The following is a 107,279-nucleotide window of genomic DNA, read 5'->3' on the forward strand; positions in this document are numbered from 1 at the left end:
ATTTTCTGCATTAGCAATGAATTAAATAAGTGTGTGGTGTGACAGCTTTTGCTCGCAGTAACCAATCCACAGTGAATTTTCTCAGCTCAGCTCTTTGCAGCCTTGTAGCCACTTTGTTGCTAATTGTTTTGATTTTACAGCCTACTACCTTATTTAGTTCAGCCTCACTGCTCCCATCCGCCTTGTTTCTCCGTGCAAAATTCAGCAAGAATCTTCTCTGTGTAAAAGCTCACGGCACAATACCAGCCAAGCATGAATGCTTATGTTGCTCTGTTTGTGTAAGTGTATGTGTAATTAGGCAATTCAATAGTTTGCCACATTTAGTCTTTATTAAGCTACTTGATTATGTGCCAGTGTTTATTTTATTGTTTGTTCTTTAATTGTCCAAGAAGGCACAATACATTTTAATTTAAACAGACTTGTTTCTCCGTTGAAACAACTCCACTGGTTCAAATTCTCCTTAACAGATGGTGGACAGCACAGCACCAACTAAGATAGCATTCAGGTGAGGGATTCTCCAGCCCAGGGCTTTTGTTATAGCTCACCCAAGCGTGCAGGACCTTTCCTTTGATGGATATTCAACTAATTTGGTGTTTTGCTCATTGTTGCACTGAGCACTTTCTAACATATCCCTCTTTATTTTTCTGCAATATGTGCAGTTGGGTTGAGATTAGGTCATAGTGTCACACTTTGGCTCCTTATTTCATGTAAAGAGGCATTTGACATTCCAAAAAAGTTTTCTCGTATAGTTCCGAACAATCTAGTATAACATTTGAGATTGCTGGAGCATGAGAATGCCCCCAAAAAATTCATATGGAATTATTGTCATGGCTTTCAGTGATAACTGACTCGATTATCGTCCAGCGCAAAACAGGAAGAGAAAGAATCCTGTTCATCCATGTCAGTGAAACCTGTAAAACCTCAGCGTTACTGGGGGCAACAGATGGTGGAAAGAGGCACAAAGAATTATGGAAAATTCACTTCCAACGTATATATTCTCTTCAAGGAGAGGGAGTGCAGCAGGAAGCAGCGAGGCTGATGGAAAGTGTGCTGCAAGGTAACGAGCTAATGCAGATTAATGAAGCTGAGGGATAACTGAGATCTGATAAATAATTGGAACGTATGCATTTTATGTCATTTCATTGAGTCATTTATTTAAACAATTTATTCAAAGTTCTTGAAATTAGACGTGGATAGAAACGGGCACCACATTTTTTTAATATGCGATGATATCCATATAGACTGACACTAATATAGAGGACCATCCAGGTAAGGTACTGTAAAACGAAACTCTCTGTAAAATTTACGGCTACATTGAAAGTGAATATTTTCACACCATTCAAACCATATCACAAATATGCATGTTTACACATGTATGCTGATATTGTAAACAGATGTCACATAAATATACATCTTCCCAGTGCAATGTCAGTTGTTATTGTTATGCTGCTGTTATCATTTACAGTATGGTGCAAAGTCTGAGACCCCTTTACCACAGTGGGAAGACAGGGAAGACAGACACTACAATTTTTGAGAAATTGGCAAGAAATCATAATAAAACTTAATATTAATGTTGTGTTAAACCTGCATATAACATAAATTAACTATCAGGTGTGCAATACATGCTATGTAAAATTTCATCATATCGATATATTCACATCCCAGAAAATTAAACAAGTTCTTTTTAAATGTATTACAGCTGTTCTTCATGGTCTTGGGGATTAGGGGGGAAAGAATCAAGGCTCTAACTGTGATGTAAAATATATTTATGGGAGATTTCATGATAGTGATCATAAATAGTCATAAATGGTAGTGGCCTACTGTGCCTTGCATGTTCAAAATAAAAACATGAATATGAACCTGTGTATTATACACAGGTACATTATACATGGCGCTATAGGACCGGTTTCTAGAAAATACTATTTTATACACAGTATATATAAGCAGGGGGTCCCCGCTCCATCTCTCCATCACTTTGGGGGTCCTTGGCTTGGAAAACGTTGAAGACTCTTGCATTAATGTATGTATACACATATGTTGTAAAGATACATCTTAATATATACAGAGACTTCTGATAATAACACAGGTGACATTTATGGAAACATCACTCTTCTTATTGGGACTTTTATGTCACAGTCTTTTAAAGAGTGCAACACCTTGAGAGAAAAGTGAGACAAACTGACTTTTAACAAGTCAAAGAGAAATAAAGAAAGCATTTCAATACAAGAGTATGAATAAATGTAAAATTACTTTTCTGATACTGGATGGTTTTTCATTTTTAAATGAAGTTCATTTTGTGACTACGGCCCTACATTTTACATTTTTTTTCTTTTTTTTTTTTTTGGTAATGTTATTTTCCTTCTTTTTAAAAAGTAATAATTTAATCCCCGTCCGTCGACTTTTCCGTAACAACCACTCCTATTAAAATAAATGAATGGGAGTAAAATGAGATTAGCTCCGTGTTTGCCTGAGCTGAATCGTGGGTGCGGATGGGAGAGCAGAGGTGGAGGCTCCGGGCTGGAGGTGGCACGACACGGTGACGCCCCCCAGCGGAGAGCGGCGTCCTCGCAGCCTCACGTCCGGCGGATCAGCCTTCACTTTCGGTTTCCGATTTGCCAGAAATGATACTTAGCGTCTCCTCCTCCTGTGCGCACGGCAGTCACCGATCGGCCGCTGTTTTTTCCGCGGAAGTGAAGGGACAAGGGGGAAAATGACGGAATCGGTCATCTTGCAGTCCATTTGCGCCAACCAAGGCTCCGTGAACACCGAAGACCTGCTCTTTAATTTCTGCTCCGGGGACTGCGCCAACCTGGCGAAGATCCTCGGTGACCGACAGAAGTTTGTGTCCTGTTGTCCGTACGGGCAGCCGAAGGTGGTGATCCGAACCCGGCTGAGGCTGTGCAGGCTCAGGCTGTGCGATGGGGCCTGCGGGGCGCTGCACTTGTGTAAAAGTTTCCTCTTCAGCGGGTCCTGCCGGTTCAGCCGGATGAGGTAAATGTGTGTTATGTTCAGGTGAGTCGTGTTTCGGTGCTGAGGAGCCCGTCTGATGGGCCCGGGGCCCCGCATATATATGTACCGTCTTTAAAAGAAACATCTAATGTTGGAACTCACGTTATCACCACTTCTTGGCTGTGTTTTAAAAAAATAAAGCCTGCAGGTTTATTTGTTTTCTTTAGTGTCGTGTTTTTGTCGTCAGTTAGATCGTTGTGTATGTGATCTCAAGGCCTCGACGCGGTGCGTTCAGGGGCTTTCGAGGAAGTCCGTCATTTATCCTGTTGACAGTAATTATTGTAGTCATTTTGTCTGTTGGGTGTATTTAAAAAAATAACTCTCGTGTTGTTGATAGATTTGGTGAGCCAGCCTTTATACAATGCCACTGTCAGGATGCTAGTTTTCCCAGGTCAGCTAAGTCCAGAGACTTGAAACAAAAGGAAAAAACTAACATGGTATCGAAATCTGCCTTTCCAGCACCTCTAAAGGTCAGTAACGCCATAATGTTTATGGTGTGCTAACTAAACACACTAAAATGTAAGTCATGTATGTCACTGGCTTTCACACTAAGTTAAGCTAAATGAAGCCAAGCAGCTACATAAAAACATTAATAGGTATCAGTGTGTACATACTGAGAAACGAACAAGAAAGTAAATTATTATAGTTCCCGAAACCAAACATTTCAACAGTTTCGTTTAGCTGGCCAGTTGTGAGTTCACTGTGTCTCCGTGTTGCCAAAGGTACAAAGTGTGAAATATTGAAATCCAAGATAACGTTGCTGTATTTGATTTAATATGATCTCCTTCAGTAGGTCACAGATCTCACAGTGATGAGGTGTTGGGTCAAAGGTCACTTCACAGGCATCGGATTGAACTAATTAACCTCCCACCCCCGGCCACCAATCATTATTTTCCTAAGGCAGTTAAATGCTGAGTTGCCATCTAAAGTGACAACTCATAACAGGTCATTTAACAAATGTAATTCATCATGAAAGAAAGCGGGAGAAAAAATAGGTGCAGTGAAGTAGCATTAATTGGAGTTTTCTGTTTACTGTCAAACGTGTTCAGTGAGAGTGTTGCTCAGTGCTAGCAGTGACCTTTAGCCTACTCAGCCTGCTGAGTTTTGCATGAGTCAGGAATGCATGTCAGTGCATCTTTCTGACTGGCCCTACAATTAGTTTAAATCTGATCCTATATCTATGTTCTTGACCAATATTTCCTTTTCAGGTTTGGTGTTTTAAAGCATTGCCATTCAGCCGCAGGTTTTGCAAAACTTTTAGAAATACAGATATCTTTTCTTTTCCGGAGCAAGCATATATGAACGAACTTTTTACTTTGTGTTTTGTGCTTTCATGGCAGGGGAGGATGCAACTTCTCCCATGAGCTGAGCATGAACCACAACCAAGTGCTACTGGAAGAACATGGACTGGAGAGTCTGTCCAGGGAAGATCTGTGCACACTGCTGCTGCAGAGCGACAACACACTCCTGCCTCCGGTAAGTCAACATGTGCAAGGTGAGTTTTTAGAATAACAGCACATGTTGAGTATTTTTTAAACCCTTGTTCATAGAACTTATGTTTTATAGTAAATCATTCATCAAGACTCGGGTTTAGCTTGAAGTCATCTTTATTTTTCATTGGAAAGGAGTTACTAATTGGAAATATGAAGTCACTGTTTTCTAACCTTTACTCCTTGTTGCTTTGTTTGATTGTAATCATCTTTTCCTTCCTTTGCCAGATATGTTATGATTACAACAATGGTCATGAAGAGTTTGGCCGGTGTAAGGAACAAGACGGTTGCAAAAGACTGCACATCTGTGAGAAGTTCTTGTACCATGACTGCAGCTGCTCCAAGTCTCATGACTTTAAAGCACCACAGCCACTAAGAGTCTTGCAGGAAAGAGAGCTACCTGAAAGCATCATCAACTCCTTGAAAACTGTATACGCAAATAAAGTGGCTTTAAGGTTCTCTGACAACAGGGAAAACATGGGCAACAGGGGAAACATGGGCAACAGGGGAAACATGGGCAACAGGGGGAACAGAGGCAACAGGGGCAGGGGCAACAGAGGAAACAGGGGCAGCAGGGGTAACCGGGGAAACAGAGGCAGTAGGGGAAACAGAGGCAACAGAGGGAACCAGGGTGACTCTGATCAATTGGAACGAACTTGTTCCATGAGTGACCTCTTAAGCGACTTTGATGACTTGGATCTCTATACTGCAGGAGACATAAGTGACACTAAGCAGTATGACATTGATGGGACTAGTGAAGATGGTCAGAAACAGAATGAAACCTCAGAAGCTGCCAGAGGTATAGGTGGTAACCGGGGCAACCGAGGCAACAGGGGAAACAGATTGCTAGGAAAAAGCCGTTCTGTTGTTGACCTAACTTCTGCTGGCGACTGCAACGATGATGGAGCAAACAACAAACAAAAGTACCGCAGAGGTAAACCACGCAACTAAATAAAGCCGTCACAAATCGAAACAAAACAAAAGCTTTATGCTGCACTTCATCCTTGTTTTTGTTTTTTGTTTTTAGATAAAACAGAGATCTGCATGTATTTCATAAAGGGACATTGTAAACATGATGGTAAGCTATCAGCAATCAACATACAAAAACGAATTAGACTCATTCTGTGCAATTGATAGTCAAAGTCTCATCAGTTTGATTGGTCACTGATAATATGTGAATGTGTCCTTAGACAAATGCTATAAAGTTCATGACAAGATGCCGTACAGGTGGGAGGTCAAGGAGGGTGATCAGTGGACAACCTTGGCTGATAATGAGACAATTGAGAAGGACTACTGTGACCCCGCAAACATGTACAGGTGCGCTTAACATTCATAGGAATCTGTAATTCAATGACGATACTACTGTTAAAGGTCTAATTTCATACTGTCTCCAGCTGATCATTTCATTTAGCTTTAGCTTCAATCTATTTTAATGCTTTAAATATTTCGAGGGAAAAACACCTGAGGTTTTTATTTTACTTCTATTATAACGCAAATGAACTGAGTGAATAAACTGCTAATTTTGCTGTCCGTAGTACTACGACCCCACCTGTGCACTTTGAAACGATGACCTATAGGGGGAGCAAAGTTCGACGACTCTCTACCATTAACTCACTGGTCGAGCCGACATTCATCCACACCACCGAGTGGCTCTGGTACTGGGAGGATGAGTGTGGAAATTGGACCATATATGCTTCAGCCGTAAGTATCTTTGTCAGTTTTAGTTGTGTTAATTTGTGAGAGAACACCAGCGTTCTTTGCCAAATCATTGATTCACAGGGTCAGGGAAAAGGCCAGTAAACAATTCCTCCAGACCAAAGTCGTAAAAAATCAGCTGTTACCAAAGATTAAAGTCCAGTCCTCATAACTCAATTCTTCTGCACTGCTCTAGATGAGTAGTCTGCGAAAGAACTTGCACTTTGCAGCAACTTCTTTAGAGCAGTGAAGAAGAATTCATTTCTGGCGAAGTGCATAATGTTATCTGGTGTCACCAATAGGTGGACCACAGTCTGGGTCCAGATCGCGGCGCTATAACCTATAAGTGATGCAGCAGTTTAGTTTTCACACCTCGGGCTTCTCTCTGGAGCTCTAGTGAAAACAGGTCAGTGATTGACAACGAAAATTCAATCTGCCATTGTCTGCCCTTTCTTTTGCATATACTAGTCTGGATCATCAGTCTGCTAGTTTTCAAAGGAGAGAAATCTCAAAGCTATTGGAGCACTATGAAGTGGGTCAGACACAACATCAGGGAAGATCTGACATTGCCAGGCAAATCTCATTGAGCTAAAAATGGCCTTTTACCTCCGCCTATGACACTGTGGCCCTCAATGCTACCGTGGTAACAATTCTGCTTTTTCATGCTAAGACAGAGGTAAGGCTGCAGCAAAAATGATCATGTATGAGTGGTCCTCTTATGTAATACTGATTTATCTGAGAACCACTGGCTGTGCTCTATGTGGACTCTGACACCGCTCCACAAAAACAGAGTGTAAAGGGCCGGGATTTTAAAACACGCATCGAAGAGGACTGAATTTCCCACTGATGGTCCACGGAACATGCACTGAACTGACAACGTGCATTCAAGCAAACCCACCAGTCCTTGAGAGACTGCAGCTTCTTCTACTGCATTCTGAGGATACTTGATTTTTTTTTTTTTTTGGGCTTCTCCCAATTTTGGGTCGCCACAGCAAGTCAGCATCTTGTGACTTGCATGATTTATTACGCTACAGTTTTATGCCAGATGCCCTTCCTGACACAACCCTTCATTTATCTGGGCTTAGGGCCGACACAACATGAGTGCCACTAGTGGGCGCCTTGTGGCTGGGCATCTCACAATACAACATGACTTTGAACTTGGCATATTCATGTTAGACTGTTGAATAAATAATAATAACAATTAATGAAAATAATCACGTTTTAATGCAATTAATGCACACACACACACACTAAAGCCGTTTCAGGGTTGGGGTTTGTCCTCCAGGTTTACTCCTCTCAAGAGAATAGTATTTGAAGTTAGAAAAAAATGTCAGCGTTGTTCCATGTCAGATTAAATGTATCGAGTTTCATATTCACATCATTCCCCAAATTTAAGCCAAATAAATGTGCAGAATAAAACCTCTGATTGGAGAGATAAGCGGCTTTTTAGTCGGGCCACAGCCAGTCAATCTTTGTTTTTGATAGAAACGAACATTTGATATGTTTATAGTTTATAGTTTTGGAGGCATTGATCTTTTCATACCAAACCCAGCAGCTGCTAATGGGTGGCAGTGTTCACAGGTGTATTTCTGTTGGTTTCCAGGGTGGGGGACACAAAGCAGCAGACACTGACAGCACTAAACTGGAGCAGAAGTTTCTGGACAATGACAAAGACGTGGTGGAGTTCACCGCCGGTTCACAGTCATATTCACTCAGTTTCCAAGGTGAGCGAAATGAATGCAAATGATCTGTTGACATGTAAAAAATAAATGAAGTTATAATGATGTCTTTTTTTGTTACCTCAGACATGATACAAACAAATAAGCATTATGGCACTAAGAGACTTGTGCGGAGACGGCCCAGGTTTGTGTCTGCAGCCGAAGTTAAGTCAAAGAAAGGGAGGTACGGCAAAACTAAATATGTTGGTCTTTCTTCCTCAGTTCGTCTGTGGAGTCGCAGTAAAACTAACCTTTTGTTTTTTGTCTCCAGGAGGCCTCCGTTTCAAGCTCTTTACCTTCTGCCTGACCACTGGGATAAGACACAGGCCCCAGACAAAGGATACCAGGTACAGTGAATACATTACACCTTCAAAGTGCATTAACTAACTTACTAGTGAAACTAACTGGGTGAGATGGTCTGTATCACCTCATAATTTTTGTCATCTCGGTTTGATTTGATGGCAAAAGAAGAAATCAAAAAATATACAGTACAGGCCAAAGGTTTGGACACACATTGAAATGAATAGGAAAGTGTGTCCAAACTTTTGGCCTGTACTGTACTTTACAACTGTCCATTTCTAATCAAAGCTGTCCAAACATTGTATTACAATGATAATGCTAATAATTATAATGTGGACAGCATAAATTAGCTGACTGTGGTGACTTGAGTCATTGATTCTTGAGGTGATATGTTGATGTATTGCCTTTTTTTTTTTTTTTTGTTCTTTCTCCTTTCTCCAGAAAAGTACATTTTATTAATTATGACATTGTTTTTGTACCAAATATATATATATATATATATATATGTATGACTTCATTCATCTTCTCCTACAAACAATTACCAATGTCAATATCAACCCTTCAAAACAGCCAAGGGCCTAGCAGAGTGCTTTACAGTAAAATAAATACAGTAAGACATTAAAGAGCATAAAAAACAATACAATAATACATACTAGAATGAAATATAATAAAGAGAAGAGACTTAAAAGAGGGCCAAGGGTAAGAAGTTCTACAGAGTGGGAGCCACAGCTGCAAAGGCTTGGTCTCCTCTAGTTCTGAATAAAGAAACGTGGAATGTTCGAGAAATGTCACAACAAATAAAATATCCCAGGGCCAGCCCATTTAGAGGCTTAAAAACAACTAAAAGAATCTTAAAATCAGTTCTATATTTGTCTGGGATCCAGTGAAGTGTATCTCTCTAAACCTAACCAGTTGTTATCCATTTCTCAGTCAAATACAGTTTCATTGGGGATCTTTCTTTCACTGTTTTCGTTCTCTATCATTCATTCCTACTGCTATCAGACTGTACAACCTCTTACGTAATAGAAGATGAGCTTCTATTATTTCCCCCCGGGGAATAATACAGGATTTCTGATTCTGATTCTGAAATGAATCAGTGCATTTGTCAGGAGATCTGACCAGGAAATAAATGCATTTCCAGCATTGACTGTTTCTTTCCTTTTGTTCCTCCATGTAGTGTGACTTACTGACAAGTCCTGGAGAGCTGTCCGAGCAATGATTCATCAAGTGATAGTTTTGATTTGTAATGGACACGTCCTCTGCATAATCAGTATGAACGTACAGTAAAATGTTTGGTACAGTTCTAAATCTAGCCATTGATTCGGCTATGAAAGATGTCAAAGAAGATCTCTGTGTTAACTCACAGAGAGTTAACAGTGAAAACACAACCAGAGCAACAATTTCTGTCTGGACCTCTAATCTTTAAACTGATGTATTCCGTCATATTAAATTCTAAAAAACATTTGATTTAATTAATTTATTCCACATCTCATAATGTAATATAGTTGATTACACATTGCCATCACTGATAATTAATATCGTACTCTTTTCCTGTTCTGCCTCTTTGTTGTAAACTGAAGCCCTTTATATGCTTGTAGGTGTCTCTTGTTAAATTAAATATATTAGATTTAATAATAAAGAATTGTTAGTGCAAAAGGAGATTCTCCCAGTTGTTATGCTGATGTTATATTTGAAAATACGTTTCTTGTCATTTCATTAAATACAGATAGAAGGATTTTATTTCTCCTTGATGCTGAATAAATGAAAATTAACCCACAAAATTTATCTATGCAAATGTTGTCATTGTTTCTAAAATGTTCTGTGATATATCTGAGGTGATTTTTTTTCCAATCATCTGGAAGTTGGTTCAAATGATGTCTTTATATATTTTTAGAAATTAATTTAAATAAGTTATTAAAAAATGCTTCTCCTATCTGTTACATTAATGCTCATGTTTTTCAATGTTATGCTTTTGGCTTGTAAACGTTCCCAAGTGGTCACTTAAGCTACTCTTCGTTGCTTATTGCCTTTTCAAGAAATTGATATGAATAAAATCTGTAACTGAATCTACTCTTTAAAAATTCATAATTATCTTTGAATTCAGACAATTCAGACCTTCCAACACCATTCACTCTCTCCTTTAACTCTAATTTGTTTGTTGTCTGTGCTGAGCAGGAAGTGTGAAATGCCTTAAAAGCTTCATTAGTCATGCAACAGTGCAATGGTTGGTTTACTTATTAAAAGGCTAATAAAATCTGTGTTGGCTACTTGTTCTATATTCTGTCCCTTTCCTGTTGACACAACAAGACAGAATAACGTCATTTACGTCATTCATGTTTTGTTTTGTTTTTTTACATAATTTACTTAATTTAACACAATTGTAATGTTCTCCAGAAATGTATATTCCTGCAACCTGCAATCCACAAGATGATAACAGTGTGGAAACTGTTGGCTTGGCCTTAGCAGTTTAAGAACCAAACATCCAATCAGGGATTGGTGGAGACCAAAAACAGAGGTTAAAAAATTGTGGGAATATTGGACTTGAATTCAATATTTAGATGGCTAAAAACATGACTGATCAATAACACCATAAAGGTGTGGTTAGATCGTTGGTATGATAAATATTATATTTTCTCTGTGTTGTCTTCCAGCTGTTGATCCTTCAGCGTACCTCAGATGAATTTAAGGAGATTGAAGGTCTTTTCTGTAAAACCATGAAAGGCTTTGACATTGTCAAGATCGAGAGGATCCAGAACAAATCTCTTTGGGAAGTCTTTCAGTGGTACGTTTGGGATTTTCGTGGTCTAAGAACTTGGCATTCACGCAATTTTTTGCAATTTCTGTAAATTCACCACTGTATCAATGCTAAAGTGGAGCACACATAACACATTCGTCCTCATGAGCAGTGAGATGAGCCTCATTGAACCAAGTAGCTCAAACTTGAGCAAACTTGATAGATATTACTGTGTGCCAAAAATAACTGCCAACTGTCAGTAAACTGACATCATGACTATGTTACTGAGTCTTGTGGCCTTGATTTAATGCTATCCTGATTTAAATTCTCTGACATCTTTGTTCCCTAAACAAAGGCAGAAGAATCGGATGAAGAACAACAATAATGGGTGTTATTCTCGTGAGAAAAAACTTTTTCACGGCACCGACTCTAAACACATCGACGCCATTTGCCTAAACAACTTTGACTGGAGACTGTGTGGCGTTCATGGAACAGCGTATGGCAGAGGTGAGATGAACCAATGGCTCACTGGACTGAGATGTGCAGTTGCTCTTAAATGAAAAGGAATTGACTTTGCTGAAAGAGTGAACAAGGCTTTGTGTAAAAACAATCCTAAAATCTTACATGTTGTAGTCAACATGCACACAATATTTAAAGGGACAGTTCACTTAAACATTGTGCCCTGCTTTCCCCACCACCTCCATAGTAAGAAAGAAAATCTAATGAATCACAAACCATACAAATCAGTTTATTAAACGAAAATATATTATACTTGTTTATAGTTGTATTTTTTTAATGAGATGTTGGCTCTCTGGTATCCTAATCTAGGCAGCTACTTCGCCCGAGATGCCAAATACTCCCACAGCTACACTGAAGACGCCAATGTGAAATGCATGTTCATCGCACGGGTGCTGGTGGGAGACTTCACCAAGGGGTCAAGCAGCTACAGCACACCTCCCTCCAAGGACGGCGGGGACGTCAACTTCTATGACAGCTGCGTAGATGACATCATAAACCCCTCTATCTTTGTTGTGTTTGAGAAGCACCAGATCTACCCTGAGTACCTGCTGAAGTACAAGGCCGAACATCCACTAGTTTCCTCGTATGGTATGACTGCACCGGCACCGAAACCTGCAGTGGCTCCCAAACCCACCATTGCGACTGGCCGACTTACTGTATCACGCCCCCCATCATACCAGCCCCATGCATCCTCATTCAGCTCCACTACATCCTCGTACCAGCCCAGTGCATCCTCATTCAGCTCCACTACATCCTCGTACAAATCCACCGCATCCTCGTACCAGCCCAGTACATCCTCGTACAAATCCACCGCATCCTCGTACCAGCCCAGTACATCCTCGTACAAATCCACCGCATCCTCGTACCAGCCCAGTGCATCCTCGTACAAATCCACCACATCTTCCTACCAACCCAGTGCATCATTCTATACACCACGACAATTTTCTCCACCTTCCCCGCCGACCCCTCCACCAAAGAAATCGGACAGCTGTGTCATTTCTTAAGTAAAGCCAGGTGCTGTTAAGTAGTCCTTTCCTCCTAATGTATGAAGTTCCTGAAAGTCAGCAAAAGAAAATGTATCTCCACTACAGTTGCACAAATATTCAAAGTTAACTGAGAGCTGGTGGTGCAAATTCTTGCTTGACAAATTTTCTCAGGAAATTTTATATATCATAATACCATTTTGAAAACTAGAGCAGTTGCTTTAATAACAAATATATAGTATTCAGTCATTATTTCATAACCTGTAGATGGTGGCAAAATCTCTATTCAGCCTTAAACAACAAGCCATGATACTGTTAAGAAAATGGTTTTATTCTGTTTAATCAGTTGTTATTGATCATTTAAATCACAGATTTTCTGATGTTTCTGACACTTTAATTCTACTCAAATGAAAATGTTGGCTTTGGCAGAGTTGTGATGTTAACCGTGTTAGTTTTGTGCAATAAATACGAATGTTTAAATGAACCGGTTTGACTCTCAGGTTTTACAGGAGACAGCAGTGTTGGTTACTGCTGTTGCCTCGTCTCTCTTCCAGTCTGTCTCATAAATGAGTTGAAAATACTGCCAGCAGTTCTGTTGGGCCTTTTAGTGAAATGAGGCAGGACGTGAAATATGGCTGTTACTGCTTTCTGTGGCATCAGACATTAGGCCTGCAGGTCCTGAACTAGCATCCCCCCTCCTGTAGTGTTTCCTGATGAGCTGCACTGGGAATTACAATGTCTATGCATGTTAAGACCACCAAAGTTATGAAGCCTGATTCTTCTGCTGGTGATGGATTTACTATAATTAGTGTTAGTACATGTGAAGATGTTCATTCAGAATTCAATGTTAAACTGCTGGTTGATTTTGTGTACAAGTTTTTTGTACAATCATTCCAACCCAAACGCTAGAAAACTGGTTTGGTTTAAGTCAGTCCAAAATTGAGAGTTAAAGCTGCACCTCTTAAGGATTTACAAATTAGAGGTTCAACATTTGACACTCTTCCTATTTTTTAATTTATCCATAATGAAATACATTTGGTTTTAACCCTTTAATATCCTCACTAAGAAAAAAGCAATGGAAAATGTATTTCTTCTCATTTTTATTTTATTTTATTTTATTTTTAAAATATAGGCCTCCACCAAATGATTGAGATGACATTTCATGGTAAAGGTATTAAAATACATTAAAATATCAAAATGTGCTCTGCCAAACGCTTGAGCAGGACATTAAAGTAAAAAAAACAAAAAAAACACAAACAAACAAACAAACAAACAAAAAAAAAAATGCCACAGTGTAGTTTTACAGGACGATTGAATGGTAAAAGAGGGCCTCTCTTCTGATTGGCTGACTGCTTTGAAAAGTACAGAACAGTGACAGCCAATCATTGACCAAGTTACATTGCAGACCTTTCATAATCATATACACAAGGGCTCCATAAAGGACCTCAGGCTATTATAGGTTGTAGTCAGACAACAACATATTGGGGATGCTGAATAATTAATTTGGGATTCAAGCCAGTTTATATTTTTACTTTATACATTTTTTTTTGTCTGAAATGTATCTCCCAATAAAATTCTGCTAATTCTTTTATTTTAGGTTTGAACATTTTGTATTGCTTTTGGATAGTTTCTCAGGGAGGGACCTCTGTTGTGTATGTTGTGTATTCAAGGTCCGATATGGAAGAGAGATTTGGAGACAAGAGAAACAGCCTTACAAAAAGATTGTTCCCATGGTGAAAATGGACTTAGCTGTCACTATCATTGCATCCGTTTTCCGTCTCCCATGCGTCATTATGCATTTGTGGCCCGTTAAGATGGAGCTGTCCTATGGTAAATGCAGCTGTGCTCTGCAGGATGCAACAGCCCACCCAGTGACAGTAAATATCCACTGACATTAACCAGCCTAAGCAGCCACTTCCTGTCTGATGCGTGCCCATGGTGACTGCTGTCTTGCCCTGGCATTTGTTTCCTGGTAGCCAGAGCTGATCCTCCAGAGCTGGGGGGAGGGGCTTCACAGCTTCATTATGTTGGAAAATCTGGTTTTCCTGGATTGCAAACACGTATGAATAAAAAAAAAAACAAAACTGCCCCCTCCCCTTTGTCTCACTGCAACCCTTCAGGTGGTTACGTTTCTGCTGAGTCATGGTGGCTCCACCTAAGGCAGCGAAACCACCGCGTGGCTTAAAGTGAGTCAGAGCTTTCTTTGACTGATTACAGGACAATCTTTTGTTGAGTTTCTGTTATGCTTGTGCTGAATTAAATACGAGCTGTGTCAGCAGACTTACCATAAGCACCTGTTTCATCATCTAATTGTCAAGGTTGTGTGCTAACTTCTGCATTTTTCAACCAATCAGTCTGTTTATTTCAGGCGGCATGGGAGAGCAGTCTCTCCTCCTATTTGACATCAAGCCAATGGAGGAAAATTAGCTGATGGCACACCTTTTTTTTCACACACACTGAAAATAAGTGTTTGATTCACTTCTAATATTGTAATGTCTTTGAATGCCTTGACTCCCCAGACACTGAAACCATTTGTGAAAATTAGCAAAGGTTAATATGCTGGTAATCATATTGAAAACGATGACCTTGGTAAAATATGCCATCTGAATTTTCATTGTCATTATCATTTACTTCAAATCCTGCAGTGCCTGAGAACAGCTTCACAGAGGAGCTAGCTTTATTCTTCTGTTGACTGGTCTTGTTTAAATTATTATTTTATTGTTACCTATGCAACAGCTGTTGCATGGACGCAAAAAAGGGAGTGGGGCAATAAATGCTTTCACAGCAGAGAGTTGTTTATGCCAAGATCCTTTTAAAGGACCAACAGGAGAAAAAAAGGTGAAGCCAAACAACTAAATGCAAAAGTTGGTTTGGCCTTGGTTTTTCTGACTTTGAAGGATTATACTGGAGTGTAACATTATGCGTGGAATTAATCAGTTACTAACACAGCATCTCTTGATGTGTCTGCTGCCAAACAGCCTGAAGCTGGACCACACTTTCTCATTAAAGTGTAGTCATTTGCAGTTACCCAGGAATTAATGGAAACATTTCTTAATCCAGTTTTGTGCTCATGATGCTGCTGTCTCAGTCAGTGAAAGGAGGGGGCAGTGAGGGTCATGGTTATGCTTGAATGTTCTTACTATAATAAAGACACTGGGACATAAGATAACTGTGGGTTAAAAGAGATTAGTGATGATATTACACTCAGTTTCATCAGTGACAGCTGCGGGTCAATATGTTCTCCCACGCCCGAGTGTCATCATCAAATATTTACCTCTACTGATAGCAGCCTTACAGATACCACAGATCTTTCCACTTTCCACTTGTGATTTCTACATTAATAACTTGGTCTTAAGAGTTCACGTTGGGAGTGCAGTTTTCCTGGAAAAACAGCCTCACCACGTGTTTTCTTTCAATGGCCACTAGGGTAAGGCAGAAACCTCAAAGGACAACACTGACCACCATTATGGCCCAAATGTTAAATATTGACAGATCCAGCGGACATGCAGAACCATTTGTGTCGTCATGTTGTCTCACTTCACGTACAGAGATACTGACATCTACTGTTTTGAGTGCATAAGCGCATTCCTATTGAGCGGTACAACAAACTGCAGGTCACTACATGGTTGACTCAACGCAGTTAAAAAAAAAAAAAGTGCAAAATATCGGACACCTTTGACCCTCAAGAGCTGCCATTTTGGTTACATGGAAGGAGGAAAGTGAAGAATGGCCGTTCCACTTTTGAGCCTGTCAAATGACAACTGAGGAAGGGGACCTGTCGTCAGCACCACGTCACATGACACTGGACTCATACAAGACAGTAAAAGGTCATATGCTGCCTCCACAGAGTTCACTACATGCAAGTATCATCATTTACTCTTTTAGCTCTGTTTTGGTCTTCACCAAGTCCTGGGAAAAATATCTCCAGCAGCTAAAAGCTTCACCAGCTAGCTACTAACTTGGTTTTTCTGTAGTTTGGTGTCTAGCAGTTGGCACATTGTTGGTTTCATTACAGCTTGAATTAAACGAGAGTCAGAAAAGTCCAAAGAGATAGTTTGTTCCTTGCACGAACACAGCAGGAAAGAAAATTTGTAAGCAGTAAAAACCAGAACAAGATGAAAGAAGCTATCAGCACTGAAAACAGCTGCTTCAACTGTCTGCAACATGGCCGGTCAGAGCAGTGAGACTGAACAAGAACAGTGAATTTTGGACCATAAAACCAAAGCAATGAGCTGAGAGATGGCTGAACGCTTAGAGCCAAGGGAAAAGTGCAGAGCAGGGAGAGATGGCTCTGTTGGTTCATCAGTGACTGCCTCCTTTCACATTATCCATCATCTTTTCATTCAATGGTTATATAAAATATTGATGAGAGCACTTTTAAACAATATATGATTGAAATACTAACGTTAAGTTGCACACAAAGGAGAAAAAAAACCTTTCAATATCTGTGCATGTATGTTATATTTTCTTTCCTTTACTGAAATATGCTTAATTAGCCTTTGGGCCAATGAGCTTCATGGATACACTGCGGTCATGAATGAACTACACCCTCACATTCCCGGCATGCATTGTGAGAAGAGAGAGAGAGAGATAGAGATAGAGTGGGGGGGCTTGGCTGGGAGGCTGAGGAGGACTGGTCCTGGGCACAGAAGAAGAAACAGCAGCATCACAAGGAGGAGACGAAGAAGAAGAAGACGGGTAATCGCTAGCTAATTACCGACGACCGCTCAGGTAAGATTGGCGCGGATGAGCGCGTTTCTTCCCCGCGTTTTGTGCGCTGTCGTGTGGTCGGTCGTGTCAGTGCTGCGCTGTCTGGAGAGGTGAGCTGCTTCACAACGAGCCTCGTCTTTCCCGGGGTTCCCCCTCCTTGGTTTGGCTCCATGTCCGCGGGATAAGACCCGGGCTGAGCGGCGGCCGTGGATGTGCAGGGCTAGTCTGGTCTGATCTGATCTCATTGGTGATGCTCGGCAGGTTTGTGCAGGGGTTCCCCTCTGCCATGTCTCTGCAGCCCACAGAAGGGAGGGGTGTTGGGGGAGGGGGGGGGGGGGGAATCCATTTCATAATTGTGACCTGGGGGTTGCTGCAGGATCGTTAAGGCAGCATACAGAGACAGGTGTCAGAACGGATACAGAGAAAGCCGGTGTGTCCCTGAACGCAGCCAGGTCCACCTGGTTAATCAGAGCGAAATAGTCACTCAGCTCGCTCCCCCCTATTTAACAATTTATTCTGCAGTTTATTCAATATCATAAAGACCAACCATCAAACAAGAATGCATCGACATGTGCAGGCAATTGATGCCACGAACATACTAGAGACTGTGTAGATGACCAGAACACATTTGCTGTGACTTTCAAAGACAAGTTTGTCTCTTAGTACTGAAAACGCACATTAGAAAAAAAACCCCACATTTTAATCTTTGAGCTAGTAACAGTTTTGAACTGATCCAGGGGAATTGGATGTTTTTCTAGTCAACAAGTTTTGAATCAGCTTTTTCTTCCTTGAAATGTTAAAAGAAATGGCAGAGCAGTTTAGTTTTCATGCTGCTTCGGTTGATAAACTCACTCTCCTCCCAAAGCTTCTGTCTCTGTCCGATCAGAGTCCTTAAGCACAGGATGTGGATAAATGGGCCCGTGTGACGATAGATAGTTATTTATCAGCAGTCATCTTTTCTACAGCCATGATCAGACGTTTCAATTCCCTTTTTTCCACTGAAAAGCTGGTGCAAATGATTTTTAGCAGGAGGGAGTGTTAGTCGTCATTTAGGCGGAGCCTCTACCTATGGTGAGAGAACTTAACATTTGATGTTAACGAGTGCCTTTATGTCATTTTGAAGTATATTGTAAAAAGGCATTGTCTGTTTATCAACATGAAATATTCATCGGCCCATCAGAAGGCAGACCCACAGAGACCAGACCATGACCAGTCATCTATGTTGTCTCCCAACAGATGCTCCTCAGCATGAATGGCTGCCTGCACGCACTCATGATGGTTGAACCCTAACCCCCATCCTTTTTTTTTTAATTAAAGAATTCAAACAGCAGTGACCTTTTTGTCTGTAATTAGCTGGTTCATTGCTGCTATTCAATGTGCACCAGACGCCATGCAGAGAGGTGTCCACTCTGTAAAAAGGGGAGGTTACGATGTGGAATTGTAGTGATGTGGGGGCCGGTTTGTTGTGAATCAATATCCTGTCGATGCTGTTTAAATGGAAATGATTCATCAGAAGCCTTTTAGTGAAACTCAGATATAAATAAATTTACGGGTTACGTTACGCAGGACTGACTTTATGTTGCTGTCTTTGAAAATGATAGCGTAGGTTTGTTATAGCTGGTACAGGTGAAATCGCTTGTTATTTGGCTCCTCCTACTTATGTGAAGTTCAGCCAGTGAAAAACGTATGGGTCTCTGAGAGAAGGGCATCCTTTTTACCTATCGAACCTCTGGATCAGTCCAGCAGGTAGTGGGAGGAAGAGAGGTCTGGGTTTGGATAATGCCTGGTGTCTCATTGTGGCGTCTGCAGGGAGAAGTGCATTGAGGTCACCTCGTGGTGACTCGGCTGTGACTCGGCTGTGACTCCTCGACTGAGCAGCTTGTCTCTGCTGCTGCTGCAGCCACTCTGTGAGGTCGCTCAGGACATGCATGGGTTCACAGTTCAAGGTTCACAGGATGACTGTCCAATGCTGGGTAGATCTGAAACAGGGTGAGAGTAGCGAGGTTTAATTTTTCATACTTGAAGTTTCATGTTTTAATGGTTTTTAATTTATATGTGGATTCCAGAGTTGTAATTGTGATGATGGTTATGGCTGTCTTCTTTGGTTTGTCCCGTCTCAGTAGAAGCAGACGGAGAGAAAACATTTCACAGCATGTTTCCATTTTCATGCTGAAATCAACAGACTCTTTCTTAGCTGCCATTTTACAATTTGTGTCTGTATTAGCCTAGCCCCGTAGCATTACACAACACAAGGCAGTTCTGGAAAAATAAATAAATAAATGAATAAAATTGTTCCTTTAAATCTGGACAGTTGTAGAAATGTTGACTATTCATAACAAAATAGGCTGTAGAGTACGATTTATGCTTAAAATGTAGTTCAGTGTGGTGAATAGAAGATGCAGCATATTCATTATCGGCACTATATATCAGAGATTACAGTAATGGCTTCTGACTGCAAACCAACTCACACATCTATAGGATACACTATTTAGCCTCTTGGTTCTCTCTTTGCAACAACATTAAGGAGGTGGCAGAGGGCCAGAGACAGTGATGAGTGACTATGTTGCTGAAAAGTCAACGCGGTGTGTGACTTTGCCGGGTCACTGCATTGCATGGAGAACTAAAAGTAACATCCGGAGCAGGTTGTGAAGTGACTGCAAAAACACTGCGCCTCTCCTGATGCTGTAAAACCAATTGATTTATCGACACAATTGACTGTAAGAAAAGAATTGGGAAGATGCGGAAAAAGTGGTCAAAGAACATTGCGTGTCAATGCATCCATGTTAATATATGTGCTGCAGCAGGAGATCCCACGACATGCTGTAGAAGTTGTTGCACAAATAATTATTTAATATTAAATTCTAAGTGTCAGGCAATAGAAGCCAGAAAAGTAATATTAATATTCAGTATATTAGTCTGAGCGTATTGATAATCAATGATAAACAACCCGCAGCTAATTTTCAATTAGCTGGAGTCAAAATGTCAACCTGGGTATTTTTACTTGCTGATCAGATGTAATGTTCTAAGTTTATTCATGTTCTGAGTTTAGCATGCTAATGAGTTGTTAGCCTCATTAGCATATTTAGCCAAGGCTGATCCGAATCTTGTTACTGCTGTGAGCAATAAGTCATATTTTACACAAAGTGAAAAGTGATCCAGTCACACAATCCTGAGGGGACCATGAAAGTCTGAATTAAATTTAATGACAGTCTATCAAATAGTTTTAGGACAATGTTGATTTAAAGGTCAAATGTCAACCTTATTTGCACTGGATTAACATTCTGGACATCACCAGCATCAGAGGACTTCTTCCTCAGGGGACCATAAATGTCTGAACCAAATTTAATTACAGTCCATTAATGACGATTTCAGGGAAAAGGACAAGTGCCAACCTGTTGGCTCTGAAGGAAAAATTGGGAGATCAGGATCAAAAGGCTTCCATCTTTTGGGGACAATAAATGTTTGCACAGAATGTCATGGAAATCCAAACAGTAGTTAAATGAAAGAACAGGTTAATGGTTAACAATACGTACTGGACATGTTTCAGTTTGCACCAAAACTGGCTGACTGAGAGACTGACATCAGCATCCTTTGAGCTGCTACTAAGGCTAAAGAGGGGAGGTATGAAAAGTGCTCATCAAATAATTCAACTCGTAGCTATATTCAGAAAAATAATCTTACTGTCAGTGATAAACCAACCAGAGAGTGTTTTTACTTTTACAAGCATTGCTAAAAGGCAGAAATAATCTCATTAGCAGAGCTAAGTCATGGAGTGCAGAGTTAAATATGCAACAGTAGTGTTTATGCTGCAGTGAAAGAGGAAGCTCACATGAGACTGAGGAATCTAAAAAGAAACATCCAGTCATCTTAAGAACAAATCAGGAGTGTTGACATTAATTATATAATCAATGTGGAACGTGGGAAATTATGCATTGATTAAGTGGCAGGCTGTAATCATTATGGTCTGCCACTTTATGTGCAATGTAAAGACATTGCTTGTTGATTTTTCTGGCTGCCTCAATTAAAAAAAAAGTTAAAAATATCTTGGACGTAATCCGTCGGTCTTTGCTATTCTTGGTCTCATTGGTCTCTGGTGTCTTTGGTGTCTGTCTCAGGATGAAGCTGCCGGCAGTGTTGGAGGGGGGAAAAAGGCTTTTGTTGAGATCCCAGTAGGGTATAAAATATTGATGACGCTCAGTAACAATGCACCAAAATCCATAGAACTCATTCTCTGAGGAGAATGAATGTTTGTATTGGTGTTATTCCAGTTGACATGGAAATGTTGGGCAAACTGAACATACAGGGGCAACCATGATGACAGCAATATTCACCACACAACTCCAGTATAGAAAGTGTTAACATCATCCATCTGACAGCGGGTCCCACACATTTAATCCCCTAGAATGCTTCAGGGCAGGATAAATACAACCTCCCACCTCTCACCAATTCTCTTTCTCTTCACTTTGACTTGAGTCCAGTCACCCTCCGCTCTTGCTGGTTCTACCCCCTGGGCCCCTGGGCTCTGACCCGCATAAATAATAAAAGCCACGTTTGACAGTTTGTGGTGCCACACTGCTCACCAAGGGGACGCATGCTGACCCTTGAAGCTGGTTACAGTTCATCAGGCGCCTTTTGTGTGGGGTGTTAAGAGGATTCTTGGAGGAGCCTCTTAAATTTGCTAATGATGATAATAAAAAAAAATGTTGCTACTTGTTAATCGGCTAACGGATAAATGGACTCTTTGATCCACATACGAAATGATGCATGTGGTTGTTAGACTTTGGCTTTCTGTCCTCTCCTCTGTCTGATACTCCTCCACATTATTCTGCTGCTTGGGTTCATATGCAGCCATCCTCCACAGCCCAAAGCAATCGACACTGCCCTACCCTGCCCATCCCAGCTTATCACCAATAGTAAATACACATTCACCATATTTACGTCAGACGAGACTAATAAGAGGAACAGAAGAGACATTACATTGTAAAAGTAAAGACATCTATTGTGATTTGAAGGAACAAACTTCTGGTGCTGCTTACACAGGAAGTGGATCATTACAGAAGTAGCTCATTGGTTTAAAAGTCCTTCCTTTTACAGGAACTCTCTCCCAGAGTTTAGACACTTGTGGTGGTGATGCTGATGGATGAGAGGAAAACTTTGGTTTGTTTGTTTTGATTGGAGGTGGTCTGGCGGTGACCATGATTGATGTGGTGAGGATCACAGGCTGACTACAGCGGGTTTGACAGCTCACAAGGGATTGGCTGAAGGGCACTGTCAGGTTGTGATTGGATCAAGATGACAATAAGCCATTGAAGGCTGGAAATAGTGTTGGTTACTGTGAAAGCATGTGCAAGGAGATAGTCTTGTTCTTCCTTTTTTTTTTTTTTTTTTTAATATTACAAGAGGATGGCATTTGAACAGCTTGAGCGCCTCACATTGAGTTTGGGTTTAGTAAGAAAATTAGCATGTGCTTTATTTTGGAAATACATATCAGATATTAATATGTCACTTGAATATGTAAAGATGTCAAAGAAGAGAGAGCAGTCAATCAGAGCATCTGATGGATTTAACAGAGTGAGAAGTGGGAAAGAGCTTCTGCCTACATCAATCACAAAATGTTCAAATATAGAAATGCACACACTGCACATCAGCAGGGGTCCTGAAGTGTGGAGTGATATTATCTAAATCTCCCCCCTCATTATTGAGCAAAGCCTGTGATTAGTGCTGAGTCCTGTCTAATGCTACAGTTTAAGGACTTCTCTAATATTTCCTCTGTACCACTTAGCAGCTTTCAATTATAGGTTACTGTCTGGGTGGGGTGCAGTCTGGAAATATTGAACATTAATACAATTTGACATAGCTACCACATCTGGTTTTTTTCTGTTGTCTTTTTATAGTGAACCAGAGAGACTGAATAATTATTGAAGTCTTTTCAACCTGTTGCTGTTCATGTTTCCTCCATGTTGATGTTCCTCCATGTCTTGATGTTTGCCACTGGGTTGGCTGTAACAGAGCGAGGGGTCCTTGTGTGGATGTGCCGCAGAGAGGACTGAGAGGCAGCGATGTTCAGGATTTAATAGCTTCAGCTGTGCTCAGGCACAGAGGGGAAGCAGCTTATAGGGTGTTGCGAAGTGGGGAGGATGGAAGTGGTGTAAGGGTAGTGACTTTCAGCAGTTCAGTGAACAGCTCCAAATTGAACAAGTTGTTACTAAGATGGCTGAGCTAGCAGTCATTGGCCATGTGAATGTTTGTTTTAATTTTCCGTTTCCCAGCAATTTCCTCTAATGTCACTTAAGCCCTAAGAGCTTTTTTTTGTAGTGGTCAATGCATGAGCATCAAATCCAAGGGGAAGCCACTTCAGTTGATGAGGAGAAGCTGTTCAGCTGGAGGGAAGATTGTGTTTCCTGTTTTGTTGTCATCCCTCATGACAGCAAGCATCTGCTTTTCTGAATTGCTTAGGGCAAAACACTGATTTTCCTAAACTTTAGTCGGAAATCATCATCTCTTGTGAGCCCATAGACTGAATGGAAGAGTGGATGGTGGCTCTGGATGTGCATACTATCTATTGACCATCAGGAGACGACTCCATTGGTTCTAGAAATAAATCAGGATGAAGTCTCCGGGAAACTGAGCTTACTTCTCACTTGATTTATTAGCTCAGTTTATCATCTCATTCTTTAGTGTCTTTTCTTCAATACAACATTATGTTAATTTTTAAACAGAACATAAATATAGAGAGCAGAGAGCAGGCTTAACCCCTTACTCCTCCCCAGCTATACCTTCACCTCCAGCTATGCTTTATAGTAAAAAAAAAACAAAAAAAAAAAACAAAACATGCTAATGGGTAACATCATAATTGACTGACGCTTGTGTGAATCACACCCTTTGACAGGTACTACTGCTGATGGTGACTGGATACTCACATTATTCCACAGCTGAAAGTATTTCAGGTCAATTGCACACTAAAAGTACAGTTCTCTATCCGTTAGCCAAAAAAATAGCACATTTCACGAATGTGAAAAGGAATTAAAGAGTCGTGTGACTCATTTTAAAGCTGTAATAATCCTTGTATTCTTCCTAACCCTGGGTTAAATGCTTTACTGCAATGTGATGTAATGTAAGAACAGATGTATGACTTCTCTCTGCAGGAGGATAAGAGGAAGGAGTTTCGCCTTTTTGGGAATTTTGGACATTGGACAAAGCTAGAGCTATGAACAGTAGCACGACTGGTCAGGGTTCTACACAGCCTCTGTGGAGCTCAACCTCAGGCCAGCTCTGTTAACAAACGATTCAGCTATCTCTTCATGCACTTCAGACATCCTGCTAATGATTGTCATGATCTACATTAAGTCGTCAAGATGAAACATTCGTCCCACATCCTTTTCCTCCTGCTGCAGGCTCATTAGACCATCCTTCCCCTTTGACTACAAAAACACCCCCACAAACACGGTACACATCCGCCTGAATAAGAAATGCACTTTCATCTCATTCGAGCTCCATTTACTTTTAGAGCGGCCTACTTTTAATCAGGTTTAAGGGTTTCTTCTCTCCTCCACTAGCTTGTTTGCTTCATTGCAATTTGATAGCTAATCTGTTTGAATGTCTCCTTTGTGCCGTGCTCTGTAATAGTGCCGTTTCCCCAATGGGCTCTGTCTGCTTTGCAAAGAAATGCACTGCGACTTACTCTTCTAACTTTGCATCATCACTACTGTGTCACTGAATTATTTTCCAGCAGTTTCTGTCTCCCCCTGCCTGGCTAACCTAATCTAATGCAAAACACAGATTTCGCAGATTCATGGCTGGCATAATTACCACCGCAGCACAGCCATTCAACATGAATGACAGTGTTTCTGCCGGCTTTTGTTGAGCAAGTTGCAGCTCAGTGTTCTCCAGGCCTCACTTTCCCTTCACGGGAAAGCATTACATTTCTGACAATTCGTTTGTGTCACAAAATCCAACCATGAGCCACTCAAACTGGTATTCTGCTGATAATGAGTTGATTTCATTCTGCTCTATCTTTATTCTTTTCTACTATGTCACACAATGCAGCCAACACTGTGACTCATGTGTCTGTCTGTTTCAGAGAGGCATAGTTCCCATTCTGCCAACATAAGATGTTCACTCCAGTGCACAGTTGGCGCATTGTTATGTTGTGCAGAGAGTGACTGAACCACCAAAATCTGGTCTTTTTCTTTTTTTTTTTTTCAAAAGAGTAATATGCACAAACACAGTGTTTCCCAGTCATCACCTGGACTCTTTCTCATGGAACATGGAATGAAAAACTGTCCTTATCCTTAAAATATAGAAGTTCTCTAATGTTGTCATTTGTGCTGTTACTAATTTGTAAAGCAGCATAATCACAACCGGTCGTCATTTAGAGGATGTGTAGAACTGAAGGATAATTTTCTGTGGCTGACACTTACACGTTACCCTTTTCCATATCAAAATATGTATTAGTGCAGCGTTAGTATTATGTTTTTTTTTATTTCATCATCAGATGTAAAATGATCTTGAACGAGCCCATTCTCCCCTCTCTTGTCTCCTGTGCAGGATTTCAGCCATTCTTCCCCCTCACCTCCTCTGGCCTGACAGACCCACCAGCCCATCACCATGAACTACCTTCGCCGTCGCCTCTCAGATAGCAGCTTTGTGGCCAACCTACCCAACGGCTACATGATGGATCTGCAGAGGCCTGCACCTACGGGTTCGTCCACTTCCTCTCCCGCCTCCCCTGCCACTGAGAGAAGGAGCCCAGCGAGCGTCCCCATCCAGACCCAGGGCTCCGGCTCCAGCCTGGGCTCAGCCTCTGGGGGCCCAGCTTCTGGCTCAGGGAGTTTCCTCAGCTCCTTCTCCAGCGTGGTGAAGAGCGCCCAGATGGCCCAAAGCGTCGCCGCTGCTGCCCACGCTAAAGCAGCAGCAGCATCAGCTGAAGGCAACGCCGCAGGAAGCAGTCAGCCAGCGAAGCCTGTCATACGCAAGCCCAAGATCCTGCTGGTGATTGATGATCAGCACACAGACTGGTGAGTGGCTTTTACACTGTTAGCGTGTGGGTGTACAATCAGAGGAGCTGTGTGTTTTTCTGAACTCCCTGCTCCAGTCAGGAGAGGAAGTAACGTAAGTGTTTTTCTAAAGACTTAAAGCCAGTTCCCCGTTCTTCAGCACATGAAGAACTGAAGTGTGAGTTATTTATCATCTGACTGTCTCTCTGCCAGATTTGTTCCATTTCATTGAAAGTTTAGCTCCCTTGTAAATTTCCACGTTGGATCACAAAAACCAGTGAGCACCATAACTCACTCATCTTTACTGAGCGGAACCAATGTCTCTACAGTTCTGCTCTGTGAAGATGACTATTATCTGGAAAAATAAAAGGTGACAGCTCCACCTTTGGTACAAATGTTTAAACAGAATAACTGAGTGCTTATTTTATAAACTTTATCTCCAGGATTTCTGTAGATAATGGTTTTTAGCAAAGAAATTACAGCCTTGTAATGTAGTGTTGAACACTTCATAGTATCTATATATACACTTGCAGTATCTTGTGTTTTAGGCAATTAAAACAGTTGTTTAATTGTAGCGTCAGCAGGCAGTTAGTTGTTCGCTTAGTGGAGTGGTTTGCCACCTTTTCCACATCCAGGACTCTAAACTGGCACCAGGTGACACCAGAAAGAGTTTGAAAGCTATGGCCAAAGAGTTTTACTTATACTGATATGGAAATTAAATTAAAGTGGAAATAAATGATTCCTAATTTTCTTAGACCTCAAGAACCCATCACTTTGAGAACCACTATCACTACATGCATTGCAAACAGCTAGATAGCAGCAACTGTTGCCTGACTCCAAGAAGGTTCCGGGTTCAATCTGGGGCCTTTTTGTGTGTGGCGTTTCCGTGTGCGTGGTTTCTCCCCAGGTTTGCCGCCTTCCACAGTCCAAAGACATGCAGGTTTGGAAAAATGATGTGTCTAAATTCCCTGTAGACCGGAGTGTGAGTGTGCGTGATTTTATGTCTCTATATTGGACCTATATTGGTCCTGTGACAAGTGTATCAGTACTGAATGGAGGGGTAGTTTACTTTACACAGAATCAAAAGCATTAAATATGACAATTGAAGATTTCACAGAGAGTTATGTCGAGAGGATGCATTCACCTAAACAGAAGGGTGAACTTTATTAAGAAACCCTATGAAGACATGCTGTAGTTACAGCATGTTACTCCTCCTGATCGCTGGATGGAGCCACTTTAGCTGATTTCCGGTCTCCAGGATGAGTTGTGCTAACCATCTGTGTGTTACCCAATTTTTCAAATAGGCCTTTAAACCACGCTTGTTTGTAGCGTGGGAGGAAAGAAAAAAAAAAAAAAAAAAGAGCGTTGACGTTTGACTTTGATACTTCTGGTGTAGCTTAACTTTTTTCTTTTTTCTTTTTTTTTTTTTTTTCAACTTCAGTCATTTAAAAAAGAAAATCTCAAGGTTCACTTTTGAAAAGAGTGAGACATCTTGTTCTTTATTGCAGACGTCCTTGGCTTTCCAGGCCTATAGCTTGGTGCTTTGTGTTGCAATCCAAAATTGTCATGGTAACAAGCGGAGGGTCCTTTTGCTTTGGATGACAGAAAAATAAATGAGCTTTAATGAGAAGCAATGAGCTCATCTTGTGCCCCCAGCGCATAACCTGAGCGATAGCCGCTGCTTTTTGCTGCATCTGAATTGATTTCCAGTTGCAGTCGAGACACGCAGCAGCCAGTTTATCGTGTTGGTCTTTCTGAAGCAATAAACCATCTTTCAATTTCATGTTATTGTGTTGACCGACATTTGCTGCTAAATCGAACTCGGTGAAGCTGTCATTAGTCGGTTCCAACCCCTTGAAGTTATCTGTGGAATTAGCTCAGATCATTATGTGCCGATGTATTTGTGTTTGAGGCTCTGTGGGGAGATTGGGCAGGGGTCTACAGTAATCACCAAACTAAAGCACCCCGCTGACAGCCATGTCAAAAGCAGAAAAATTGCTCTCAGATTACTGAATAGCCACACTTTTCTGTAAGCCAGCTGGCTGAAATCCCCAACAGTCCTGGTCCTCTTTACATCGTGCTGTGTCTGTCGTGAGTCCACAGGGGAGCATCTTCACTCTTGAGAGAACTGCAGGAGTTGTTATTCACCACAACAAATCCAGTTGAAGAGAGAATAACGGAGGCTTTTTTACAAGTGGTTGGTTGCTTTTTGTTTTTAGGGAATGATCTAAAGGGAAATTGCAGCTGCCACTTTTCTAACTGAAATTTGATGTTCACCTGTGGAAAAGGCCCCAAAAGTCTGGTTTTACTTGCTGTACAATAAAAGCAACAAAAAACATGAAACATAAGAGCTACAATGTGACGTCTTAACTAACTCATAGTCACAAGTGGTTTGAAATTACAATACAACGGAAAAAAGGGAAAATTTTAAACCTTAAGACAACAAAAGGGAGGGAACTTGTGGGCCAAACGCTGATCCCCTTTCCTTTTCATAAATCCAAAGCCTGCCAGGAGCAGCTGGTCTGAGGATCTGAGAGATCTGGGGATGGCTTCAGGGGCAGAGGAGCTCATACATGTATTCAGGTGCCAGAAAGTGAACAAACAAATGAAAGAACCTTGAACTGGATCTGGTCCCTGACTAATAGCCTGTGCAGTGGGGCAAGTACAGATGAGATGCTAACTTTCTTCCCGGCAGCAGTCAACAGTCTGGCCGCTGACAAGGAGGACCGATGCCATAACAGAGGGCATTGTTAAAATCAGGCCCAGAGCCATTTGAGGCCTTCCTGTGTTTTGTCTTCACAGGAAAAATGTGATCTCAGTGAAAGGTGGCTTATGTTGTCCAGGTTATATGGGTTTGTGCCCCCCTCCCCATTCCCAGGATATACCTTGTAAGTCAAACCTTTCCATTTCCGTCCACAGAGTGGTGCTGTAGTTCAGTTAAAGCTTCACAGAGAGACACTTTTCAGCTCTCCTCCTGTGCTGCTATTTCTGTGTAGATGTGAAGGGCTCTGACCAGCAGATGGGGATGTCTGACAGCCTCCAAAGTGTTGGGGCTCACAGATGTTAAGTAATCAGTAGCATATCTTCTCAGTCATTCACAAACACCCTTAGAACTCCACTCCACAATGATATAAGCAGATATGAATCTCCTTCCCCAGGCTGATGTTCTTTACTGTAATATAAATCTTCACACTGGAGTAAAATCTCCCTCAAGGTCAGACTCTGGTTTCATGAGCCTCAGACTGGGACTGGGACTGGGATGTCATCCTCCAGGTTTTCCACAGGTGAACATCAAATTTCAGTTAGGAAAGTGGCAGCTGCAGCTTAAAAGTAGTAATTAGCACTGGCACCGACAACAACATCCCATCCAGGGTTTCATTGCTATTCACCACAGCTGATCATAGGATTACAAACTGTGAGACAAGACTCCCCACAGGGAAGCTGCAGGTGGAAATGAGAAACAAAAGAGACATGGGAACAAGTCAAAGATAAAATAGGCGTGTGCACCAGGAAGAGGAAGTTGGTTGTTTGGTTAATTCAGTAACACGGTCAAGTGTAGCAGTGACAGCAGCTTCGAAACATTTCAATGACTCACTAATCCGAATGCATGTGTTAGACATATTTGTATGTTCAGAATGACTTGCACTCTCATAGGTTCACTACTGCAAATCTTCATTACAAATAAATGCATATAAGCCTGCTGACAAATCAAATATGATCTGCGCAACTTTGATAGTCCTCAATGGGGACATATTCAACATTATCCCAGCACATACAGTGGCAAAGCTAGCTCCTTTTTTAAGGAAGAAACAATTCAAAATTGTGTTCAAGTGCATCATGTACTGTGCTACCTCTCTTCAAATTCTTCAAAAATATGGTTTAAAGTCCTTTGTCAGTCCTTAGATTGTAAAAAAGAAAAGACTTAATGTCAGTTATATCACTCGTGCTATATGCTTCTAAAGCCTGGCAGAGAGAGAGTAGAATGACCTTTAGGTTGTCAGTGTAATTTATTTATTTATTTTGATGAGAATGATGAGAAAACCATTTTAATGTCTCTTTCCAGCAGTGTAAAAGAAGCCTCTCAATCAGATAACTCCTGTTCCTGCCTATCTGCCATATTATATTTGAGCTGCTGCTGCTGCTGCTCTTACAGATAAGACGGCAAACTCTCATAAACGTCCCAGTGTTTGCCTGGAGATCATTTTGAAAATCTCAAGCATGATCTGAGACCTTCCTCTGATGTCTAGTCAGAGTGTAGGACTCGAAAGGTGCAGGTAGCTGAGCAGTTAATGCTCCGCTCCCTCAGAAAAGATCAACCCTTGAAAGGAAAAAGACAAAATGTTTGTTGCTGGTTTGGCACCATGTTTGTGTTATGGCATTAGCTTTAAGGGCAAAGTGAGACCTTCTCGTGAGTCCTTGTTGATCCAGGGACATTAGCAGACAAAGTATATGCTGCTTTATCTCATGGCCCTGAAGTGAACTCCAGATGTAATCTTATTTTTTTTAAGCCACCATGTGGCCAGTGAGCCTTCCAGGGAGTCGCTCCTCAAACAGATGGATTGTGTTTTTCATGCATGTCCATAAATCAGCATTGATTTTATCCCATCTGCAGTCACCAGTTTAATTTGGGCCACAGCCGACAAGAAAGCAGCTTTATCTAGAGGAACAAGTGATTCAGTCGTCCACCAACACCTCTTCCTTCCCTCTCAGCACTAAAAGAAACCGTAGAGCTTTGGTCCAAGTGTTAAAAATCCTCTATTTTCCCTGAGATGTACAAACAGCTCAGGAGAAACAAAAAAAAAAACAAAACCAAAACGCTTCAGCGTGTTCACAGTTGATCTGATGGTCACATGAAGGTGTATTGAGAAGACGCCATGTGTTCTGACTGATTTTACTGGAAACGATTCATTATGTTGCGCTCAACTCACTGATTTAAAGCACAGTGGTGATCGCCAGTGTCCCTCCATCTTCCTTGGCCTGTTTTTACATGGCTTTGTTAAATCTTCCTCTACTGTTTGTTTAATATGCCGCAGATTTTTCTCCAGATCATTGTTGCCCCATTTTAGCATTAATTCATGACAGATTGGTTGATAAGCTTGCTCTTTCTTTTTCTCTTTCTCTCTTTCTCACGCTCTAACAGATTCTGAGTCAGCTTGTTAGTTTTAAGAGAGTGCTCTTACAATTCATGCAGAAATGTCAGATGATTGTTGGGAAACAGTTAAGACACAGGACCAGTAAAATGTGGATTCACGCAAGACTTCTACAAAAGTGCAACACAAATGATCGAAGTGGCAAGTGACAAGCAGAATTTAGTCAGCACTGACAGGAAAGGTGTCAGCTGCAGCCGGAGCCTGAAATTAAAACATGTGAACAGAATGACCGTTCTGCTGTGTGTATGTGGCTGTCTGATTATCTCTGTTTATTACATTGGCTCATTTTATATGTATTTACCAGATATATTAAACCATCACACTATGAGAAAGTTAAACACAGTCCAAGACTTGGGTTACGAAGGTTCTCCCAAATGAAACAATAAGACAACATGACAACATCAAATCAAGTGGAATTGTGGGAGTTGTTCTCTGTTGTCACCAGATGCCTTCCGTTTCAGTTATTCAGGAAGTTTCTCTACAAACAGACTAAAATAAAGCACTTTTGCGTTGAAATTATTGGGCACAGGACATCTCAGAGGAACATTTCACTTTTTTGTCTTACATCAGACGTCCAATGATTAATCCACCCAAGCTAAACATTGGAGATGATATTGGTACACAACTCAACAACATATAAAACATATAGTAGTAGTTTTTAGACATTTAAAATGATCTTTTAAAGCTGCTAATGTACAGTTCAGTGAGTGTTTAGGAACCTTTATGAAGCCCTCTGTCGCCATGAACCTTCATACATTTACGTCAGGTTCGTGAACTTATCCAAAACCAAGCCAAATCTGTGCCACAACGCAGGACAGACTCATCAGATTTGGCAGTCTCTCTGAATTCACAGGCCGGTGAGCATATCAAAGTGGAAGAGGAGGGTGTTCATCCATCCATCGCTTTCTGCCTTGGGGTTGAATTTCCTCCTGGGCATTCCATTAGAGAGGCTGAAGTTTCTGGGGAAACGGTGCTCTGTCCTGACAGCCTTGGCCTCCAGCAATGACTGATGCACAATAGCAGCACACAGTACTGAGGCAAAGACTCCGAGAGCATCACCGTCACCACCAACAATCCCTCCTTTTCTGCTTCTGTGTCACCCTGTCTCACTCTCCTCCTCTCTCTCAGGCTGACACCTCAGACGTTTAGCCAAGAAGCTGTCTATCTGTTTGCACTCTGAATGATATGAGCGTCCGATTGCTCAATTTAGCTCTGCTTTGGCAAAGTTTTCACATTTTTGTGTACTCTAAGATCCTTCGTTTGCTCTAAACCATTAGCGGAAGGTTGTGTCAAAAGAAAGTGCAGGGAGCCCACATGCCAACATCCTAAACATAAGAGGTATAAAATCTTTTATGGAAGGAACGGAAACTGATGCAGAAAGTATCCGTATATTTACTCATAGCTCATTTAAAAGGTTAACATAATAAAGTACATCACGAGAGTTGTAGTGCTTGTTGCTGTAGCGGTTTCTTTATCGGGAAGATAAGCTCGCTCAATCAACTGTGATCAAATGAACTTTATCCATTCATAGAATGAATATGAAGTTGGATCATGTGGGAGAATATGTTAACATCAAACAAGCATGCTCTCTGTTGTGTTGGACGATGCCATGATGCCATTTGTTCTAATCTACATAACGTTAAAGCAGCAGGTACATGAACATAAGTAGTCTGTGTGCTGAATGAGGTCATTGACTTAATTTTGTAGAGTAAATTGACCCGCATTGGAAACGTCCATTCAGATGAAAAGCGACCGCAGAGTGTGAAGGGTTTTTCTTTAAAACTGCCATTACATTACATTAAGGAGACTGATACTGTGACATTAAGTCGTGGGTTCGGTTCCCAGCCTGGGAGTTTGCATGTTCTCCCTGTGCCTGCTTGGGTTTCCTCCGGGTACTCTGGTTTCCCCAGATTGCCCTGTAGGTCTGAGTGTTAGCGCGAATGGTTGTGTATCTCTGCACGACTCTATATGTCAAGTTTGTGATAGACTGGCGACCTGTCCAGGGTGTACCCCGCCCTCGCCTGGAATGTTAGCTGGGATGGTCTCCAGCAACCTCACGACCCCGTGGGATAAGCGGTAGAAAATTAAATGGGGGGAAAAAATAAAGAGAGAATGAAATAATTTGGCATTTATAGTTATTACTTTGTGGTTCAAGTACAGAGAAATTGTGTTTAAAAAGAACAAAAAAACAAACAAAAAAAAAAAACAAATGGAACGGGAAATGAATTACGGCCTGAAGTTTGTTAATGAGGTAAATCCATATCGTTTTCGGGGCTGGTGCTGAGTTTCTTTGGGGGACAGTCTTGGCACTTTGACCATTTGTGGCACTACAAATACAAGCAAAAGTTAAAATAATCATAATTCATATTTTTGTAATGGGTCATATGACTTCTTTTAGGTGACAAATTATTTTGGGGACATTTATGTGACCTTTTATTATCTTTAGGTTTGTTGAGAGCAAATGGCTGATAACAGAGAAGAAGCTGAGTGACAACTTTGGCATTCAGCCTTTGACTTTGGGGGACATTTTTAGCAGCTAAAGAGCCACATAGTTTCCTCAGAATCTGGAGAAGACCAAAAACGGTGATCAAAGGAGACTGAGTCCTATTCATTAGATAGGCCCAGGACAACGCCCAACAGATGCCAATGTTTAAGAAGTATTAGCTTTGGGGGGGGTGCTTTGTTTCCACCTTGCTATTGTTGGACAGTGTGTGAAAGTGGCCAAAACTCTGTTATAGACAGTTTAACAGGCATTGGTCTAGTTTAGGACCAGGAGGAGTTAAAAAAAAAAAAAAAAAAAAAAAGGATGAACACATTAAAAATGCTGTCTTCATGTAAAAACATATGTGGCTGCTCTGTAACGTCTGCAGTGTTATCGTAACGTCAGGTTTACCAAAGTGGATACAAATAGAGCAGGCGGGACGATTGGTTGTCTCATATACTTCCTCTTAGCGGCACAAAAAAGAAAGAGCTTATTCTCATGGTTCAAAAAAAGGAATTCAGCTCCGTAATGTTTACGTAGTGGTTGTGCTCGACTGGGAGAAGCCCAGACCTCTTTGAGGAGCTGAATTTTAATGTTTGAACACATGTAAAGTGCTTGTTCAAACTGGTGGCCTGTAAATTAAACTGATCGCACAGAGTGATGACATGTTTTGCAATACCTTGAAACACATACCAATAATTTTTAGGTGGTGAGCCTGCAGGCCCTGCCTTTCGAGCTCTGTAATGGTGGTGGTCCAGGGTGACGGGGGGCATTGCCTGTCTAGTATGTAGGTCAGTCATGCTAAAGATTCATGGCTTCCAAAATTATAGAGAATGAGACAGCAAGAGACCCAAAACTTTAAAGTCCCAACAGCTGGGAGATGTTAACTTCCAGCTCCTCCTCAGTGACTGTAATGAATGTTAATGAAGGGACCGCACAGGACAGATGTAGGGGGATGAAAAACAAATAGGCAGGCATGAGGAAGACAAGTGGAGGAGGAAAGTGGCTCCACTTGTTGAGGGGAAAAAAAAAACTGCAAAAGGAAAAATGTGTTTTGGTGTGGGCAGGTCGAGAGGCACTCTAAATCCCAAACAGCCTGTCTCAGTAATCCAAACCCCCCAGCAGCTACACACAACTCCAGCCTGAAGCCCTCGACAGATTGTTAACTGTCCCAGGCCTGTGAGAGGTAAGAGTTCAACACTGAAACCTATACAGCACTGGGACACAGCATGGCTGGAAAACATAAAGCAGTAAAATGGCTTGAAAATGTGCTGTGTAAATCTGTCATGGTCAAATCAGCACTTTTGTCAAATAAGAGCTTGGCCAGAGGTAAGAGCACTTACTTCTCTAAAGGATGACCTTGTTTCCTGCTCATGCTAAGGCTTGGCGTCAGTTAAGGTCACTGAAACCCTTCAGTTTCAAACATCACACTTTCAAAACATCACTTTGTCTCTGTCTTGTTGTTGCTATTAATCCCAACCCAAAACTGCAAGTTACATTACTACATGAAAATGGGTTAGAGTTAGGGTAATAATTTGTGTTTAAATCATGCTTTCCTATTACCTAAAAAAATGTCTCCCCTGTCAACAAAAATGAACCTTCACTTGCTTTCAGTACACTCCGGAAGGTGCAATCATTAACATTGAAATAAAGTAATGCATATTAATTATTAGATGTGGGCTATGGGATGGAAAAAGTTTGGAATCACTGGGGTAGAGGTTGACATTGTCACTGTGCCTTGATTCAGGTGTCAGATCCTCCAAAGTACACGTTTCTAGACCGAACATAGAACAACGAGAGACAAAGGTCTCCCCTGTATCAAAGGCGCCTCTGCTCTGTATACCGCTCAGTTGTGTATGAGGTGGTATTGTGGACAAACTGAACACGCTACTAAGTGCTAAGATGATACTAGACTCACCACTGAATGAATGTGTGAATGTGTGCATTCACCACACACCGCCAACAAGACCGTAGTAGAGTATTTAGACTCACTGACAACAGGGATAAAGGAACAATACTGTCAGCTGGTTCGTCCACCTCTGTTGTCCACACCCTGTTGGATTGTTTTATATCTGGTTCCGATTGTGAGGATCTTAACATGTCCATGTTAGCATTGAGCTTGATGACAGATCACAGAGCTGCAAATGTTAACATCTTCATTTTAGTGGAAATATGTAAGTGCAATAACAATCAAGTTACAGGAAATGGAAAAGATTGGTTTTGACTCAGCCCCCGGTGGGTTTAATTGAAACAATGTCAGCTTCCCACTGTGGCTTTGTGTATATGTAATCCATCTTTACATACCACAATGAATCCACATACGTCTCTTGGTCAGTCTAAAAACTGCAGGTCTGATGGTTAGAGAGATAACTGTTCCAGTAACTCTGAGTTCACAGGTTCACCGCAAAACAAACAAATGCACCAGTCCTAAAAAAGATTCTTTTCACCACCGTTTTCATCGTCACAAGCCCACTTCACATTAGAGCACTGTGGGACAGGAGTGTTACTGGAATAGATCATTTTGTGTTCCCCAAATACAAGTAAAATGTATCCGGCATGTTACATTCATGTGACTTATTGATGCAAAAATCATCATAACCCTTTTACTGCCATGTATTTGTGTGGAAATCATATAGAATGCTCACTGATACACTGATCTTTTGTCTAAAGTGTCTCAAAAGTATAATCATTCTGTTTCGGCTTGACCAGAGGCTGTCACACACACCAGAATACTCAAGGAGGAAATTCAAAGGTATCACTGAACTCTCCTTGTTAAAAGAACTGTATTTTATTTTTTACCAAAGGATTCTGTTGACTTGAAGCCCAGAGAGGTCAGATTTTGTGATTGTGGAAAGTATGAGTCATCATTTTGCCCGTTCACAAGGTATTTTGGAAGGTCTGATGAAATTTCAGCTCTCCTTCAATCAAATAAACAAAAGGGTATTTTAAGGTTGTTTTGACTCTTAGTGTTTGCAGCACATACACTGTACTATTGGTGCTGAGCACAAATCCACGTGTTGAGAAAAAAAACATACATATATATGAGATGTACAGAGAAAAATCAATCTAAGTCAGGATATTTATATTCTCTACTCTGGTTATTCTTTGGCGTTTGCACTCAACCTAAATGAAAGACTTAATGTATATGAAAATCAAATTTCTTGACGATTTCCTTCACAGTTTCTCTATTTTCTCAATGCAGGGCGAAGTATTTCAGAGGGAAGAAGATGAATGGCGAGTACGAGATCCGGGTGGAGCAGGTAAAGTAGATTCAACATAAATTCACTCTCATCTAATATTTTCGTGATCATTTAAATTTACTTAAATTTACTTAAAACTATCCATTTATTTGAGTAATAATACGTAACACAGTGTAGCAGTATAAAACTAAAATAAACAAAATGATGTTTTGTGTTTTTATGTGGAGTTACGTGGTATAAATGAACTATCTGGGCCTTTCCTCCACGGCTGGCCCTAATGCTGAAGTAGCCTAAGCTAATCTCTACCTGTATCTAGCTGCTATCAGTCCTCTCATCTAATATTCAGCAGGGAGAAAAGAACAATAGTGTATGTTAAAATGTGAAAACAGCCTGATGCTAATTCAACATAATTGCTAATATTGTATACAGCATGCACGGTGATATATTTATAAGTCTAGACATACAGTATTTATAGTGTGTAGATAACATCTAATTTACCTCTGATAACTGTGGGCTCATACATCTGCAACCCATTGTTGAGAGTGGAGCTGTCTTTGAAATGGGGTGGTGGGTTTTTATTGGAGATGGAAAATGGACCACAAAAAGCTGGACCGGTGATTTTATAGGCTCGTTCCTCAATTCTCTACTGTTGTGGTCACATCCTTCTAGGAGAAGTTGGGACTTAAGCGAGTCAAGATTCTTTTGTAAGTGATTTTTTTTTTTTTTTTTTTTTTTTTTTTTTTAATCTTGTGGTGTTAGAGCTATTCAACCCCATTAAAAACTGGCTGAATTAAAGAGGCCCATCCAGTTCGGGGTGAGAGGGTCCACACAGGTCCTCCAAAGCTCAGCTATAGGTCCTACTGACCTACTTAGCTCTTGCTGGATCCTCAACTCTTTCCCACAAGCCCTCCACTCTGACTATAACAAGTCAGCTGCTAATTGCCTTCAGCAGCCAGGCTCTTCATACACTGTTTGTGCACCTCGCTGAGAGCTTTAAGACGATGGAAACCCAATCTCTGTGTGAAAAGTTAGCAACATGCTGCGATGAACCCATTTAGGGAATGATAATAAAAGCAGAGCAGGCCACTGGACTTTCTCCTCCTCCCTTCAGCCTCCACTCGGCAAACATTGTGGTGCTGAATAGGCTTTTTACAATACTGAAACACAGCACCAACTGTTGTAGTCCTTCGTCCGCTACATTTTATAACTTACATTGTAAAATAACAGTTTCAGTCCAAAACAGCTCTCAAAGTTGTTTTTATATGCTTGTTTTGAAGGAAAACATGATATTATATGTTTGTTTGTTTTGTTTTTTTTTCCCCCATATTTTTTTTGAGCGACATTGAACTTGGCCAACATGTACTGGCTGTCATTTATCATCTTCATGCTGTAAAAGCTCGCTGAGGCTGTGCTCCCGAATCCCAACCAGCACAACGCTTCTCTGCAGTCCTTGCAGCCATATAAGGTACCATCTGTAGACTGAGGCACACTCACCACAGCATGTGATGCTGCAGTGAGGAGGCCTGATGCCAATCTGTAAGAAAGAGAAAGAGAGAGCAGCTTTGATTCTCAGATGTGTCCTCTCATTAAGCCTCTCCAGCCGCCTCTACCTTTCCCAGCCACAGCTCTATAGTAGATGTGTGCGCCCATTGTTGTAGATCATTCCCTCTCATTAACATGACCCACTTTGAAGTTACGTTTGGCAGAGGCCCGAAGTTCTTTGTTCTCCGGGTAACTTTTTTTTTTGTAATTTTTTTAAATATTTAAATACAGCTAAACAGATGCTCGTAGGACTGCTGGTGGTGGATTTCCGTGCTCCTGCGTGACTAATGGAAAGCCATTGGCTTTTCCACATTTGATGAAATATGGTCAGTTGTAGTTCTTGATGTCCCGTGTGCCAACGTACACCAAGCAATCGTCACAGTCTGATTTGTAAAACAGTACTATATTTGGACCCTCCCCCCCAGGAAAAAAAAAAAAAAAAGAAACAGCCAGTATAGTGAAATGACATTATATTATTAGTTTGGGACTCACTTAAATCATGAGATCCAGAAAAAATATATGGCAAAAATGCCAGTTTCTTTTATTTCTGTTGAAAAGAGTTGAAATCAGAGTTGAACAGTTAATGTACCAGTTCAGCTTCAGGTGACATTGACATTCGCTGAGAAGAAGTTTATTTTCCTTTCCAATAGATAAGTTGTGAGTTCAACATCAAACATGATTTACTCGATGAAGTAGGGCTCTAGATGTGGACAGGAATGCTGAGATTAACTGTTGTATCACATGTTTTACTTAACTGAATGCTAACCAGCTGGCCCTGAGCTCAGAGAACAGATTGTAGCCTCTTGTCTCGTAAACACCACCATGACCACAAGTTCTCGTCAAGCAACCATTTCCACCATGTGGCCCTCGGAAGAAACCGCTCACAACCGCACATAGCGTAGTATTTACTTCAAAGTTGCAAACACTGGCCCACTTAAGCCACCTTGAATTCCTGTTCTTACTAGGCCAAGTATGACCATAGTATCCCCCCTTCATGTGCTTGTTTGAGCGCTTGAGATTTTTTGTTTTTTGTTAAAGAATTAAGCTTTTAATTTCTAAGAGAGAAATTGTGGCTCCTCTCTCGCTTTATAGGTTGACCCCTGATTCTGACCCATTATTTTCTCTAAATGTTTGTTATGGTGTCATCCCACCACTTCATACTCAGAGATTTAATATACATATCCAGACTAGCGACGTGTTCCAGAGATCCAGATGTTTGGGGTTTTGTCTTCCACTCCTTTGAACTATTCTAGATGTGTGTAGCAGTGATGGTGCCCAGCTGAAGTCCTCTCAAAGTCCAAAAGTGTCCTATCTGACAACTTTGGTGTTGAATGTTGTCATCCTGCTGCAGATTCTTGGCGTTTGAAAGCTGATGGCAGTCTAGTGTAAAAATGCCAAAAATGTTTAGCAGCTACAGTCAAAGTCAATCACACTCACAATGACACCCAACAAAAGCCAAACAATCTGTCTATTTACTACTCCCAAGCCATAAACAGTGCAATTTACACAACTGGACCAATTAGTTGGTTAAATATGAAGAGCTGTGTTATTTGAGAAAGGACGTAGGCTTGTTCCTCAGGGTCATGAGACCAAGTGTGGTTTGGGTCGTGCGGAGCAACATCTGCTCAACAGGCGCATGACCCCGGTGCTGCCCACAGTCCTTTCTGCTGCAGTCATGGCAGCTCACAGGCAGTTGGCTATATGTTATCTGTGCTCTTTTTTGGCTTGAGTTTACCTATGACTCAGGGCATCTGGGTTAAACTTGCCCAGGACAGATGATTTGCTTTGGTGCTTACAGACATTTGATGTATCCATCATTTGATGTATATTCTTTATAACATTTAGCATCTGTTTTAGATTTCAACATTGAATGCCTCAGTAGATTATTTCACTGTTGTACAAGGTGGGAGTGATTAGCCGCAAGTACCTCTTTGTGGTTCATATGAATGGCCCACTGTACTTCAGAGTTTCAATTGCATCAGTATGTGACTCAATGAAGCTTATCGGGAATTACTAAAACATTCAGACATAGTCAACAAGAAAGTATCTGCCCAGCAACTACTGCACGTTCCCCATGTGCTGAATCAAAACACTACAGACAGTTCTCTCTGAAGTCTCGATCCAGAAACCTAACAGCTTAACCTCATATGACTCCAATTTTTCATTTCACAGTTTGCCAGGCAACTGCTGACACATGCATTTTAATGTGAGAGCTGTGCAACATTAGCCATTCAAAGTATTTTTATTTCGGCCAGGTTCGTGTTGGTCAACGTCCTCCACATCGAAACAAAAGATGTGGAAAAATAAAAGAAGCGCTTTGTGTCACTGAAAAACATCTATTTTCAGATGAAAGGAAACCACACAATGAGAGGCTCCATCTGGGCTCGAACAATTTTTATCAACAGCTTTAGCAGTTTTTTTTTTCTTCTTCTTCTTCTTCTTCCAATGAGCAGCAAAAATAAAACAAACAACTATCAGTGGAACAAAGTCAGCGTTAAAAGGAATATAATGGGCATTTGTGAAGACAAAAAATGAATGATTACCAAGGTTAATTATGGCTTAGACTGTCATGGGAAAATTACTTTTCTTTTTTTGCCTTCATTAACTCCTTCCTTGGTTACATCTGCCTCTATAATTAGAAATCCCAATGATGATGAAATAGGTGGTATTCAAAGTCTTTTTAAATAATTATCATCATAAAGTACGTCATGCATAATAAATCTTTTTTTAGTCCTGCACAATATGTATACAATATTTAGAGCACAGTTCTATATTGCTATATTATTTATGTAATGCTTGTGTGAAAGGCAAATTCAATTTCTTTCTTTCATTCCCTTTTTTGAAATGACAGTTAAACTGTCATCAGTGAGCCCTTCCCATGCTTTTCTCCATCTCCCCTCCAGTCAAGTCAAGCCAGCTGATTTCCTATCGACTCCCTGCTTATATGATTGGGATAAAGTAACTTAATCGTGAAGCTTTTCTAGACTTTATACATTTCCTGCTTCATTTCATTAATGTCTTTTTGTTTAAGGTTGTGAGATAATACAAACCTTGTTTGGCCACTGTCTCCTCACAGCCAAGCTCTTTGCCAATAGGTTTTGCCAACTCCTCTCATCTTTGTTACAATAAAATCCATCCACCCAAAGCTATTCTGCATTTCATCTGACACACTTCAACTGCCCATTTCATGACATCTAATTTGATTTGATAGTTAATAAACTAGTTGCTGCTCTGACAAAGTAGCAACAGATTCTAGCAGCACCTTGCTCTTGTTTTTGTTGAAGGACAAAAGGCCCAGTTTACAGTTTGACCCATGACCGAACAAAAGACACCTTAACCGCCTAAACGTCAGGGACACTGGTCCAAATCTAAAAATACTGCAGAAGATTCCAGATGAGCGCCTGTCAAGAGGTGTTGACTGGCCTGTCCACGGGCAATAAGGACAGAGTTCATGCAGCCCTGTATTGAGGCCTGTGAGGAAATAGCTATTTTCAGCTGTGTATTGCCTTCCACATGAATCAGGAATAATATTTTGTCAATGACAATTCAAATAGTGTTGAGTTGACTGAAAATTACATAGAAATAAATGCTATCTACAACAGTGATCTAGTGTTTGAGCTTTTACATGTGTTTTCCTGCGTAACTGAACTGACTATACCTGCCAGAAACATAATCTAAACTAACAAATAACCGTAATAAAATAGACTCCTGTAACAAAGTAACAGGTCAGCTGAAAGCCAGTATGGATGCAGGTTAACAAATGAGAGTGATCAGCTCCTCCATGTATCACTTCCTGTTTTCCTTTCCCAGGCAAGAGCAGATCCAAGACAAGTGTCTGAATGTGTTACCGTGATGTAACCATGGCGCTGTGAAAAGCCTCTCGTCCTGGCTTCTGGGCCTGTGCCCCACACCAGCCACTTCATCCATTACTGCCCAATGACAGTAGCTGTGAGCGCTCCCCGTACCCAGAACCAGCAAATCCGAGACGACATACGGTGCTTGGCCCTCGCCAGAGCGTTGCCCCCTCTCTGGATTTATCAAGTGGCAGCAAAAGTCAGTGTAGGCCTCTGTGTTTAAGATGGGATTTGTTGAGAGCATTTGGGTGTGTTATGCATTTAAGTGCTCTTTTTTTGGCAGGGCCTTTGCTGCTGAGCACACAGATGTTTCTTTCAGAAGCGGGTATCAGTAAAGAAGAGCTGAAGAAAAGGAAGAGAGCCAAGTTAATGTCCTTGAGGCGCATTGAGTTTGAGTGGCGCCTCGTTGTCCCCTAAATAAGATTACGGCATTTAGTCTCTGCTTTTCCTCTGAGAGTGCAATACAATAAATAAAAGAGGCGGGTGGGTTTATTTCTCTCTCTCTCTCTCTCTCTCTCTCTCTCTCTCTCTTGGCAAAAACACAAGTTTCGTTACATTGGCGCTTTCTATTCAAAACTGATTCACTCCCCCATGCAGAGTGTACATGGGCTACAGCAAAAGATGAAAGGGAAATTTGTCTCTGAAAGGCTATTGCTAATAATATTTCCTTTTTATGCAGATGAAAGCTCATATAAAGCCCAGTAAAGCAGGCTTAAAGCCTTGAATGATGATCACAGAATGAGAATGTGTAGATTGCAGTCGACTGAATGGAAAGTATGCTATGAAACCTGGCAGGAGCAGGGTTGAATAGAGGGTCAGCTGTTGGATCTGCTTCCCTCACAGTCCATGTTGCAATTTTTAAAGGATGATCTTCCTGAGACATGTTGGACTGCCTGTATAGAAAGCAGCTGACTGTAGATGATGTGTCTTATTGCGAGACTATCGCAGTATCAGCCAATGATCAGCTGGTGTCCAAACAGGCCTTTTCGCAAACTGCAAATTGAAATCAGTTTCAAGGTTTGATGTGTGTTTCTTCTTCCTCCACTGTGAGAAATCTGGCTTTTACTATTTATCAGAACTTTCTATTCTTTTGCTTGGTCACTTGGGGCAGCACAACAAGCTGTAACCTTAAGTTGATATATCAAACATCTTAGCAGGAAGCTACCTCGTTACGGAAAAAACTAAGACACTGGGAAAGATAAAAATTAATTTTCTATTTCTATTTCCGGCCTCCTGATAAGTAAATCATCTCTAACAGCCGCTGGGGGAAATATCGGGCTCTTTAGCAGATAAATATTCCTCTACGTTCACTGGCAGGTTGCTAATTTTGTTCCATGTTGTTTGGTGATAGTGCTGGTTTATTGAAGTTTTTTTTTTTTTTTTTTTTTTTTTTTTTTTTTTGTGGGGGGTTGTTTGTTTGTTTGTTTGGCTATTCAGAAAACCTCTGCCTTATGCAAAGATAGGTCTGAGCCAAAACAGTAGAATTGTGGAATGTAAAACCAAAACAAAGACCTCAGAGACTTTCAAAACTCAAGGTTGATGAACGTGAGACTAAATGAAACTCGCACTCACTCAGTAGCATGTTTTTCTGACTGGACACCAGATTAAAAAAAAGAAAAAACGCTATATTTGCATAACAGCACATAAAATGCTCGTTAAAGGAACCATTGATCCATGATTTATGCACTGACCGTTCAGTCACAAACACAGTTGTTTGATTAGCTGTCAGCCATGTGTTAAACATGTGTGCCTTTCTGCAAAACAAAAAACATTCTTTTGAGAAGGAGTTTGTTCTTCCAATGTCCCCTGGAAATGTTTGAAAAGCATAAATAATTATGTCAATCCACAAAATTCATAGCCAAATATCATTACCTCCATAGCAGGATACCCCACATTGTAAATGTGGTCTTCTGTGACCTTCGTGCTTTAAACATGAGACATCAACTGCTGATAAACAGAGCTGAACTTTTTGGCATTGGTTTGGCATTTTTGTTTGATTACAGTATTCCTTTGAGTAAAGTAGCGTGAAGAGCAAGTGAAACATTGCAGCTCAAGTGATGACTCAGGATTGGAGTACTCACAGTTAAATGAGAAGCAGCCATGTTTTTTTTTTTTTTTTTTGTAGCTTTCAGTTTCGGAGTCAAAGGTGTCGTGTCTAATAGTTTTAGCAGGATTTTTGTTTGGGCCCATTAAATCCACTCCGTTCGTGCTTTAAAGTGAGGTCCCATCGAAAAAAGACCTTTTAATTGTGTTATTGAGATTGCGGCATCAGTATTACATGAAACTGACACCCTTTACCATTGTTTCAATGTCTGGGCTGAAAAAATTGTTCACAATTGAGTTTGTGACTGGAAGGTCATTGGTTCAAATCCCTGACCGCTAATAGATTTGGGTGGGGAAAGTGAAAGCCACTGCCTGTCCCCACCCTCATCACCATCACTGTGGACCCTTGGGCAAGGCCCTTAATCTTCCAGCTGTGTGTATTTAACTATGAAGAGGATGGATCCAATACAAAGGAACACATTCCAAAGGGATCAATAAAGTTCCTTCACTGTGTATATAGCAGAATTTAGATATTATACCTTTAACCATTTTGGCTGCTCCGTGTTGGGAAAACGATGCAGCTGGCAAGCACGTACAGTAAAAACAGTGTATAAGAGCCTGGTGCCATGGTAACTGCTCTGTGTGGTGCTTTTGTAGACTTAGTGAAGTTTAATAAAAGGTAGATTTTACTGTGAAAACATTAAAATTGTTGATCACAATTGGGATTAATAACATTTTTCAATACAAATGCAGTGAAGCAGCATTTGATACATCAGGTGCCCAGGCTGCACCCTTTTGCAGACCGTAACTGTCTGACTGGGGATAAATCACTTTTCTTCTCTCTCTTTCTCCTGACTATTGCAATTTACTTTCAGTTCTGCAAATGCAGAAATGAAGGGAAATAAAGTATTGCCTTCATCGTATGTAACATATGGCATGACACAAAGGGCAATCTATATTTTAGCTCTTTAAAAGAATTGACACCTTTCTGTCCATCTGAGGACTGAGATCCAGGCAGGTGAATTTTTGTAGTTGGTTAACCTGATGCGATATGATGTTGTAGGAAGCATCTTGTAAAGTGCAGGGGTGTCTTTTTCTTTTCTTCCTTCATCTTCTTCTTCTATTCCCCAGGCGGAGTTCTCAGAGATCAATCTGGCCTCCTACGTCATATCAGGATGTCTGGTGGACATGCAGGTCAATAAAAGCGGCACGAAAGTGGTCAGGTAAGTTGCTTATGGCCTGATAGAAGTCTCCTGTACTTTGATGCACTTGCCCACGCAATCTGTAATCTGCCTCAGTGAGCCTGCACAAAGACTCCAAGTCTTTTTTCTCAGTGGCATTGAGTATGACTGTGTGTATATAATACAGCTGCACTCAGAGAAATCAGGTCTGTAATGTGATTATGCCAGTGGAAAAGCTTTTAGTGTCAATGCCAACCTTTTGATAATCAGGAGAGAAGATGATTATGTTTTGTTTTGCTTTTTTGTTGTCTGTTTTTGTTCGTTTTTTCAGTTTTTATTATTTATTTATACCTTTTCAGGAAAAAAAAAGTGTCATGTTTCAGTGGCTGGCAGCAGCAGTTCAACACATGGAGCCGCTTGTTTAAATAGACTGTCCTGATGTGTGAAGGAGATGTGTGAAGGAGACCCAGATCAGCTGATGATCAGCTGATCTGGGTGGCAAAAATCAGGTCATTCTGAGAGTCACCAGTAATTAATTTACCAAATAACTGTATGGGAATGAGGCAACATCCTTACCTCTCAAAAGAGTGAGCAGAACTCATGATCAGAGAAAGATAGATGGCAACCTAAATGTTTCTGCTCAGGTTAGGTTGTAAAGTTTTGTTTCATCACAATGGTTTACAGTGTTGGGAATGGGAATGTCGACTTTTTTTGTTTTGCCTTGTAAGCTACTATCCCTAAATGCCTAAATGTGGCTCTAAAAGGGTTAATGCCAATTCAACAAAAAGCATGAATATTAAATACCAAATGAATTTAATGGAATAGCCATGAAGTTTGATCTTCAAATGCCAATAATTGAAATATTGGCATATTTTCTTGCTGCTAAAAACAAGACTCAACCTCCTTGACCTCACCTTCACCTGGACCTCTTTGTAGCTCACTGCCACAGTCTTGGTCATGGAGATAAACTCTGACATTTGAGATTTAAACCTGTTCTGGTAAGAACATGAAATTCCATATATAATCATAGTTTCCCAACAGAAGAACAAACTAAAGTGTGATAACTTTTTTTTTTCTTCTTCTTCTTCTTCTTCCTGCTGGAGCAGGAGGATCTTTATAATTGTAGTATCAGTCTCTGATGGCCTCTCTGTCAGAGGAACAATCAGCTGGTCTGTGCCCAGTTTTTACAAAATTACATTGTTTTCGATGTTGAAAGCTGCATTTGTACTGGAATAGTCGGCTGTGTATCGCAGTGACAAATTATAGACGGAGAATCACAGACAGAGGTAATAATGCTGTGATGTCACAATATGACCTGTTGTCAGCACTGACACAAAGATCATAGTGTGGGTTGATAAAACTGTAACAGCGGAAATTAAAATTGAGTGCAGATGCTCTGACTACTGCCCTGTTCATAAACAGTGGCATTCACTGGCTAATTGTTGTGGTCGATGACTTTGAGGTGAAATGTTGTAATAGTTCTTTGAGCAGGCCAAGATTGGCTGATGACGAGAAAGGCGTAGTGATCTGAAACTCTGAAGAAAAAAAGCAGTGGTTGCTGTTTCCGTTGGTCACAGTGTTTCCTGACACACTAAAGACAGTGAAGTTATCTTTAAAATAGTGGAGATTTCTTTTTTAAGCATACCTTTAAAAAAAGATTTCTGTCAGTCCTTGTCATAGATTGTTGCCAGAATGTTTTAATATGTCCACTGATAAACAGAGGACAGCTAAACTGCACAAACTAAATGCACTCTGGTTAATTACCTGCTCCCTGGTGTGTGTGTGTGTGTGTGTGTGTGTGTGTGTGTGTGTGTGTGTGTGTGCGTGTGCGTGTGCGTGTGCAATTAGGGGATAGAACACATGCCCACCAGCATATTCACACTGTATATTTAAAGCAGGTTCCTGCTTTTTACACATCCCCTGGCTGTTGTGCTCATTAAGCTCTGACCTTTGACCTCTGTCCAACGACATGCTCTCCTCTGCCAGCTTTGTGATGCAGCAGTACACTTTCTCACACGTCTTTGGTTTCACATTTGTTGATACAGACATTTTCTTCAGGTGCACGACATTGGAAGAAAACGGCACCTGCTTAACAGTTGATAGAGAGATGAATGAAACCCTGAATACAGGAACAGAGTGTGAACCAGGTTCTTATTTCCATATTGATCACAGTACATCCGCTGACTGTATGCAGATCTCTTCCATGTAAAGATCCAGTCATATAAACTACCTTGGGATGTGTCAGTAAGACAGGAAGTGTAAGATGAATATAGCAGTAATCGTGTTTATAAGAAGTTAACATAATCTTTCTTCCTTCCTCTTTTCCTTTAATTTTATTCTTTAACCATGTTGTGTTTGGCTCACGGTTGTGCCACTTTTTTCTATACATCACATCATGTCAGGCCTTCCTTGACTCAGAACACCACTCAGCTCCTGGTGCAGGTTATGGTTATTTCCCTGGTGAGTCTCCCTTCATGTGGAACAGCTCGTGTCGCGCTGCTCTCCATTGGCTGCCTGTGGCTGAATTAATTCAGGTCAGAAATGTCTGATATGTCTAACACTTCTTTACCTGTTCTCTTTGCGCCCATTGCAGAGATCTTGAACTTACAAAAGGTCTCTACTGCTCTTAAGTTTAACTGATGGCCCCCGCTTATAAGTTGCTTCAAAAGTGACTGTTAGATGAGGAAATGGAAATGGAACTTGATGGCCAGATTCACTCACTGATGCCTGATATGGTTTCTGAAGTAGTAATAATAACCAATAGTAATTATAATCCAGCACAAGAAACAATAGAAACTTCTGTAAATGACTATTGCTGAAGATATATTTTTATCTTATATTTTATAATTTTGTATGGTAAAATGCAGGATTATGACCTCAAAGTTAGGCCTTTCTTGTTACGCATCCACTGTGGTGAATGTGTTTGTTTTATGTTTTCTTTTGGCTTCTTTTTCCTGCGTTTTCTCCAAAATTTGCCCCTGATGTGCTGATGAGCTAACATGATGAGTCTGACCACTGGCTTTTGGTCCCAGAACGAAAATGCAATTTCTCTACCACTGTGCGCGACATGCAACGTGGCACGCACTTTACGGTCAGCAGTCCAACAGAGTGACACGCCACAAGGTACAGTAGTTATGGCGTGTTGTTCCCTGCTGCACTGCTGTAGTCAGCCCTTTGGACTCTCCACTCTCCGCTGCCAAAACCTCCGGGAGAGCTTTTCGGCTCAAAGAGGGAACGTTGGTCTGGCTGAAAGATGAGTCTGATAAGCCACAGAGCAGCGTCTCCCTCCTCCACAGTCATCTCAGCTCTCCTCCAGTGGGAAATAAAGACTGTGATTAATTAGTGGTTGTTAATGTCGGCTGGTGGGAGCGTTAACTGTTGTTGAATGAGGAGCTTGTTTAGCCGCTGCTCTCACCAGAGATTGTTTTGGGTCGCAGCGTCAGCTCGATGGCCACAATGTGAACAAAACTGAGTGTGAGGTGGCAGTTTAAGGTGACTGTTGGGAGCTGTTTTCTATGTGTGACACTGAGTTTAGAGTGTGGCAAACACCAGAATTCATTTGGCCCTTATCGCTCTCCGATGGACTAATTAACACCTCTACACGTGTTATCAGCCCCATGAGGACACCGATACTGACACTAACACTCACTCCCAGTGAAACTAACTCCAAGCTGGTCCAGCTGGCTTTTATAGGCAGTAGTACTAACAGATCTATTGATCATTACTCGCATTAATGGTTAATGAGCAAATTCAAGGCTCATAAAAAAAAAGCATTCACTGCAATTTAAAACATTTCATAAATCATTCGTCTAAAGTGTGGACTAAAAACACAATCATATCAAACAAGTAAGGGAAACAAGTAACTCCTGTACAGCTCTTACTCAAATTTAGTCATTGTAACTTCATTTCCAAGGGAACTTCACTTCACTTCACTTCAGCTCCAAGGCACACTTGTATATATTTAGATTTATATTCTGTTTCCTTTTCTTTTTCTTAGTTGTTCTTGGCTTGACCGGGCCTCAGTTCTTTTCTACTCCCCTCATGTGCGTACATGATGATGATGTTGGTATGACAATAAAGCTTCCTTGAATCCTTTTTTTTTTTTTTTTTTTTTTACTGCCGCACACATTACAAGACTCTTCTCCTCCGGTTACTTCAGGTGATGATTTAACGCTGAGACCACACAAAGACGTTTCCAACGTGCACACAAAAACAAACCTCAACCCTCCCCATTCCCTTGACCCCTGTGGAAGCTCATTTTAATCAGTGAAGGACTGTCTGCCTGAACAGCCTCAACACCTAATACCTCAGACCAATTCATCTTGTTACCGAGCAAATAAATCCCACTCACAGACATGCTGAGTCCAGACCTGGCTTTAAAAGGCCTGAGGCTGGTTTTCTTTTGGAGCGTTGAGATTGTAATGAAAGCACACAGCGACCACGAGGCCTGTTCCGATGTCCCTGCTTTTGTAATATAGCAATGAATACAAATGGCCCCACTAATTCACTCAAACTCCTAACAACGCTCATTTCCCCTCCTGCCAGAGGTCATTTGGTGCTCTATCGCTCTTGCAGCACCGTCCCTCATTACATCTGCAGCCAATGGGATTCTTTCCAAATCCTCTACACAATCATTGTCAAGCAACAAAACATGCTCTGATTTGTTCTGCTGCTAGATGCGTTTAAGTTACACACGCTCCTGTTTGGATTTAAGAGATACAATTCTTTGTTATTTAAGTTGTTCGCGCAGGTGGCTTTTTTTTTTTTTTTTTTTTTGTACGTGACCTTTGCTGTGTTCAGTTTGGTGTGGAGATGAGTCCTGGAGTGCAAACTCAGCTGGAGGCGATCCAAAGTGCTGGCAGCTCTGAACGGGCCACCGCCCAGGATCTGATCCGCTGCCAGGTGCCACCGGGCCTGGAGCCACAGCCGCAACCACAAGGAGTCGTACATCCAGCCCAGGGGACCACAACGTGATGCTAGGCTACAGGGAGTCAGTGTACGCAGAGAGCAGAGAGTTCTCCAGGGTTCTGTGGATATGGTTGTCTTATGTGAACACTCATGGATAAAAACCCCAAAATAACTGTCTGGCTCCAAACGTTTTTTTAATACACAACATCACAGTGGTCTGAAAAACCCTCTTTAAGTTGTTTTTATTGTCATTTCACAAAAGCATAGCACATTTGCATTAGAAGGAATCCAAAGCAAGTATTATAGTATTAAAACAAGTAATATGGGAGGTTAATGTTTGAAGTGAAGTGAAGTGAAGTGAATGAACAAAGAGTGGACCACTGCAGCACTGCTGGAAACCCTGATTAAGTAGCTTGTCACATATGTTTGTGTTGATTTAGTTGCTGTAGAATCACAACTTTTATACTCAAAGTTTCACAAGGGAATTCTACTGGCCGTAACTTTTACAATTCAAGAGCTGACGACTTGAAATAATGTGAGAAACTGGGTCATTAATCAAGCATTAAGTCCAGTTTGACTTTTTTGTTCTGTTTTTATGACCAACTTTTTAATGATTTTTGGGTTTTTTTGCAGGTGGGGGTAGGTGGGGAAAACAAAATTGTCAACTATAATTTCCATATAAACCATCTACATTACATGTTTTAGCTAAAAGATTATAAAACTCAGTAGCTCAGTAGAAAATATGTGTATTTCTCAAAGAGGTGAACTTTGTTTCAGGACACAGTTCCATTTTGGTGTAAGCATAGGGAACAGCTTTGTGCCACTATCAGACCTATTTTTGCAATATTGTGTCCTGATAACGCAACAGCACAGATTTTTGTCTCCAAAGTGCATTGTGCCAAACTGGCACAATGCACCATTGTGTGTGAGTGCTCCGCTGATCCTCGGTATGTACTGTTTGACATTTGTGGAATTCCTGCCGAATTCTACCCTGATTGTCCTTATCAATGACAGACAGACTGATGGAGGAAGATTAGGGCCTTACCAGCTTTTGAGCCTGGCACAGAGCCTGTATGTGGACAAATGTTCCCCACAGTTCAGACATCCCTGGGGAGCATTTCAGAAGGCCAGAGATTTTGTAAGATAAATGGATCTGGAGACCAAATGGCAGCATATTGTCCTGGGTTTGAATAGTTTTTTGCTGTAGGAGTGGTAATGAACAGATCCCTTTTGGCACTGTTGGGCAGTATTGTATAATGGTCTCACACAACTGGCAGGCTTGTAGTTTTTTTTTTTTTTTTTTTCATAACCAGATATGCAAAGTGTGGTGAATTTCTTTCAGTTGTGAGCTTCACTTTCCATTTGCTGCCACTCTTCATTACAGGATTTCCTCTGTTTTCCGTTTTACTCAAATGAACCTGGATTAACAGCTTTGATCTCTTGGGGTGTGTGGAAATACACTCTATCTCAAACAGCAACCTTAGGGGCTGAGGAATGATGACAACATAAAGTGCCAAAAGCTGCAGTTTGAATTGCCTCTTGAGGCTGGCTGGCTCCCAAAGTGAGTAAATCCCCCAGAGACTCCAATGATAAAATGTCAACCTCTACAGCAGGAATACATTCGATTACAGCCTGGTACAAAAACTGTTTTTGGTTCTTTATAACTGTTTTTGTTTTTTTTTTTTCACTTTTATTGTTTGAATTCACCTGCCCTAAACCTACTGCAGCTTAAATTCATGCACATGGCTGCTTTTGAAGCACAGGTCGGTGCCCTCACAGTTGATTAGCCACAAGCTTTCCGCTTAGTGCTGTTAATTCAGTCACTGAACCGGATCTGTCAGCCTAGGTTAGGGTGTTGGCACCTAATGGAGGATTTCTCGTGTGACTATCAGGTAGATAATTTGGCATTTTCTTCCTGTTGTTTACATGTTTGGTAGTCTGTAATGGGCAGTGGCTGAGACTGAATCTTTGCCGCTTTTCACACAGATAAACAATAACAAAAGCAAAAGAGGGAATACTCGCTAAAATTGGCATTCACACTTGGGTCAAGTCAATCTGCTTGTTGTTTCCAGTCGTATTTGGTAATTTATGGCCCTTTTTCTGTTTTACCGATTTTCAGAGCACAAGTTTGTCACTCATATGTCTTGCATTGTATTAAAGGTACCATATGGATGTGTTAACAAAAGACTTAATTGTCTTGGAATGTTTGAGGCTACAGTGTATAACTCACACATGCAGTTCCACTGTTTCATGGTTTTCAACAGACTGATGTAGTTCAGAACCAGGCAGAACAGCTTTCTATAACCTAGTGATAATATCCTCTGTTAAGGGATAGAAAAAACAAGAGAGGATGTATTCTAAAGAAGTTTGATTTAAATATTGTGATACCTTTTCACAGGTTTATCTGACTTGACTGTAAAATGAATTCCTAAGATGGATGCTGTTTTGTTCCAGTCTTGTCATGCTTAATTTGATATTCAAGTATCATTAGTGCGCTCATGATTCCACATGGACCATTCTCCCCTTATTACTTAATCTATCACCCTGGTATCCCCCTGTTAGTCCTTGTTACCGGCCATAATTGCACCAGTGGTGACCCATTCAGAGGGTACATTAGCATATAGCCCATGAAGTGATGTCTATAGGGCCTGAACGATTTGGATCATAAAGCATAAATGTCCTGCTGTAGCGCTATCCACAACCCAAGGGGCACCCTGCTTCTGCAGAGGAATTTGAGCCAAGAAACAGAAAAACAAAGTTAATGGGTGACAAACCTCAGTAATGCTCTGCAGCTATAGGGCAATACTTCCATTAACCATAGCCCGGTGAAAGCCATCCTACTGAGCAGGATATCTTCTGGGAGTCTGTGGTAATGAGCCAGTTTTGAGGGGTCATCTGTCTGGTTTTATGCCTGCATGCTTAGACAAAATGGTTTTCCTGTCCTGTTGAACAGCTTGTTAAGCAGATCAGAGGCGGAGACATTGTACCAAGATGACTATTGTGAAGATACTGGCACAGTTCAGGTTTGTTCCTCGTTTTGTAAAACATGAGGAGGGCATTGTCACCACACCAGTGTCAACAATAACACTATATTTTTGCTCCACCCATTTCTGTTGTTCGTCTTTCATCCTAAGAAGCTTTGAAGTCCTGGTTTGTTGGTGACGCCATATAAACAGGAATCATCAGTGTAATCATTTCCAGCCAAAGTGTGAAAAAAGAAAACTGGCGTTCAGCTCTCAGCAGTCTCCAGTCCGGAACATCTGTCGGAAGTTTCACATATGAACATGGTGTTTAAGGTTCCTCTTGGAAGGAAAGAGATGACCCCAGTAAGATTTCCGTTTCAAAGGCAGTTGCACCTTGTAAAGAGGTGGCTGTGGTTTAGGAGGTAGTGTATCATCGTTGTGAATGTGTGCATATGGGAAAAAATGTTTCCACACGGCTTCCACACTTTGACTAAGACTAGAAAGCTCACGTATAAGTGAGGCCAATTTACCATTTCTGTCCTTTCTTCTGATCCAGCTGAGCTGAGATCTTTCACTCCAAAGCATGAAATTGTGGTTATTCAACTCCCTGAATCTTCCACGTGTGTTTTGGGCTTTTGTTTGAGTGAGTTCAAATAGTTTATGGTGGTTGGTGAATATTTTTTGTAACATGGAAGGTTATAGCTACATTTATATAAACTCTGCTTCAAGGTTGAGATTGAGGACAATGTTTTGAGTGGGCTTGGTTGACTGATAACGGACAGCTATGAAATCTCAATACAATTCTAGTTCATCGTAACAGCTATGCTGACAACCTATTCAATTTATTATTTGGTCATTGTACTGCTTTCAGTTTCGGGGTGATTAGACAGGTAGATTTTAAATCACCATGTTAGCTGAGGCGGCTTTGACCTGCTTGTACACTCGGTCAGGCAGGGTGGCGTTTTCTTTTAACATCCGTTGTTTGCTAGAAAAGCCACAAGACAAAAAAAATCAGCCTGAGGATTTATCAAAAACTTGAGTTTCACATGAACCACTGAGTCTGGTTTGGTTCTGGAGCCTCAGTAAACAGCTCCATCCAGTATAAATAGCAGAGCCTTTGGTCTGTTGCCACTGCGGCTGAGTGCAGCAGCAGGGAGGAACAGCTGTAGTCGCGCTGTCGCCGAGACCGGATCACTCCTCAGCGTCCTGCCAGTCCTGTCCGTGCCATCTAACGTGAGCAACACTTGAGGACTCAGACTCTAAGAGCCTCTGAGGGCCTGGCTGTAATTTCAACCTCCTGCGTGTGTGTTTGTGTCTACCTGTGCAGATATTTACCATGCATCAGTGGGTTGCAGGTTTAATTCAGTAAAAAGGTAAATAAATGCTTTGTTTTTCAGGCTATGGATTTAAATATATATTGTAGAGGATTAGACTGGTATAATCTGTATTGAAGCGTAAATGGGAATAAAGCAGACAATAATATCCTTTAGAAGCTTTACACAGCTCAGGCACTTCCAGACACCACTATTAATCCTATTTAGATCAAGTTTCTGTGAGACAACGCTTGGTAGCATCCGTCCATTTCGATCGTGTCGTGGTGGCAGCAGGTTAACAGCACTCATCCAGGCATCCCAGGAATGCTTTCCAGCTCCTTCTGAGGTGTTCTCAGGTGGGGCGTATAATCCACCCCAGGGTCTCCTCCCCCTTGGATGTGCCTGGTGAATCCTGAAAGGTCATTTACTACACTTTATCTTTCACTTGATACCATGAAGGTTGAAAAAGTGAGTGAATGAATGAGCAGGATCTGAAACAAGCAGATTAGTGGGTAGAGCCTATGTGAATCTTGTGTTAATGTGAAATATAGCCTGGTTAAAAGGAGGCCTCCAGGTGTCTTGGCCCTGATCCCAGAACAGTTTAAAAAGGAAGGATTAGGCTGTGTTAATTGGATAGATGGTCCAAAAAGATTAGGCGCTCTGAACAGCATTTCCCCACCCCTTCAGCCTGACAAGGGCACTGAATAATGGAGCCCATGACTGGAAAAACAAGGCAGAGATATGGTGTGTTAATATGCTGACAGAACTATGGGCCCTGGAGGAGCCTGAGCAGCGGAGATGTTTGACCTGTGAACGGTCGGGTCAGTTTCAAAGATGATTGTTTCACAGCTTTAAATGAAGAAGTATCTTCTGACTGACAGATGTTGGAATGATGTGGTTGAGGAGCGCAGGCCAAAGGGCTTGCTGGTGTTTCCCATTTCATGCAAACATACTTAAACCTAGACCTTTTGGTTTACTTTCTTAAAATGCCAAACATGCTGATCCGATTCATTTTCATCTCCTCCTGCAGGTCCTTCAAGCCAGACTTTGTCCTGATTCGCCAGCACGCCTACAGCATGGTCCCTGGTGAGGACTTCAGGAACCTCGTGATCGGCCTGCACTTTGGGGGCGTCCCCAGCATCAACTCTCTCTTCTCCATCTACAACTTCTGCAGCAAACCTTGGGTGGTAAGTGATTTACAACAGCTCTCATTGCTCCACTATAACCCACACAAAAAAGGTGATGCGAGGCCCTGCCTCAGCCACTGCATCCGGCTGATTTATTTGGGCTATTAATGCGAGCTGTAACACCTGTCTCTGGAGCCAGCGGAGCAGGCAGCCTCAATATTATTACCCACCCTGTAGTGAGAAGAGAAAACAAGATACAAGGCTGCAGTGGAAAGATTGTGAATGCTCAGGCCTGCGGGGTGTCACAACGGTCATCTTCCTCCTCCAGTTTAAGGCAACTTCCAGTTGCATCACTTTTACTATGTTTTATCCTGCCATCAACACGATTCTAGTGTTTTGAAGTCCCTAAAGCTGAGGCTTGTGGGAATACTTATGGACCAGCTGAAGTTGGAAAATTCTCAGGTTAAGTTTTCATCAAAACTCAGACCTCAGGAAACAATGAGGATCAACTGGTCTTATCAGCATTGACTAACAGTGGTGAGAACAACATGGAAAATGAATTATAGTCATGACTGACAGTGATTTCTTTGCTGGCAGCTTTTAAATTCCTTTTCTGTCGTTACTGCATCTCATTCAAAGTATTATCTGCGACAACGCAACTGCATTGGACGATCTGCTTCCTGTTTATTGAGGGTGAATAATCATGTAAAACATGTTTTCAGGTGTTTTAGCATGGAGGAGATTATTTCTGATACAGAGCTAGATAAACAGTTTGGGTAAAATAAAAATGTAGCTGTGTATTTGAAGTGTATTCTTCAAAAGACGCATAGAGTTCTACAATGTGCTGAGAATATGCTCTTCCCTTGCAGCGCAGTTACCACATGTTAGCTCTTCTCAGGGTTGATAGGGTTTTATTTCCTGATATAAACAGATTTGATATCAGAATCCCGCAGACAGGCAATTTTCTGTTCCAGTTGGTTCTGAAACGCTTTTCCATCTTCCTCATTCAAACTGAAGTACAAGCATTGCAATGAAATAATTGTTTTGCAAAATGAGTGCAGGGTTTTTTGATTGAAGATGAACTACTTGTTTCCTTTCCTGCAAAAGTTTCTGCTTCATACATGTAAAATACAAAACGATTCCCAAAACATCAGAACTTTCAAGCAAGATTTGCGTCATCATTTTTGTAATTTTGAGCGATGCTTCTTTGAGAGAGTCCTCCTTTGCTTACAATAAAAAAAGATTTGTCTGCTGCAATGATTTCTTGATGTTTTCTGGTCGGAATCAGCATCTAGCCAGTCGTTTTGAAACCTCATCATGTATTATTGGTGTTCCATAAGTGACATAAAACTTTTCTGCACAGATGTAGGACCGTTATAAAAGAGGCGAGTGCTCTCGTGCACTGTGAATGAAGTGCCTCTGCAATGTCAAGCCGACCTGTTATTTTACCCATGTTGGACGCAACAAGTTTGAAACTGCAGAACAAAGTAGGCGAGGCTGATAACAGGAATAAAGGTTGCAACTCCTCAATATTAAAAGGCCTCTTCAATTTAATCCTTTAGGGGATGGAAATAGACTTTTCCTTCATTCAGACATGCTCACAATGGGCGCCCATTTTGTAAACATCTGACAGCAGCCGACGCCAGCCCAGCCCCAGATGTCTCTGGTTGTAAACGTGCTGTGAACGCAGGTGTATCTGTGAAACTTCTCGTGTCTTCTGCTGCTTAATTGACATCTGACTGTCTTTTTTATTTCTGCCTGCAGTTTTCTCAGATGATTAAGCTCTACCATTCCCTGGGTGCTGAGAAATTTCCCTTGAATGAACAGACCTTCTATCCCAACCACACGCAGATGGTGAGTGCATCACAGATATTATTCTTTATTAAAACAGTGCTGAGGACAAAACATTCTCACATACACACACAAAAATCACCACAAGATTCACTAGGTCCATTTTTAATTAAATCTTTATTATAAAAATAAAAAACACAGAAATTAAGTCAAACATTTCTATTACCCCTACAGGGAAACAGCCCTACCCCCACCCTCACTTCAGGAATCAGTGTTTACACACAAACTGTACACAGCTTCCTTGATTGGAGATTTTTTTTTTGTTTGTTTGTTTTTGTTTTTGTTTTGTTTTTTTTAAGAATCGGACTTGACTGAGTGTTTCTGTGTTAAGGAAACAGTATATTTACACAAATATGAATGGCAGAAATAGCGACACAGAAACGCCACAGTGGGAGAAACAGCCTGAATACGGAGCTGAATTCTGTATTGATGCGTTCCCTCGTCAAACTTTTTCTTTCAATTAAAAAAAAAAAAAGAAAAAGAAATTGACGCTCAATCGACTGTCAGAAGTTATTCCATCTGATCATTCAAAACCCAAAGGGTTAATTTGACTCATAGGCTGAAGACCAATAAAAAGTTTAAATTATTTTCCAAAGCAAAATCATTTTAGTGTGGGCGTAAAGGGCTGTTGCTCCCTCTGAGGTGTGTCTGTGTCTGTTAATGGAATGGGCTGAAGGTACGGCACAGGGAAAACATAAGGACAACGCCCAGGTAGGTGCAAGTGAAGAAGAATGAATTTAGTGACAATATTGTTACTTTTCATATAATGTCCATTTCAATAGTTAAATACAAAAAAGACTGAAAATACACTTACAAAATAAATCATTTCCTGAAACCTCTGCTTATACTGTACTTCTAATGGATTTTTGAAGCGTACCAGTCAGGGGTTCTATAATCCAGCAAAGAAAAAGTACCCTATCATATAACTTGCAGATGCTGGTCCTTCATTCTGGATGATTGATGATTGCACAGGCTGTGATGGTTGTCACAATGTAGTTTTGGCCTGTTATTGATACATACGTAGTTTTGCAGATACACCACATTGTCAATGTGTAACCCATTAGACATATAAATAAATGTATTATAGAGGTTTCAGCTGAGTTGATAGTTCATTTCTGTAGCTTACATACATATATATACAGCAAAAGATAAAATATCACCATCTCTGCAGGAAATGAGCTCTTCCCTGTGTGGCCACTGAAACAGACAGACGCTGATATTCATCAGTGTTCAACAGAGAGCATGTTGTTTGCGATGTAACTGCAAAATAAGTTACATCACAAACACTCAGGGAAATAGACACTACCATCCATAAAAGACACGTTACAGTAAAAACTGAACATTGTTTATATACTTCACTGTGAAACAATACCATTTCAAAAAATAATTTGAAGCCAACGAGGCATCATTTTCAGGGGTTTTACGGTGGTCATTGGCCCTTAATCTGTATTTTCACTAAGATTTCTTGACTCTTTTCTAACTTGCTGATGTGCTTAAGTGCAAGAGTCCTATGCAATATCGCAGATGCAGTTAGGAAACGACTACATAACAGCTTTACATCTCAAATTTACATAGTGATCATTGCTGGTTGTAGGTTTTCTCTTGGGCAGAAATTCTGATAGGTTCATTGTGTTTGCTTTGCTTTTTAAGGGGTAATGGGAACCGGATAGCAGTGTAGTAACTGCAGGTGGTATAACTGACTTGTGCCAGTTATATAGTGTTTTGGGGATTACTTTTCAATTCTGTGCATCTCAATAGAGATGGATCCAGGAGTTTGACTAGTTATTGGCCTGTTGCCTGTTTTTGTCGTCCCTTTGACACTACTGAGCCCTAAAGAGACTGTGTGCTGCAAGTACGGTACTTGATAGTGACGTGGGGAAAACATTAAAGAGTACGAGTGGGCAATCTGTACAACGGTATTGTTTTCTGTCAGAAGTGCTACGAAAACAGGCACTGTATTGGATTTGTAATTTTCTCTTGTTTGCCCCTTTAAGGTGGCAGTCATCCAGGCCAGTGAGCTTTAAGAGTCCTAAAACACTCTAGACGTGAACAGGGAAGGGGACGGAGTCATGGAGGTGGTAGGGGATTTGGGGCAAGGTGCGTGCAGGTTCAGGGGTCGGTGGCATTGATGGTGGTTTTGTCTCGGGCGGTCATGCCCCGGTACCAGCTGCAGTATCCCTCCTTCTGCTGGATGCAGGCGTAGTGCCGGGACTGGTAGCCTGTATTGCCGAAGTGGGACAGCATGTCTGTCCATAGGCACTCGTTCTTTGAAGTCACAAAGCAAGGCAGGTAGCGGCAGGCTTTAATCTGCAATCAGAGACAGAGGCAAGACCATGAAGCAGGAAACAAAGCTGTGCGCTTGTTTTTTCTCTCAGTAAATAGTTTCACATTTTATTTCCCCTCCCCTCTTAGTACACCTTAATATATTTCTAGAAAAAGTCCCACCATTTTCTGTCCGTCTTCTTTTTTGTTTGTTTGTTTAATTTTTGTTATGTCTTGTCATACCTTAATTGAACTTTACACCTAAAGTTTGTCTTAACAAATGTAAACTTAAATATCTCGGTAGTTGTATATTCTTTCATTAACATATTAATGAGTGAGCTAGTAGGTGATTTTAGTTAGTTTTTCACCCAGTATAGCCTTTCTACTAAAATAAGATATTTTGCCTCTAGCCTCAGATTTTGCAAATAGACATGATTATTTGCTAATAGGCTGAACTTTATTTATTTCTTACATATTTCCAAAAGGCAAAGAATAACTTTAAAATTGGATCACATAGATGTTATTTTTTGTTGCAGGGAGCCATTTATGCAATTTATGCAAAGTCATAACCGAGTACCATGTGAAAAATAATGTATTTACAAAAGAAGGTTGAAATGTAAATGTGACATCAAGTTTTGAAATGACTGAGAGCAAAAACCAGTGAGTGCACAGTCACACAAAATATTTGACGTACATCAGCCGACCTCCTGAAGCACGGATGTTCATGTAGTGTCTTATTAATTCAAATTGATTTTGCTAAGCCCCTTTCATGCATCACTAATCCAGGTGCTTGCACAAAAAGCAGCTTCCGGGGATGAATATGCAGCATATACAGGAAGATTCACGCAACTACTGAGAGAGGTGATGAACAGAAACTGTGTGTTCGTGATAGCAGAGTGGAGTCATCAGCTGCGGAGAGCAGCACTTATCTAGATATCAATGCAACAGCAGTTTCAATCAGAAAGTTAGAGGGCACGCTTCCCATTGAGGATGTTTTTGTCATTCAGACCTGAAGAGTCCATCCTCTGTGACTCAGAGATGTTTGACATCACTTCCTAGTTGGAGTGGTTTTAATGATCTGTGGAGAATAATTTTCTAACCTCTGCAATGCGCTTTCTGCTTTCCAATGCAGTAAATCATAGTTTGAGGAGGAATGCAGAAGACGACTGAGTGCGTTTAATAACTGTGATGATGTTTATGCCTCCCTGTGTATACACACTCTTACACTGACGTCTCACTTTATCGATGGCCTTCTCTGAATGCCGATGGGATGCTGCCATGTGCACACGGAAAATAGTTTACAGGCACTGGCTCAGACTGGGAACAAACAGGTCTCTTTGCTAATCCACTTATACTGATAGGGGCCAATAGTGTTAGCAGCTGTTCAGCGCTCTGCTGTACAGTAGGACTGTACCAGGCGGCTCAGCAGCTGCACAGCGGCAGGCTGCATTAACTGGGAATGAAGACTTGAGCTGATTCCAGAGCTGTTACTTAACTCCCAGTGCTCGTAGTAAAACTTGTTTTCTCTCCATGTCTCTCTTTCATGATGGATATTTAGTGGAAATCGGGCTCCAAAGATGAGCTCATCATTCAGACTCAATAATAGTGCATAACACTCACGTAACCATTGAGGCTATTTTAAGATGAATGATTAACTTGAACTCCCAGGCTCTAATAGCTGGATTGTAATAATTATCCAGTTGCATTAATGAGCCTGAATTGATTTGTCCTTCACGTATATAAATATCTCCTTACTCTTTTACTCAGTAATAAACGTTCATGTAAACAGTTTCATGTTTACCTCAAGTTATACACACTCAGAGCAATGACAATAGCTCCTCCCTCTCTTAATCCCCTCTCCCGCCTCCTCCTCCCTCATCTGTCCTGGCCATGCTGGGCTAAGTTTGCGGGTCTCCACTCACCCTGCAGCTGCAGCCAAGCTGGTAGCGATGGTTGATGCCTTTCTTCTGGGCCAGGGACAGGCGGTCCCACTGCTCGTTGAAGTTGCACAGCCCGGTGTAGACCTTGTCGTTGTACACTCGGCCTGAGGAAGCAAAGACGAATGAATTATGAACTTTTTGAAAAACATAATTTTTCAAGTGCCACTTGGAAACTTGGTGGCTGTCTGCTGTTGTGGGCATATCTCACAATGGGGTTGTATATGAAAAGGTCAGGGGGTGAACAGAGGGAGCACGATTCATCCTCTGTGGACTATGAAAGTCAGACTTTGCAATCAAAATGGTAGTTACTTAGGTAATTCACCTTGGACCAGAATGGTGTATGATATCATGAGGACCAACACCAAATGGTGTTGCACTCATGCTATTTCATCATTTGTATAATTTCCTAATCTTCTCTATGTAACATAGGATAATATAAACACACACTTGTTTATCTGCAGTAAAGCAATATCTCATAGTAATCTCATATTATACCAACACCCTTATTTCTGAATATCTAAAGGTCAGCAGACATCTATTTTTAGTGCTGGACCGTTTGAGACAGGTGCACTGTGATGGTCTGCACGCGCTCAGGAACATCATAATTTGTCCCCATCTGTCTCCTTCACAGTGTTGTCACCACACAGGAATTTTACAGCTCACAAATATGTGCTTCTTCAACCCTCCCCAAGCCTCCCGTTCAGCCTGCATCCCCACGCTGGGCTTACTGGAGTCACTTGCAGGCTTATTACATGGTGTTGAGTGTGTGACATGCTCCTAAAATACTAATCATGGCTGGAGCACTCAAACCTTGATCAAAGCAGACTCAAGCAGCTCATTTCACAGGCCGTGCTGTGTTTAAATTGCTCCTAATGCAGTGCTGATCATATGCAGGACTTATTATAGCCGCCCTTAGAACAGCGAATGACGTTGGTGATGTCACTGGCACCCAGGCCGTGTAAACAGAGCCACGGATGCCTGGCAACGCCGACTCATTCGCTTGCACTGTGAGGTGTAGTTGCAGTATTTACAGGTCGGGACTTAGCGACAGCACCGCAGGATCCAAAGTAAACTGCACCTCTGTTGGAAATAGCAACTCATAAAATGCTTCTGCTGGAAAACTCCGGTTGCTTCCTGCTAGCTGTTAATTACAAGCCGTGAGAGAGGAAAACGACTTTCTGCTATTTGTGGCTGGAGAAGCTGAAGGAAATGAGTGCATGTTTTTTCCTTTTTGTTTTTTTTTTTTTTTAAAGGCCCCTGCTTTGCCTCTTTGCGTGGTGGCAAATGTGGGGGTTATAAATAGTGGGAAAGATTTTGTCACAGGACAAGAGAGGAAGTCCTTGGGGAGGAGGAGAGCAGAAGGAGAGTAGGTTAGGCTTCAACAATATGCCCGCTCGCCCGCCCAGCTCATAAATACCCACATCTTTCAAACACCGAAGCATTTTGTAGAGAAGACCATCAACTTACCGGTGATCAGATATTGGTACTTGTTGATGTCAAACTTGACGCCGCACGAACTCTCAGAGGCGCTTGTATAAATGTGCTGAACATGCTGGACTTTGTCAAATCCTTTGTACATCTGTAAGACATGAGAACCAAAAATGGAGTTGAGACCTGGAAGAAATAAAAGTGCCATTTTGTGCCCTGGGTCCCTCACCCTGGCACTGCACCCTTTACTCAACCTCACACATAAATAATGAGGAATGAAAACAGTGGGCTGATTTTTATCAGCTGGCATTCCTGATGGAATGCCTTGTGGGAGAAAGTATTAAACTCTGCCCTTAGCTAAATCATAGATAACATGATTACGTTGTGTAATGTGCTTTGACTTTGATGCTGTTTGGGCAAGGTCATTGCCAAATTGCTTAGCTCCTTCTCTTCAGCTCAGGTTGTCCTAAGAACTGTTGTTTTTGTTTTTTTGTTTTTTTGTTTTTTTTCCAGTGTAATTTATTTGTCTGGGAACAACAGGAAATCCCTGTTTAGACGCGTCACTCCCAGAAAAGCAGAACAAATTGTTACTTAAGACCAAAACTGTGGAGCTTTGGGAACACCAAAGGCATCTGTCTCATAGGATTTGTTGAAATTTGGAGCGAATTGTATTCTTTATCAGCCCCAAGAAAAGCCCTGTTTCCAGGGTAAACCAACAGACTGCAAAACAAATAACCCAAGAGATGCAAAGGTCACCTAACTCATGAGGATAATCCTCACAGCGATGATCGGTGTGCCACTTAATACTTTTATTTTAAACTTTGATTGTATCGATGTGCTGCGTGACTCTGCTCAAATGTTTACACTTGAAGTGCAAAGTTTGTTTGAGCTGTGATGCCTGTAAGCCTGCAAATCCTCCAGCCTGGCTCCTGTCTGAGCAGCAGGCCCATGTCAGCGTCTGTCAGAAATATGCAACATTATGTAAGAATATAGCGAAAGTGAAGAATAGGCTCTTTGGTTCAGAGCCCTAAACTGTTTGAGCTATCAGGCCGTGACTGGGAGGGGGATTAACAGATATCAGTAACAAATTGCCCTAACACCTGGTGTTGGCATTTTTTTAATGTACAACAGACATGGAAGTAAAGATAGGTTTAATACGTATGCTACTCTGCCCAAACCAACCCTTTTCACAAGCTAACCAATTCCTTCAACCAATCTTAATATCAAGCTTCAAGCTGATTAGCTTTTCTGTTTTTGTTTTTTTTTAACTGATTTCTGAAATGTGTTGATAACTCTAACTGGTGTGATTAATCAAACACAGCACTTTAACCCACTGCTTTCTCTTCACCCCTTCAGTCAAAAATGTGAAAGGATAACACTGTATTTTGTGAGGCGTACTCGTTTGGCTTCTTGCTGAGCATTCGATGAGACTATTGATACTACTCTTATGTCTGTGTGTGGCATATGGAGCTAAAACTAGGGGGCCATTGTCTTAGTTTACAGTGCGGCAGGGAGGGGGTCCAGCTCTCCTGGCTCTGTTAGGTTAAAAAAATCCACCAATAGCTCCTCTAAAGAAATCATTAAAGTAATTGATTCCTTGTATCACCTCACCAGGTCTTTCTTCATAATTACCTAACTGGCATCTGTGATATTGATCCAACTTGGGTAAGAAAGGGAGGGAGTACGTTATGTGAAGTTGTACATTTCATTTAAAGCTGAAAGACTTTCAATGTTTTGCCGGGGGGGCTGATACGCTCACCTTCATTTGTTTGACTGTGTAGCGCATCGTGCCAAACGGTCCATCTCTTAGGAGCTTCTTGCCCACCACTTTAGCTCGAATCACTGTGAAGGGATGAGACAGACAAGTCAACCACACAACAAATAGTCACATACCCACGAAAAACCACCTAATAACATGCTGCCTGGCATTTGCAAACCCCCTGATAAATACCATCGCGGCATCAAGTTGGCACTACAGTTAATCCGTTTATCAGATTTTCTGCATTGCTGCCGTTTGCCAAAGAGGGTCAGCGGGGAAAAACACTGAAGACCATAGTTTGCTACAAATATGTGAGGGAGAAATACAAGGTCTCATCTCTACACTGAAAAATTGTGACATTGTTGGATGGCTGCTCATGTGTAATGCTAGGCCAACAATTGCTGGAAACCTCAGTTTTTACAGCTTGGTTTTGGTTAAGTATTCAGGTTGGAGTTGGAGAAATGTGACTCCGGTCTGACTTCTGCTCATTAAAAAACACCAGAATGAAGTTGTTTGAAGGAAAAGGGTGCAGTGTGTGACTCCTATTTTAACAGGCTTCTCTGTATTATGGGATCCGGGCTTGAAAAAGATTTTATCTGCACGCAGGGCCCTCATGTAAACTCTGGCGAGGTGAAAATGTATGGTGAAGACTTTAATTTGTTTGCTTTCACTCATGGTGGAGTAAAAAGGCCTATTGTAGAAAGCCAGTTGTGGGTAGTGTAAAAATGAATGTTAATTTGAGTTGGTGAATAGAATCTAACCAGATATGAGGGCCCTGCATCAGCAGTCAATCTTCTGTGAAGTTCACCTGCTGCCCACAGCCAACCAGCCACAGACACAACTAACACTGGCCATGTTTGTTATCTTCTGCTGGTGGAATTTCCTTCCCACATTCTTTGGGGGCTCTCATTCCCCCAGAAAAAAAAAGAGAAGCCTTTCATTCTTTTCACCTGAGGAGAGAAATGAGGCATGCTGCATCTTCTGTTTGGTCTAACCCTTGTCTAGCTGTCCTGCCTTCAGGTAAACGGCACTGGGCAGGAAAATAAAACTCAAACAGGAAGCGGTTACATCACGACCACCCAAAAGTGGAGACCACAGCTTTATTTCAGACATGAAGACCCTGGGATTCTAAATATAACCTGCAAATTCTTATTTAAATGGTATGAAGAGGTCAGTATGTGGCAAATCAGCAGTTTCAGCAGAAAACCATATTCTTCATTTGTCAAGAATAAGCAGACTGCATTTAGGCAGAGCTGTGCTTTGGACTGAAGTTCTCACAATGACAGTGCTAACATCACAGTTGTAATTACAGCTTATGTCTATCACTGTTTGAGTTTTCAAACTGCAGATGAAGGTTCAAGGTTCAACTTTCATTCTTCACAGGTACAACCAATCAAAAGTCGCAGTCCGCAGTAAAATTGTCTTTTCTCTATTTGGAAAGTACTCTGTGTAATATGTGTGTTTAAAAATAATGCTAAGAAAAATAAGGTATGTGCTAAATAATAAAAGAAAGAAATAATGGATAAATATTGTTAAATAAAAAACCTTAGTGGCACTACCCTTCGGTAGAGCTCATGCCAGCACCACCCTATCACTCACTGACTTGGTCAGTTGGTCATTTCAGACCTTTTGATGTTAATGTTTCGTACTGACTCCCTTCCTGCTTCCTCCTTTCTGACCTTTAACAATAACTTAATGCAGAACATGCGATCCATTAATCTGTCATCTCTGTTAATTTAAATCCAAGAGTGCAGTTACCTGATCGACCTTTGCTAAATGTACCCAAATGCTGTTTGATGGGCATTTGCTGCTGCCCTGCTGGAACTGCAGAGGAACTAGACCACAATTGCAAAGGAATGTGTGGACACTTCAGATACTCCATTAAATATACCTCTGCCCTTATTTTAAAGAGCCACCCCAAAACCCAGTTTCCTATTCAGACCTAACCTGGAAAAAAAAAAAAAAACAGCCTTCGGAAGAAACAAGTGTTCAGGACCATAGGTCAGCTGATTTAACTGAAGTACATCCAGATAGGACCCCTCTTGTTGGACGGCAGCCACTAATTGGCCAGTGATGGGGCCATCACGCAGAGGAATGTGTGAAGGCCTCAGCTGTTCCGGAGACAGAGGATTTGTGTCATTCCCCCAAAGTGACCCCTTGACCTCCTCTTCATTCAGCAGTTATATTTATATTAGACCCCATGTCTGCCTGCTCCAGGAGAAAAGTCACATTACAAGTGTTTATTTAACCCATTTTAATAAGCTGATATCAGATCAGCCAGGTTCAACTACAACATATAAATACAGTGTTTGGACAGTTTATTGTACTTTGTAAACTCCTTCGTATATGCAGCTTGAACTAAATTAGTAGATCATATGATAGTGTAAATTCCTCATGGATTTCTATTTAGCAATTTATACTTTCAAGTTTTATTGAAATCATATTTTGAAGCATGTAGCTACATTTAAACAGTTTTAAAAGAAATCAAGACATACAAACATTTGTGTATTTATCATAGTGCATAGTTAAAACATCCCATATTAGACTCTCTCTATTATACCATGTCAGCCATATGTCCATTGGGAGTATTCAGCATTGGAAAGACCCATAATAGTATTAAGTGTAAGTTGGTGAACTAAGCTAATTAACCTTCGCCTCCACAAGCCTTTGACCATCGAGCTGAAGGTTAGAGGTTAAGTGCCACGGGATACAGGTCATATGACCTGGTTAATAACCCAGAAGTTAATATAGTTGAGTTGAAATATCTGTCAGCTGCTCTAGACTGTAATGTAAGAGCCCCTCTCCGTCTTCCTTTGCTGAACATAAAGAATTACACGCCAGTGCTGTGACGCACAAGGATTCATCTTCTGCAGAGGATCTGACATACATTTTTTAGAGTGGGAGGCTTTTTGTTACAAGAGAAGTAACCATAGTTGAACAAAAAGAGAAGTGAATCCATTTTTCACTTAGTATTTCATGCCTGAAGCAGTGGATTACACAAGCCTGAATGCAAATGCTAAATCTTAAGGTGAGCATGTAATTTAGTCAAACATTTATTTCAGCCTACGTACAATGTGGCAAACTCCAGGCATGACAAGAATAAGATGACTCATTTGTGTGAGAGAGAGCGAGAGATACGGAGCGAGAGGGAGATAAAGAAAGCGAGGCACAGGACGAGTGACAGTGATTTTAGTATGCAGAAAGTGGTCCAAGTTTGAGGGGCGAGTAGGAAGAAGAGGAATTCTCAGGACGACACACTACCACGCTCAAAAATAAACACTGAAACTGAAACCCTGCAGCAAAGCTTTATCTCAGATGGAAAAGTCTGTCTCTAACATCCACTTACTGCTGGTGAAATGTAACGGCAGCCAAACGAGAAAAAACTAGTGTTCACCTCTATATCTGACATTGTGGTGGACCGAAACATTCCAAATTGAAAACAGCATTTAAATTTGGTCCAACTTAAAACCACCATCCAATAACCAGTGAATATACTGCAGTGTTAAAAGTACAATAAGTGAGGAGCAAGTGGTCAGCAAACCGACTGTCCTGTCAGTCACACAAATATGTAGATAAAGGCTTCATATTGGTAGATGGGGGTATCCATTATACACTACTAGTCATACCAGACCAAGTAAGGCCATACATCAACTTTCATCATTATTTCTAATGTGGGGATCGGAAAAACCGATAAGACGTTTTTTGTTTTTTTGTTTTTTCAGTTTTCAACAGTTCCACTGGATGTTTCTGTTGGACCAAGCCATGGGAACCTGTGACCAACTAGTCATTTGAGTTAAAGTGTCATGCTAGCTGACCAAAAAAACACTACTTGTCAAAGCCAAAATTGTTGCCTTTAGTTGGCTTGGGGTAAAGTATTTGAAAGAAACTAGTTCATGTGTCACAGCCAACACCTGAAGCTCTGTCAGATGGTCTGCTGTTATCTATACTTCCTCTGTGCCTGCTATTCATATGCCTTTGTATCTTTGCCACTGGATTTCTGCCTGTGTTATCTACCGTGCTGCTCTCAAGTAAAGCTAGTTTAAAAATCAGTTTACATCAGCAAGAGGCGGATATATTGTGTTGCTTTTTGTTGTACGGTCAGTCAAACTCTTATATTATTCAACATCTTCAAAAGTACAATTTGGAAGAACGTGGTTAAATCATTGGTTTGTGGTTTATTAGTCACTGTATGTCCTGGGCAGTTGTCCAAGGCCCCTGTGCTGGCCTCCACTTTTTTTTAAACAGTGGACCCCAGAGGGGCTGGAGATTTGATATGCCTGGCTCAGGGTAAGGAACATCCCAAGCCTCTACGGAATCCAAAACATTTGACATCTCATTGTATATTAACTAATTTCAGGAAAACTAGGGATATCTGAAGCTCGTTACATAATACATAACAGGAGTCCTGGCTTCACTCAGGGTGTCGTCGGTCACCTGCTGACCTGCAGATGAGGAGGGGGAGAGAGGCCGACAGAGGGAGTATTTATTCGACTACATAACTCATTAATAGGAGGCAGCAGATGTATTAGTACCAGGAGAGCGCAGACACAGAGCTCCGGGCCATACGTTGGTCTAAACCTGCATTCATTTGGCAAAGCTCCTCTACTTAGAATGAAAAGCGTGCCGTAGGACCGAGCCCGTTTCCCTCGGCCTGATCCTTGAACACACATCACAGTAATCCTCAGCAACTGACCTGGTTCATGGTGTAAGCATTTAAAAGTTTGCTCCTGTCACCCCGGGCACTTGGGAACGAGTGTTGTTGGGGAGCAATATTAAATCTAAGGGTCAAAGTTTACTGCTGGGCCTCTAATCTTGCCTTCGAAGGGATTTGGAAAAACAGGCGCTGCTCATTTACCCCCTTTGAATGGGCTGCTTTAGCACAGATGCCTAATAACAGCCAACAAGGTCTCTGCTGGATAACTCAGCCAGGTCAGATCCTGGAGCTCAGGTATGTGGCAGGGAAAACGTTGCAGGATTGGTCTAACATGCTCGTAGTTTATTGTGGAGGAGGTCCCACTCCAACGACAATGAATCAGCAGCTACTCAAATAGTAACCAAGCATATGACTCAGATGCAACCCAAATTATCAAGTTGAGGAAAAACTACAAATCTTGAAATACTTTCACACTCTTTAATGTTACAATTTGGATTTGTTGAATAAAGAGAAACAGACTCCAGTACCCATTTTCCAACCCCTTTAACCTAATTGTGATTCATCCAGTGTCATGCCCGTGGGCGATCATGGGTCAGGGCCAAGAAAACAAGGGCAAAACACTTTGAACTAGACAACAGGTTTTAAATGGGAAGATCCAAGCCTGTTGCCTTTGATGTTGACAGTAAGAATTACATGGTTTCTTCCTTGCGGCTTTATCTTTTCAACCCCTGTCCTTTTCTCTTTTCCACATCATCCTCATACATTATCCGGGCTTGATGACGAAGGCTGAAGTGCAGGTTTTGGTTGAAGGAAGAGAAGGACCTTAAACTAAAGAATGATTTAGAGTCTTAACAAATTTGTAACACCTTTCATCTAAGAGGTCAAGCGTAGACTTAGCCTGAGGATATTGGGAACTGTAATCCTCATGATTGGATCGTTTAAAATGTTCAGGCTTACAATGTAAAGCTCAAAAATCTGGACTTCGTTAGAGTTGGTTCGTAAAAAGGGCAGAATTCATGACTACCCTAACTATGCAATAAGACTAAATCTAACCCAGGATAAAAAGTGTTAGTGACTGCAACCTTTGTGCATCCAGCTGCTGTTGTTGAGGTTTCTGAGGTATAAGGGAGACTACAAACATTCAAAGCACACTTCAAGCTAAGCCAGGACCTTGGAAATGGGATTTATTGGACTCACCACTGATCACTGCACCCATTGAAGTCAGTCCCAGATTTTAAACTGGCAGGTCTCAGTGGGTGCCAACACCATGAACCATCTGAAGATCTGAGGGACTATGAAAAGCATTGCACGAGTGTTTGTGCGAGTGGTATTTTCACTCAATCCAACCGGATCACTTGGATGAAAAAACCCTCACTGGCCTAGTGACCACTGGTTACCAAGAGACACACAGAGGCCACATTTGGGTCCTTAAAGTCACAATACCTGGGTCATGTTTTTGAGGCATTCCAATAAAAGGTCCCCTACTCGCTAAAGCTCAGAAAAAGATTCATCCCAGCATCAATGTGAGTTCCTGACTGTGAGATAGGCGATGGGACAAGATTGTTAAGAAAGATTAAACCGGTGTAGTTATTTATTACGTGTTTGTGTTGTTGCTTTCATAAATACAAAGGCAGTTGAACAGTTTCAGAAATACACTTATTCACCTTCTTCCTGAGATGTATGTTCCTTGTTGAGAACTTTATGCTAAGCTAAGCTAATTGATTGACTGCTGCTTATAATTAGCGCATGTACATTAGAGTGCTCTGAAGTTTTTATCGTAAGGAATTAGAATTGAGCAAAGAAACAATTTCAATTAATTCAATAATTCCAAAAATATATCTTGTGGTGATTTTTTTCATTTAACATTGTCATCAGCCTCTAGTGGTGAAGAGAGGTAAATGCAATATAATTTAAAGTCTTAATTTGGTGTGTGTGGGGCGGGTCAACAGTGGATGACGGGCTGAACACATGGGCTACACACATGCCAGCACTGTGTGTGTGGGTGTGTGCGTGTCCACGTGTGCTCAGTTGAAACTGAGAGGTTATTGTTTGATTGTGTTTGTGGGCTTCAGAGAGCCGCATGATGGTTTAAGATTTTTGGGTCAAATGTTACGGAAGCAAAATATCAGCCACATAGAAAAACACTGTAAGCTCCCGCATTCCAAGTGTGTGTGTGTGTGTGTGTGTGTGTGTGTGTGTGTTCGTTCCTGTGCTGTTACCCGACACAAAGTTCCCTCTCTCTGCCCTCCTGCCTACACCCCCCCCCCCTCCCCCCCTCACTGGGCAGATCAGATAATCTCAGGTCTTTCCCAGTGTTGTCTGAAAACACAGGTCAGGCTCAGCTAACGTTCCAGCCTGAGCCAGATCCACAGCTCATATTATTCTGGGGAGTCAGAGAAAGCATAAGCAGGCAGTAAAACAAGCTATGTGAAGTCTGAGTATCAGAGTTACAGCTCTAGGCTGTCATGATGGTGAAATACCAGACGGAGAAATACGCAGCAGTGGGGATCTCATTATCAACTGGTGTGAATTCACACCACTTGATCATCCCTATAACTTCGGGTTGTTGAAAGTGTCCTCTAATAACTCTCATAAAAGCTATCACATGCAGAAGCTCCACATTTTAGCAACATCCACCCACAGGCTGAGAGAGAAACATGACAATGAGTGTCCAGAGAGGCTGAAAGTGACTCCAGGTGAAACGCTTCACTTATCTGAGGGAGCTCACAGCTACGTCTCCGTGAGCACACCAAAACTGTGTGTTCACCTTTAAACAGCCAGAGAATCATCTTATTAACATGGAGGTGATTCCCAAATGGAGCCTTTTTAACAGATACTCAGAACCCTTGAGTTAGTTTAACAGCCATCACTGAGCATCAGACCAAACACAGTGTGTTCCATTATACAGTCAGTAGTGACAACAACATCTGGTTCTTAGTGTTTGCTCCCTGGAGACGGACGTTGCACACCATGATGGGATTCTGACATTAAGCTGAAGTTCTGCAGCTCCCATGATTCACACAGCCTCCACTCAGAGATCCAAACGACAGCTTTGACTGACAGTGAACGCGTGTCACGTGACTGCGCTGCCAGCCTGCGTGTGTGTGTGTGTGTGTGTGTGTGTGTGAGAGAGTTAGAGCACCTGGGTCCAGGGGTGAAGGTGAACTCAGGCCGTAAGCGTCACTCACCGATCTCGGAGTTGCAGAAAGCGTCCTGCGGGTGCGACAGAGCGCAGGAGCAGCCGTCCGTCAGCTGGAGGTGCAGGCTGCTGAAGACAAACAGCAGGCTGATGAGGTGCTGCTTCACCGACAGCATGTTGTCTCTGCTGGGGTCCGCTGTATGGAGTCCTGCTGCAGTGATAGCGGTAGAACTAGTAGTAGTTGCGGGGCGTTAAATGTCCAAGTCTGTGCTGCTGCTGCTGTTGTGCTTCTGATCGGCTCCTCTCTCCTGTCCGTGTCCTGGTCCCGGGCAGACGCACACTCCTACATATAGCGCGCTCCGACGCGTTCACGCCCCTCTCCGCTCCTGCGGCGCGCGTGCGCAGCGGCCAATCAGCGGCCGGTGATGCCCCCTCGGTCATCACAGACACGACTTACTGGAACTTCACCCTGTCTCATCTTCATTCCCTAAAAAAAAAAAAAAACAAAAACAAAACCAACAACAAAACAACTCTGTTCTGAAGTGTTTCCTACATAGAAACAACGCACCGCACCAGGAAGACGGAATAAGGTTTATGAGAAAGACTGGAGAGTTGACTCAGTTATTTCCAAACAGGTCGATCTGTTAATTTCCAGCGTCATCAATTCGTTAATTCCTCAATGATTTTGTTTATTAGTAATAAACAACAATCTGAGTATAAAACAGCTTTGAAAGCGAACAAATGTCTTCTATTGGCCTTTTTTTTTTTTTTTACATCAGAGGAGGCGGTAACGACATGTCAGTGCTACCTGTGGCCCTGCACATGACACTCGCCTCCTCATTTGGTCTTGTCCTTCCTGACTGAGACCGTGGACCTGAGTGGAGCTGCATTATCACTGCAGAAGCTTATCTACACAGGCTAATGGAACTATGTTAAGACTTGCTGCTGCTGCCTGTTATATAACCGAGCCACAAATAATCAGGTTGGGGAACTCTGACCCTGAACGTCCCTTCATTGACAGTTATCTCAGTTCAAACAGCCTGCATGGTTCATTTTCTAAATAGCATGGCATTGAGTAGCTCGTGCTTCAGATTACTGTTTTTACATTGAATTTAATGTTGTAGAAGTAATAACTTTTTTGTCCTAGTTTTATAGAAGGAAAGATTAGCTTGAGCTAATGCAGCACTACAACAAAACTGATTTATTGTTTGGACTAGAATAATAGATTCCACTTGCCTTTATCCAATGAATCAGACCCACATCAAGAATTTATCATTCACTATGTTTCCGTCCTTTCACAGTGGTTTAGAAAATAAGGGCATATTTCTGGTTTCAGTCCAGAAGATAACAACAAACAGACATTAATTCATTAGCATCATCATCATCGTTGTCATATTTTATCAGAGTGAAGGTCTAATCTGCAGGTCCAGACTAGGTTAGAGGTTTTCATTCACCTGAGCTGAGACAAAGCATAATTCCTGACATATTCTGTATCCCAAAGATAAGAACACAAATCAGGCCCAGAGAAATGAACTGAAATGAAATGAACCTAATATGGACAAATGTTGATGCATAGGCTGCTTTAAAGGATTACTCTGCTGATATTCTATTTTTTTTTCAGTCTCAATAAATCAATTGAAAAGACCAAAACCAACAGTGCATTGATCCAAATCAAGAAGTATTACCTGTGTAGCTAAAGTCAAATCATTATTCCTCTGTGCCACAGACCTCTGCTCATGTTTGAATAGCTGTGATCACACACGATCCCATTATAACTGTGAATATTTTCAGTCAGTCTTTCATACACCGTTTTAATGCTGCGATAACTCGCTAAAATCATATTAATCCACTAATGAAGATAATTCCCAACAAATGCACTATATTACCTATATATACCTTCACCTCTCTCTGATTGTTGCAGTGGGTTAAAGAACCCAATTTGAACTTGAACCATTTTCCTATTCTCTCCGTGTACGCTCATTAATCTCAACAGAAAGTTCACCATGTCTTCCTCTCAACAGGCGGTCTTGAAAATACAGGAAGTCACAAACTGAAGTAGAATTTTATGAGGCAAGTTGATAGAAAGTGGCTTCAAGATAAACCTGAAAAAGGAGAGCTGCTCACCGTGTGTGGGATCATTGCGTCGCCTTTGCTTGCAGCTCGCACGATAGTTTACTCCTCAAAAGGACAGATTAAGTCTCCCTCCGGGTTTCAGTCAAACAGTAAGGTCATTATGTTTGAATATTGTAGCTGGAGAAATAGCATGGTGGGCCATTCACATTCAAAACTGCCTGCTCTACTTTAACTCTTCTGTAGAAATGAAGCAAGATGAAAAAGTAGACTGCAGAGCACTGTAGTGTGTGTCTGTGTGAGAAGAAGTCTCAAGACCCCCTGGAAAGGATGTCACTGAACTAGGCCAACATACTGTAAGCATAATTCAGTGCAAAGAGCATTTTATTTGAAAGTCCAATTTTAGAAAAAGGCCTGCTCTGTGTCCAACTAGCCGCTGGGGTAGGAAACAGCAGCGTTGTGTAGCGTGGGTCTTAAAGGGCTGCATGGTTTGGAGTGGACAAAAGAGAGCAGAGCAGTGACTCAGAGGAAATACCTTTCATCCGACTGACACGCCGCTAAAGAGACACAGGAAGAGGCGAAAGTTGAAAAGATAGAACCCTGCCGGGAGCGACGGTCACCGAGGGAGGACATCCAGCCTTGACTCACCCGGCCCACATGCCTTTCATGTTAAGTGGGACAGAGAGGATAGCCCCTGCTTCGCAGATCTGTCCGCTGAGGAGCATGGGTAATAGAAGTTGTCACAGTAAGGAAACAGTAATTGGATGTTTCCTTGTTGCAAAGAGTATTGACCTCAATTCTCAGGTCGTGAGGAGGATTTGGGATTTTGTACTTCTTAGATGGCTACTCTGTCTGACAGGAAACACCTGTAATCTATTGAACGGAGTATTGATCAATATAAATTTGTGATTAGGTTCAATTTGATATTACATCGTATGATCATCATCCATATGGTGAAATATTAATCTTGCATATCAGTCTGTCTTGGAAGCGTAATACCTCAAGAATTAGCATGTCGTCATTTGTTTGTCATTGGTATATTGATTTATTTTTTATATTTATGACATATAAAGAACTGTGACTTCATCAGTCTGCTGTGTTTGTGATCAGATGGTCTCATTTTTAGTGCTTCAGAACTTATAGCGAGTTACACTTTTCTTTTATTTGAACATTAGTGGCTGAATTGAAGGAAATGAACTCAAAGCTCAGTATCTGAGAGCTGTCAGGCCAGCTTACAGATACTGAGCTTTTGATTCTGGTTGCTTGGATGGCATTATCGTCCAAACCCTCCCAGTTGAATAGGAAATTCTGTTGAGGTCTGGTGGTGGTTTCACCAGCTGTACAGTCTGTACACTTCAGCAGACGCTCGCTGGTTTCTAACTACAGCGTGTCTATCATCTCATACTGCGTTAAGGCATCGGAGAAGGAAACAAAAACATGGCCCTGACCCATGGTCCTGCTTACAATGGGACTCCCCCTGCAATAAAATATGATGAACAGTCAGTAACTTCCTACTCAGTCGGGCCAAGTGCAACCACAGCGCTCGCTGCTCAGACGTAGGGTCCCCTGTTGTACTCTACTGTACATATTTGGTGTGTGTGCGGTCAGGAAACCCCACAAAATGACTATGTTGTATTACTGCATGAGACAAAGAGACACCAGGCCTAACCATAAACATGGGCATATGACAGCATGGAAATAGCTTTGAGGAATTCCTTAAGGCTGAGAGAATGCCCAACTCTGGTCTGATGCTGAGCTCAGTAAAAAAAAAAAAAAAAAAAGTGGATGTTTGGTTTGGTCACATAATGCTTTTCTCTGGCAAGATTTCTCCGAAACGAGGTCAACAACAGATATCTATGTAAAGAAAGGCATTTATATATATTTGGAAAAAGTGTTTGGCAATGTGGATGCAGATGTGAGCTCTTCACTTACCAACAGGTGTGTCAAAGATAACTATTCAGTTTTATTGGTAGAAATGGATATAAGAAAAAGAAAAAACGCTATTTTACATATAAAAGCTGAGGGAGAATCTTTCCAACATAGAATCATTGTCAGCGTAACACAACGCAATATTTAAAACACTTGTAGTTGATCAAAGTACATAAAATCCATATGAGTCTGATTATGGAGGAGCAGCTGCTGCTTTGGACGTATAGCATGTGATCCTATCCTTAAATTGTTGCTTGTTTGACCCTTTCAGTTCAGGTGACACAGTGCGTGGTACTAAACCAAAATCACTCAGTGCAGTTTTTTTTTTTTTGTGGGGACTTTTGTAGCAAAGGAACTTTTTTTTTTTCTTTCAAAATTTACAGAGGAGTTAAATGCGTATAGTGGACATCAATGTCTTTCCGAACTGTGTTAGCATGTTAAGCTGCACCAAAGTAGCCAACAAAATCAATGAAAGCTCAAGTAAAAGCCTTTCAAACACTCCCATTATTGGTTTAGAAAATGTAATTCATTAAATTACAGCCTGGCTGACACTTTCTTTGCTCATTCGCTTCTCTGCTAATCTGTGGCGTGATATCCAATTGCTAACACCCAAATTCTGACAAATCAAAGCCTGGCTTCATGGTTAATTATCAAGCTGAGCTTTTGAGCAAATGAGTTGAAGAAACTGTCGAGTGCTGCAAGAAAAGATTTTTTTGTTTTGTTTGTTTGTTTTGTTTTGGGTTTTCTTTTTTTTCAAGTTTTGTGGTCAAAGAGCCAAATTTAATTACAAGTTGGAAGTTCGGTGGTGGTTACATTGAAGTCATGTGACTGTGGTGTAGTTGGTTTATAGTCTAACATTAGCTTTTTATTTGTGGTGATTGTACTTGGGCTTCAAAAATCATTCAGTGATTTCATTGGTGAAGATTCACCTGCTGTACAAAACATGTGAGCATCATAAATGTTTCACACAAGTCAGGGTTGGCCTCCAAAAATACATCATCCCCATAGCGCGTTATATCGCTCTGTCATCCCTCATCCCTCATTGGAAAACATTCAAAAGAATCTGACATTTACAGTTTTGCTCACACAGATTTATACAAATGTAATCCACAAGACTGATGGGCTCTTAAAAAGATGTAAATTGTCAGCACAATCTGTTTATAAGAGATGTACGAAGAATTAACTGTTTTGAAAAAGGAGCACAAACTGATAAGTGTGTTTACCCATATTGCTTCCCTTTAAACCAAAGTGTTATTCTTTTAAGTATCAGTCTGTCTTCTTAACTGCCTCAGGTAGAGTACATCTGGAATAAATAGCTGCAGTTTCCCCCACTCTGAAAACTGTAAAAAGCAGCCAGCATTTCCCAGAAATGCAAGAAGTAGAGGGAGGAAAGGTGTGTATGTGTGTGTGTGTGTGGGAGAGGCAGAGAGAACTTTCATTTAGAGAAGATGGTGGTGTGAGTCATCAGCAGGTCAGAGGTCAAGGGTGTTCAGAACGGGTCTACAGGATGCTGACGTCACACACTGGGAAGATAGAGGGATTCTGGTTTATATTTAGAAATTACATCACAGTGTTTGGACACCCCTCTCAGTTTTTTCCTATTGTTCCAACATTTAATTCCCAAAAAGTTTTGTGACTTTGTTTTCAACTCATGATGTTTGGAAACTTAGGCAATGTGTTGGTGTTTTAAGAATGAATCATCTGACCTTTGCTTAAAGAGGAGTGTTTATTTTAAGAAACGGGGTTTCAGTGGGGAGTGATTTAATACTCAAATGAAAACCAGAAGCATCCTTTGAGATCTGTGGATTACAAAAATACAAGCAACATTTATATTCAAGCTACAACATACAAGTGGACCGCTGTTTCTCCTCTATAATAGATGCATTTTTATCTTAACAATGGTGAAATAATTTTGAGTGATAAGAAAAATATATTTCAAATCCACAGTTATCAATGGGGGGGTGGCTTGCTACTATTTAAACAGCAGATAAGACACCAGACAGACAGCAGACAGGTTGCAACAAGAAGGGCATCCGGTGTAAAAACTGTCATCGAGCTGACTTGCTGTGGCGACCCCAAATAGAGAAAAGCCAAAAGAAGAAGAATTTATTTATTTATTATGTTTTGTTTTGTTTTGGTTTTTATTTTGCGACACATTCAATTTGTCTAGGGACCTCCGAGGGAGCCTCAAACCTGAGGTTGGGAGCCATAGTTTCAGATCCCAAAAACCTTTCTGTAAGGTTATTTGTTTTGAGCCATGATGAACTGTTGTTGGGAGGACAGCTCAGTCTGTGTGGGCAGTGATGAACCTTCCCCTGGCTGGGACCAGAGGGTGTGGGTTTTGTTGACCATAGCGCGCCATGATTTGCTGTATAAACCACAGCAGGAGGTAAGTCATCCCCCGTTAACCAGACATCAGACACTACGAAAAACACACATGCACAGTATGGAAACATAGTCACATTGCACAATTATTTTCCTAGCCTTTCAGAATTTTTTATTGGTATTTTGATAGCTTCTTTTGTTTCTCCTGGATTTGAACATGAATATCATTTATAAAGAAGTAACTTTTGAACTCATGCAAATGCCTTAGAAATTATGTAAGAGCTGTTTTCTTTTGAGGAAAATCCCCTCTGTGTATTAGTATGATACAATGCTTATTCCACATTTACATTTCCCCAAAGCATGGTTCACAAACTGAGGGTTATGGCCCCAAGATGATCATGTGAGAAGGTCTAAGGGTCACAGGATAAGAAATAGAAAAGAAACTTTTCTGTTTCTGGTTGTTTCTTTATTTCTGTTTTGCTCTTGACTCACTTTCTAATTTGATAATGGATGTTACAGAATACAATGAAAGTTGAAATTCAATGAAATATCATTGAAGAATTTAATTAAAGATTGAGTTCATTAAATTTTCTCCAAATTCATTGAATCTGTGATGGCAGCATGATGGCAGAGTTTTTAGCACTGTTGCCTCACAGAGAGAATATTGTGGGTTTGGTTCCTGCCAGGGGCCTTTCTGTGTGGTGTTTGCGTGTTTTCCCTGCGCTTGCGTGGGTTCTCTCTGGGTACTCACATTTCCTCACACAGTACAAAGACATGCATGTCCAGGCTGATTGGTGATGCTAATGTCTGTGTTTGAGTGTAAGTGGTTGTTTGTCTATGTCTGTCTCTGTGTGTTGTGTCTGTCTGTGAATGTGTTGGCCCTGCGATGGACTGACCACCTGTCCAGGGTATACCCGGCCCTTGCCAAATGTGACCTGTTATTAGCTCAAGCAACCCCGGAACCCAAAAACGGATAAGCAGTAGAAGATGAATGAATGAATCCGTGATTATGAATGGCAAAAAAATTCCTTTGGAATGACTTAATGGGTCACAAGTAAAAAGTTTGTACCCTCATTCACAATACTTCAAGAAAATACACTGACTGTGATTACCTGTTTGGTCATGTTTGACTAAATGTAAAATGTAAAAAGAAAATGTCAAGTCCAATTTCAATCCAATCCAAGAAAACTATCAATAAGTTTCACAAATTGTTACAAATTTAATTCCACAGTATTTGAAGTATTTGAAACATAATAAGCAAAATAATGGATTTACTTGACAAGAGGGAAATAAACGTGTATGCCCCACCTCTTTTCCATGTTTAGATTAGCCAGGAGTGAGCCAGAGCCAGGCACTGCCAAAATGGTGATTGTGGAGCAGCCTACTCTGAGCTTCAAAACAGCTTTTTACTGCTTCCCTGTTTATTTACAGTCTGCGGTTTAGGAGCCTGAGATAAAAAATCTGCTATTAGCAATTCTGCAACTGTGATGGCATCTCATCAATAGACTGCATGCTTTAATTCACAAAACTCATCCTTGCACAAAGTTTTAGGATCATATCCAAAGCTCAGCCACCCACAAATTTGTAATCCCCAGCTGGATATGCATCAAAATCACTAAAGGTTTTTGTTTTTAAAATATAAGAACTTAAGGACGGTGTCGCCTGATTTGCTTCCAAATGATTTGTTCTTTTTTGTAACTAAGTGTAATTTAGTCATTGCTGTAACATTGCAACATTATATTACAGAGTACCACCCATCCCCGCTGCTTGTAGAGCCAGTATAAATACAGACGAGGTTTACCACATCAAGTTGTTTCGAAACATCTTCCTCCTTGATGTTCGTCCTCTCTCCTCCACGTGTACCGGGTCTTAATTGAAAACAGTGGCAGTGCTGACATTTGGGCTGAGCCCTGGTATGCACTCTGCAGTAGCCCGCCCTTCCTTCCTCATCTGTCAGAAAAGTTGCTGACTCCTCTCGCCTCTTGTATCCCTTCATTTCCTGAGACTTATCAGCGACGCAGTACAGAAAACATTCCTTAATATGTTGTGTCGTAACTTTTTGAGCGAGTGCCTCAGTGTTATATATATGTCAGAAAATGTCCAGCAGCTTATGTGCTATCTGTCATTACGAGACAACAGACAACAGCACCACTTCCTCTCATAATGTTAGATGAAATGGTAGACGAAGGCAGACACCATCTTAAACTACTCAGGCCATCCACTTCACAACATCCTAGTGGATCAGAGAGACCAGAGGCAGTGGACGGTTAATCCATCTACAATGCAGCCCAGAAAGATACAGAAAATCATTCATTCCCAAAGCAGACTTCAAAACTCCTTAACTATTAGAAGATAAGACAGAAAACAGCATAATTTACCTCCAGGGATGAAAAAAATAATTCAGAATCTGAAAGAGTTGATGCTAATGCTGTTGTTCTTTGTTTTGTACTTGGAGTAAATACAGTTTCATCAACATTTAGTCATGATGAGCATCGGATCTATACAGTAGATGTCCACTGGAAGGAGTTTGATGAGGAGCTTGAGGAGTTTCACTTTTGATACAAATGGTGGCAGTCAAGAGCTCAAAGTACCTTCTTTGATGCGCTGCTGAAGAGGTCCCCCAGTTAGAAGACTGGACATGGATATTTTGTGTGAAATTGTTGAAAACCACAGTGTAAAAAAAATGTAAAAGTAGTAAACTGTTCTTTCAAATCCAGACTAGCATCTGCTGTGTGTCCTGAATGGTCTGAGGATGTTGCACATTGAAAACCTACAGCTTCCTTCACTGAAACGGGATATTAGGGTAGGACAAGAAGCAGGAATGTATTATTCACAGACACACACATTTTCTCAGAAATCACGTGACTCCAAAATGTGGTGTTACTCAAAGAGGGTAAAAATATGACGGCAGTGTGTAACCCTGACCTCTGACCTCCATTTGAAGATGCACTTGTTTTCTAAAATCTAGATGTTTTTTATAGTTCTGTGTTAAATTGTAACAAATCAGTTTGATCTCCGAAGTCGGCCCTCTGCCTGTATGACGCAGTAGACACACGTTTGGATCCATAGTTGTTTTCTCCAGCATCACTAAGCTTAAAGGACTGACTGAATGATTCCATGGGACAGCATGCACAGCCAACTCATTCCTGCTCAGCCTTTTCCGAGACCTAATACTGCAGGAGACTCTGGAAAATGTGAAAGAAACATCACTTTTCCTTTTTAGACTGAGAGGAATGTGGCACAGCGTTGATGGTTTTTGCAGAACTGCAAAGAGTGCCTGAGGCCCGTCTGTCCTTTTCCTTCTGAAGCAGGAATGTAGGTTAGTGAATTGATTAGCACTAATAAGGTCTGTCCCTATTACAGCACGACCGCAGAGAAGCTGGCCTGAAATAGCTCCTCTTTAGTGCAGTCTGGACATGTGCTTAACACTGACTTTCAAACAAATCTGTGTTTATTTAAAATGAATGGACTGGACTCAAGTCCCGTCTGTGTACTGTTATTAAAACCTATTGGTTAACCATCTGTAATATTAACCACCTGTGGGATCACCGAGATATTACAAGCAGCTCTCCCGCGACAGAATATTTTGTCTGAATGCTTTTGAATATAGAATAAAGAGGGATTTGTAGTTGTGCATTACGGTGTTATGGGATAGCACATCCTGGAGCTGCCGTTAGGCCACAGCCTGGCTGACAGGCGTCTCTTTAAAATTCAACTGCACATGTAAGTCTGAGCTCTGGCAACTTCAGAGAAGCTATCGTGAAGACTGATGAAGTGATAGGTGAGGGTTATTTGAAGTGCGGTTGAGTGAAGAACTTTAGTCCGTGTAGATTCAGCCTGGCACACATCAGTTTAAATGTTTGGGAGGCTCTGGATCCATGTGTAAGATGTGTGACTGCGTTTCACACCAGCTACTGACTCACTTTCTCATCCACCACCCTGAAAAGTCCACATCAGTAGCCCAAGTCACGCAGTTCAGTGCCTGGTAAAAGTCTCTTTTCAAAATAAAACTTAGTCTGTGCTATGTTTAGCTACACCTGTCGAAGTGCTCACTAACACATTTAAGTGAGATTTTATTTGTGTGGGTTTAATTTCTTTAATCTTAGCTCATGAAAAATGACACAAAAGCATTGATTGACATGTGAAAACATCCCTGGGGACATCAATTCACCCATTAGTTAGTTTAATAAATTGGAGTATTTCAGCCTAGACATACAGATAGACATTTCTGTGTCGTCAGACTTTTAAATGAAATCACATGGAAGGCAAAAGCAGATGAATCATTTTTGGCCAGAGCACCGAATTCTGACTTGGTGCAGACACTGATTTTGATTTAATTTTGAGCAGTTTAACAGTCTGCAGTCTGAAACCTTTAGAACGAGACAAACACTAACCTTTTGTTATTGGCAACTTCTATAATAGTGACTCAACTCCACTGTGATCATTACTCCATTGAGGTCTGAGTTACTTCCACACTCCACAATGAAAGGCATGATGAAAATCATACCACCGAGCTAATTAGCATCTGAGATGAGGAAAATGATTAAGTGTCACAGTATTATTATAGCAACGGCTTTTCTCACATTATTTACAGCTTTTGTGTGGCTTGATCAAAGCTGAAGTCTTCAGTCTATATAAAATGCCGTACGAGGCTCCACCGACCATCTCTGTCACTTCTCCATCAGCGTAGCGATGTCAGGAAGCGTACGCCTGGGAAATTTTCCACCCTCAAGAATAAGTTGTTTTTTCACACAGCTGTGTCCCTCATGGGAACACACCAGGACGGAGCCTGATGGAAGCCAGATGAAAATTCCACAACAATAATTACCATGACCAATTATACAGCGTAGACTGTACACATTTTAACGCGACGGGCATCTTCTTTTAGTTGCTGTTCCGGGGCGGATGTGAGTCCAGGAGGTTACCATGACAACTTGTAAATATGTGTTGTGGGGAGTAAGGGAAGCATGTGTCATGCTCACGTCACTCTCAGCTTGAGACCCTGTAAAATCCCTTTAAAGGGTTTACAGGGGAATTTAGTCTGGTCTGGTCAGGTCACTTGAACCTTTTCTCAGTATGGTCTTACATACAAAACATTATATTATTATTTTCATTTTTTAATTGTCACTGGCACAACTGTTTGTTATTTTACAACCTGCTTGGGTAATAGAATCTTTTACGCATGCGTTTCATATTGAAACCGTTAGTGAGCAGTAGCGTTGCTTTGTATCTTTATTCTAATGTGGCTGCCAAAAGTCAAAGGTCACAGTGACCTCACAAAGCATGCCTTTGGCCGTAGTTCACAAATTCCAAATTCTACTTATGATGCATTATGGCACAAATATCAATGACATGAAAACCATGGTGGCATTTTATTTCTGGAAGTTCAAAGGTCAACATCATGGTGACATCCTCAGGACCAAGCCTTGCTATTTTACTGCTAATCAGCTAGAAGCTAATTAACGTCTAGCTTTAGCCTCAAAGTTAGCGATTGTGTATGTGTCTTGTAAATGTGTATGTGTATGATATGTAATGAATGTCAGAGCATCCACGTAACCTTTGTTACGATGTAGTCCTACAAACGCACACCTGTGTTTCTCCAGTATTTACTGCTCCCTGTTCAAGCACTCCCCTCCACATGTTAGTGTGTGTCCTGAGCTGCTGTACCCATAACCAGGGTGTAAAATCTTTATTTCCAAATTTCTTAAGGGAAAGGTTACACTCCTGTCTTCATTTGAAACATCTCAAAAGTTTACATGCAACACATTTAAAGACCACAGAGCCCATTCCTGTCAGGTGCCTGAATCCAATCAGTAACTGAAAGCAAGGGCTTTCATGAGAACATTATGGATCTTTTTAGGCTCACTTAATCCGCACGGCGGGTTTGATGTGGGCTGGCTGTCTTTGGTCCCAATGTGGTGGGACTCTTGAAAAGGATTCTGGGTCAGGGTCCTCGTGCTGTTCCCGTCTGCCCAAACCATCACCCCTCCTGTCTCCTCATTGATGTGGCAGGTTTGAGTGGCTGTAATAAAAATGACGAGATCATAAATGCAGGATGGATGCGCCATGTGTTTTGTTGGAAAATGTATGTGCCCCCAAAGAGAGATTTAACTCCCTCTGCTCAGCAGCTGATGCACCGCACTGCTTTCTACAAGCTTTTCAATAGATCTTGTGTCTGATCTGAATTTGTTGCTTAGTTTGTGTTACATCATTTGGTTGTATAAATTGAAAGTGAGCAATAAATACAGTTTATGTTGCCCTGTGTAGCACAGAATCACCATGATTCTCACATTTATCAGGATGTCAATCCTATATAAATCCTGTTCTCACTTAAATTTGACATTGGTTTTTTTTCTTCCTACTGTGGCTGAACTTAAGTTACTGACTGGCTGCGCTACTTCGCTACAGTGGAGAACAAAGATTAAAGCTGCACCAGTCCACGTTTTCAAATTTCAAAGAGGATGAAACAACTGTGTGTGCTTACCAAACAACAGACTGACAACAGTTATATCCCGATCATGTCATAAATAAGGGGCGTAAGACGGTGTTGTGATCACAGGAAAACCTCGTGCTGCTAGAAGTCTTTGCCTTCTGTTCAGAGAGCACAGGGCTGCACTTGTCGCGCTTAGAGAGTGAGCCGCAGCTGCTGTGAAAACGGAATAAAGTGAATCAGTTGCGTCTCATCCTGGCGTTGGCGCTCTTATCAGTTGAAGACCCTTCAATCAGGGATTTTGACTTTTCAAAGCTTCTTTCGGGGGCTGCAGCTCACTTGAAAGATGTCACCACAGCGTCTCTAATGCAAGCAGGTGACAAATTTGCATGTTCACCCAGTGTGTCTATTAATTCTGATTGGAGCAGGAGGCGATGAATATCCCTGTCTGCTGCAGAGTCATTTGACCTGGCAGTGAAGTCTGATTGTAGTCTTTCCAATGTCGCTGGTGAACGAGCTGAACCATTAGCGGCTGAAAGGCTACGTACCTCACAAACCACATCAAGAGGAGGTGCAGACCAAAACAAGGCAAAAAAACGATTGAATATTACGTATACATTCAACTGATGGTGAGAAACACAACTCTAAATGTGTGCTAGTGTTGCTACATGCCTGTTGAATTTATAACTTGGCTGTTAGTGGTGGAGTAATGAGGAGTAAATGGCAAGAGTTGTGTTTGCAGAGTTACACTTCCTCCGAAGTGGCCAAATTTTCCCGTAAAACCATATTTATGGATTTCATCATTATATGTCAAGGAATGTGGAGTAAACACCTGTAAATGCAGTACCGGTGTGCATTTTCACACAATTATTCAGCTATCATGCTCAGTTTTCAACCAGTCTACACAGGTGTGCGTTTCATTGTTAATGAGTCTGTTGTGTTTGTGAGATGTGACTATGTTTGGATGTACGGACACATGATGAGGAGACTCAGCCCCCCCACCCACACACACGTTTTTTAAATGGCAGTGGAAAACTTTCAGTCTTCCAGTTTCTGTGAGTGGAATGTCACATAGTGTTGTTTGGATGTTCGGGAAGCATGATTCACCTCAGATGACAATTTAAAGGACGCTTACAACAAACTTTGCATTTAGAGCCAGAGGGAGGGGACGTCTGTGGGGGTGGAAGGGCTTCCCTGAAGTATTTCCATCATGTGCCAGGTCTGGTCGTCTGGCACATTTGCTGTAAATGAAGCAAGCCTGTGTTACAAAATAAAACCTAGACAGGCGAAATCACACACCATATAATTAGCTTTTTTAACATGTGACTTCTTAACGTCTTTACCACACTGTATGCCTTTTACAGATTTCTGCTGGGAACAAAAGGCACTCGATCATGCAGCTGCTCTAAAATGGAAAGCTGAAGTTTCAGACCAAAAGTTCCACATCTGAGAGCTCACTGAAGGCCACCAAGGCCTTTTTTTTTTTTTTTAAAGAACAAAATCTTGTTTTGTCTAACAATCTCATAAAAAATGTCCATTACTGTAAAATAAAAACTCTTCCCATAAAGCAGCCTCCCTCATGTCTGAGAGCGACGGTTCACACAATTACATGTTTTCTAACTGTGCTCCATTTTATGGCCATAGGCTCAAAGAGAAGAGGGAAAAAAAACATTAATTTATCACTTACTCAAAAGAAAAAAGGCTTCAAACAACTTCAAAATATGAAATCTGTAAAATATAAAAATAATAGAAAACCCTCACAGCTTATTTCTGAAAACGTTAATTAAATTGGGTGGACATAAATATGGGAATATATTATGGTTTTCTGTTATTATTACAATAATAATAAAAAATAATAATCAAGTAAATACATTTTTAATGGCACCATTAAAGGCAGTCAAGGTCATTTTTTAGCACTGGTGGAACACAATAATTGTGATTAGGATCTTACACATCATATGTTTACTCTGTCTATCTTGGCAGGTTACTTTATTTGTTCCTTTCTGTTTGGCAGCGGCCTTGCCAGTTGCTGTAGTTTAATAGTATAGAAATTCTCCCGGTGTCATTTAAATCATAATATATAACTTCTTCACTGAAATGTCTAAAAATGACACCGCTTATCTTATACATCTTACCAAGCTGTGTACCATCATTGTCGCAGATGCTTTCACTTTGCAGACCTAGAGAAATCAAAGACGTTTTACAGATTTCTCCGTGATGACGTTAGCCATATCGCTTTCCATCGTCACCAAGCTTTGAAATAGTCAGTGTTCAGACAGCCAGAGGGAACCTGCAGATAACTGCGCTCACATGGTGACAAAATATGGTTTCCACATGGCACATATGATGTATAGTGAAGGCTTTTGAGATGAGTCAATTTCTTGTTTCTTCTCCCTTTTCCTGGGAATGTAATTGCAGTTCAGGTGACAGTGCATTTTTGTGGTCGGTGAATGAAACTGAAAACAACAGTGAGCGCACGTCTCTGTCTGACTCTCAGGTTTCATCAGGGGCAGACGATGTGGTTGGCTCTCCCCAAGATGTTTCGAGTCTGTCGTCATTGCCATGCTGATGAGAATGGCTGGAAGGAACACATCCAGACAGTGTGGGTGGCTCCAGCCCCTTCCACCCAAAACACTCTGTCCGGCAGACACACACATCCAAACTGTGTTACGTCTGGGCTCTCCTCACTTACTCGCTAAACCTCAGGCATCCTATCAATCATGTGACACACACGTAGCTACTGTGGAAGTGTTGAACTTCAGACAAGCTGCATATTCAACAATTTCCAAAACACAGACACAGATTATGATCTCATTTAGTTCCAAACCATGAAACTCCAATGAAATGGCTTTAAATTCCTGCTAATTTGGAGGGCAATAAGTGGACAAGAGGATGATAAGCAGTGATGATGTAAACATTTCAGGAATGAGCACAATTCAGACTATGAGGGAAAGTGGAAATGACACTCAAGGAGCAAGAGGAGCTTCTGCACAGGCCTTGATAGCAGAAGAAGATGCTGAAAGACATTGGCTAGGTGGAAAATGTCATTTTTACAGAATTAAGTCTACAGAGTCCATGAAAACCACAGAGAACAGCATTTGTGTCTTGATGCTCTGCAATGTCTTCTCATTGATACGGTTCCTGGATTTCTGGGTGCTTGTCCAGCTTTGTCAAACATAAATCTGAAACTCATAAATCTGAAAGCCAACACTTTAATATCGTTATCATAAAAACTTCAGTTTTCTCTGTTAAGGGAATTTGAGTAACACCAGAATCTGACACAAATCCTGAAAGTTCAATAAACTAAAAAATGCATATTATGAATCACGTCGATAACAGAGGACTGATTTCATTCAAATCTGAAGGCGAGTAATTGTGTACTTTTCAATTCTGCACCGTTTTTGTTCAAGGTAAAGTGTAACTGCATTGTTGAGCATTGTTACAGTTCCACCAAAAGTGTTTTGGTGCTACAGAGATGCCATGGTCTACACCAGCATTAAAATCAACAGCAGGAACATAATTGTTTGGTACAAAACCGTACTAAATCTTTATTTTTATAACATTTTATTATTGTAGAAATCAAAATGAAATGTAAAAATGACCATTCCAACTGAAATTGCCCTAAATCCAAGATGCCATAGTAGGGATGAACAATTCTTGAAAAATAGTAAAAATGTGTCCCTCATTGAATCACATTTTGTGTTTTAACAATCATGTCGTTTTTATCGGTTCCATAGTTTGCTTTATAGTGAAAACGTCCTGCATGAACATCCCTCACGATCATATAAACCACTGCAGAAGAGCCTATTTATTTACTTATTGCTGAAAGTCTTACATCTCTATTTTTTCCATTTGCAATTTCCTCTTTCTATGAAATGATTCTTACTTGCGAATGGATTGTGAAGTCTTGATGCGGTCTCACCTCCCCCCGTACACTGGCGCTTGAGAGGTGATAATGGAGACAATTAGAGCACACTTTATCTTGGCAGCACGTCGGCCGGGCCTGTGCTGTAACAACCTGTCAGCAGAGGCAGCGTTCACACCCTTCGACAGCGCTGTGTCTGTTTCAAGGCTCTGCACGAAACAAGCTGACAGCAACACTAGGATGTGCACGCCCGTCAGTGTCAGGGAGGGTTGGGATGAAGCGAGAGCAGCTGTTGGGGCATCACCTTCCCCCTAAAAGGTCTGAAAACACCTTTGTGAAAATACAATATCAATAAACACTTTCTGAATTTGGTCACCATGCAACATCAGGAAGATCTGATCTTGCTGACCTTGGTTATCTCTCGACTTCTGTAAATCCATTCGGGAAGATCTCTCTTCATTCACAGTGAAACCCTATCAGATGATCCAGAAATCATCATTAAAGCACAGATCACTCTGCACTGATCCCAAATGTAATGTTGCCTTTCGAGGGACTCCTGATTGTCCTTGTCTGGCATTGCCATCCCTGCAACCAAGTCAATCTGAATCCAGACTGTTCTAGTCTGCGGTTTCCAGGCTTCTCACGTCCTCTCCTAAAACCCTTAATACTTCTGCCAAAGACTTCTACAGCACTGAACTTTCATAGATTCTCTTCTTTTGTAAGTTGCTTTGAATAAAAGCCAAAAGAGTAAATGTAATGTGAAAGGTTTCTGAAGCCCTCCATGCAGTTTGGATGATGACCCCTCCTGTGGCCTGGCCTTGCTGCTGGCGAGTTTTTTCACAGAAGGATGGTGAAAGTGCTTTGTAACCTGGAAAAGTCCCTCTTTTAGGTCACATCCCATTTACAATCATATCAGTAGATATCAGGGGGATGTTTAAAAGCCGCAGGGAGTTTTGATGTAATCTGTTGGTGTTTCATCCACTTTGCTTGTACAAACGATAAGAAATAACATGTTTGCGGTCACTCAAACCCATCCCAATGAGCTGTGGTCTTCCACCCAGCTTCCCAGAACTTTGCTGTATTGTGTAACAAACCCGACATTTTTCCGACTCCGGCTCATGACTCCTGTAAGTTCAGCGGTGTGGCATGAGAGCTGGTGCATTTATAGGAGGATACACAGTGTCCCAGTCAAAAGTTCACCACACATTTATCTTTCTGTCTTCAGTTATTTCTGCTGCACATTGATACCTGATTGATTGATTTTATTTTAAGCTGTTGTGGACATTTGTATCTTTATTTTGTTCATGTCCATGTGAGATATGAAAGCAGTTGCTTGTAGAGACAAACCTGCAGTAGATTATCTCCTGACTTTGCAGAGTTTTGAGTTTATATTATCAAATGTAAATGTGCTGTAGATTTCGACTTTGAGGTCTTTGTTGATGGCCCAAGAATTGCATCTTTTTCTTTTGCAGTCACTGTAACTCGTTTTGTATTTGAATGGGATGGCATTAAAAAAGAAGAAAAACAGCACTGTGATGATCACAGCAGGTAATATCTGCTCTCGCTCTCATCTGCAGGTTACTACACCTTCCTATCCTGTGGTGGTCAAGATGGGGCACGCCCACTCCGGTATGGGAAAGGTGAGTAAATGAGAATATAAAGAAAGTAGGCCCAAATCCCAGTCACATCCTAACAGTGGGCAAAAACACATATCAGTGGCTGACGTTGAAATTTCCTACCTCACTTGAAGTATCATTTCACTCTTCCCTTCCTTGTTTATTTCCGTGCCCTTATAAAGCATTTTGGGTTGCCTTATGTCTGAATGGTGTCGAGAAATAAACAGACCTTTCCTCTATGTGCCTGCACCGTTACAGAATCACACAGATTTGTCAGGAAAATCAAACCAGAGAGATTTGACTACTCAAACAGGAAGAAGCAGGTCAAAGCTGCCTCATGTTCTTCAGTCATGGCAGCCAAATCACAGTTATGATCAGCTGAGTGTTCCTGGCTTCACTCTCACTCTGAAGATGTCTGATTGTTACAAAGAATGAGCAGCACATCGATAGACAGACACAACATACCGATAAGGTCTGGGCACACTCCACCTGTACTTAAACTTTTTTTTTTGCCACAGTCTGACTCCTTCAGATTATCTAACATGATCTCTGCGTTGAAATACAAACAGACTCATGTTTGCCATCTCTGTTGAGGACAAATGAATAATGTGAAGCATTTCTCTTTAATATATGTGCAGTATTCCTTAATGAGAGAGCTGATGGATCTCTTCCCCTTGAACTCACACCTTCCTCAGTCTTTTCCGCCCACCAGTCATTTGGATTCCACACAGCAGTAGGCAATTGCTTCATGTCTTTTGCCCTCGTTTGTCTGAATGGGTTTGGTTTCCTGTTCAGGAGACAGACATGCTATAGAATTTCACATAAGCCTAAATGGGAAGTAAGCAGAACCTCATTTAACCCCTCAGTCCTCAGAGAGCACTGAGAAAGGGCAGGAACATGTGTGATGTAGGTCACTGCTGTTCTGTTTTCGTTACATATAGCACAGGCCAAAAGTTTGGACACACCTTCTGATTCAAATGCATAGGAAAGTGGCCTGTACTGTGTATGCACTGCCAGTCAAAAGTTTGGGCACCCTTTCCTATTCATTTGAATGAGAAAGGGTGTCCAAACATTGTTGCCGTTGTTGTTGCCACTTCTTTAATTTTACAAATATCACTGACAAAACTTTCCACCCAGTTTTCTCAGGATGTCCATTTGGTTCAGTCGGGCTCTGTACGTCATGTAGTCTGGACACTGACCAGTGCGACATGAGATTTCCACCAGGAGCAGCTCTTTATCGCAATGCCAGAATTCCACATTCTCAGCTTTACCTTTTTTTTTTTTTACTTTCTGTTTGTTGTGTAGTTTGTTTAGTCAGTTGTGTAATTCTCTAGGTGGGTTTTCATGGTTACAGAAGAGTGCTGGGCCTGTTGTGGATTATCAGGTTCTACCTCTGGAGCCACGATGTGAAGTGTGACTCACTTCCGTCCATTCATTTGATTTTTGTTGTTCCAGCCTCTGCCTGCTGACAGTAAAATAAACAGGTCTGAGACTCAATGTCTGTATAGAGTCTCACAGTATAAAGTTAGCTGAGTGAACACGTCATTGTCTTTTGCAATCATATAAACACATATTTACTGACTCTCACAGAGACATATCTAAAGTTTGAACATTAGCTAACACACCAGTCCAAATAAGGTCATATAATCAATAAAAAAAAAAAAAAATCATGTTTGGGTTTAAAACTTGAAGCTAAGTATATAAACCCATACAGAAATCATTTAGTGAGTCAATAAATGAGGTGAGAAGTAGGGCCGTTTTCACATAGACTTCAATGCAACTCGTGAAAAATTAGATAGAAGGCACATCTAAATCTCCTGAGCACCGTCTTGTGGAATTCTCCTGTATGGGCACTAGAGTGTGCATTCACACATGCTTTCTGTACAGTTCAGCTGTTTTCCCAGCTGGAAAAAGACGTTTTCTGCTCTGCCCTCTGAGCTCATTTCAGATCCTAATGGATTCAGTTGCAGTTGTACGGCTTCATATGTGGGTACTAACATATTAATGATGCTACCCATCAAAGTGACAATCTTGTTTATTAGACCACATTGACTAGACCTTCTTTTAAACATTTAAACCTACTTTCATGGTTTTTGTACCATTCTGGTTCTCACTTAGATTTGCTTTATTTGTTTTCCTTCTCTTGGTTCTTGTGTTAGTTTTTTTGTTGTTGGGGTTTTTTTTTTTCCGCTGAGCGTTGAATCACTGTAAAAGCTTCTTTGTTCCACTCGCACAATTTGTATTTCGGTTTTGTTTGTGTGTAAAAGTGCACTAAATCTAAAGCCTTCGTGTAAACACCCAATTAAACTGCTTCCGTAGACCTCACAAAACGTCTTGTAAAAATAAAAGTTCAGGTCATTGTTCTGCAAAATCAAACCTTGAGTCATGCAGCTAATTGACTTAATATTATCATCTGAGGCCTGTACACCTCTCAAGGTGACGTCAAATGTACTACAAACCTATTTCTATATCTTTTTAGAGGGAAACATTGACCTGTACATGCACTAAGTTTCCTGAAATTTGCATTCAAACTCACTGACAGCGGGGTGAAACACTGAGCTTTGTCATCATTGTCACATCACTGTTCCCGCACTGATGCCAGTCAGATGGATTGTGATGAGTGAGTACAAGCTCTGGACCGAATCTTTTCACATTTCAGACACTGAACTCTGACGTTTCACTGAGTCTCTAATTTCTGATTGATGGGCTTGTCTTCCAAGATGCCCCATTTCCCATGACCTCATAGACGACACCTCATAAATCTGTTCATCAGATGAGTTAAAGGTCCCACATTTAACTTTTTCAGACGGTTCAGGTCTGAACCTCTCTTCTGATTAGCTGAGTGATCCAAGAGCAGACTTCAGGTAAATGAAAAGAAACCAAATTCTCATCCTGGGTAAAGGTCAGGATTAGGTTTAAGGTCGGTCTCAGAGGGCTGGGCCTCTGACAGACTTCCAGAACCCCTGATATCTGGTTTTGAGACTTCCTGAATGCAGTCTGGCAGCGCAGGGGCATAGTGGTTCAGTGTCGGTGGTGTGGTTCCTGGAACTGGGGCCTTTCTGTGTTCTCCCCATGTCTGTGTGGGTTTCTTCCGGGTACTCCGGTTTCCTCCCACCGTCCAAAGACATCCTGTCTAGGTTAATTGGTGACCTTAAATTGTCCGTAGGTCTGAGTGTGAGTGTGAGTGGTTATTTGTCTGTCTCCCTGTGTTGGCCCTGTGATGGACTGCCGACCTGTTCAGGTTGGACCCCGCCCTCACCTGGAACGTTGGCTGGGATTGGCTCCAGCACCCACCGCGACCTGAAACGGAAAAGCAGTAGAAGATGGCTGTGAATGGATGGATGAATGCAGTCTGTGAGACCTTTGATACTTTCACAGTATTAATTTGGACATGGACATGTGGACTGTATAGTACTTTTAACCAAGGCAAAGAAAAGCATCATCATCATCATCAGAAAAGAAGGCCGGATCAGGAAGACTGTTTAAATGACAGGAGTTCATAAGGAAAAGTAGCGAGGGAAATAGCTTTTGTATTCAAGCTACAGTGCAGATGAGTAAAAGTGTTGCAGATGACGTATTTACCTCCTTTCCACCACCTCGGTCACACCTCATTGTTACCTGATTATCTGAAAGTCAAGGGAGAAATACCTCTGAGTTTTCTGTAGCAGCCATGTTTTGTGCTAATAGGTTTCATTGCATAATTTCCCTGCTGTCTAATCACTTGATCATGGCAGTGAAATGATGTAGTTTGACGCTGCCCTCAGCAATGTTTCCACTCGGGACTGTTAATTATCCTGTCTGTGTACAAGTGTTACATTCCTGTGGGTTTCTGAGCAACCGCTGGCAGCTTCTGACGGCTCTGTAATTAGCCACTCACTCATCCAACAAGTGTTGTTTCGCCCACAGATCAAAGTTGAAAGCCAGCAGGACTTCCAGGACATCACCAGCGTGGTGGCTCTTGCTGGGACGTATGCCACCACTGAACCCTACGTCCAGTCCAAGTACGACATCCGCATCCAGAAGATCGGTAACAACTACAAGGCCTACATGTAAGACATCTCACACCTCCAGTATCACATGGTTCAATGAGTACATATGAAGACAAAGGAAAGCTAGATGTCAGAGACCAGTGGCAGTTTTTTGTCCATTTTCAAATCAGAAATGTGACTTCGACTCAGAGTGGAAAATCCAGTAAAAACAGCTTTAAACCTTTATTCGACAGACTATAACTCTCAGATAGACCTTTTCAACCCCGAACCTTGCACTGACTATGAAGCTACTGAAGCTCAGCAAGAACTGCTTCGTGTTTGTGTTGCCACTGCACCAAAAGAACTTTGAAACAATTGGCCACATTAGTCCCATACTGTCCTAAAAAATATATTTGGCCTGTGATTTTCACGTGCTTAATAATTTCCGGTCCACCAGAAAGTGCATTTCCCACAGCAGAGCTCTTTCTGGCTGGAGGAACTGCAACAAAATGAATTATGTTTCGCCTCTTATTCTTGGGGTCCAAACAGAACAGGTTCTTTAGTTCTTGAAATGATTCTTGGATCACATTGGATTATATAAGTGTTTAGAAAAGACTATAAAAGAGATCTCATTGACATTCAGGCCAAACGGGCAGCAATAAGGAGATACAGGAAACAACATTAACAGCTCACACAAAATCTGTCTCAGAACTGAACAGCGGAGAGTTTGTCTGCGTTTCCAATGAAAACGTCCTGTCACTGTATGGCAAACTGATTCAGTGTTAATTCAATATATCTCAGTCCAACCAACAGGAAGTCTTCGCAGATTGAAACCTTGGCTTAGTCACTTAAAACTACTTGACTTTTATTTTAATGAATTGATTATTCAGAGAAAATTAACTAAGCATGAGGCGCTTTTAACAACAATATCCCAAGGTACATCAAGCTGAGGTGACAATAATAAAAGAGTTACAATAGAAACAACCCAGGAGTGTGGTTGTTCTCACACTACACAAACTATACTATTTATCCGCTGTGATCAATGAATTCAGGTTGACCTGGGACATTCACTCTGCAGCTGTATTAAACAGCAATATACTGTAGAGCATCATATGTAGCTACTGCTCTTTCTTTATTGCTGGGCTCCATAAAAATGACAGCTGTAACGTCACTATCTGCAGACCTGACAGACGCCATGAACATGGGTGCTACACAATGTGTTTGTTTCCAGTTTTTAAAATGAACAAAATTAGCCAACATATGGATAAATTACATTTTAATATTATGTGTGAACAGAAGAAATCTTAAAATCGTTGAATTCTCTATATTATATAACTAGCAAGTGGAACTATTCAGAAAAGCTATGCCCACTAAAAGAAGAATAAGAAGCCTTTGTCTCCAGGCACTACGCAACATCTGCATCATGTCAAGGTCTCCTTCCTTCTCTAAACACACCCATTTGGAAGCATTAGCCCTTTCTCAGTGAATTAATCTGAGCATACAGCAAAACACAATATTAGTCAACACCCTCTTAAATTTTAAATCTGTGTATCCAAACAGTTATTTGACTAAAAGCAGAGGAACAGTGTAGGCCAGCCTTATCTCAGCTTTGTCCCCAGCCTCACCATAAATGGCTCAGTGGCTCATGACACAAACATGGTGTAGGTGTGAACAGCTGATGGACTGACGATCGCTTCTCCCGTGAGATTTTCTATTCAACTTCAACAAAAACAAAAAAAAGAAAAGAAAGAAGTAATCATTTGTGAGTGACTAATTCTTGGTGGAGATTGTAGTCTTCTGCATAGAGGATGATTCATTTCCTAAAGGCTGTCTTTGATTTTCAGGAGAACGTCCATTTCTGGAAACTGGAAGGCGAACACAGGCTCTGCCATGTTGGAGCAGATTGCAATGACAGACCGGTGAGCTCACTCAGTGGCATGATGGGAGAATATAGACCTGGGGCTGGTTGCACTAAACTCTGCAGTTATTTGCACGGAACACCTTAGCAACCAAACTGACAAAAAAAAAAAAAAACCAATCACAACATGGCTGATGACTGTTAAATAAATTTGCCACTAAAGTTTGTTAAACTCTCCAGAGTTGTATTTCAGCATTTAGCAGCTTTGCCTTTCCAGCTCTGTGCTTTTATTTTATAGTCAATATCCTGATCATTACGATAAATGAATGTTTCGTTAAGAACCATTACAATAAAGACAAAGCAACATTAAGATCAAAAAAAGCAACATCGAAAAATTGTGTAGGTGCATTGACATGATCGATGTGAAGTAGCACAGCAATTTTACTTGAAGTGCTGATGCATTATAGTACATATGTTCACATGTACCGTATTTTTCATCCCATGGCATTGGAAGGAGGGGTGTGAGGTAGCACAGTGTAAGGAAAGCTTTGCACAGTCTGGTAGATTTTGCTTGGATACTCTGGAGTTTTGTACCAGATGGCACAAATGCAAAGAGGTGACGGGGGAGGTCAGGCATTATGTTGGTGGCCTTCTTGACACAGCAGTCTGTATGTATGTCGGATAGTCCGGCTGCTCTCTCTCTGTGCTCTGCAGGGACTTGCAGTCAGAGGATGCATACTTCCCGTAGCAGACAGTGATGCAGTGTGTTACGATGGCTCCTCTGTAGAATGTTCTCATGATGGATGGAGGGGAATTCACCTCCCTCAGTCTCTGCAGGAAATGGAGGCGTTGCTGGGGATTTCTTGGGAAGAGCTGGCGCGCTGATGGAGCAGTTCAGATCAACATGTCATGTCATGTCGTTGCACCACTTGACCAGCAGTTCTACCCCCTGTTCCTCCTCTGATCTATTTGATTGGCCTATTTCTATCCTCTGCTATTTCTTTGTACAAGAAAATAGCGAGGATAACTGATATTAGAAGCACTGATGTCAGTGAACGAAGTGTCACTGGTTGACTTCTGGAAAATCTCTTTCATTGCTGTAAATGCCTCTGCGTTTATTCTCAATGAAGGGAACTTTTTAATAGATTCAGCCTTGATTGCTGTATTTAAGAAGAAAACTGAAGGAGCTGACTGACTTCAGTATATTTTATAACTTTATAAAGTCCAAATCCAGACTTCCTCTTTTACGCAAACATCCTCACGTAGAGCTGAAGTTTATTTGTGACTGGGAAGTCCAATCCACCCATGAGATCTCTGGAGCACATCGGGTCCTTAATTATCAGCTTATCAGTTATTTGTGTCACTGTTTTCCAGATACCGGCTGTGGGTGGACTCCTGCGCTGAGATGTTTGGTGGCCTAGACATCTGTGCGGTGAAGGCTGTCCACGGAAAAGACGGCAACGACTATATTATCGAGGTCAGCTTGTTTTCATCACATCCCAACTCTGAGGTTAGGCCGAGATAACGCTAAAGAATCAGTTTCAAAAAAAACAAAAAAGGGACAGCAACCATCAAGTTATTTGTTCGCCCCCGCCAGTCAGCCGCTGAGCAGTTTTCATGGTAGAACATAACACATTTCAGTGAAACCCTTGGATTCAGTCTCCTTCACTGCTGATACTAGATTTCAGCCCGCGGTGAAAGTCAACAGGGAAGGGTGTAGCCAGACATGATTGCACATGATCATCAGAGCCTTGAAAGAATGACTAGTCTGTAGACCAAACAGAATTTAAAAAAAAAAAAAAAAAAAACATTAACTGACTTACTACATCTTCTAGTATAACCCTTTTGTTTCAGTCTGCTGTTAAAGTTTGGTAAATTGTAGTTCATAGTTCTGGCGTGACCTAAAACAACCAGATTGCTGGAGACTTCAATGTGCAGTCAATGTGTGGAATAAACATAGCAGCGGGGGGTCAGTCGAAGTCATGGTCGCACCGGGAATTATCACACAACTCAACTTAACATGTTTTAGGCTATCATGCTGCTAACCGCTAGCAGTTAATAGCATCATGCTTTCAAGCAGATGGCAAACTAAATAACTGAATGAAAAGTCAAGTCAAGTTTGTTAAGTGGTCATCGCCATTTTGGTTCTTTGAACCAAAAAGAGTCCATAGGTGGTCCAACAACCACACAGCAGCCATGCTCTAATGCATATTCTGCTTTATGCAGTATTTTCAGCGTTGTGTTGTCCTCAGGGTCAAAAATGATCTAGCCACAGAGAGGTGTGGAATATAAATGAGTGGTGTCCACTGATTAAATTCTTTTTTTGTTGCGCTGCTGAAAAGGGAAATCTCAGTCACTGACAAAGTCTTCCATGAGTGACAGGTTTTTTCTTAAGGCAACGGTTTGGGGTTTAAAATTCTATTAACCTTTTGATTTTTAGAGGTTTTGTGGAGGCACGTCATTTTTGAACCAGAGTACAAGGAGGGTGTGTGCAATGTAAAGGGGTTACAAGGGCAAAAAAAAAAAACGAACATTATGTTGTATTGAGGAAGAAACCGAGATTATGCACTCATTTGGAAACATTTGTTTAATGGATGAATGTGATGAATGAACTTTTTCACATTGACTTCAATACAATCGATGGAAATGTTTCCACTTTGTATGTAGCACACTGTGTACAAAAGTAAATGGGTTTTTTGGATCTCCTCTTCCAACTGAGCTAACTGATAAGCCAAGGAGGTGTTCATATATCACTTTTTACCCCAAGAAGCCAAAAGAAAAGGGTCGATTTTAAAATGGTGCGTGCTGTGGTTAGTTAATAGTGTCTCACCTTATGACGTTTAAGGGCTTTTCTGAATGGCAGGTTCACTCTGGCTTCCTGCCATAGTTAATGCTCTAAAGACATTCGGCCAGCTGGGGAATCTAAATAGGTGTGTGTGTGTGTGTGTGTGTGTGTGTGTGTGTGTGTGTGTGTGTGTGTGTGTGTGTGTGTGTGTGAGCATGAATGGTTGTTTTTGCATAGATGTCAGTTCTGTAATAGACAACCTGTCCAGGCTGTATCCCTCTTGGCTGCAGCCCCAACACAATGGCTTGCATTGTATAGAAAGCTTTTTGGCAATAAAGTAAGTGGCAAAAAAGGCATATATAATGCATATTTTTATTTTTCATCAGCCACTCTTGTTATGATAAAGTTTAGAACTCACAGGAAAAAACTGCAGCATCTTCTTGTCAAAGGAGGAGTTTTGTCCCAAAAATCAACAAACCAAAAAAAAAAAAAAGAACAAAACAAAACATAATGGACAAAAGCAAATGTTGGTTTCTACACCTACAGGAGCTGAAAATAGGCTGCAGTACAATGCAGAGGCAAGACAGCCTTCTCTCAAACAGAAGACTCTGTTATCACAAGTGTTATCACTTTCTGCACTGGCACGAAAAGAACTGTCAAAATCATCCGGCAGGCTTGGTCACGCTATATTCAGTGTTGGGGGGGGGTGCTTTGAAAAACTGAAAATCAGTAACTTAAATAGAAAGGTGAACAGTTCCTAAAAAAAAGTCTTGGAACAGTTGTTGACGAGAAAAAAAAAAAAAGGGAAATCTGTATCATTTGTAATCAGTTTTGTTTTTAGAGCGGCCTCCTGTGTCATCAGGATCAGAGGAAACAGGCTGGTCTGGCACGTCTAACATGCCTATTTCAAGGCCTGGAGCATGACATCACACTTCACTCTATCTGCATGTAGGGTGAGGTCAACGGCGATAAAATAGGCTCCCCTTTTTTTTTTTTTTTTAACTCATCAGGAAATATCTTCAAGCTCCCCAGAGATGTATTGTCTTGGAGCAGGACTGTGACACAGAGAAACCAGTGACACAATCGAGTAACAATGTTCCCCGACGAGCTACACTTCCTCCTCCACATCCTCTGTCTAACCCTACAGCATGATGGAGCTTAATTAACTGTGACAGGGAAGAGCTGTCGGCCCATCACAGTGGGAATCTGTTTTGTTTTTTGGTTGTTTTGTTGTTGTTGTTTTTTTTCCTGTTACAAAGACATCAGGCATGACACCTCTCCCTAATGAAAAGTAATGAGCAGCTCACAGGCATTTTCATCAACAGTCTACAGCATGAAGCGGACCCCAGCTTTGAGGCTCATTTCTGGAAACGTGTGCAGACAGTGGAGGATGATGTGGCGTGATATCGCAAAAACAGCACCACACAGGAAGCTCAGCCTCATGTCAAACTACATGGCACGATGTGACTTTGTGACCCCGGGGCGAGATAAGCAGCTACTCTGTCACTTAAAGTATATTTTTGCTTATTAGGTTGTACTTCTACATTACTAACGCATTGATTGCACGACGTGTATTTTTATACTGCAGTATTACTACTAAGTTGGTCCAAGCGCCGTTTGCTGTAAGTCGCTGTCCAAGATGGAGACCAGCAGTACAGAGCAAAGCCGAGCATTAGTATGCAGAATGGTCTGCCCCTGGAGAGGGCACAAAACCCTGGAGTAAGTTACAATAAAAGATTCTTATTTCGCATTTACTGATACTGAAATGAGTTGCGTGTGAGTACCGATATATTGATACCTCCATCAGTAGTGGTCAGCTCATCCAGGAGCCCATGAAAAGCTCACACTGCTTACTTTACGGTAACATTAATGAGGAAATTTGTTTGTTGACAAAAAGGAAAGGATTTCTAAATATGATGTGGTTGGTATTTTTTTTTAATTTATGTCTATATATATTGCAATCTGGACACCACATCTGCTCTTTAGCTTAAATAAACACAGGTTGAGTATTTATGTAAGACCTTCTTTCATGAGTTTTTTTCCCCACACAATAATCACGATTAATCTAAATTAATCTAAATTAGAAAAACTAATAGTTTATATATATATATATATGATTGATGTCTCACGGCTGTCTCGTTATCCTGTATTACAGCCCAGCACTGTATCATAGCAACATCCATACAATACATTATAACATCTGACAGCAGCTGTCACATGACAGGAAGTGACACAGTGGCATGTTGACAAGGAAAGGAAATGTGTGGGTTTATTTTTAAATATTAAGCAAACATGAATTCAAATGGACTTGACAACATTTGAAAGGCTTTTTTTTGTGTGTCTCTTAAAGAAGTAACTCCCATAAACATGATTGACATGATTTCACTTGTTATCATGACGGGTATTTACTGGACTAAAGGACAGCCGTTTAAATGAGACACATCAGTATTTATGAGCTTCAGGACACTAAATCAAAATATATATATTTTTTTAATCTCTGTGAGCAAATCATAAAAATAAGGAAGCCAGAAAGAGGGAGGAGTACAAACTCTGTTATCGTAAAGTTGTTATTTTTCCAAGAACACAGCACCCTTTGCCCATCCCTGTCCATGATTTTCAGTGAGCACATTTCACATGTCGTGCTGTCTGAACTTTCCCATACAGCTGGGTACATTGTCCAGACAGCTCAATAAAAGTGTGGAATAACACCTCTGGGCTCCACTGCTGAAAAGAAAAGGCCAATGGCAGTCTCTGCAGTCTTCTGCTAGATGACTCTGTATCCTAATAAATCAGCAGGGTGGATCCCGCCCCTGCTCGCCACCACACGCCGTTTGAAGTGGGGCCTGTCAGTCGCTTGCCAGGCCTCTGCTCAGTCCCCTGTGGTAATGACTCAACTGGCCAAAACACCGTGCCACGCCCCACCTCACCACCAATCCAAGCCAAGACATTGGCTACACACAGAATAGGAAGGGCTATAAAGTGTTCTCCGGTATTGGCATGCGGTTCACTGTGAAACAGGATAAATCCAACAAGTGAGCTGCCAAACTGCCCATAAAAACATGGTGTGGATTTCTAATGTTTACATCAACACAATACCAAAAACACAGAAGTTTGCCACCACTTCATACAAATTGATTGATATGATTTGTCCTTAAAATGAATGTTAGGCTCTTTTATACTCTAAAGTTATTAACCCATAAAAGAATCATTGCATCCAAGAATAAAAAACTTATGATGATATTACACATGCTAAATTTTTAACATTAACACAAAGGCAGCTCTGAAGTTCACCTTACACCAGGGAACACAAAACAAACAACAAAACAATCCTGGTTTTATTCTGGCATTGGAAACGCGATTATAACAGTCACGCTGTAGAAAAAGCAGTTTGGTGTGAGGCCAGGATAAGGAGGCCTGATTAAGACTTGAATAGAGGATGCTTTTGCTAGATTTTACCAATAAGAGTAATGCAGGTTAGCAACTGGTGATGGTAGAAAAAGGTATTACATAATTAGGTAGTCATTTTTAATTTTGACCATTGACTCAACCTCTTCCTCTAAGTTTTCACAGAGAAAGAAGCCACTGAAAACGTTTGTCAATCGACCTTGACCTCAAACAAGCTGAGGATAAAGGTAGAGATGAATACTCTTTCTCTACTGTAGTTAGCGAGCTAAGTAAGCTTGCATTGGCTCCATGACTAGATTAAGAAATGTATCTGGCTGACTTTTTAATGCTTCAGGTAAGCATTAATGTAATATGCTTATTAATAATGTACTTAATGGCTATATGGTCTCCTTTCAAGATTTCAGCCACCGTATAGTGCTAAAAGACCGAGGCATTATAAATAAACAGCATCTTCTTTTATCCCCATGCAGAGCTAGTTAAGTGAGACTAATGAGAAACGTCAGTGAAAATATGATTATTAGACTCTGACCTTGTTTGGATGTTTACTGTATTAACTTGTTTATATTTTCAGACGGTGTGGTGTCATATTAACCTAAAAAGGGAAGGAGACAGATAATCATACATAGCAGGATCAGCTTCCACACTTTGGGGAAATGCTTGATGTACTAGTTTAAAAAAAAAAAAACACTTTTAATAGTGTGGTTGGCCTAAATATTGAAATGCTCCTCAGCCTCTGCTCTTAACATTTGCAGCATGTTGGGACAGATAAACACATTACTAATCTACCTTCTTAAACTTCTGCTCTTGGGTTCTGAACATTTTCAGTGCTGAGTATATGCACTTGGCACTGCGCTCCACATGTGGAGAAATCCAGTTTGATGTCATGCCTCATTAAATTTGGTTAGCTGTGATGAACCAATAAAACTTGTGGGAGAGGTGTGGGTGAGCGATTGATTGGAGAGTTGGTTTATTTTCATTATTTTACAAGGAACTCCCATTGAGATGAAAAAAAAATCACATTTACAAGACAAACTTGCCCAAGGCAGCAAACATGTAAATACACAACAATATAAAACAATTTAAACCGGTTGTCTGCTGAAGGGGACAAAGCAACTGAAACAGGAAATATTGTTTGGTTCCAGCTTCTTCTTCCTCTTCCTTTTTTTTTTATAAATATTTACTGCTTTTTTGTATTTCATGAAGCCAATAATAAAATAAATGTCAGATTAATAAATATCATTGGTTGTAGCAATAAGAAGTTCTGCCTGATCCAAAGCAGCAGCAGGTGATAATTGGCTCCTTCATCATAATTTCATTTTAAATAAGCCACGCCACCGTGACCTGTTTGAAGAGCATGGTGAAACTGCTCTGAGTGATTATAACAGCAAAGAATTCAATCATATTTTATAAATTTGATGTAACTGGCGGTTCTTATGAAAGGGACTTCACCAGCAGGGAGAAAGGCGTTCTCCAGTTAGGGCAGTGTTTGTTTGGGATGGGAGTTCTGTACACTCTCTGCTTAGCGTACACTGTGTCCGGGACAATCGGCACATGCACTGTGTTTACAGCCAGTGGCTGGGGTGTGGTGCAGCGGCCTCATCCACCACTCCATGCATCTGCATCCAAACCAGTAGTACCAGCAGCCACACTCCTCTGCTCTTGTTTGTTTTGGTCCTCGGGGAGGAAGATGGCGGGTCTCCAAGCCCCATGTGCTCTGTGGCTCTGCAGCACACATGTACGTGCATGTGAGCTCAAGCGGTGGGAAAGTTGTTGTTTTTTTCTGACGTTAATTATTTGTGTGGCAATGGATGTGGTCGGTGCCCCTCTATGTCATGCCTGGGGCAACATAATATTTATAGATGGAGTCACATTTTATCTGCTACTCAATGGAAATTCTAAATTTGGTTCTTATTTGCCCAACAAAGGGCACATAAAAATATAATTTTAAAAGATAAGCTGTGCACTGAAATATACCCTCTCACTTTATATTCATGTTTAAGTAGAGATGAGGTCAATGACTTTTAATATTTTGTCCCAGGAGCCTTGAAAATGTAGCAATTCCTCATACAAGACTGCGCGCAAGTAAATATTTTAAGTTTCCCTTTTTTATTTTATAATCAGAGCACAAAGAAGAAAAAGGAAACACTGAAAAATTATGTTTGGATCTGAAACCTCTGATTAAAAACGTGCTGAACTACCTTGTTGCCGCTCCCTTTGAGTGTGCAGGACAGATGAGAGACTTTCTGAAAAGTGTGGGAGTGCAAAGTCGGTGTCATGCACAGTGTGTCTGATAATAAATTGTGTCTAAGGCCAGGCGCAGTGTATATGTGTACATGCAATATGTGACCTCATTTCTGCTGGGAAAACACCACTGAGTCCATTATGACTGGCAGTACTTGTGGTTTGAAACGGTCTAATCGTCATCTTCAGAGGCACAGCACTGCCACCTTGTGGTGGAAGTACACTGTTAAAGTTCAAAGCTGATCAGCTTTTCATTTCTCTTTAGGTGATGGACAGCTCCATGCCTCTGATCGGAGAGCACGTGGAGGAGGATAAACAGCTTATCACAGAGTTGGTTATCAACAAGATGGCCCAAGCGCTGCTGGGAGTTTCCAAACCTCAGCCTTCCTCCGTCAAGGTACAACAACCTTCACTAAAGTGACACTAGCGCTGCTATAACAGCCACTGTAGTAACTGATGAATTTCACTGGAGTTCTATAACACTTGATAAATATAAACACAGCTGTTGCTGCTAATTCAACTGTTAATACCACCAAGGTTAATACATTTTATACTATAACCAGAAATCTAATTTACCAACACTGTGGCCATTAGTAATAAAGTAAAGTAAAGTAATATCTGTCACTGGATGGATGGATGGGCATATGTGTGTATATATATATATACACCAAGTAAATAATAACCTCCAACGCTGCGTGCAGCAATCTCAAAAAATGGACACCCCATGTGCTGTTAAACACATGAGGTGGAGGAATGCAGTCACAAAAAAGAAAAAACAAAACAAACCCCACACTTTAACTTGTAGGGACAACAAATATATAAATAAGTAATGCAATAAAATAATAATTCAAATAGTATAACGATGTGTATTTGTCTATTAATTCACTTTCCTCTGAACCAGCAGACCACACAGTCCAGACGAGGTAAGAAAACTCTTCATCACTGCAATGGTTTGCTTCTTCTTGTGTGTACTGCAGTAGAATCATTAATGTGCGTGTTATCTGCAGGAGGGCAGCGCTCTGCTTCCGCTTCCCCTTCCCAGTCAGCCCAGGGGTCGCCTCAGCGAGCCCGGTCAGCCACCACCTCGCCCAGCCAGGCCTTCCAGCCTGGTCCCATCCCAGCCCCTTCTGGACCTGGAGCGCAGAAACAGTCACCACAGCTAAAGTGAGTTTAGACTAAAATGTCTTTTTTTTTTTTCCAGCTAGAAAAAGAAACATGCTGATTTATTTATGATGATTACTATTTCAGTTTAGTAATAACCTAAAATCCTCCTCCATTTACTGCACAGCAAATCCCAGTCGCTGACCAACACTTTCACTGAGACCTTACGAGGAAATCTGACAGACGATGAGGCCAAAGCTGAGACCATCCGCAGCCTCCGACAGTCCTTCGCCAGCCTCTTCTCCGACTAACAACGTCCCCAGAGGCTTCCACATCCTGTCAGTCTGTAGGTGTGCAAAAAAAAAAAAAAAAAAAGAGAAAAACAACAACAAAAAACTGACTGGTTCATCCGTTAATGGAGTCTCTGTCCTCCTCTGAACCTCAGCCTCCTGATCTCTCTCCTCCCTTCTCCCAGTGTGACCCGCTGTCCTCCAATCAGCAACAAGTTTATCACTAGAAAGGCCAACAGGTGTTTGAATTCCTTAAAGGAGACAGTCAGATGTGTGAGATACCAAACCTCATTCAAAATTCTGTAATTTTTCTGTCTGTTTTCTCATTGCTGTATATACCAGTTAAGATTATATAAAGACAGACTCTATGCCAGATCCACATCGGCATCGGTTTAGCCTTTCGTTAAAGATGCTATCTGTCAAGTTTTTGCAATTGGTACATAACC

General features: G+C 41.2%; 3 protein-coding genes across 3 annotated transcripts; 2 read left to right on the forward strand and 1 right to left on the reverse strand.

Moving 5' to 3' along the window:
• Window positions 1–2,616: 2,616 nt before the first annotated feature.
• LOC115036991 (protein mono-ADP-ribosyltransferase PARP12) lies at window positions 2,617–13,385 on the forward strand. The gene is made up of 12 exons (XM_029495438.1): window positions 2,617–2,991; window positions 4,350–4,485; window positions 4,728–5,433; window positions 5,527–5,577; window positions 5,690–5,816; window positions 6,035–6,200; window positions 7,798–7,918; window positions 8,000–8,096; window positions 8,184–8,259; window positions 10,864–10,994; window positions 11,302–11,453; window positions 11,775–13,385. Exons 1-12 carry the CDS (start codon window positions 2,711–2,713, stop codon window positions 12,467–12,469), a joined length of 2,739 nt encoding a protein of 912 aa, XP_029351298.1. The 5' UTR covers window positions 2,617–2,710; the 3' UTR covers window positions 12,470–13,385.
• Window positions 13,386–17,058: 3,673 nt separating this feature from the next.
• On the forward strand, window positions 17,059–106,939 carry syn3 (synapsin III). The gene is made up of 14 exons (XM_029494881.1): window positions 17,059–17,179; window positions 25,706–26,175; window positions 36,989–37,046; window positions 45,557–45,648; window positions 55,821–55,977; window positions 57,682–57,771; window positions 91,147–91,209; window positions 95,092–95,234; window positions 96,998–97,072; window positions 98,386–98,488; window positions 105,708–105,839; window positions 106,347–106,365; window positions 106,450–106,606; window positions 106,731–106,939. The coding sequence occupies exons 2-14, from the start codon at window positions 25,766–25,768 to the stop codon at window positions 106,852–106,854; spliced, it is 1,623 nt and encodes a 540-aa protein (XP_029350741.1). The 5' UTR covers window positions 17,059–17,179; window positions 25,706–25,765; the 3' UTR covers window positions 106,855–106,939.
• LOC115036632 (metalloproteinase inhibitor 3) lies at window positions 57,867–73,332 on the reverse strand. The gene is made up of 5 exons (XM_029494882.1): window positions 73,000–73,332; window positions 65,158–65,240; window positions 63,438–63,549; window positions 61,953–62,074; window positions 57,867–60,075 (listed from the first exon to the last, which is right to left on the reverse strand). The coding sequence occupies exons 1-5, from the start codon at window positions 73,124–73,126 to the stop codon at window positions 59,878–59,880; spliced, it is 642 nt and encodes a 213-aa protein (XP_029350742.1). The 5' UTR covers window positions 73,127–73,332; the 3' UTR covers window positions 57,867–59,877.
• Window positions 106,940–107,279: the final 340 nt, after the last annotated feature.

This window comes from Echeneis naucrates, chromosome 23 (assembly GCF_900963305.1).
Source record: "Echeneis naucrates chromosome 23, fEcheNa1.1, whole genome shotgun sequence".
In the NCBI taxonomy this organism is placed as follows: domain Eukaryota; kingdom Metazoa; phylum Chordata; class Actinopteri; order Carangiformes; family Echeneidae; genus Echeneis; species Echeneis naucrates.

Bases quoted from the DNA above. Each gene is read 5' to 3' on its own strand.
- LOC115036632 (XM_029494882.1), bottom strand. From the start codon at position 73,126: ATGCTGTCGGTGAAGCAGCACCTCATCAGCCTGCTGTTTGTCTTCAGC. The intron at 65,241-72,999 runs GTGAGTGACGCT...ATCCCTTCACAG, and splicing joins TTTCTGCAACTCCGAGATCG to TGATTCGAGCTAAAGTGGTG. The intron at 63,550-65,157 runs GTGAGCGTATCA...CATGTCTTACAG, and splicing joins ACACAGTCAAACAAATGAAG to ATGTACAAAGGATTTGACAA.
- syn3 (XM_029494881.1), top strand. From the start codon at position 25,766: ATGAACTACCTTCGCCGTCGCCTCTCAGATAGCAGCTTTGTGGCCAAC. The intron at 97,073-98,385 runs GTGAGCTCACTC...ACTGTTTTCCAG, and splicing joins CAGATTGCAATGACAGACCG to ATACCGGCTGTGGGTGGACT. The intron at 98,489-105,707 runs GTCAGCTTGTTT...ATTTCTCTTTAG, and splicing joins GCAACGACTATATTATCGAG to GTGATGGACAGCTCCATGCC.
- LOC115036991 (XM_029495438.1), top strand. From the start codon at position 2,711: ATGACGGAATCGGTCATCTTGCAGTCCATTTGCGCCAACCAAGGCTCC. The intron at 5,434-5,526 runs GTAAACCACGCA...TTTTGTTTTTAG, and splicing joins CAAACAAAAGTACCGCAGAG to ATAAAACAGAGATCTGCATG. The intron at 8,097-8,183 runs GTACGGCAAAAC...TTTTGTCTCCAG, and splicing joins GTTAAGTCAAAGAAAGGGAG to GAGGCCTCCGTTTCAAGCTC.